This window comes from Anolis sagrei, chromosome 1 (genome assembly GCF_037176765.1).
Source record: "Anolis sagrei isolate rAnoSag1 chromosome 1, rAnoSag1.mat, whole genome shotgun sequence".
Lineage (NCBI taxonomy): Eukaryota > Metazoa > Chordata > Lepidosauria > Squamata > Dactyloidae > Anolis > Anolis sagrei.
The window spans coordinates 2,994,598-3,136,612 of NC_090021.1; the positions used below are offsets into that span (position 1 = coordinate 2,994,598).

Sequence of the window (142,015 nt, forward strand, 5' to 3'; positions counted from 1 at the left end):
CCCCTGCTTTCTGACCAGCCGTAGGGAGTTCCGCAGTTCCTGGATGCCCAGTTGGGCCAAAACTGATGAAATGTGCCCTAGTAGCAGCCTCAACCAAGGCTTCTTTGCAGACTCGTGCTCTCTCCTTTCACTTTTTTCCCCAGCCCAAACAATGTAACAAATCCTTAAATAAAGTCTAATTGAATTGTAACCTTTACCTCTTCTGAATGATACTTTGTGTCTTTTTCCTGACTCACACAGTTTCAAAGCATGGCATCTCCCAGGCATCCCAGGGAGGCCAAATCTGCGTTCCTTCAAATCACGGATACGGAAACCCCTCGGGCCCCCGTATCCGCGAGTTGATGGATCGACTCCATTTTGGTGCCATATTTTCCCTAGCTAAATTCTAACATTCCTTGCATGGACGATAACAAAGAAACATCTCCCTGGCTTCAGAGGATTTGGCCACCAGGGAGATGATCGCTTGGCAGAATTTTAATCATATTACAATAGGATAAGGGGAAACCTTCGGAAAGTTTCCCCTTCCTGACCTGTCTCCATTAAGCCCTTCTATTGAAGACATCCACCTAAAGTTTCCCCTATTGTTCCCCTGTCTTATTGTAAGAGGAAAACCCGGATTAAGTGGTATCGCCCACATCAATGTTTATCTCAATCAATCCCCAAACAATAGACTAGCTTTTCTTGAAGGCCATTCCAGGCTCATTAAGCCCCTGGACATTTCCTGTATCTCCATAATCCATTCAAGAATGCATTGTATTCCCTTGTCCCGCCTCCTTCCCTCCTGATTCTCTGGAGCGCCGAGGCGGCAGGAGTCTTCTGATTGGCTCTGGCGCACTGAAGAAGCCCTGTGATTTGCCCAGGTGTGCGGGAGGTGGCCAAGCCTCAGCCAATCACCTCCAAGCCAGGTGAGGGGCGGAGAGCGGGAGATTTGAACCACACAACTCTGTATTTCTATAAAAATGGCTTTATTTTGTACTCATGTTATGCTCAGCTTGGTGAATGCTTGCTGCTTTGCATCCTTTTCAGCTGAATCGCTAATAAATCATCTCGGTGACGCTTTCTTCAACTTTGGTGAGATTCTTTTTGGGAACCTAGAGAAAATAAATTACTTAAAATTAGGCTTCTCTTTGCTCACCAACGTAGTGATCCCTCTTTGGTGGGGCCGCAAGGTCTCTCCTCTTGGAATAGACCCTTTTAAAATTCCTATTGACTTCAGTGATCCCACCAGTTCTTTGTGGCAGGCAGATGGTATTTTGTCAGAGTATTGAAACTTTGCCAGCGGAAGGATTGCTAGATCAGCAGACACTGTGTTTCAGAAATCAGGACTCTGCAAGCTTTTAGTTACAACAGAAAACTAAGTTTACTAAGTACATCTATACACGTCTATTCACAGCAAGCTTCAGACAGGAAGTACAAAGCACAACACAACAGTTACTGAACATCTGCTTATCTGACTTCTGGCTGAGACCAAATCCTCCCTCTTCTTCCCAACCAGGGAACACTTTATCTCATTTCTGTCAAGGTTACATTTTCTCTGCCTCAGCAATATGTTTTCTTAATACACAAAAGAGCAGAATAGAATCCATCTTGAATTACATAGAAACACATTGAAAAACACACATGCATAACCAAAGAATCCTGACATATTTGTGGTACAAGTTCCAATGAATCATCTGAGCAATGGTGTTATGCCTCTGCTTGTAGACTGTCTGCGCGATCTTCTTGCAGCAGCTGAGGATGTGATCATCATTTCCCCTGCTTCCTTGCAGAGTCCTCCTCTTCTTCAGGAATTCTCCAAGATGATGGCCATTGGTTCTGAACTGACTTCTGCCAATTTTGGCCCTAGATACTTTAATCCATTTAGATTAGCCAGGTATTCCTGCACTGCCTCTTGTTGCTACTAGAAGCTTACAATAGGCTTTTTCTAAGTAACAGGGAGGAGCAGAATCTTTTCTGTTACAGCTGCCACGAGTTAATTGGGTGTGTTATCTGCTTCAGCATATAACAAGGCACTAGATTTGCAAGCTTTGAGCTTTGCATTTGGCTTAGCTTGATGGCGCATTACAGCTGTAAAAACCTTTGACTGTTGCTGGGAGTGGTTACGCAGCATCCTGAAGCTGAAGTCTGAAGCTGTTTGGAGTGCCAAGGAAACTGCTTGTTTATGGCAAGATAAGGACATTCTACTAATAACGAAGTAGAGAGACAGTATTATTTTGCTATGTCATGTAAAGTAGAAGACACACCGGATATATTGATTGTTGTATATGTCAGGATTAATTTAGTTATGTATGTGTTTTAAATGTGCTTCTATGTATTTTCAGGATGGATTCCACTGTGTATTAGAAATGCTGTGCAGAATGTTTATTCCATGAGGCTGTGATTATGTAACCTTGAGAGAAGATAATGTTTGCTCTTGCTGGGAACAGAAGGGAGTAACTAGTCTCAGCAAGAAGAGATTAGCAGATGTGAAGAGACTTTCGTTTTGACTAGTTCCTGAATTGTAGCTCGCTGTAGTAAGACGTGTCTTTTGAATGTGCTTAGTAAAACTTAGTTTCTTTTGTAACTCAAAGCTTGCAGAGTCCTTATTTTACAACACAGTGTCTGCTGATCTAGAAAACCTTCTGCTGTGCACCGCCAAACTGCAAATCTAGTGCCTTGTTATATGCTGAAGCAGATAACACACCCAATTAACTTGTGGCAGCTGTAACAGAAAAGGTTCTGCTCCTCCCTGTTACTTAGAAAAAGCCTGTTACTTAGAAAAAGGGAATACAATGCATTCTTGAATGGATTATGGAGATACAGGAAATGTCCAGGGGCTTAATGAAATCCACAAGCATGTGGACAATTTCAACAGAAAGGAAGAGACCATGAAAATGAACAAAATCTGGCTACCAGTATTAAAAAACTCTAAAATTATAACAGCTAAACAACAGAGAGGAAGAAACCAGGCACAGATTAACAGCTCCCAGCAACAGATTTTCCCAGGCTCAGGCAGGCCTTCAAATGCTAATGAAGGTGATCAGCTAAACATTCACACCTAACTGCAGCAGGGAAGAGCTCCTTGCCCCACCCCAGCCATTCCACAGATATATAAACCCATTTTTCCTACTTCCAACAGACCTCACACCTCTGAGGATGCTTGCCATAGATGCAGGCGAAACGTCAGGAGAAATGCCTCTAGAACATGGCTCTATAGCCCGAAAAAACCCACAAGAACCTTCTGACAGTATATTTGTGAGAACAATTCTTCTGTCTTGCTTTCTGTTTTTGATCTACAGTGAATAGAATTATATTTTGTTTCTACTTAAAGCAACAGACTCATGTGTATTTTTTGAGTTTTTATCACACTGAGAGTAAAAGGGGCTGAGACTTTCTGCTTGCTTCTAACGACTATTCTGACACCTCTTTACCTCTTCTGTGCTGCTTTTCACCTCTGTTCTCCACAAAGAGAGCACTATTCACCTTTTGAGAGAAGACCAAGCAAAGAAGGTGCTGAGTAGTTCTGTCTTCTACTATGTGTTAAGAGAACCTGGGTATGCATATAAGACAAACAGTATCCAGTCCTTACACAGAATCATAACGTTGGAAGAGACCCCAGTGGTTGTTTAGTCCAACTCCCTGCCATGCAGGAGGACACAGTGTAAGCACCCCTAACAGATGGCCATCCAGCTTCTGCTGAAGCCTTCATTTCATCCTTCAATCCCTCTCTGCTTCATCTCAGCTGGACGGTCTCTACTCTTCTCGATCTCCTTTTCTTTTGGGGAACTTTGCTGAGTGTTCTTGGAATGGACTAGATTTTGGAAGGAGAGGTCCTAAAACAGGCGCATTGGAGGTGAAAACAGGATGCGGCTGTTTATGTCTTGGGCAAGGACTTAAGAAATGCCTTTCTTCCTTCCTTGTGTGACTAAAACAGCTTAAACAGCACCGTTTGCTCAGCAAAAATAAAATAATACCCAGAGCATTTAAGGAAGGTCAGCCCACATGTGACTGGAGCCGGGAAAGAAAAATAACGCGTGATTTATGTCCGGGGCCTGTTTTGCATTAGAGGCGCCCGGCTTCACATCTGCAGGAGCATCCCAGCATTGGTTACCAGGCCCAGCTGGATGTGCTTCTATTAGAGTCTGGGTGTGAAAAAAGGAAAGCAGGGAAAGCAAGGATTTGAAATTTTATCTGTGTTCTTGCTTGAGTATTGGACTAGGACTTCCAGCCATGGAAACCTACCAGGTGACTTTGGGCAAGTCACACTCTCTCAGCCTGAGAGGAAGACAGTGATAAAACTCACCTGAAGAAGCCCAGAGAGCTACCAAGACTATTGGTTTGAGCATTGTACTGGAGACAAGACTTTGAATTCTTGCTCAGCCATGGAAAGCCACCTTGGACACGTCACACTGTCTCAACCTCAGAGGAAAATAGTGATTTGGAATTTACTTGGCATTTTCTAAGTGATAGCAGAGTTAATACCTAGAATCATAGAATCCTAGAGTTGGAAGAGACCTGGTGGGCCACCCAGTCCAACCCCATTCTGCCAAGAAGCAGGAAAATTGCCTTCAAAGTGATACCAAGCACAAATTTAGGAGGCTCCACCTAGGCACAGACAACCCAAAAAGAGGATCTGGAACACCTGGCGAGACTGCAAGCACCAAGAATGATTTTCCCCTCAATTTTCCCAAATAAAGTCTCACCAAGTTGAAGCAAAGCCACCGAGGTTTTATTTCATTCCAGCTGGAACAGATGACGACTGCAGTTATCTGTCCAAGGAGCCGACATGCTTGCTGGGCAGAGAAATACAACATTTATAGAGCTGTCAAATTCAAATCTCCTGCACCCGCCTCCTGGGTTGCCTCTTTGCTGATTGGTTGGAATATCAGCTGGCCGGGGGAGGCCGCGCCTCATCCAATCAGGGTGCGAGTCCCGCTTCGGCCGCTCCGCCAATGAGCGAAGAGGGCAGTGGGCCACAAGGGAAACAATGAATGGATGAGTATAGTGATGAGATCATGAATGGCTCTTTCCATGCCTGTATTGATAAGGTATTGCATGAATACTCAATATGCCCAAATGTGAACACTGGTGGAGTTTGGGGGGAAAGAATCTGAGGATGCTTGCCATAGATGCAGGCGAAACGTCAGGAGAGAATGCCTCTTGACCATGGCCATATAGCCTGAAAAAACCTACAACAACCCAGTGATTCCGGCCATGAAAGCCTTCGACAATTCATGCTAAGATATTTCTTGTTTCATGGTTTTGATTCCTGGGCTTCATGATTGCTTACCCAAGCCTTGACTAAACGTATTCCCGATTTTCTGGATTGTATTAGAGTTCTGTGGACTTTGCTTTTGTGGACTTTGCTGAACTCCACCTTGGACTAATTTGTTCCTGCTTATCTTCTTACCCAATTGGATTTACCCATTACTTTAAAGTGCTTTTTACTTTGTTTTTTTTTTTTACTTATCTTCAATAAAATGATTGCTTTTTCCTATTCAACATGTGATGTTTAAAGTCAGAGGATTATTCCTGTCCTGGAGTGCAACACTAAGCATTATTGTCCCTCCAATGTTACCAATGTGGCCATGAGACTTCAGCATTGGACTACAGCTCTAGAGACCTGGGTTCAAATCCCCGCTCAGCCTTGGAAACCCATTGGATAACTTGGGCAAGTCACACTCTCTCAGCCTCAGGGAAGGACAAGGGCAAAGTACCTTTGAACAAACACAAGGAGCCTTAAGGTCACCAGACATTGGGAACGAAGGCACACGGCAACAATAACAAATGGGATCGCGGCCCAGATTTGGTAACGCAAAAAGGATTTCTACGAATCCCAGCGGGATTCATTCCCTCCCTGATAGATGTGGAAAGAGCAGAGCAGAGGAAAGCCAAGCGGCCCCTCCTTGACATTGACCTGGAAGGTTGTGAAATCAGCTGTGTTGTTTCAATGTGTGCTTTTCATAGAATCATAGAATCAAAGAGTTGGAAGAGACCTCATGGGCCATCCAGTCCAACCCCCTGCCAAGAAGCAGGAATATTGCATTCAAATCACCCCTGACAGATGGCCATCCAGCCTCTGTTTAAAAGCTTCCAAGGAAGGAGCCTCCACCACACTCCGGGGCAGAGAGTTCCACTGCTGAACTGCTCTCACAGTCAGGAAGTTCTTCCTAATGTTCAGATGGAATCTCCTTTCTTGTAGTTTGAAGCCATTGTTCCGTGTCCTAGTCTCCAAGGAAGCAGAAAACAAGCTTGCTCCCTCCTCCCTGTGGCTTCCTCTCACATATTTATACATGGCTATCATATCTCCTCTCAGCCTTCTCTTCTTCAGGCTAAACATGCCCAGTTCCCTAAGCCGCTCCTCATAGGGCTTGTTCTCCAGACCCTTGATCATTTTAGTCGCCCTCCTCTGGACACTTTCCAGCTTGTCAATATCTCTCTTGAATTGTGGTGCCCAGAATTGGACACAATATTCCAGATGTGGTCTAACCAAAGCAGAATAGAGGGGTAGCATTACTTCATTAGATCTAGACACTATGCTCCTATTGATGCAGGCCAAAATCCCATTGGCTTTTTTTGCCGCCACATCACATTGTTGGCTCATGTTTAACTTGTTGTCCACGAGGACTCCAAGATCTTTTTCACACGTACTGCTCTCGAGCCAGGCGTCCCCCATTCTGTATCTTTGCATCTCATTTTTTCTGCCAAAGTGGAGTATCTTGCATTTGTCACTGTTGAACTTCATTTTGTTAGTTTTGGCCCATCTCTCTAATCTGTCAAGATCGTTTTGAATTCTGCTCCTGTCCTCTGGACTATTGGCTATCCCTCCCAATTTGGTGTCGTCTGCAAACTTGATGATCATGCCTTCTAGCCCTTCATCTAAGTCATTAATAAAGATGTTGAACAGGACCGGGCCCAGGACGGAACCCTGCGGCACTCCGCTCGTCACTTCTTTCCAAGATGAAGAGGAAGCATTAGTGAGCACTCTCTGTGTTCGTCCACTTAACCAATTACAGATCCACCTCACCGTAGTTTTGCCTAGTCCACATTGGACTAGTTTCCTTGCCAGAAGGTCATGGGGGACCTTGTCCAAGAAGGCCTTACTGAAATCCAGGTACGCTACATCCACGGCATTCCCCGCATCTACCCAGCTTGTAGCTCTATCGAAGAAAGAGATCAGATTAGTCTGGCATGACTTGTTTTTGATAAATCCATGTTGACTATTAGCGATGACTGCATTTGTTTCTAAGTGTTTGCAGACCACTTCCTTAACAATCTTTTCCAGAATCTTGCCCGGTATCGACGTGAGGCTGACCGGACGGTAGTTGTTTGGGTCGTCCTTTTTTCCCTTCTTGAAGATTGGGACCACATTGGCCCTCCTCCAATCTGCTGGAACTTCTCCCGTTCTCCAAGAACTCTCAAAGATGGTTGCCAATGGTTCCGAAATGACTTCCGCTAGTTCCTTCAATACTCTTGGGTGTAGTTGATCTGGCCCTGGGGACTTGAACTCATTAAGAGCGGCCAGGTATTCCTGGACGACTTCTTTCCCAATTTGGGGTTGGATGTCCTCCAATCCCTCATCCACTCCATCTTGCTGAGGTTGAAGACTCTCTTTTTGTGAGAAGACCGAGGCAAAGAAGGCATTAAGTAGTTCTGCCTTTTCCCTATCCCCTGTCAGCATTGCCCCATCTTCTCCTCGAAGAGGTCCTATCGCCTCCTTGTTTTTCCTTTTTCTACTGACATAAGAATAGAAGCCCTTTTTATTGTTTTTAATGTCCCTGGCAAGTCTGAGCTCGTTTTTTGCTTTAGCTTTGCGGACCTTTTCCCTACAGGTGTTGGCTATTTGTTTGAATTCTTCTTTGGTGATTTCTCCCTTTTTCCACTTCTTGTGCATGTCTCTTTTGTGTCTTAGCACAGTTAGAAGTTCTTTGGACATCCATTCTGGCCTCTTTGCACTTGTCCTATTTTTTCTCTTTGTTGGCACGGTTTGCAATTGCGCCTTGAGTATTTCACTCTTGAGAAGTTCCCATCCATCCGTAGCTCCCTTGTCTTTTAGTATCTGTGTCCACGGAATGCTGCTCAGCGTTTCCTTCATTTTTTGGAAATCAGCTCTCCTAAAGTCCAAAATGCGGGTTTGACTTGTCTTAGTTTCGGCCTTCCTTTGTACCTCAAATTGCAGGAGCACATGGTCACTTGCCCCTAAGGATCCTACCACTTCGACCGCATCGATCAGGTCCTCCACATTTGTTAGGATGAGATCAAGAGTAGCCAATCCCCTTGTTGCCTCTTCTACCTTCTGGACCATGAAATTGTCTGCAAGGCAAGCGAGGAATTTGTTGGACCTTGTACTCTTGGCCGAGTTTGTTTTCCAGCAAATATCGGGATAAACTTTTGCTAAACTTTCACAACACTTTGAGCCCCGTATTGAGAATTCAGGGAATTCACTTCCTCCAAGGGTCAGTTCCAGGGACTGGATAACAATTTTGATAACGGAGTCTATACTAAATCATTCCCAGATAAATAAACACATGGGATGGATTCCCTTGGGTTGTTTTGCCCACACGCACATTCTCTTCCAGAGGTGGGTGGATGCTTTTGTTTCCTGATGTGGAACATCTGGATTCAAGGTTGGAGAACCTTTGGGTGCATCAACACCAGGCATGGGCAAACTAGGGCCCTCCCTCCAGGTGTTTTGGACTCCAACTCCCACAATTCCTGGCCTCAGGCCCTTTCCTTTCCTCGCTTAAGTCTGTCTACGAGGGTTGATTGAAAAGTAATGCCTCCACCTTCGTTACTTGGGTTTGGATGGGAATATTTTAATAAATCAAATGCAGAAATAATCCTTAGAATGTGCCCTTTAACTACCACTATTCACATTTCCACATACTCACCAGACAATTTGATACATTTCTGCCAACGATGAACAAGTTTTTTGAAGCTGTCACGGAAGAAGTTAACACTTTGTTTCCGCAACCAGCGTCGGCATCCTGGGTACTCATAGAATCATAGAATCCTAGAGTTGGAAGAGACCTCTTGGGCCATCCAGTCCAACCCCCTGCCAAGAAAAAGGAACATTGCACTAAAATCACCCCTGACAGATGGCCATCCAGCCTCTGTTTAAAAGCTTCCAAAGAAGGAGCCTTCACCACACTCCGGGGCAGAGAGTTCCACTGCTGAATGGCTTTCACAGTCAGGAAGTTCTTCCTCATGTTCAGATGGAATCTCCTCTCTTGTAGTTTGAAGCCATTGTTCCATTGCGTCCTAGTCTCCAAGGAAGCAGAAAACAAGCTTGCTCCCTCCTCCTCCCTGTGGCTTCCTCCTCTCACATATTTATACATGGCTATCATATCTCCTCTCAGCCTTCTCTTCTTCAGGCTAAACATGCCCAGCTCCTTAAGCCACTCCTCATAGGGCTTGTTCTCCAGACCCTTGATCATTTGAGTCGCCCTCCTCTGGACACATTCCAGCTTAGAGTCAATATCTCTCTTGAATTGTGGTGCCCAGAACTGGACACCATATTCCAGGTGTGGTCTAACCAAAGCAGAATAGAGGGGTAGCATGACTTCCCTGGATCTAGACACTAGGCTCCTCTGGATGCAGGCCAAAATCCCATTGGCTTTCTTTGCCGCCACATCACATTGTTAGCTCATGTTTAACTTGTTGTCCACGAGGACTCTTTTTCACACGTACTGTCCACGAGGAGATCATGCACAGATCTTCTGATAGCCAAGCAATTGTGAGATAAAACACGTTCCATACTTTGTACTTTAACAACACAACTGTTCAATGCTAAGGCTTCCTGCTAAAATTTAACTGTAAAGGAGAGTCTACTGAACAAGCCAGTACCTGCCGCATACCAGTACTGTCATCTGTTGAGGAGTTAACAAGGTGGAGGCATTACTTTTCATTCAACCCTCGTATATATGTTGTATGTCTAAATGCCATTGAATGTTTGCCATGTAGATGTGCATTGTAATCCACCCTGAGTCCCCTGTAAATAAATAAGTAAATAAATTTATTCCACAGTGTAGATGTGCCGTAAGTGGCTTATGTGACCTCTGTGTATGTGTGTGTGTTTTGGTGAACTTTGCTATAGTTTGATGATTGAAAAATATATTCGGTAACACACTGCCAAACTTGGGCCTGCTTTGTCACACATGCCACATACACATGCTTGTGTTGTGAATCCAGAGGCTTCTCCCTGGCCTTGGGGAGCTGTTCTCCAGATGTTCACAGCTGGGAGTTGAGTGGAGAAGGCGCCGGGAAGAGTCTTCGGCTTTAGGTTTATTGTGCAAAACAGGCAGCTTGTGTCTCTGGAGCTGTGTGGTTTTGCACTTAGGATTCATTAACAGCAGAGCACATGCGGGTCTGGATGCGCATGGGAAGGCTGGAGGCATATTAATGCTTGCGTCTATTGTCAGCACCAAAACTACTGGAGACACACTCAGGAAGCGATCTAGAGTTGGAAGGGACCCCAAAGATCATCTAGTCCAACCCTTGTCTGCCTGGCTGAAAGGCACAACCAAAACCCTCCTGACAAAGGGTTATCCAGCCTCTGCTTATAGACATCTAGGAAAGGAGACTCTACCAGACTCCAAAATTGTATATTCATCTAGAGTTGGAAGAGATCCCAAAAGGCCATCTAGTCCATCCTCTTCTGCCATAAAGGGAGACACAACCAAAGCCCTCTGGACAGATGGCCATCCAGCTTTTGTTTCAGGGAAGTAGACTCAATCCCTTTCCCAGACATTACATTTCTCTAGATTTGGAGGGGACCCCAGAGGCCATCCAGTCCAACCCTTTTCTGCCATAAAGGGAGACAACACCAAAACCCTCTGGACAGATGGCCATCTAGGTTCTGTTTCAGGGAAGTAGATTTCATCACATTTCCAGGCGTTACATTTCTCTAGAGTTGGAGGGGACCCTAAAGGCCATCTAGTCCATCCCCTTCTGCCATAAAGGGAGACACAATCAAAGCCCTCTGGACAGATGGTCATCCAGCTTCTGTTTCTGGGGAGTGGATTCCATCACATTCCCAGGAATTACATTTCTCTAGAGTTGGAGGGGACGCTAAAGGCCAACCAGTCCAACCCCTTTCCACCATAAAGGCAGGCACAACCAAAGCCCTCTGGACAGATGGCCATCCAGCTTCTGTTTCAAGGAAGTAGGCTCTATCACATTCCCAGACATTACATTTCTCTAGAGTTGGAGGGGACCCCAAAGGCTATCCAGTCATAAAGGGAGACACCACCCAAGCCCTCCTGACAGATGGCCACCCAGCTTCTGTTTCAGTAGACTCTATCACATTTCCGGGCATTATGTTTCTTTAGAATTGGAAGGGACCCCAAAGGCCAACCAGTCCATCCCCTTCTGCCATAAAGGGAGACACAACTAAAGCCCTATGGACAGATGGCCATCCAGCTTTTGTTTCAAGGAAGTAGACTCTATCACATTTCCAGGCATTACGTTTCTCTAGAGTTGGAGGGGACCCAAAGGCCAGCTAGTCCAACCCCTTTCTGCCATAAGGGAAACACAACCAAAACCCTCTGGACAGATGGCCATCCAGCTTCTGTTTCAAGGAAGTAGGCTCTATCACATTCCCAGACAGTACATTTCTCTAGAGTTGGAGGGGACCCCAAAGGCTATCCAGTCATAAAGGGAGACACCACCCAAGCCCTCCTGAGAGATGGCCATCCAGCTTCTGTTTCAGGGAAGTAGACTCTATCACATTTCCAGCCATTACGTTTCTCTAGAGTTGGAAGGGACCCCAAAGATCATCCAGTCCAACCCCTGCCTGCCAGGTAGAAAGGCACAACCAAAGCCCTCCTGACAAACGGTCATCCAGCTTCTCCTTATAGACTTCTAGGAAAGGAGACCCTACCGGACTCCAAAAAAAAAAAAGGGTCTGTATTCATCTATAGTTGGAAGGAGCCTCCAAAGGCCATCCAGTCCAATCCCTTTCTGCCATACAGGGAGGGACAACCAAAGCCCTCTGGACTGATGGCCATCCAGCTTCTGTTTCAGGGAAGTAGACTCAATCCCTTTCCCAGACATTACATTTCTCTAGAGTTGGAGGGGACCCCAAAGACCATCCTGTCCATCCCCTTCTGCCATAAAGGGAGACACCACCCAAGCCCTCCTGACAGATGGCCGTCCAAGGAAGTAGTTTTGTATCCGATTTACTTGACATTTCTTTCTTTTTTATCTTCTTTTCTGTTTATCTTCCTTGTAAACAATCAATTTAAATATAAGGGTTGAATGAAAGTAATGCCTCCTCCTTTGTAACGCCTCAATAGATGGCAGTACTGGTATGTGGAAGGTACTGGCTTGTTCAGTAGACTCTCCTCTACAGTTCCATTTTAGCAGGAAGCTTTAGCATTGAATGGTTGTGTTGTCAATGTGTGAAGTATGGAACTCTGCGCAGACAGACAGTCAATGCGACTTAAGCAACGTGCAGTCATTGAATTCTATGCGGCAGGTACTGGCGTGTTCAGTAGACTCTCCTCTACAGTTTCATTTCGGCAGGAAGCCTTAGCATTGAACGGTTGTGTTGTTAAAGTGTGAAGTATGGAACCCTGCGCAGATGGTCGGCCAATGCGACTTATGCAACGTGCAGTCATTGAATTCTATGTGGCAGGTACTGGCTTGTTCAGTAGACTCTCCTCTACAGTCCCATTTTGGCAGGAAGGCTTAGCATTGAACGGTTGTGTTGTTAAAGTGTGAAGTATGCAATCGTGAGCAGACAGTCAGTTTATGCGACTTAAGCAAATGAAAGTGCACAGACTTGAATCTCCAGAAACTGGATCTCACCACTGCGCGACATCCTCCATACAGTCCAGATTTAGCACCGTCTGACTTCCATCTGTTCCCGATAATGAAATAAGATCTGCGGGGACATCATGATCATAGAATCATAGAATCCTAGAATCAAAGAGTTGGAAGAGACCTCCTGGGCCATCCAATCCAACCCCATTCTGCCAAGAAGCAGGAATATTGCATTCAAATCACCCCTGACAGATGGCCATCCAGCCTCTGTTTAAAAGCTTCCAAAGAAGGAGCCTCCACCACACTCCGGGGCAGAGAGTTCCACTGCTGAATGGCTCTCACAGTCAGGAAGTTCTTCCTCATGTTCCTCATGATGCTTCTGATGAAGACATTGAGAGAACTGCAGGACGCTGGTTGCGGAAACAGAGTGTCGACTTCTTCAGTGACGGATTCAGAAAACTTGGCAGAAACGTATCCAATTGTCTGGTGATTATGTGGAATAGTGAATAGTGTTAGTTAAAGAGCACATTCGAAGGATTATTTCTGTGTTTGATTTATTAAAATATTCCCATCCAAACCCAAGTAACGAAGGTGGGGGCATTACTTTTCATTCAACCCTTGTATGTATACATTTTTTTAAAGGATGAAACAACCAAGTGTGAATGGTCTGGACTCATTTTCCTTCTTTATTTTTCTCTGTTCTTGAAAGAGCTACATGAACAATAAGGTTTTGTACACATCTTTGTTTTATCTAGGAAAATACAGCTTTGTTTTGTTTGTGTTCTAATGATAATGCAAATGATAGCTTGTGGGATTGCCAATCCCAGGATTCTCTCTTCAGTACTTAGGACAGGCATGGGCAAACTTCGGTCCTCCAGGTGTTTTGGACTAAAGGCAGTAGCAGAGGCTTTATTCCTCTGGCCGGGTGGATGTCAGGACAGCGTCACCACCAACAGAATGGACGTTGCATACAATACAGTGCAGAGCAGGCCTGGGCCAACTTCGGCCCTCCCTCCAGGTGTTTTGAATTTCAACTCCCACAGGAATTGTGGGAGTTGAAGTCCAAAACACCCAGACAGCTGAAGTTTGACCAGGTCTATCATAGAAACTTAAAATCTTAAAGAATCATCCAATGCCCTTTAGCCATGAAAAAAATGCACAACTCAAGCACTCCTGAAAGATATCCATCCAGCTTAGAATCCTAGAGTTGGAAGAGATCTCATGGGCCATGCAGTCCAACCCCATTCTGCCAAGAAGCAGGAATATTGCATTCAAAGCACCCCTGACAGATGGCCATCCAGCCTCTGTTTAAAAGCTTCCAAAGAAGGAGCCTCCACCACACTCCGGGGCAGAGAGTTCCACTGCTGAACGGCTCTCACAGTCAGGAAGTTCTTCCTCATGTTCAGGTGGAATCTTCTTTCTTGCAGTTTGAAGCCATTGTTCCGCGTCCTAGTCTCCAGGGAAGCAAGGACTAGGAGTTGCATTGGCTCAAGCTTGAAGATCTCCAAAGAAGGGGAGTCCTGCACTTGCAAGGCAGTCCATATTCCACTAGAGTTGGAAGGGAGCCCCAAAGGACATGTAGTCCAACCCTGGCAAATGAAGCACTCCTGCAAAACGGTCATCCAGCCTCCAAAGATGAAGAGCTTGCTCCCATTTGTAGGAGACGATTCCAGCTCTTACAGTGTAGCAGCTCACAGGGCGGCTCATCCATTACGCGAAGTAAGCGGTCGCAGAATACTTTTTTTTGCCAGGGGCACAGAGGCGCCTCTGTAAATGCCCCTCGACCGCCACTTGAGGAGCGCCCCCTCAGCTCACCACAGCCCTAGCAGTCCGGGGGGAGCCTCGGCTTTCTTGCCTCGCTGCCGGGCGATCCTCTTCCCAAAGGGGCCGGGCCCTTGAGCCTCGCCTAGCCCCTCTCGTTCCTGCTCCACGCGGCCACCGGGTGTGTGAACAGAGCCGCCGCTCAATCATTCTCCGTGTTCAATCCCTTCCCCATAACCGGCTCCCTTTCCTGATCCCCTGGCACTCCACCCGCCTCCTCTCCTCTCCCCAATCCGCAAGTGGGCCAAGGGGTGGAGCCGCCACGTCTGGCCCGCTTCAGGTCCAGAGGCGTGTCTGAAGACCCCAGCGTGCGCACCAAAAGTTGCCTCTTCTCCTGACTTTCTCTTCAGCCATTAGAACCAAGAGAGAGAGAGAGAAAGTCCCTCCGGCTGGAGGTATCTCCCACCTCTGCTCCCTCCTTTGTTTTTGCACCTACCTTCAGGGAAGGTGGGCATCTCCACCTCTCTCTCTCTCTCTCTCTTGGTCCCAATGGCTGAGGAGGAAGTCAGGAGAAGAGGTGACTTTTGGTGCACACGCCGGGGTCTTCAGGCACGCCTCCGGACCCAAAGCGGGCCAGGCAAGGGAGCAAGTGCGGCAAGTGTAGTTACTGGGATGTATAGTTCACCTACAATCAAAGAGCATTCTGAACTCCACCAATGATGGAATTGAACCAAATATGGCACACAGAACTCCCACAACAAACAGAAAATATATATCAATGATTGGTTGGGGGGGGGGGTGCCAAAATACTGTTTGCTTACCACTGAAAATTACCTAGGGCCGCCTCTGGCAGCTCATCTTAGTATTTTGGTGGAATCACTTTTCTTGCAATGCGTAGGATTCTAGAATGGTAGAATGAGGACGCCTGCCACAGATGCAGGCAAAACGTCAGGAGAGAATGCTTCTACAACATGGTTGTATAGCCCGAAAAACCGACAACAACCCAGTGAAGGACAAGCCTTCCTTGCACCCCATCCCTCTTTCTATATTCTTCTGTGTAATGATTCCCAATTGCAATTCTGCTGCATGCTCTGAATCAGGTGTGCATGACATTTCCCCCTTTGTGAATATCCTCTTTGCTCCTTGTGGGTCCCGTGGAGGCAAAGCAAAGGTATCTTGGGCAGGGAGCACAGGTAGAAAGCAGTACAGGTGATGCAGCAGCAGGTGCGCCAAAGAGACGTGTTGCCTTTCCATGTCAAGCTTGCAGAATTGGTGTAGTAATCCTCGAGGTGGAACTGGGGAAACCAGTCCTGAGTCTTCCTTGTCTACAATTTCCTCCCAAAATAAGCCGCCGGGAAAGGGCATCGATGGGGCAGGGTTTGAAGTCAGGCAGCAGCTGCATTTAGGGGAGCAGCAGTCAAAAAGGGGTGCCCCTCTCAAAGAAAACCCGGCGAATTTCCCCCATAATGGGATGCTAGGAATGGGCATTTCTCAGTATAGCAGGTCCCAGCATCCAGGCGGTGGCTGCATTTGGCATCATTAAATGGGGAGCAGCACTCCAAGGGGTCCAAGGAAAGAGGACCCCAAAGACGTTCATATTCTCGAAGGTCCTGGAGGTCCCGGGGGGCCTGGCAACCCCGGCCGACCCCTCAACCCGGGGTCTCCTTTCGGCCCCGTCGGCCCCATCGGCCCTGGTTCACCTGGCTTCCCTGGGATACCCGGTTTGCCCTCCAGCCCCGGCGGTCCATCCGGTCCTGGCTTTCCCTCAGGTCCCTGGGGGCCCACATCTCCTTTGGGGCCCGGCTGTCCTTTGGCCCCGGACTGCCCAAAGCTCCCTTTGGCCCCCTTGAATCCAGGGAGGCCTTTGGAACCCGGTGGCCCCCTCTCGCCTGGAGGGCCTGGGTCCCCTGCAACGCCTCGCGACCCCTTTGGCCCCGGAGGGCTCACGCTGCCTGGATCGCCCTTTGGCCCTCTGCTCCCTGGCGGGCCCTTGACCCCCAGGTCTCCGCGGTAGCCTCTGGGGCCTGGCGGGCCAGGAACACCTGCAGAGGGAGAAAGGAAGGAAAGAAGTGAAGAGACATAGGTTGGAATGACTGAAGTCTGCAATATTTGCTTAACAATATCTGCTAATAATAACTTCTGTTGTATTTGCTAAGGATAACTGCCTAACAAGTGCACTTAACAATAATTGCATAATGTATATCAATCATCGCCCTGCATTGCTGTGCGCTTATCGGGCTGTATGGCCATTTCCCAGTAAAATTCTCTCCTGATGTTTCACCTTCATCTGTGGCAAGCATCCTCAGAGGTTTGTTCAGAGGTCTGTTGGAAATGAGGCAAGTGTGGTGCATATATCTCATAGAATCATAAATCATAGAGTTGGAAGAGACCTCATGGGCCATCCAGTCCAACCCCATTTTGCTATGAAGCAGGAATATTGCATTCAAAGCACCCCTGAGAGATGGCCTTCCAGCCTCTGTTTAAAAGCTTCCAAAGAAGGAGCCTCCACCACACTCCGGGGCAGAGAGTTCCACTGCTGAACGGCTCTCACAGTCATAGAATCATAGAATCAAAGAGTTGGAAGAGACCTCCTGGGCCATCATCCAGTCCAACCCCATTCTGCCAAGAAGCAGGAATATTGCATTCAAAGCACCCCTGACAGATGGCCATCCAGCCTCTGCTTAAAAGCTTCCAAAGAAGGAGCCTCCACCACACTCTGGGGCAGAGAGTTCCACTGCTGAACGGCTCTCACAGTCAGGAAGTTCTTCCTAATGTTCAGATGGAATCTCCTCTCTTGTAGTTTGAAGCCATTGTTCCATTGCGTCCTAGTCTCCAAGGAAGCAGAAAACAAGCTTGCTCCCTCCTCCTCCCTGTGGCTTCCACTCACATATTTATACATGGCTATCATATCTCCTCTCAGCCTTCTCTTCTTCAGGCTAAACATGCCCAGTTCCCTAAGCCGCTCCTCATAGGGCTTGTTCTCCAGACCCTTGATCATTTTAGTCGCCCTCCTCTGGACACATTCCAGCTTGTCAATATCTCTCTTGAATTGTGGTGCCCAGAATTGGACACAATATTCCAGATGTGGTCTAACCAAAGCAGAATAGAGGGGTAGCATTACTTCCTTAGATCTAGACACTATGCTCCTCTTGATTCAGGCCAAAATCCCATTGGCTTTTTTTGCCGCCACATCACATGGTTGGCTCATGTTTAACTTCCTGTCCAAGAGGACTCCAATATCTTTTTCACACGTCCTGCTCTCGAGCCAGGCATTGTCCCCCATTCTGTATCTTTGCATTTCATTTTTTCTGCCAAAGTGGAGTATCTTGCATTTGTCACTGTTGAACTTCATTTTGTTAGTTTTGGCCCATCTCTCTAATCTGTCAAGATCGTTTTGAATTCTGCTCCTGTCCTCAAGAATTGGTTCCGTGAACCGTCCTTCTGTTTTGAAGCCAATGTTTTTAATTCTTGAATTCGGGAGGATCGACGCAAACTGAGTGTTTTACTTCTGTCTTCCCAAATTTGGCCCCTTCTGTTGTCATTACAGTTAACAGGTGCAGAAGGGAGGGAAAGTTCAAGGTCTCCCTCTGAAACATTCTCAGGAACACTGGTACTTTCATTTTCCAAACCTACAGCAGTTTCTTCCTCACTAATTTCAGGAGCATTGGCATCAGAAGGTACATTTCCACTAGCATCAGTAAATATACTTTCATTAGCATCCGGAGGAACAAACAGAGAATCAGGTTCAAGTTCAAACTCAGGCTGAACCCCAACACAAACACCAATGGATCTGGACCGAGTTCAGCAGGGGGTGAGGGCTTGGTGGCAAAGGCTCCCCAGACTGCCAGGCCTCCCGATTCTGCCCCACTTTTTTTAATAATAGTTTTTTATTAAGATTTTAAGAATAACATCACAGGAGGGAGAATCATAGAATCATAGAATCATAGAATCAAAGAGTTGGAAGAGACCTCATGGGCCATCCAGTCCAACCCCCTGCCAAGAAGCAGGAATATTGCATTCAAATCACCCCTGACAGATGGCCATCCAGCCTCTGCTTAAAAGCTTCCAAAGAAGGAGCCTCCACCACACTCCGGGGCAGAGAGTTCCACTGCTGAACGGCTCTCACAGTCAGGAAGTTCTTCCTTGTGTTCAGATGGAATCTCCTCTCTTGTAGTTTGAAGCCATTGTTCCCTTGTGTCCTAGTCTCCAAGGAAGCAGAAAACAAGCTTGCTCCCTCCTCCTCCCTGTGGCTTCCTCTCACATATTTATACATGGCTATCATATCTCCTCTCAGCCTTCTCTGAGATTAAAAAAGATGATAGGAAAGTAGGAAAAAAGTAAGAAGTACATCCCTCTACCGCCAAGTCCACCAGAAAATACAAAATATAAAAGACACACACAAAAAAAAACAAGAGAAAAAATATATAAGATAAACATTGACTTCCATCTCTCCATCAGGTGTTGTGTCCTCAATGATTTTTCCATTATATCCTCTTCATAATGTTCCTCTTATTTATTTATTTATTTCCTTTTCGTAGTTTTCATATAGAGTCCAATCTGTCCTCTTTATCGGGTTCCCGGTATTCTTTTTCAAGAAAAAAGTTAATTCGTCCATTTCTCTTATTTCTCTTAATTTCCCTAACCACTCTTCAGGAGATTCCATCTGAACATGAGGAAGAACTTCCTGACTGTGAGAGCCGTTCAGCAGTGGAACTCTCTGCCCCGGAGTGTGGTGGAGGCTCCTTCTTTGGAAGCTTTTAAGCAGAGGCTGGATGGCCATCTGTCAGGGGTGATTTGAATGCAATATTCCTGCTTCTTGGCAGAATGGGGTTGGACTGGATGGCCCATGAGGTCTCTTCCAACTCTTTGATTCTATGATTCTATGATTCTATGGTAGGGATATCTTCCTGTTTCCAAAACTTCGCCAATAATATTCTCGCCGCTGTTGTAGGATAGGTAAATAGTCTATCTTCGTTCTCATCTAATTGTAATTCCAAATCTGTAAATCCCAATAGATAATATTCTGGTTTCTTCTTAAAGACTCTCTTCAAATTTTTTTGCAGCTCTTCATGTACTTTCGTCCAATACTTCTCTATTTCTTTACACGTCCACCACATATGATAAAAAGTACCTGTTTGATGACGGTTCTGCCCCACTTAAGCTCAGCAGGGGGTGAGTGCCAGGCAGCCATGGCACTCCATGGATGGCCAGGCCATACGGGGAGCCATCTGCCCAGGGGAGGAGAGCCGAGCAGAAACTAGTCCAATGTGGGCTAGGCAAAACTACGGTGAGGTGGATCTGTAATTGGTTAAGTGGACGAACACAGAGAGTGCTCACCAATGCTTCCTCTTCATCTTGGAAAGAAGTGACAAGTGGAGTGCCGCAGGGTTCCGTCCTGGGCCCGGTCCTGTTCAACATCTTCATTAATGACTTAGATGAAGGGCTGGAAGGCAGGATCATCAAGTTTGCAGATGACACCAAATTGGGAGGGATAGCCAATAGTCCAGAGGACAGGAGCAGGATTCAAAACGATCTGGACAGATTAGAGAGATGATGGGCCAAAACTAACACAATGAAGTTCAACAGTGACAAATGCAAGAGACTCCACTTTGGCAGGAAAAACGAAATGCAAAGATACAGAATGGGGGACAAGGCCTGGCTCGAGAGCAGTACGTGTGAAAAAGATCTTGGAGTCCTCGTGGACAACAAGTTAAACATGAGCCAACAATGTGATTTGGCGGCAAAAAAAGCCAATGGGATTTTGGTCTGCATCAATAGGAGCCTAGTGTCTAGATCTAAGGAAGTAATGCTACCCCTCTATTCTGCTTTGGTTGGACCACATCTGGAATATTGTGTCCAATTCTGGGCACCACAATTCAAGAGAGATATTGACTCTAAGCTGGAATGTGTCCAGAGGAGAGCGACTAAAATGATCAAGGGTCTGGAGAACAAGCCCTATGAGGAGCGGCTTGGGGAGCTGGGCATGTTTAGCCTGAAGAAAAGGCTGAGAGGAGATATGATAGCCATGTATAAATATGTGAGAGGAAGCCACAGGGAGGAGGAGGGAGCAAGCTTGTTTTCTGCTTCCTTGGAGACTAGGACGCGGAACAATGGCTTCAAACTACAAGAGAGGAGATTCCATCTGAACATTAGGAAGAACTTCCTGACTGTGAGAGCCGTTCAGCAGTGGAACTCTCTGCCCCGGAGTGTGGTGGAGGCTCCTTCTTTGGAGGCTTTTAAGCAGAGGCTGGATGGCCATCTGTCAGGGGTGAATTTGAATACAATTTTCCTGCTTCTTGGCAGAATGGGGTTGGACTGGATGGCCCATGAGGTCTCTTCCAACTCTTTGATTCTATGATTCTATGATTCTATTAAAAAGTAAAAGATAAAAAGTTATTGAAAGCAAAAGTAATGTTCCAAAAGATCAATACAAAATAACACTTGGAAGCATGATCCAAAAAGACACCAGCAAAGCAAAATCCCATGAGAACATGACTGAGTCCTGAGACCATGAACATAAGAACTGCAAGACAATCCAGACATGCAAAATGCAAGCTTCTTGGTTAAACGAAAAGTTGCTCTGACAAAGGTTTGGTCCCAAACACACTGCTTGATACCCTTTGCAAAACATGAAGTTGTTTCTTTGGCCTCTGACCTCCTTCTTGTTAGCTATTCTCACACTCCTTCGAACTCTGAATTCCAAATGGTCAGCACGATCTAAGGTTCCCGTTTCGTCAAGTTCAGTCTGTTCGTTAGTGTTATCCAGTAAGGAGCTCCCGGTGGTGCAGTGGGTTAAACCCCTGTGCTGGCAGGACTGAAGACCGACAGGTCGCAGGTTCGAATCCCAGGAGAGGCGGATGAGCTCCCTCTATCGGCTCCAGCTCCTCATGCGGGGACATGAGAGAAGCCTCCCACAAGGATGATAAAACATCAGAAATCATCCGGGCGTCCCCTGGGCAACGTCCTTGCAGACGGCCAATTCTCTCACAACAGGAGCGGTTGCTCCTGACACGACAAAAAAAAAAAGTGTTATCCAGTTTGCCTTCTTGCTCATTATCAGGCTGAGAACTGTCCTCCTTCTCTGAGTCAATTTGCACCTGCACTTGGCTAGTTTTCAGTATCAACAAACTCATTCCTTGCTGTGGGAAACTGAACTTCCACACCCTGTTCCTCATTGACTATAGCAGGGACATTTTGAACCAGATTGTCAACCTGAATCCCATCATCCTCATCAGAGACACTGTGTTCCCAGCTGAGTCACAAAACTGACAACCATCGAGTGACGCTGCACAAAAAAAGCCCTTGAAATCCACAAGAAGCAGGTGGACCATTCCAACACAGGAGGCAACGATGAAAATAAACAAAATCTGGCGCAAAGCCTGATGTGTATTGAAACATTGCTGGGGTTAAGGGTACAGGAACCCCATAAAAGTGGAAATAATACTCTTTTCAACACCGCTTTGGGGATCTATATGTCTTTTCATGCACTTTTATGTTGGCAATCACAGGTGCTAGAGGATCAAGAGAGTCCTAGAGTGGTATTCTTTCTAGCAATCACTATTTCTCCATATGACTTGGAGTTGTAGTTCCAACTTTTGCTGTTTGCAAAAGTTGATTATCCACACTGGGCTTGGCCTGGCACTGCATTTATTTCCCTTTGCCATGGAAAAAAGGATGCAATGCCCAGCACTTTGGCAAAGGCTGTGGGTCCCTGTCCGTGGGTCCTGCCTCTGCTTGAGCCAATGCAGCATTGCGTCCAAGCCAATGGTCACCAGGATGGAGAGGGTTGGGTGCACAGAAGGCCCTTTATTGTCCTGTTTGGGAGCCTGGAGCACACTCCGTCCCCAGTCGCTCCCACAGGACAGGTAACCAGTGAGAAAAGTGCTGGTGTTTCTTGTTTTCCCCCTCTTTAAAGTAGATTTATTTGCACAGCCAGGCTTTCCAATTGGGAGCCTCTTTTTCTCCGAGCAGCACAAGAGGAACCCCAGGCAAAATTGCTTAGGCTGGGTCTACACCCGAAAGACAGTTTGGAAGTCTCTAGAAAGGGTGGAAAATCATAGAATCCCAGGGTTGGAAGGGCAACCCACTCCTGTCTTACAGGAAGGCACAATCCAAGCCCTCCTGAGAGACGCCCATCAATCTCTGCTTCAGCAACAGAACATGCAGATGTTGGGACAGAGTACTTAAGAGCACGAGTAAAATGGTTTTCCTTCACCATGCATAATCTCAACCAACTCTTTATGGAATTAATTAGAAGGGCAGTAGCAGTGTTCAGAGCCCCATCACACATATCCAAACGTATCTCCCTCTATTTTTATTGATTGATTGATTTTACTAGCCATCCCCTGCCACGCGTTGCTGTGGCCCAGTCTGTGTAAATGTGTTTTATGTGTGTATACATGTGTATTTGTATATTTGTGTATATGTGTATTAATGTGGTTTTGCGCATGCATTGTAATGTATTTTTATTTAGTTATTTATTTATTTACTAGCCATCCCCTGCCACGCATTGCTGTGGCCCAGTCTGTGTATATGTGTTTTGTGTGTGCATACATGTGTATATGTGTGTATTTATATATTTGTGTATATGTGTATTTATGTGGTTATGCGCATGCGTTGTAATATATATTTTTTTGGCTTTTTAAGTCTCTTCCGCTGTGTATTTCAGTGTTTTCATGAGTGGCTAAACCTTCGCTCCTTCTTTCTTTTCTTTCTTTCTCTCCTTCCTTCCCTCCCTCTTTCCTTCCTTCCCTCTTTTTCTTTTCCTTCTTCTTTCCCTTTTTCTTCCTTCCTTCTCGACCTGTTTCTTTCTTCCCTTCCTTTGGTCTTTGGTTCCATCCTTCCTTCTCTCTTTCCTTCTTTTCTTCTTTCCTTCCTTCCTTCCTTCCTTCCTTCCTTCCTTCCCTCCCTCCATCCCTCTTTCTCTCTTTTGTTCCTTCTCTTCTTCCTTCCCTTTCTCTTTCCTTCCTTCTTTCACTTGTTTTTGATGTGTTACCATCCTTGTGGGAGGCTTCTCTCATGTCCCCACATGGGGAGCTGGAGCTGATAGAGGGAGCTCATCCATGCTCTCCCTGGGATTCGAACCTGTGACCTGTCGGTCTTCAGTCCTGACAGAACAAGGGTTTAACGCACTGCGCCAACGGAGGCTCCAAATAATAATAATAATAATAATAATAATAATAATAATAATAGACAATTTAGACAGAAAAACAACTCATGACCTGTTGTGAGTCAGCATTCTGACACCATACCTACTACTAGTAGTAGGAGAAGAAGAAGGAGTGATGCAGAAACAGAGGAGAATTCATCCTCGCAGTGATGTTGACCGGCTCTATCTGCCAAGAAGGTCTGATGGCAGAGGACTTTTACAAGTCAAACAAGGAGTCAAAGAAGAAAAACATGATACCCTGGCAGAAGATGTCAAGGAAAGCCAAGAACCTGCTTTAACTGGAGTCAGTAATCGGAAACTTCTCAAAGCACAGCAGACAAAGAGTTAGTACTAGAAAACTGTGCTACAAATCAGAGCTGATAGCTGGCACAACAAAGCCTTGCATGGGCAGTTCCTTGACAAAATTGAAGGAAAAGTTGACAAGGAGAAGACCTGGTGATGGCTCACGAATGGAACCCGGAAGAAGGAGACGGAAGAAGGACTGATTCTTGCAGCCCAGGAGCAAGCCATCAGAACCAAGGCCATTAAGGCCAGGATTGAAAAATCAGCTGACGACCCAAAATGCAGACTGTGCAAGGAAGCGGATGAAACCATGGACCATCTCCTCAACTGTTGCAAGAAAATTGCACAGACAGACTACAAACAGAGGCACAACTCTGTGGCCCAGATGATTCACTGGAACGTATGTCACAAGTACCACCTGCCAGCAATAAAGAATTGGTGGGATCATAAACCCACAAAGGTCGTGGAAAATGAACATGGAGAAATCCTGTGGGACTTTTGAATCCAGACTGACAAAGTTTTGGAACACAATACACCAGACATCACGATTGTGGAAAAGAAAAAGGTCTGGATGATTGATGTCGCCATTCCAGGTGAGAGTTGCATTGAGGAAAAGCAACAGGAAAACCTCAGCCGCTATCAAGACCTCAAAATTTTTTTTTTTTTTTTTTCCAAGATGGCGCAGGAGCAGCACCCTCCTGTGTCCGCTCCCAAAGGGGACTAAAAATTCTCCCCCGACCTCCCGACCAGACTTTTCTTCTCCAGATCAAGTCCCATTGTGGGACTTGTGGAACTCCCAGGGAGGCACTGATAAGTCGCAAATCTGCAGCGGGGACCTTGATTTCGCCAATCTTAGCCTCGGCACGACTGTGAACTCCGGCCTCCAGCCGACATCTTGGAGGCGAGGCGAGCGGGGCCTGCATCGGCGTCCCGGCAGAGAGCGATCCAGGAGCCGAATACCAACCGGCTCCTAGCTGCGGGACTCCCTTACCCGGCCGTGATTCCAGCTGGTAGAGCCGGGTAAGCAGTGAGCCGATCGGGCCAAGCATCAGCCCGTGCCTTTCTTGCCCCCCCCCCTTCGAACTGACTGCAGCTCCTTCCTCCGGCCCTTTCGCCGCACCGGGAAAGGGCCGTTGAGACAGCGCTGGGCCGCGCCGTTTTGCCCCCCTTCCCCATCAATCGGGAGGGGCGAAGAGCGGGAGCCAGCTGATCGAGGCTCCTTTCCTCCGGCCCTTTCGCCGCACCGGGAAAGGGCCGTGAGAGTGGGCGCCAGGCCGCGCCGTTTTTGCCCCCCTCCCCCATCAATCGGGAGGGGCGAAGAGCGGGAGCCAGCTGATCGAGGCTCCTTTCCTCCGGCCCTTTCGCCGCACCGGGAAAGGGCCGTTGAGACAGCGCTGGGCCGCGCCGTTTTGCCCCCCCCCCCTCCATCAATTGGGAGGGGCGAAGAGTGAGAGTCAGCTCATCGAGGCTCCTCTTCCGGCCCCTTTCGCCGCACCGGGAAAGGGCCACGAAAGTGCGCCAAGCCGCGCCATTTTGCCCCCTTCCAACCGGGGGCGAAGAGCGGGAGCCAGTCCATCGAGGCTCCTTCCTCCAGCCCTTCGCCGTACCGGGAAGGGCCGTGAGAGAGCGCCAGGCCGCGCCATTTTGCCCTCCCCTCCTCCACCAATCGGGAGGGCGAAGAGCTGGAGCCAACAGAACGGGAGGGCTGAGAGAGAGCGCCAGGTCACTTTTGCTGCAGCGACAACGGAGGAGCTCGGAGTGTTGACAACATTTCCATCGACGTTGCTGTGAAACCTCGCCATCTGACTCTTTTAATTTTTTTTTTTTTCTACCTTCCTACTTTTCTTTTTGGCTAGTTCCTTATAGTTATTTAGCTGTATGTTGTATGTTGTTATGTTGTATGTGTGCTGCTGACTTTATTAGGGGACGAAGATTAATAGGATTATATAGACAGGAATTGGCATTAGAGGATTGGGATCGTATGAAAGGGTCTGATAGAAGTGGCCCAGGAGAGCACTTGAGACTGACTGTGGTAAGCAAGTTGAGACATAGGAAGTGTGAATGGTAGCTGGATTTATATGCTTGTAGAAATTGTGAGAGTGAGTCTGAGCTGGTGAGAGAAATGTGGTGTGTTAGGGAATGATTGATTGTGACGGATGTTAGTTGTGTAAGGGAGTGTGTTAGGGTGTGTTAGAGAATGATTGATTGTGACGGATGTTAGTTGTGTAAGGGAGCTGGTAAGAGTGGACGGTTTTAGTGGTTTGAGTGGTTCTAATATAGACATAGGAATGGCTGAAACAGAGTCTCATGTGAAGGACGCCCTTTTGCACTTTTATGACCTCCTGAAGGAATCTTTTAATCATCTGCTGCTTCAACTTAAGATCCTAAATGAGAGAATGGACCATCTTTCTAGAGACTTTGTCTCTTTACAAGGAACTTTAGTGCAATCCGATCCTCCAAGGACAGATAATCCTTTGTGTGCGGATCTGGTTAAGGATTTGGGCTCTAGTGGGGAGAATGGCACCTTGGACCCTGGTGTGGAAGAAAGAATGGATGATGAGTTGACTGAGGGTGGGGGAGGGTTGGTGGGCAGTTATAGGAATGAGAACACCAGGGAGTGGCAGCAGCCTCCGATGGGCTCCCTGAGGACAACCAACAAGGTAACATCAGATCATATGGTTCAGCCAACCGCAGCTGGTGTTCAGGACCAACATCTCCTAACAGACAATTTTGCGGTGGACATTGCTGACCTGATGATAAACAGAGGCAGATGGACTTCTAGGAGGGCGGTTTGTGTTTCATTAGCCCAAATTCTAGGAAAGAGACCACGGGAAATAAGACTGGAGGCCATTACATGGCTGTGGAGGGACTATCAATCATCTGACCGTTCCTCGCGTCTTCTAATCACACCAGAAGACAACCAGTGGCTCGGCAAGCTAATGGAAATGCAACCTTGCCTAAAGAAATGGGGCATCACCATCAGAAGGGTAGTTGTAGACCCCTTCATCCGCCCCCTTCTTGACAGCGGGGTGACTTCTCGCTCGGTTCCATCAAGCCCCCGCGAGAATTCCATAAACACCTCCCCGGTTAGGGCTCCCCCTCCTGGTTTGTACCAATTTGAGACCCCATCTGCCCCTGTTGTCCCTTTACAATTCAAGACCCCATCTACCCCAGCTGTTTTTGCACAATCAGCCACTCTCTCTCGCCCAAGGACACTCCCCCTATTCAGTCCACTTAGCTCATTTACTGACTCTCCACCCACTCCATCATCGGAAGCATCCCTATCTAACATCCAAGGGAGACTATACTCCAGCATCACTTCTTCCGAGAGTTGACTAGCCACAGGTTCTAACCAGGTGGGAGGAGGGGGGGCTGAGGAGGTGGGTTCCATCCAAGTCGTGTGGGGGAGGAGACTCGTGGGTTACCATCATCCCAGGGAGAAGCGCAATAGAGTTCTTGCGACCCTGGAGAAGGTAGGAAGTGGTAGGCGCCATGGCAGTCCCCCCAGTCTGAAGGTCCTGCTGATCAACGCCAGATCCGTTAATGGTAAGACCTCTGCCATTCAGGATTTGATCCTGGATGAGAGAGCGGATCTGGCATGCATCACAGAAACCTGGTTGGATGAGCTGGGGGGAGTAAATCTCTCCCAGCTATGCCCACCGGGTTTCGGGGTGCATCAGCAGGCCAGACAAGGGGGGCGGGGAGGAGGGGTCGCAGTGGTCTTTCGGCAATCCATCGCTGTGGCCAGATGCGCTGTACCGCAAGCACCTGGGTTTGAATGTGTCCACCTGAGGGTGGGGAACCGTGACAGTGTGGGGTTTCTGCTGGTGTACCGTCCACCCCGCGACCCAGTAGTTTCCCTGTCTGAGCTAGCGGAGGTAGTTTCTAATTCGGCCCTGATCTCCCAGCACTTGGTGGTGTTGGGAGATTTTAACATTCATGCTGAGACTTCCTTGTCAGGCGCAGCTCAGGACTTTATGGCCGCCATGACGACCATGGGACTGTCACAAATTATATCAGGACCCACCCATCAGGCTGGACACACTCTTGACCTAGTCTTTGTAGCGGACAGTGGAATGATCAGAGTGGAAGAACAAAACATCCTTCCAGTGTCATGGTCAGATCATTATCTGGTTAGCTTTAGGCTTGCTGCGACCCCTAACCTTCGCAGGGGTGGAGGACAAATTAAGATGGTCCGCCCCAGGAGACTGATGGATCCGGATGGTTTCCTGAGGAATCTTGGGGTTCTTCCTGCCATGGAACCTGGCGATCCTGTTGACGCCTTGGTCGATCTTTACAACAAGGAGATGTCCAGGGTGATAAATACGATCGCTCCCGAACGCCCCATCTCGCTGCGTCATGACAGGCCGTCTCCTTGGTTTACCGGGGAGTTGGTTGTGATGAAGCACACGAGAAGGGGGCTAGAGCGCAAGTGGAGGAAATCTCGGGACGTGTCTGATCAAGCACGGGCTAAGGCCTCTCTTAAGGCATACTCCGTGGCTATACGGGCGGCCAGGGAATCTTTCACGACCGCCCGGATAGCGTCTGCAACAAATAGGTCATCAGAACTGTTTCGGGTTGTTGGGGAGCTCCTTCACCCACCTGTGGTGGAGGAGACCCCTGACGACCCAGCAGCTCGGTGTTGCGATTTCGCACACCACTTTGCAGGCAAGGTTGCCCAGATACGTCTTGAGCTTGACTCCAATTCTATCGCAGTGCCAGGGGAGGTGACCGAGGCATCTGCTTGTCCAATTTTGTGGGATTCTTTTCGGCTTGTTCTTCCTGGGACTGTGGGGGAGGTTCTTGGGGCGGTGAGGGCGACCACCTCGGCTCTTGACCCTTGCCCATCCTGGCTTATTAAATCTGCCAAGGAGGGGTTGGTTGATTGGTTTGTGTTGATCATCAATGCATCGTTGGAGCAAGGGATCTTTCCATCCAGCTTGAAACAGGCTGTGGTTCGTCCACTCCTGAAGAAGTCATCCCTTGACTCTACGGTGCTGAACAACTACAGACCGATTTCCAACCTCCCTTTCTTGGGTAAGGTGCTGGAGCGGGTGGTTGCCCTCCAGCTCCAGAGCTTCCTGGATGACATCAATTACCTGGATCGGGCACAGTCTGGTTTCAGGCCTGGTCATGGCACCGAGACAGCCTTGGTCGCCTTGGTGGATGACCTCCGTAGAGGACTGGACCGGGGGAGTGTAACCCTGCTGGTCCTCTTGGACATCTCAGCGGCTTTCGATACCATCGATCATGGTATCCTTCTGGGTCGGCTCTCGGGGATGGGCCTTGGGGGCACGGTTCTATCGTGGCTCCGGTCCTTCCTGGAGGGACGAACCCAGATGGTGAAGCTGGGAGATGCCTGCTCGGACCCCTGGCCTTTGACCTGTGGGGTCCCGCAAGGCTCTATTCTATCTCCCATGCTTTTCAACATCTACATGAAACCGTTGGGAGAGGTCATCCGGAGTTTTGGAGTTGGGTGCCATCTCTACGCAGATGACGCACAACTCTACTACTCTTTTCCACCTAATTCCAAGGAGGCCTCTCGGGTGCTAGACGAGTGCCTGGCCGCTGTGTCTATCTGGATGAGGACGAACAAGCTGAAGATCAATCCCGACAAGACAGAGGTCCTCCTGGTTGATCGCAAACCAGACCGGGGTATAGGGTGGCAACCTGTGTTGGACGGGGTTACACTCCCCCTGAAGCCACAGGTCCGCAGTTTGGGAGTCCTCCTGGATTCATCGCTTACGCTTGAGGCTCAGGCGTCGGCGGTGGCCGGGGGGGCTTTTGCACAACTGAGACTTGTGCGCCAGCTGCGACCGTACCTCGCGAAGGCTGATCTGGCCGGGGTGGTCCATGCCTTAGTCACCTCTAGACTGGACTACTGCAATGCGCTCTACGTAGGGCTGCCCTTGAAAACGGCTCGGAAATTCCAACTGGTCCAACGGGCAGCAGCCAGGATGTTAACTGGGGCCCCTTACAGAGAGAGGTCAACCCTCCTGTTCAAGGAGCTCCACTGGCTGCCGTTTATTTACCGAGCCCAATTTAAGGTGCAGGTGCTTACCTACAAAGCCCTGAACGGTTTGGGACCTTCCTACCTTCGAGACCGCATCACAGTCTACGAACCCACACGCTCGCTCCGATCATCAGGAGAGGCCCTGCTCGTGATCCCACCCGCCTCGCAGGCGCGTTTGGTGGGGACGCGGGACAGGGCCTTCTCTGTGGTGGCCCCCCGCCTCTGGAATGCCCTCCCGAAAGATCTCAGACAGGCTCCCACCTTGGCGGTTTTTAGAAAAAACCTGAAAACCTGGCTATTCCAACGTGCTTTCTCAGATTAGGAACCCCACTATCAAAGCCCAGAAGCACTTTAGTAGAGTCAAGACCATTCGCAACGCACACCGCACTTTTACTTTAATCTTATATCCCCCGACACTTTTTTCAGCACTTTTAACCCTGTACCCCACTCCAGCCGGCTCAGTTTCTTTTAATATGTCCTGTTGTATTGTGTATTGCCACTGTTTTCTGCTTTAACTGTTTTATTTGCTATGTTTTTGTATTGTTGTATTGTGGTATTGTGTTGTGCTGGGTTCCGGCCTGTTGTAAGCCGCATCGAATCCCTTTGGGAGATGCTAGCGGGGTACAAATAAAGTTTAATAATAATAATAATAAAAAAAAATCAAACTGGAAAGGCTCTGAATGCATCATCCAGTCCAGGTGGTCCCAGTGGTGATGGGCACACTGGGTGCCCTGCCAAAAGATCTCAGCTGGCATTTGGAAACAATAAACATCGACAAAATCACAATCTGTCAACGGCAAAAGGCCACCTGACTTGGATCTGCGCACATCATTCGAAAATACATCACAGAATCCTACACGCTTGGGAAGGGTTCAACTTGTGATTTTGTGATACGAAATCCAGCAGAGAGACCTCGTTTGCTGTGACAAACTGTGCTTTTGTGTCAGTAAAAGCCCTCCTGACAGATGCCCACCAGCCTCTGTTTCTTCAATGTGGATGCACCCTCCCACTTGGAAACCTGAAGCATCCCCCGGGAAGCAACCACCCAACTTTGGATAATTACAACTCCAAAACCAAATAACTTGTGCCTTCGGGGATTTGGGCCCAATGTCTCATTGGAATCTCTTTTCTTGGGAATCCATAGACTCCTTTGCAGCACAGAATCAAACTACAAGAGAGGAGATTCCATCTGAACATTAGGAAGAACTTCCTGACTGTGAGAGCCGTTCAGCAGTGGAACTCTCTGCCCCGGAGTGTGGTGGAGGCTCCTTCTTTGGAAGCTTTTAAACAGAGGCTGGATGGCCATCTGTCAGGGGTGATTTGAATGCAATATTCCTGCTTCTTGGCAGAATGGGGTTGGACTGGATGGCCCATGAGGTCTCTTCCAACTCTTTGATTCTATGATTCTATGATTCTATGAATCACACAGCTGAAAGGGGCACCCAAAGGCCATCTCCTCTGCAGAACAGAATCACAGAGTTGAAAGGGACACCTAAGGGCCATCCAGACCAACCACCTTCTGCCAGTCATAATCAAAGCCCTCCCAACAGATGACCACGCAGCCTATCTTTATTCCATAGCACAGACATACCCCTTCAACATGGACATCTCATTGCACTATTACGGGGAAAACCAGCTGATCCCTAATCTATCTAAGACACAGACATGTGCCTTTCACTTTAAGAACAGACAAGCATCCTGAGTTCTGAGGATCACCTGGGAAGGAATCCCACTGGAGCATTGCAGCACACCCAAATACCTTGGAGTCATTCTGGACCGTGCTCTGACCTACAAGAAGCACTGCCTGAACATCAGACAAAAAGTAGGTGCTAGAAACAATATCATACGAAAGCTGATTGGCACAACCTGGGGATCACAACCAGACACAGTGAAGACATCTGCCCTTGCCCTATGCTACTCTGCTACTGAGTACGCATGTCCGGTGTGGAACACATCTCACCATGCTAAAATGGTGGATGTGGCTCTTAATGAGACATGACGCATCTGCGCCCTACACCACTGGAGAAATTACACTGTTTAGCCGGTATCGCACCACCTGACATCCGCCGGGAAGTAGCAGCCAATAGCGCAAGGACCGAGGTAGTGACATCTCCAGCTTATCCCTTGTTTGGGTATCAGCCAGCACGTCAACGACTTAAATCAAGAAATAGTTTTCTAAGATCTACAGAGACACTCGCTGGAACACCTCAGCAAGCAAGAGTCCAAAAGTGGCAGGCTCAAACCCAGAACCTCAACCAATGGGTGATACCAAATGAGAGACTCCCCCCTGGGCACACAGAGAACTGGGTGACTTGGAAGGTGCTGAACAGACTGCACTCTGGCACCACGAGATGCAGAGCCAACCTTCAGAAATGGGGCCACAAAGTGGAATCCTCGACATGCAACATGTGTAGAGAAGAGCAAACTGCAGACCACCTGCAGCAATGCAACCTGCCACATGCACAATGGGGGACCTTCTTGCGGCAACACCAGAGGCACTCCAAGTGGCCAGATACTGGTCAAAGGACATTTAATCCACTACTTAGCTTGCAAACTTTGTGTTTTGTTTGTTTGTTTGTTAAAAAATGCAATACAACTGTTTGGTTTACTCCTGACATGATAAATAAATAAATCCCATTGCATTATCCTCTCCACTTGGGCACTCACCTCGCAAGATGGTGACGTTCCGGAGGATCTCCCCATGCCGGACGTCGACCACCTTCATCTCCTCCATGACCATGGAGAGGTTGCGGATGTCGAAATCCAGGCGGGCGCTGAGCAGGCTGAACCGCTCCCGCAGGAGGTCTGTGGTGCCGAGCATGAGCTCTACCGACTTGTTCAGGTAGTAGAGCTCCTCGGCTTGTGTGTGGAAGCCCAGCGTGCAGGAGAGCCGCACGTCATCCAGGTACTTGAGCATGCTGTGGACGTGGCTGTCAGTGGCATTGATGTTGGCGAAGATGGTGCCGATCTCGATCTCGTGGGAAACCATGCGCCCCTCCAGGGTCTCAAAGTGCTCCGCTGTCCGGTTCTGGGTGTATCTAACAAGATGGGGTTCAAACAGGGAGAAAGGTGAGATACTCTACTTTATTTATTTATTTATTTGTTATTTGAACTTCTATGCGGCCACTCCCCTGGGGCTCGGAGCGGCTTACAAGACTGGCTAAAATCTAACAAAATTTAAAAAGCAATTTAAAACAATTTAAAAACAGCAATATCAAAGGCCAAAGGCCTGTCGAAACAGGTATGTCTTCCATGCCCTGCGGAAAGCTGGTAAGTCCCGCAAGGCACGGACTTCAGGTGGCAGAGTATTCCAGAGGGATGGTGCCACTGCTGTGAAGGCTCTGCATCTGGTTGCTATTAGACGCAAGGTCTTGACACTGGGGATTTCCAATAGATCTTGGTCCTCAGAACGGAGGGATCTCTGGGGTTGGGAGGGGGTGAGGCGGTCCCTCAGATACATCGGCCCCAGACCATGCAAGGCCTTCAAGGTGAGTACCGTCCATCACTTTGAAAGTGATCCGGTGCTCAATCGGTAACCAATGCAGCTGGAGTCAGATTGGTGTGATGTGGCATCTCATTGGAATTCCCGCAAGAAGCCGAGCAGCTGCATTTTGTACCAACTTGAGCTTCCGGATCACCAACAGAGGAAGGCCAATGTAGAGGGCGTTACAGTAGTCCAGTCTTGAGATGACCATTGCCTGGACCACCATAGCTAGGTCGTCCCTGGACAGGGAGGGGGCCAGCCGTCTAGCCTGCCGCAGGTGAAAAAAGGCAGTTCTGCTAACGCCGGAGACCTGGGCCTCCATTGTCAGCAGAGGGTCCAAAAGGACTCCCAGACTCTTGACCAACAAGGACGGGCGTAGCGCCTCGCCATCCAGGTTAGGCAGCTGGACATCCCCACTGCCCGGTTGACCCAGCCATAGGATCTCCGTCTTTGCTGGATTCACCCTCAACCTGCTGGCACGCAGCCATCCAGTCACGGCCTCGAGGCACTGATGGAAACAATCGGGTGCAGAGTCCGGTCGGCCTTCCATCTTCAGCAGCAGCTGAGTGTCATCGGCGTACTGGTAACACTCAAACAGCCCAAAACCTCGATCCAGCTGAGCAAGTGGTCGCATAGAGATGTTAAACAACAGACGGGAGAGAATGGCCCCCTGAGGAACCCCACAAGACAGAGGGGACCTCTCAGAGACCAGGCCTCCCTTCTCCACTCGCTGTCCACAGTGGTGAAGAAAGGAGGACAGCCAGTTTAAAGCTCTCCCCCTGACTCCAGCAACAGCAAGATGGTGCGTCAAAAGATTGTGGTCGACTGTGTCAAATGCTGCTGTGAGATCCAACAACACAAGCAGCGCTGACCCGCCCTGGTCAAGCTGGCATCGAAGGTGATCCATGATGGAGACCAGCACAATCTCTGTCCCATGCCCCGCACGGAAGCCGGATTGGAAGGCCAGGCATGGGCAAACTTGAGCCCTCCAGGTGTTTGGGACTTCAGCTCCCACAATTCCTAGCAGCTTACCAATGGAGGGGACATAAGAGGGAGACTCAGAGGATCAAAGGTTTGGGGACCATGAATCGCTCTGAGGAGCGTCTTAAAGAGCTGGGTCTGTTCAGCCTCCAGAAGAGAAGGTTGAGAGGAGACATGAGAGCTATGTATAAATATGTGAAAGGGTGTCATAAGGAAGAGGGGACAGGCTTGTTTTCTGCTGCCCTGGAAACTAGGACTCAGTGTAGCCATGGGTTCAAATGACAACAGAGGAGATTCCACTCCCAGAACATTAGGAAGAACTTCCTGACCGTAAGAAGATATGTTCAACAGTGGAACTCTCTGCCTCAGAGTCCATTGGAGTCTCCTTCCTTGGAGGCTTTTAAACAGAGGCTAGATAGCCATCTGTCAGAGATACTTTGTGCTCTTCCTGCATGGAAGAAGGAGTTGGACTAGATGTCCCATGTGGTCTCTTCCCACTCTATGATTCTATGATAAAAAATCTCCTGTCTCTGGTAACTAATTTGGGACCAAAGGTGCTGAAGATTTATTATCAGCTTTCCGGTGAAAAAGGGAAACAGGATCTGGGTGATTTCATTCCCTCCCTGTACGCCTACCTGGCATGGTACTGGAGGTCGTGCATGTTCTCCTCCTGGTCGTCCAGGAAGGAGGAGATGTTGTCCAGCTGCAGCTGCAGACTCATCACTTGTAGGGCCAAGTCGTGCATCCCTTCTGAGTTCTGACCGATCCGCTGGGAGGCAATGCCCAGGCCGCTCTGGAGGCTCTTGACCAAGTCCCCAGTTTTGGCCGAGGTGGCCCTCAGGCTGCTGAAGAGGCGGGTGTAGTCCTGCCACTCTGCCACCATCCTCTGCAGGGTCAGGGTCTCCTCCTCGGTCTTGCGCTGGACGGCCTGCAGCCACTCAGAGGCCTGCTCTGAGGAGAAGTTCATATGTTGGACAGCCGCCTGTGTGGTGGATAAATATGATGATATGGTTTGAATGGAACTGTATTAAAGGAGTATGAATGAGGCACAATTGGGCTGAAGTGTTGTGGCTGAGATGTTCTCTGATGATGAGGATGATGGGATTCAGATTCCTGGCTCTTTTTCTGTGCCTCAGATCTCTGGGCCTGCTTCTAGGTCTTTTTCTGAGGCCACAGACAGTGCAGAGTCAGACAGTGCAGTCAACACAGAGGTTTTCAGTAGAAAAGAATTTTAACAAAGGAGATAGCGAACAGGTGGAGAGGCATTTGCCTCCTTCCCACGCTGATACTAAAAGTACTGAAAGCCTTGACAGTGACCTGACGTGGCAAGCTCATCTTGATTTGCGGGTCAGGCGGAGTTTTCGCCTGGCCAGCAGACGAGAAGCCAGCTCGGGGAAAGGTCATCGCAATGCTTTCATGTTGGTGAGAGCGTAATGTTTTCATGTTAGAAAGGTATTTAGGCTTCTTGCAAACTAAGAGAGAGCGTCAGTTCAACGTAACTTATTAGCCTGAAAGCTTCATGGAATAACCTGTGGGTCCCTAGATGTTTTGGCCTACAACTCCCATAAATCCCAGCCATTTTACTAGCTGTTAGGTTTTCTGGGAAGGTCAAAACATCTGAGGACCCACAGGTTGAGAATCACTGCAGTAGGTTGTTTGTGTATCCAATGTAGCTATAGATCAGGCATGGGCAAACTTTGGCCCTCTAGGTGTTTTGGACTTCAACTCCCACAATTCCTAAGAGCCTCAGGCCCTTTTCTTTTTCCCCTCAGTTGCTTAAGCGGAAAAGAAAATGGAAAAAAAAGGAAAGGGCCTGAGGCTGGTAGAAATGGGGGGGGGGGGAGTCCAAAACACCTGGAGAGAGGGCCAAAGTTGGCCCATGCCACGTATATAGTATGTGTGTTTACCTTCTTTCTCTGTGTTGCTCTGTGGTAATGAAAGAGTCTTTGGGTGAAATTTGCAAATTGTAAGCAAGAGGCTTTGAATGAAATTAACAGCAAAAGAGAAACATACCCTTTCTCTGTAGAAAAGGAGCAACAGGGAAGAAAATGTTTTTAAGAAACAAGATGTGACATGTAGAGGTCAGAAGTTGTGTTGTGGTTAAGTTCAAAGGTTGTGGTTAAGCGCAGCATCTGCAGGTACAAGAAGGTACTTTCCATTAAAAGGTCAAGGGAGAGGGGCTGGAAAGAGAGTACTTTCCATGACCTATTACTTGAGTATAAAAGTCAGCAGAAAAAGAGGAGGGGTGCGGCAGTCACTTGAAGGGTAGCATCTGCGTATGCTGCCAGGCTGTCCATCTTCTTCATAAAGAAACTAAAATAAACCTTGTTTTTTGATCTTTTTTGGGACTGTCTCCTTCCTTACGTGTTCCCGTGATGTGGACCTAAGAAGACCCAATTTAGAATCTCTAACCGTAATACTCTGTTTCACTGTGAACAAAATAAAATAATCTTTAAAATGCTTTTTAGAGTTTAACAAGTATTCATGGTACCTGGATGTCGAAGCACTCCTCCAAAAGTTCCTTCAAGGAGCCACCCAGCTCTGCGGAGACGGCCTGCCAGCCCCGCACCTGCGCCAGGTAGAGGCCCAGGCTCTGGTTGACCTGCTGCAGGGCCAAGAAGCAAGCGTCCACCTCCTCGGTCAGCTTGTTGCTGGCCGAGGTCAGCTGCCGGTGGGTCTGCCCGGCCCGGTCCAGCAACGCCTCTTGGGCCAAGAGTTTCTTCTGGATCTCCTCCATCCCTGCTTGCAGTTTGCTGATTTCAAGCCCGATTGGAGCCGTTTCGTGACACAAGGAGCAGTTGCCGGCAGATTTCTGGTCTGGACGGAGAAAAAGTGGGGTCAGAATGGGATACATTCACATTGTAGGAAAATGGAGAAATCCGAGAAAGGGGTGACAGGAAAAAAATATGAATGGATGATTCAGGATAACAAATACATGGAAAGAAGAATACAACATATATGGCAGAAAGAAGGCTCTATCAGAATATCAGAAAGGGATAACCAGTAACGCGTGGCAGGGGACGGCTAGTCTATATAAATAAAAATGTAATGTTCGTTTGTAGGATTAGCATAACTATAAAACCACTGGACGAATTGACACCAAATTTGGACACAAGGCACCTCTCAGGCCAATGAGTGACCATCACTCATAAAAACACTGGAACACACAGCAGAAGGGACTTAAAAAGCAAAAAACAAAAACAAAAAATGCATTAGAACACATGGGCAAAACTACATATATACACATATGCACAAATATATAAATCCAAAAATGTGACCTTGCATTATTATCATAGAATCACAGAATCAAAGAGTTGGAAGAGACCTCCTGGGCCATCCAGTCCAACCCCATTCTGCCAAAAAGCAGGAACATTGCATTCAAATCACCCCTGACAGATGGCCATCCAACCTCTGTTTAAAAGCTTCCAAAGAAGGAGCCTCCACCACACTCCCTCCGGGGCAGAGAGTTCCACTGCTGAACGGCTCTCACAGTCAGGAAGTTCTTCCTCGTGTTCAGATGGAATCTCCTCTCTTGTAGTTTGAAGCCATGTTCCCCTTGCGTCCTAGTCTCCAGGGAAGCAGAAAGGAAGCTTGCTCCCTCCTCCCTGTGGCTTCCTCTCACATATTTATACATGGCTATCATATCTCCTTTCAGCCTTTTCTTCTTCAGGCTAAACATGCCTAACTCCTTAAGCCGCTCCTCATAGGGCTTGTTCTCCAGACCCTTGATCATTTTAGTCTCCCTCCTCTGGACACATTCCAGCTTGTCAATATCTCTCTTGAATTGTGGTGCCCAGAATTGGACACAATATTCCAGGTGTGGTCTAACCAAAGCGGAATAGAGCATGGGGAGCATGACTTCCCTAGATCTAGACACTAGGCTCCTCTTGATTCAGGCCAAAATCCCATTGGCTTTTTTTGCCGCCGCATCACATTGTTGGCTCATGTTTAACTTGTTTTCCACGAGGACTCCAAGATCTTTTTCACCCGTACTGCTCTCGAGCCATTGCTTTGAAAGGTGGCTTTTTTTAATCCTTTGCCCTTGAGTCCATTTACTTAGGATGGCCCTGTTAAGCAATTTGTTTTGACAAATGTCTATTTTCTTTTTGTCCTGACCATGAGTCAGAAAAAAATGTCCTGATTTTATTTTATTTTTTATTTTTTTGCAGAGGCCTGTAAAATCCACACTGGCCCCAAAATGCCTACGGTTTTGCTGACGGACAACAAAACTTTCTCAATGACTCATTTGCTTGTTTGGCAGGAAAGATTTGTTATTTTATTTCTCTTTTTTTTTGCTCAGCAATTAAGCCCAGGTCTGGTGCTTTCCTGGATTACATTTCCCCCCGTTTCGCCATTTTATCAATTTCCTCTTATTTACCGATTCTGCAAAAAAGTTTCCACCTACTTTCTGCAGTCTGGTGCCTTCCAGATGTGGCTCTGGGATGATGGGGTTTGTAATTCAACACATCTGGAAGGTTTCAGATTGGGGAAGCTGGTGGAAATTTCACTTCTGGGTAAAGCTACAGAATTGTTGTTATTATTTGATACACAACAAGATGAGTACACAGCGAACAAGATCACTCTGCTGGCTGATGTATTGGATCCCACTGATATCAGAGATGACTCTGTAAAAGATAGTTCAAAACCAAGGAATTCATAGTTTTGACAAGGACACCAGGCTGGAATGATCCCATAATTCCGTATCTTGGGAACCTAAGGCTCTTTCCATGGCCCCTCATGGTAATGCCCCTGTAACCCACACTTTATGGACTTTCTATGAACTTTTAGAAACCTTTAATAAACTTTTCATGGACTTTGGAACTCTTATGGACGCTATACCAAACTCTTATAAACATTTATGATGTTTCACCGATCTATATGAACTAGGCTTGGGCAATCCATGGTTCTAAATGGTTCTAAAGTACTTACAAAACTAAAGTTCTGGTGATGAAAATTTCAAAACTCACAAAACTCTCAAAATTTCATTATAAATGGCAGTTCCTAATTGGTTCTGTCATAAAAATCACCAATAATGAAATAATAATTACATTTTGAAAGTTTTGTTAGAGTTCTGAAATTTTCACCACCAGAACTTTAGTTTTGTAAGTACTTTAGAACCATTTAGAACCATGGATTGCCCAAGCCTAATATGAACCTTTGATGGACTGTAGAGGGAGGGAGGGCTGGCATGATTCCCTTTGCAGTTTGCATGATTTTACCCCTTATGAACCCCTTGTATGGTCCCCCTTTCCCATATCCCTATATGAAATATGAAGAAATGCCACTTTTCATAAACCCAGCACCTCATGGCTTCAGGAAGCCTTTTTCTCATATCCTGGGCCAGCTAATCCCTAGACTCACCAGAAACTCTGCATGAATGGTAAAACAATGGCTCTTATTTCCTCAGACCTCGGAGAGCCAAAGGCTAGCCCATCTGGGATTTAGGACCTATGGACAATTTAATCGCCTTACATAAAGGTGACATCCTGCCTGTGAGGGATTAGGTTTCACCACAGCTTCTTTCCCATTGAATCTAGAGAAGTCATGCTCCCCATGCTCTATTCTGCTTTGGTTAGACCACACCTGGAATATTGTGTCCAATTCTGGGCACCACAATTCAAGAGAGATATTGACTCTAAGCTGGAATGTGTCCAGAGGAGGGCGACTAAAATGATCAAGGGTCTGGAGAACAAGCCCTATGAGGAGCGGCTTAAGGAGCTGGGCATGTTTAGCCTGAAGAAGAGAAGGCTGAGAGGAGATATGATGAGAGCCATGTATAAATATGTGAGGGGAATTCCTAGGGAGGAGGAGGGAGCAAGCTTGTTTTCTGCTTCCCTGGAGACTAGGACGCAATGGAGCCATGGCTTCAAACTACAAGAGAGGAGATTCCATCTGAACATGAGGAAGAACTTCCTGACTGTGAGAGCCGTTCAGCAGTGGAACTCTCTGCCCCAGAGTGTGGTGGAGGCTCCTTCTTTGGAAGCTTTTAAACAGAGGCTGGATGGCCATCTGTCAGGGGTGATTTGAATGCAATATTCCTGCTTCTTGGCAGAATGGGGTTGGACTGGATGGTGGCACAGGAGGTCTCTTCCAACTCTTTCATTCTATGATTCTATGAATCCATTCCTCCAGCCGATACCAGTCTCAAATATCATCTACAAATCCCATATCCACGACCTAAGGACAACAAAAGCGTCTGGCTTTCGAGTCAGTCTAAGATGTATTCTCCAGGAACTTACACTAGGGAAAAGCTATCGCTGGCAATTATACAAACATTAGTCACTTAATCCTGTCATCTTTTCCTCCCAGTTCATTGTTTCCCACCCAGACCACATCCTCTCTTCCCATTGGCTGAGAGGCCGAAGCGGCACTGGCTCGCTGATTGGCTAAGGTGCAGCCAAGCCAGCCGCGCCTCCCAGCCAGCTGATGACTCCATCCAATCAGTGCGAAGCTGGTGAGGGGGGCGGGAGCAGGAAATTTGAATTTGACAGCTCTGTTTCCTCTATATAAACTGTATTGTTTTGCCTTGTGGGTTATGTCAGCTCCTGGGCAAATGAATGAAATAAACATCTCAGTGGCATTTTCTTCAACTTGGTGAGATTTATTGGAAAAATAGGGAAATGTCTTTCAGGTGCTTTCTATCTCACCAGGGTTAATGGATAATCTTTGTTGGGTCTGGCCAGTCTCTGCCTTCAAAGCAAGGCTTCCCAAATACATGTTCGACTTCGCCATGTCGGACACTTCCTAAGTGCCTAGGACTGTGTGATGTATTAGCAAATAATGCATGCAGATTCCAGTAAGGTGGCCTTTTGCAGCTGACAGATGGTAATTTTGTCAGCACTGATTGTTTTAAGTGCAGGCCAAGGTCTTTAGGAACTGGACCCAGTGTGCCGATCACCACTGGGACCCCCTTGACTGGCTTTTGCCAGAGTCTTTGCAGTTCAATCTTTAAATCCTAGTATAGTGACAGCTTTTCCAGTAGCTTATTATTGTATTACCCCACTTTTCTTTCTAGATCAGATATCATCATCATCATCATCATATTTGTACCCCACTTTTCTCTGGATCAAGTCTTATTATTATTCCACTTTTCTATCTAGATCAGATATTATTACTATTATTATTATTATTATTATGTTTTTGGAGGCTTTCATGGCTGGAATCACTGAGTTGCTGTGAGTTTTTCATGCTGCATGGCCATGTTCCAGCAGCATTCTTTCCTGATGTTTCGCCTGTATCTGTGGCTAATGGCATCTTCATAGGATCTGATGAGAGTCACGAAGGTGGAATGTATATATCCCTATGGAATAATGTCCACGGTGGGAGGAAGAACCCTTGTCTGTTGAAAGCAAGTGTGAATGTTGCAATTAGCAAGCTTGAATTAGCACTGAGTAGCCATGAAGCTGTAAAGTCAATCAGTGAGGGGGTCTGCATAGAGATAGCCTGGCCTTTGTTGTTTGGAGGCATCCTCTGTTTGGGAGGTGTTAACTGGCACTTGGATTTTGTTCATTTTCATGGTTTCCTCCTTTCTGTTGAAATTGCTTACATGCTTGTGGATTTCAATGGCTCCCAAACAAAGGGTGCCTCCAGGCAACAGAGGCCAGGCTACTTCTATGCCGATACCCTCTCTGATTGACTTGGCAAACTTCATGGCTATTCTGCTCATTCAAGCTTGCTCTTTGCAACATTCACACCTGCTTCAAACAGACAAGGGTTCTTTCTCCCACCCTGGACATTCCACACATACACATATATCGATAATAATATTATAATGTAATACAATATACTAATAATAATACAATATAAGAATTATATATTGTATATTACATGTAATATTACTAATAATATTACAGGATAGTGGTATAATACAATATAGTAATATATAATACTAATATTGTGCTGTGCTAATAATATATTGTATACACATATAATATTGATAATAATGTTATAATGCAATACAATATAATACTAATAATGATACAATATAATTACAACAGCAAAACAACAGAGAGTAAACAATCAGGCACATCAAATCACCTCTCAACAAAAGATTCCCCCAGGCACTGCCAGGCCATTATATGCTAATCAAGGTGGTCAGTTGAAACATTCCCACCTAGCTCCAGCAGACAAGAGTCCTTTGTCCCACCCTGGTCATTCCATAGATACATAAACCCATTTTCCTACTTCCAACAGACCTCACTACTTCTGAGGATGCTTGCCATAGATGCAGGCGAAACATCAGGAGAAAATGCCTCTAGAACATAGTCATATAGCCCGGAAAACCTACAACAACCCAATGATTCCGGCCATGAAAGCCTCCGACAATACAATACAATATAATAATTATATATTCCACATTACATGTAATATTACTAATAATACTACAATATAGCGGCATAGTACAATATGGGAATGTATGGTACTAATATTGTGCTATACTAATAATATATTGTATTTACATATAACTTGTAAGCCGCTCTAAGTCCCCTTCGGGGTGAGAAGGGCGGCATATAAATGTTGTAAATAAATACACAAACAAATATATATACACTCCACTTGCCTCACCTCCAACAGGCCTCTGAGGATACCATTAGCTACGAATGCGGTCAAAATGTCAGGAGATAATGCTGCTGAAACATGGCCATACAAACTCACAGCAACCCAGAAGCCGTTAATGTTTGCCCATGATGCTGGCCAGGACTCCAAAGCCCATCCGCCTGGTGGTGGAAGTCTATTTTGCTGCAAGCTTTATGGAAAGCAGCCTCTGTGTGCATGGAGCATACCCGAGGCAGTGGCTTCGTTGTTCCTACCTAGTTCCTGGAGGTTCCCTTGGACCGAACTCAGCATCTTCTCATAGTAGGCCTGAGTGGAGTCAACGTCGCCAGCGATGGAGTCCACCTTCTTGAAAACTGCAAGGAAGAGACCCCAAATGAGCATCTTTACAAATAAATCAACTAAAATATAGTGTTGTTGTTGTTGAGCACGATAACCTCCTCTTCAAAAGATTTACAGTTCACCAAGGGCTCAGAAATAATCAAGCATGAGCAAACTTTGGCCCTCCAAGTGTTTTGGATTTCAACTTCCACCGGCTGTTAGGAATTGTGGGAGTTGAAGTCCAAAACACCTGGAGAGACAAAATTTGCCCATTTCTGAGCTATATGTTTCACTTAAAGCTGAGAGGTTGCTACTTACAAGAACAGGGGCTTATAATGTGTTTGTGTTAAGCCTGTAGGTTGACAGCCAAGCTAATAATAATAATAATAATAATAACAACAACAACAATATGATATTATAATTATATATTTTATATTGTGTGTAATATTACAAAATAAGGGTATAGTACAATATAGCAATATATAATACTGATATTGTACTATGCTAATAATATAATATATTGTATGTATATATATATATATATATATATATATATATCTTGTAAGCTGCTATATATCTTGTAGTCATTTGGGTTTGCAGTGCTCCTGAGTCCCCTTCGGGGTGAGAAAGGCGGCATATCAATGTCGCAAATAAATAAATAAATAATTTTTGAGTACCCAAATCATAGAATCATAGAGCTGGAAGAGACCTCGTAGGCCATCCAGTCCAACCCCATTCTGCCAAGAAGCAGGAAAATCGCATTCAAAGCACCCCCAACAGACGGCCATCCAGTCTCTGTTCAAAAGCCTCCAAAGAAAGAGCCTCCACCACACTCCGGGCAGAGAGTTCCACTGCTGAACAGCTCTCACGATCAGGAAGTTCTTCCTAATGTTCAGGTGGAATCTCCTTTCCTGAAGTTTGAAGCCATGGCTCCATTGACCACATATCTATACGAAAAACATACATATACACATATACACACACACACAAACACATATTCACAGACTTGGCCACAGCAACACATGGCAGGGGACGGCTAGTCATTAATAAAGATGATCAATCTCTCTCGTTAAGTGGCCGAACACAGAGAGTGCTCACTAATGCTTCCTCTTCATCTTGGAAAGAAGTGACAAGTGGAGTGCCGCAGGGTTCCGTCCTGGGCCCGGTCCTGTTCAACTTCTTTATTAATGACTTAGATGAAGGGCTAGAAGGCATGATCATCAAGTTTGCAGACGACACCAAATTGGGAGGGAGAGCCATTCCAATAGTCTAGAGGACAGGAGCAGGATTCAAAACGATCTTCACAGATTAGAGAGATGATGGGCCAAAACTAACAAAATGAAGTTCAACAGTGACAAATGTAAGATACTCCACTTTGGCAGAAAAAATGAAATGCAAAGATACAGAATGGGGGACAATGCCTGGCTCGAGAGCAGTACGTGTGAAAAAGATCTTGGAGTCCTCGTAGACAACAAGTTAAACATGAGCCAACAATGTGATGTGGCGGCAAAAAAAGCCAATGGGATTTTGGCCTGCATCAAGAGGAGCATAGTGTCTAGATCTAAGGAAGTAATGCTCCCCATGCTCTATTCTGCTTTGGTTATACCACACCTGGAATATTGTGTCCAATTCTGGGCGCCACAATTGAAGAGAGATATTGACAAGGTGGAATGTGTCCAGAGGAGGGCGACTAAAATGATCAAGGGTCTGGAGAACAAGCCCTATGAGGAGCGGCTTAGGGAACTGGGCATGTTTAGCCTGAAGAAGAGAAGGCTGAGAGGAGATATGATAGCCATGTATAAATATGTGAGAGGAAGCCACAGGGAGGAGGGAGCAAGCTTGTTTTCTGCTTCCTTGGAGACTAGGACGCAAGGGAACAATGGCTTCAAACTACAAGAGAGGAGATTCCATCTGAACATTAGGAAGAACTTCCTGACTGTGAGAGCTGTTCAGCAGTGGAACTCTCTGCCCCGGAGTGTGGTGGAGGCTCCTTCTTTGGAAGCTTTTAAGCAGAGGCTGGATGGCCATCTGTCTGGGGTGATTTGAATGCAATATTCCTGCTTCTTGGCAGAATGGGGTTGGACTGGGTGGCCCAGGAGGTCTCTTCCAACTCTTTGATTCTATGATTCTATGATTCTGTATTCCACCTTTGCTTTCTGAAGCTACTATCTTTGTTTGGCACAGAACCCGCCATTTGAGCTCATCAGAAGCCCATCAACACATCTTTACCATTTGTTTCCCCCAGACTGTGCCCTCTTCAGCTGAGTGGTCCTCTTCTCTGACCAATCCCTGGCCACCATTCTCTCTCCCAGATAATCATAGAATCATAGAATCAAAGAGTTGGAAGAGACCTCCTGGGCCATCCAGTCCAACCCCATTCTGCCAAGAAGCAGGAATATTGCATTCAAATCACCCCTAACTGATGCCCTTACTGTGGGAGAACATGCGAATCAAGAATAGGGCTCCACAGTCACCTACGGACCCACCACCAGGACACCGATCTTGGAAGACAATCTTACTCAGACAATGAGGGATCACCTACGTAAGTAAAGTGTCACATATTCATGACTCAGCTTCTTTATCATGTCCCTTAAGTTACATGTCATCCCTTAAGTTCCATGCCACTTAACCCTTCCGCTGATGATTGATCACATATCCATTAGAACTGTATTTTCCACTGATTTTTCACAATAGGGTTACAGTCAATGCATTCCTTTCTAACTGTGCATTACTATTTAACAGAGAATTGCATTTCCAGTCCATGTACCAGCAGGCGTATATAGGAAGAATACAGCCTCCAAGATGAACCAAGTAGTTTGGACTAGACAGATGGCCACTCAGCCTCTGTTTCAAAGCTTCCAAAGAAGGAGCCTCCGCCACACTCCGGGGCAGAGAGTTCCACTGCTGAACGGCTCTCACATTCAGGAAGTTCTTCCTCATGTTCAGATGGAATCTCCTGGCTTGGATCCTATCCGGTCTCTTTTCTAGCCAATCAGCTATCAAAACTGTAAAAGATAGCTTGTATTTCTCTGTATCTTTCTGCTTGCACATTTTGAAGCAAAATTGCTGTACTTGCATCCCTTTTGGGCAAATTGAAACTAACCTCTGTGAGTTGTTTTCAGTTTGGTAAGATGGTTTCTCTGTCCTGGTCTATCTTGTTTTTAGCATACGGCTCGCCAGGCACGGATCCTCTTTAACTGCGGTCCTAGCTCTAAATTCTACTGCATAATGACAGTCAATGGGATGAGACACTTAAAATGCAGCACATTTTAAGCCCTTTAAACTGAGATGATCCTGGCAGTTGTAGTTTGGCAACAGAACCCATGAGCAGAGAGTGCAAAAGACCTGGGATTCCATAACATGGTGTCATGGCAATTAAATTGGTGTCAAACTCAATTCATTTTGCAGTGTAGATGCACCTGGTGTATGCTAAACGTAGGTGTTTTGGACTTCATTTCCCAGAATCTCCCATCATCAGTCCAAGGAAGCTGAGGCTTCTGTGAGCTGTAGCATGAAATACCTGGAGGACTGATCAAAAGCTTTGGGATGGAAAAAGGACTCCAAATGATTACTCTTTGTAGCAAAAGGCCAATCCTCTATTTCAGCGGTTCTCAACCTGGGGGTCGCAACCCCCAGGGGGGTCGCTGGGCCATTTTCCAGGGGTTGCGAAGTCGCCTTGGTTGGCCTCACCCCCTCTGCCTCTCCAAAATGGCTGCTGGCCCCTGTGTGAGCCAAACAGCCAGGTGCTCCTGGTCGGCTCCTTCTCCTCATCCCACAGGGCTGCAGGGAGTCAGGACAAGGAGCTTGGAGGCAAAGGCGTGCATGGGAGAAAGCACGCCACTCGGCCCTCACCCCCTGCAGAGCTCAGAAGGAGCGAGGGTTGAGCAGAAGGATCCCCACCCGGCCAGGCCATTTGGGGAGCCTTTGCCGCTTGGCCCTCTCCCCTGCCAAGCTCAGAAGGGGTGAGAGGCGAGTGCAAGGCTCTCTGCATGGCCAGGCCATCCAGGGAGCCTTCACCACTTGCCTCTTGCCCCCACCAAGCTCAAAAATTGGGCATATTGAGTACTTGTGCCAAGTTCTGTCTAGATCCACAGTCATTTGGGTTTACAGTGCTCTCCGGTTTTAGGTGAACTACATCTACTGTAAACCACTGTCAATTCTTCCCAATCCCCTCCAGTATTTTCTGTTGGTCATTGGGGTTCTGTTGTGGCTGAAATGTTCTGTGATGATGAGGAAGATAGGATTCAGATTCCTGGCTTTTTTTCTGTGCCTCAGATCTCTAGGCCTGCGGTTCCCACAGACAGCACAGACAGTGTAGAGTCAGACAGTGCACAGTCAACATCAACACAGCGGTTCCCAAGAGAAAGGAATTTTAACGAAGGAGATAGCGAACAGGTGGGGAGGCATTTGCCTCCTTCCCATGCTGATCCTGAAAGTACTGAAAGCCTTGATAGTGACCTGACCCGGCAAGCTCGCCGTGATCTCCGGGTCAGGAGGAGTTCTCGCCTGGCCGGCAGACAAGAGGCCAGTTTGGTGAAAGGTCATTGCAATGATTTCATGTAATGTTTTCATGTTAGAAAGGTATTTAGGCTTCTTGCAAACCAAGGGAAAGTGTCAGTTCAACGTAGCTTATTAGCCTGAAAGCTTCATGGAATAATCTTAGCCTGGGAAGCAGTACTCTTGGGATTTCCTGCATTATGATTCATGTACCTGGGACTGTGGTTTGAACATTGCCAATAGGATTGTGTCTCCTGCTTTTACCTGAAGATCTTTGGAACTATATTCTGCATTTAACCTTAATCTTTGGAACTTTACAATGCTTATTCTTTATTTTGATTTGGATTTTTTCCTTAATAAACTGTAAAACTACAGCTCTTGTGTGGTGGTGTTTGGAAGCAAAGTGAAGCTTACTCTGAGTTGCAACAGGTTCTGTGTGCCAAGTTTGGTCCAGCTCTGTATTTCATGGGGGTCTCAGTGGTCTGTGGAATTCAGAGCTGCATCACTTGAAGGTACTGCAGATCCCATCATTCGTTGTCCATACTCCCCCCAAAAAAATATTGTTTTTGTGATTAATCACTGTGCTTTAATTATGTTCAATTTGTAACAATGAAAATACATCCTGCACATCAAGATATTTTCATTACAATTCATAACAGTAGCAAAATTACCGTTATGAAGTAGCAACGAAAATATGGTTGGGGGTCACCACAACATGAGGAACTTAATTTAGGGGTCATGGCATTAGAAAGATGGAGAACCACTGCTTTATTTATTTTGATGAACTTGTCAGGTTTTACAATGTATTGTAATGTAATATAGCTGAGTCATGCACTGCTAATGGGCTTCTATTGGAAATGCTGAGTCATGCATTGAATGTATATAGGGAATCATTTGGGGAATGTGTTCTGGCCTAGTCCAGGTGATTGTGAATCATGTAATCCTGGGTCTGAGTTAAGTTAATGAGTTGGCGTCTGAATCATGTAATCCTGGGTCTGCGTTAAGTTAATGAGTTGGGTCTGAGTTAAGTTAATGAGTTGGCGTAACATTGGAAAATGTTGACCATTCCCGCTCCCTTGGCAGCTACCTCTCCAGAAAAGTCAACATTGAGACTGAAATACAACACTGCCTGAGCTCTGCAAGTGCAGCATTTTTCCGAATGAAGCAGAGAGTATTTGAGGACCAGGACATCCGTAGGGAGACCAAGGGGCTTGCTTATAAACCTATTGTCCTCCCAACCCTGCTCTACGTCTGCGGAACGTGGACTGTCTACAGGCGTCACATGCAACTCCTGGAACAATTCCATCAGCACTGTCTCCAGAAAATCCTGCAAATTTTCCTGCAAATCTCTTGGGAAGAGATTGCTATGTGTAATTGTATAGAATTGTATATAAGGAAGTCATGTACAGTGTATTCTCTCTCCTTGTGCTGTGATGCTGTTTGCTGAAGGCTCTGTGTAATTTATTAAAGGAACCTGTCTGCTAAGACAAGATATAACTGTGTGCTGTGGTAAGTTTGTAGTGTCATCTAGATTGGGGGGAAAACAATAGTAAAACTGACAATGGCTGGGCATGTGCTCAAGTGCCTGTGGAGAGTTCCAGAGTGACTGCAGTTTGTGGGAGCGGTTGACTGAAAATACTGTGCAGGAAGAAGCTACTGGAAAGCGCTGAAGTTGTGCAACTGATCTGCTGCTGAATTGTGAGATAAAGCGCCACAAACTAAACTGGTCAAAGCCCCAGAATAGGATAATTGAGAGGAAAGGACTAGCTCAAGGCTAGGTCTGAAACCGAGGAAGGAAAGTACAAGATCAGAGTTCGGATTCTGCAACTGTCCCAGGGTATTGGTGCTGCTTTGAGCCCCGTTATTGGGAGAAATGTTTTCGTTCTAACCTCAGAATGCATTCATTCTCCAGTATCGGTGCCCTCTGCGTCTGCTGTTCTTCTCCTTGTTCCAGACTAAGTGCTTTGGGCAGAGACTGTTCTTTGCCGGGAAAGGTTGCTCAGATTTTTCCGGCAAAGAAGGGCGTTTTTGGGGTGTCTCTTTGCCAATTTCCTCCCCAGGAGCTGCTTAGTGTTTTCCCGCCCTGAAGCCTTCCATTGAATGGAGGTCCAGCAGTGCAACAGAGGGCTGGAATTACAGGCCGGTAAAAGCCAAGGAGAAAAAGGATCCTGTGCAAACTTTGGGTGCCATTTCCTTCTGGCCCCGAATCAAGAGCCACTCCTGCCTCCAAATGGGTTTCACAGCTTGGACTGAACAGCTTTCCAAAGGCTAAGGAAGAGACTGGCCTTCCTCCTCATTTATTTTTGGAAAGTTCCTTCGTGGCTGATAACAGAAACCATCAACCTTTTCACATGCTGCATATGTTTTGTGTTCCTGAACAAGAACCAGCAGCGTGATGCTGCAGCAAAGAAGGCTCGTGCTATTATTAACATCGTTTCCCAGACAAGGGACCTTTGAATACCTGCAATGCAGGTCTACATTGTAGAATTAATGCTGTTTGGCCACACTTTGACTGCTACGGCTCAATGCAATTGAATTTGGGAACTGGAGTTTGGTGAGGCCGTGCCACTTTTGGGCAGAGGAGGCTAAAGAGCTTGCAAAACTACAACTCTCCGGGTTTCATTGCAAGCAGCTACTGTATATAAGTTAAAGTGATGTCAAGATGCATTTATTCTACAGTGTAGATCATAGAATCATAGAATCAAAGAGTTGGAAGAGACCTCCTGGGCCATCCAGTCCAACCCCATTCTGCCAAGAAGCAGGAATATTGCATTCAAATCACCCCTGACAGATGGCCATCCAGCCTCTGCTTCAAAGCTTCCAAAGAAGGAGCCTCCACCACACTCCGGGGCAGAGAGTTCCACTGCTGAACGGCTCTCACAGTCAGGAAGTTCTTCCTAATGTTCAGATGGAATCTCCTCTCTTGTAGTTTGAAGCCATTGTTCCGCGTCCTAGTCTCCAAGGAAGCAGAAAACAAGCTTGCTCCCTCCTCCTCCCTGTGGCTTCCTCTCACATATTTATACATGGCTATCATATCTCCTCTCAGCCTTCTCTTCTTCAGGCTAAACATGCCCAGTTCCCTAAGCCGCTCCTCATAGGGCTTGTTCTCCAGACCCTTGATCATTTTAGTCGCTCTCCTCTGGACACATTCCAGCTTGTCAATATCTCTCTTGAATTGTGGTGCCCAGAATTGGACACAATATTCCAGATGTGGTCTAACCAAAGCAGAATAGAGGAGTAGCATTACTTCCTTAGACCTAGACACTAGGCTCCTATTGATGCAGGCCAAAATCCCATTGGCTTTTTTTGCCGCCACATCACATTCCTGGCTCATGTTTAACTTGTTGTCCACGAGGACTCCAAGATCTTTTTCACACGTACTGCTCTCGAGCCAGGCCTTGTCCCCCATTCTGTCTCTTTGCATTTCATTTTTTCTGCCAAAGTGGAGTATCTTGCATTTGTCACTGTTGAACTTCATTTTGTTAGTTTTGGCCATTCATCTCTCTAATCTGTCAAGATCATTTTGAATTCTGCTCCTGTCCTCTGGAGTATTGGCTATCCCTCCCAATTTGGTGTCGTCTGCAAACTTGATGATCATGCCTTCTAGCCCTATTAAGATGCACCCTTAATAAGTATCTTGGAACCCCAGGAAAACAGGTGCAAAGGCAGCTTGACTAGAATAAACCTGTTGAGTCCATAATAGTTACCTGTGTGTCATATTATCTGTCATAGGATGTAATAGGGAACATCCAATAGGAGTCATTATTATGGGTTGTTGTAGGTTTTTCGGGCTATAAGGCCATGTTCTAGAAGCATTCTCTCCTGACGTTTCACCTGCATCTATGGCAAGCATCCTCAGAGGTTGTGAGGTCATGATTATGACTATAGTTTTCTCTTATTGGTGTAACAAGTAGTGGTTCACAATGGGTTTCGGTGTTTACAATTTGTGGTCATGGTTCGAGGTTTTTTAAGATGTTGTAATGTGAACTTTTCAAAAATTTCTGCCTATCTCAGCATGCATCTCCACGTTAATGGAGTTTGATGCCACTTTAACTGCCCTGGCTCAGTGCTATGAAATTATAGGAGTTGTAGTTTCACAAGACTTCACCACACAGGATAAGTAAAGCATTTGGGATAGTTGGTTTTCCCTTAAGCTTTGCAAAGCCCTGTTTGGAAGTTAAACAGATGATTTCCTTACCTACATCACGTCCTTCTCCTTTTCTCCACTTTCTGTAAGATTTATTGGTTTGATCACACAGTAAGACTTGTTTCCCACACCATCCCCTCTCCATTTTTTAAAAGATCCTTCTCTCTTTGTTCAACTTATAGTTAAAAAAACCTCATAACAACATACGTAGAGAGGTTATTCTTACGCTGCAGACTTAAAAACAGGAGGGAGGGGTGAAATGAAGCTTTAGCTCCGGTATATGTCTCTCTCTGCTAGCCTTTTGATAGGCAAAACAAAAGCCTGACAGCACAGCAGGAGTTTCAGAGAGGCAATTCAGAAAATAGTAAGAGTTCAAAAGGACTCACCCAAGGTAGCCAGCACTACCACTGTGACCACTAGCAAGACGATGAAGAAGTAGAGGATTTTCACCGACGTTTGGAGCGTTAGTGTCTTCTCGCACTGGGTGCAATTGGTCCGCATCCGGCCTGGAGGAAGTAACAAAACATGAGCGATTTAGGGATAACTGGCAAGGCATTTACACCAAGCATGAGCCGACTTGGACCCTCCAGGAGTTTTGGACTTCAACTCCCACCATTCCTAACAGCCTCAGGCCCTTTCTTTCCCCCCCTCAGCCGCTTAAGTGGCTGAGGGGGAAAAAGAAGGGACCTGAGGCTGTTAGGAATGGTGGGAGTTGAAGACCAAAACTCCTGGAGGGCCCAAGTTGGCCCATGCCTGATCCACACTATAGAATAAAAGCAGTTCTTTAGCTCTTACCATTCGGCCTGTATCTAAACGGGGGCATCTCTTCTTCTTCTCCAGCTAAGTCGTCGTCTAAAAGATAAATAAGGTAAATAACAACAATGCAGATGTCCACAAACTGAAGGAATCCTAGAATCCCAGGCTTGGAAGGGACCCCTTGAGGTGGCTCCGCTCCCCGCTCCCCGCTCCCCGGATTCTGTGCCGATCCTTCCGCGCCAAGCTTGAACTCCTCTGCACTCGGAGGTGTGATTCCTCCGCGACTCCAACTGAGACAGGCCTCGTACTCCAACTTTCTCCGAGGCCTGGAGGCGTCCCGGCTGCTTCTCCCATGCCCCGATACCGCTGGGGCAAGCTCGACAGGGTGAGCCGGCGGTGACTCGGCGCCTCCCTGGGAGAGCCTGACCAACGCCGCGCGGTGACTCAGCGTTTTTTAAGCTCTCTTGCGGCGATCGTGATCTCTAGCCTGCAACGCTCTTAACCAGCAACACTAACCTCACGACTGCTAGGCTGTCTCCTGGGTGGTTGGAACTATATATATTGCTACATAGCTGCTGTTACATGCTTTGTGATCAACCGCCATTACTGTAACGCCACCCACCGCGTTACTGCCTCCATTTCCGGAATTATCCAGCTCATCAGCAGTTCCGGTGGCCATCTTAGCGATCCGTCACTCTGCTGCAAGGCCCCAGTCACCCGACCCTGACACTGATGGTGGGAGGGGGAGGAGGGAGACCAACTGGACTTTACATCTACCAATAGGACTGAGGACTATTCGATCAACTTGCACATTCATTGCGCTAGTAAATTGTTGTCTGAGCCAACGCTGATACCTGCCAACTGCCAGCACTTTATATGAGCCAACGCTATTAAGTCTTCCAATTACCAGCACTTTATTTGATCTATTGCTGCCAAATTTTACAACTGTTAGCACTTAGAGGGGCCAATTGCTGCTAAGGTATACAACGGTCAGCACTTCATCCAACAACTTGCACTTTAACCCTGTATAAGTAAGGTTATTAAGTGACCACCATAGCAGTCAGTCTCTGATAACGCGTTATTGTATGCACTTAACAGCTTTCTATGCACTTTAACAGCTTAGACTAAATCTTTAGCACTTTAAGACCTAGCAATTTAAAATCTACTACTACTTGAACCTAATATCCTACCTCAACCCTGTATCAACTCTGTTCCCCAATGTCAGCATTCCTCCCTTGGGGTCTGCTTATTGTGTTACTGGTGGACTGGGAGGACAATAGAGGGTGGAACGGGTGGGGGGATCCTGGAATTAACACACCAGGAATAGGAAAGAATTGGACTGAGACTGAGTGGCAAAAGTATATAATCTGGTACAAGTCATGGGTTGAAACTACGAATTCTAAGTGCAATATGGTAGAAGAAGGGTATTCCACTGGCCGGGGGGCCCCCATAGAGCCCGTGACGGGGAGGGGGAGATACGGGAAAGGGAGACCACCAATTCGGCTAATTCGGCCTAGAAATAGTAAAAATTTTACAGCCCAAATTCGGCCTAGGGAAAGAAGGAAAAAAAACTTAATTACTTGTAATCGGTCTCCTGACTTGGTAAGTGGGTGTACCCAGGTTGGCAGTCCCTCTGGGTTGAAGATGGTGCTGCTGAACGCCAGATCTGTCAATGGCAAAACATCTTTCATCCAAGATCTAATCTTGGAGGAACGGGCAGATCTGGCGTGCATTACAGAGACCTGGCTGGATGAAGCTGGAGGAGTTAATTTGACCCAGCTTTGTCCGCCAGGATTCTCTGTACAGCACCAGTCGAGACCTGGAGGGCGGGGAGGCGGAGTTGCGGTGGTCTATAAAAATTCTATCCCTCTGACCAGAGGCCCCATTCCACAGTCAACCAATTTCGAGTGTGTCCACCTGAGGGTGGGCGACCGGGACAGAATAGGGATTCTGTTAGCGTACCGCCCACCTCGCTGCACTACGGTCTCCCTACCTGAGCTAGCGGGGGTGGTCTCGAGCCTGGCATTGGAGTCTCAACGGCTTCTTGTGCTGGGGGACTTCAATGTACATGCCGAGACTTCCCTAGGAGGAGCGGCTCAGGACTTCATGTCATCCATGGCAACCATGGGGCTGTCCCAACAAGTATCTGGCCCCACCCACTGTGCGGGACACACATTAGATTTGGTTTTCTGTCAGGGATGGGAGCAAGGTGGCGGTGTTGAGGAGTTATCCACCTCTCCGTTGCCATGGACCGACCACTATCTGGTCAGATTTAGACTCACCACACCTTCCAACCTCTGCAGAGGTGGGGGACCCATTAAGATGGTCCGCCCCAGGAGGCTTATGGATCCGAACGGATTCCTGACGGCTCTTGGGGATTTTCCTGCCACCTCGGTTGGTGATTCTGTTGAAGCCCTGGTGTCTCTCTGGAATGGGGAGATGACTAGGGCCATAAACACGATTGCTCCGGAACGTCCCCTCTCAAGTAGCCGAGCTAAACCAGCACCTTGGTTCAACGAGGAGCTGGCAGCGATGAAGCGAAGGAAGAGGAGACTAGAGCGCGTGTGGCGTTCGGACCCGAGCGAGTTAAATCGAACACGGTTTGTTGCCCTACTAAGGGCATATGCCGTGGCAATAAAGGCGGCAAAGAAAGCTTTCTTTGCGGCCAATATTGCGTCCGCAAAGAACCGTCCGGCGGAGTTGTTTCGAGTTGTCAGAGGGCTATTGAACCCCACCACTCCGGATGGGAACCCTGACAACTCGACGGCCCGCTGTGAAGCATTTGCTCGGTTCTTTGCGGACAAAGTCGCTTTGATCCGCTCTGGCCTGGATACCACGTTAACGGCAGTCTCTGAGGATGTAACACGAGCATCTGCTTGTCCGATTTTGATGGATTCATTTCAATTGGTGAAACCCGAGGATGTGGACAAGATACTTGGAGGAATGAGAGCTACCACATGCATCCTAGACCCCTGCCCATCCTGGCTTCTAAAGGAGGCCAGAGGGGGATTGGCCGAGTGGGTGGAGGTGGTGGTTAATGCCTCCCTTCGGGAAGGCAATATTCCAGCCAGCTTAAAACAAGCTGTAATAAAACCGCTGTTGAAAAAACCATCACTAGACCCCACTCAATTCGTCAACTATCGGCCTGTTTCCAATCTTCCCTTTTTGAGCAAAGTCCTGGAACGTGTGGTGGCCTCACAACTCCAGGTATTCTTGGTAGACACTGATTATCTGGATCCGGCACAGTCTGGCTTTAGGCCGGGACATGGTACCGAGACAGCCCTGGTCGCCTTAGTGGATGATCTCCGCAGAGAGCTCGACAGGGGGAGTGTGTCCCTGTTGGTCCTGCTGGATCTCTCAGCGGCCTTCGATACCGTCGACCACGGTATCCTTCTGGGACGCCTCGCGGGAATGGGCCTTGGTGGCACTGTTTTACAGTGGCTCGGGTCCTTCCTAGAGGGTCGTACCCAGAAGGTGTTGATGGGGGACAGCTGCTCGTCCTCACAACCTTTGTCTTGTGGGGTCCCGCAGGGTTCAATACTGTCCCCCATGTTGTTTAACATCTACATGAAGCCGTTGGGAGAGATCATCCGGAGTTTCGGGGTGCGGTGTTATCTGTACGCAGATGATGTCCAACTCTGTCACTCCTTTCCACCTACTTCTAAGGAGGCTGTTCAGGTCCTGAACCGGTGCTTGGCTGCTGTGTCGGACTGGATGAGGGTGAACAAATTGAAGTTGAATCCAGACAAGACAGAGGCACTCCTGGTCAGTCGAAAGGCCGAACGGGGCATAGGGTTACAGCCTGTGTTGGACGGGGTTACACTCCCCCTGAAGACGCAGGTTCGCAGCTTGGGTGTGACCCTGGATTCATCGCTGAGCCTGGAGCCTCAGGTCTCAGCGGTGGCCAGGGGAGCATTTGCACAGCTTCGGCTCGTGCGCCAGCTGCGCCCGTACCTCGGGAAGTCGGACTTGGCCACGGTAGTCCACGCTCTGGTCACATCCCGCATAGATTACTGCAACGCGCTCTACGTGGGGCTGCCCTTGAAGACTGCCCGGAAGCTCCAGATGGTCCAGCGCTCGGCAGCCAGGTTGCTAACAGGAGCAGCTCTCAGGGAGCATACCACTCCTCTGTTGAGCCAGCTCCACTGGCTGCCAATTCCCTACCGGGCACAATTCAAGGTGCTGGCATTAGCCTACAAAGCCCTAAACGGTTCCGGCCCCACCTACCTCTCCGAACGCATCTCCTCCTATGAACCGACACGGACATTAAGATCGTCCGGGGAGGCCCTGCTCTCGGTTCCGCCTGCGTCACAGGCACGGTTGGCGGGAACGAGAGACAGGGCCTTCTCGGTGGTGGCCCCTCGGTTATGGAATGCCCTACCAAGCGACATCAGACAGGCCCCTTCGTTGCTGGCATTTAGGAAGAAGCTCAAAACCTGGCTTTTTGAGCAAGCGTTTGGCTAATCAGCGCAATTGTACACAGAATGACGGTAAACTGAACATAGGAACGGTATAAGGATATGAGACTGGATCTTGGTTGCGATCGAGGCACTGTATGAATGGTTGTGTGTTTGTTATTGGGTATGCTGTGTTCTAATTGTTATTGTTGTGGTAATTAATATTGTGTAAACCGCGTTGAGTCACCTATTATAGGTTGAGAAACGCGGTATAGAAATAAAGCAAATAAATAAATAAATAAATAAATCTAGTCCACCCTCTCTTCCCTCTGCATCATCCGAAAACTGTGCCCAATGTAGCATCAAAGGAAACGGATGTGTAAATGAGCACCCAACTACATGCTAACTTGGAGCACTGTCCACCATCGTGCAAATAAAATAAAGTCTGTCGGTACTATAGTTTTACTGGTGTGAAATATAGTTTATAGTTTTTAATCTCCGGGTGTCAGGTGTAAGATGTCATGTTATGTAATGCTATGCAAGAGCTAAAGGCATAGAGGGATTTACTGCCTAGAGAGTGAACTGTGAGCTTTTCCTGTCACACATTCCAATGACGTGGATTTGAGATAACGGACTGCTGGGCATTCTCTTCTAGCCATAGAATCATAGAATCAGTTGGAAGAGACCTCCTGGGCCATCCAGTCCAAACTCATTATGCCGAGAAGCAGGAATATTGCATTCAAAGCACCCCTGACAGATGGCCATCCAGCCTCTGCTTAAAAGCTTCCAAAGAAGGAGCCTCCACCACACTCCGGGGCAGAGAGTTCCACTGCTGAACGGCTCTCACAGTCATGAAGTTCTTCCTCATGTTCAGATGGAATCTCCTCTCTTGTAGTTTGAAGCCATTGTTCCATTGCGTCCTAGTCTCCAGGGAAGCAGAAAACAAGCTTGCTCCCTCCTCCCTGTGGCTTATTCTCACATATTATACATGGCCCTCATCATGTCTCCTCTCAGCCTTCTCTTCTTCAGGCTAAACATGCCCAGCTCTTTAAGCCGCTCCTCATAGGGCTTGTTCTCCAGACCCTTGATCATTTGAGTCGCCCTCCTCTGGACACATTCCAGCTTGTCAATATCTCTCTTGAATTGTGGAGCCCAGAATTGGACACAATATTCCAAGTGTGGTCTAACCAAAGCACTATTCACTTTTCCACATAATCGCCAGACAATTGGATACATTTCTGCCAACAAAGAAAAAGTTTTCTGAAGCCGTTGCAGAAGAAGTTGACACTCTTTTTCCACTACCAGCGTCTCACAGTTCTCTCATCCTGAGTACCCATCATGCACAGATCTTCCAATAGCCAAGCAAAGCAATAATGTGACCCACACATAATCACCAGACAATTGGATACATTTCTGCCAACAATGAACAAGTTTTCAGATTATTTCTGCATTTGATTTATTAAAATATTCCCATTTAAACCCACGTAACGAAGATGGAGGCATTACTTTTCATTCAACCCTCGTATGTGCTCTTGATGCAGCTTCTTCCCTAGTCTTACCTACCCTATAGGTGCCAGGTACCCCTTCATGCTGACGTATCCTTTGCTTGAGATTCAGAGGATAAATATTTGCTCTGCTCTCCGCTCCCAAAAGGCTCCCTTGCCAGTTCCAGAGTTTAGAAAACATCCCTCTGGACCAGACTTCTTTTCTCCCCTTCGCCCCACCTGCCTTCTCCAAATATTTGTTGGTTGCAGGGAACTCAACTTTCAAATTGCCGAAAAGCACACACAGGGCTCTTTGATGCAACCTGTTTGCCCCACATGAAAGGCTGGAACAAGCCTGGGTCTCTGCTTTGTCGGATCACAAGAAAACAGGAAAAATGAGGCTGGCTCCTTCACAGCAACCCGGTGAAAAGCAGCCAAAGTCCACACAGAGCAGGAGGCTCCTGGCTTGAAAGTCTATATGAACGGGCCTTTTAATCAGAGACTGGCTGGCCATCTGTTAGGAGGGCTTGGATGGTGTCTTTTTGCCCAACAGAATGGGGTTGGACTAGGTGGCCCTTGGAAATCCCTTCCTATTATAGTGGAACATGGTTCCTCAGAGTCCAGTGGAACCTCCTTCTGTTTCTAAAAGAGGCTGGATTGCCATCCGTTGGGAGAGTTCGGATGTTGTCCTCCTTCCTGGCAGAATGGGGTTGGACTAGATGGCCCTTGGAGATCCCTTCCTATTATTGTAGAACATAGTGCCTCAGGGTCCAGTGGAGCTTCCTTCTCTGTTTCTAAACAGAGGCTGGATGGCCATCTGTTGGGAGGGTTTGGATGTTGTCTTCCTTCCTGGCAGAATGGGGTTGGACTAGATGGCCCTTGGGGATCCCTTCATATTATAGCAGAACATGGTGCCTCAGAGTCCAGTGGAGCCTCCTTCTCTGTTTCTAAACAGAGGCTGAATGGCCATCTGTTGGGAGGGTTCGGATATTGTCTCCCTTCCTGGCAGAATGGGGTTGGACTAGATGGCCCTTGGAGATCCCTTCGTATTATAGTAGAACATGGTGGAGCCTCCTTCTCTGTTTCTAAAAGAGGCTGGATGGCCATCCGTTGGGAGGGTTCGGATGTTGTCTCCCTTCCTGGCAGAATGGGGTTGGACTGGATGGCCTTTGGGAGACCCTTCCAACTCTAGAATTCTATGACTGAAAAGCCTCCAGAGACCATCAGGACACTCTTCCTACTATTCCATGCAATGATAGCTGTGGTTCAGTGTTATGGAACCCTGGGAGTTGAAGTTTTGCAAGATGGCTAAAAACCTTGCAAAACTACGATTCCCACAATCCCAGAGATGGCTAAAGACCTTGCAGAACTACAACTCCTGTAATCCCACAATATTGAGCCACAGAAGCTCAAGTGGGGCCAAATTGCATTAATTCAACAGTGTGGAAGCGCCTAGAGATGCTTCAGTGGTGGATATTCTCTATTGGCAAAGAGAGGTTGGACTAGATGACCTCTTGGGGTCCTACCAACTCTTCTGTTTCTCTCAACTGACTTATTATTTTGTAATTTTGGGACTCTAATGCCAGACTCAAATGTTCTCTTGTTGGAACTACAGCTTAAGTGGTGCCAAACTGCATTGATTCCACAGTGTGGAAGCACCCAAGGATGCTTCGGTGGTGGAAATTCGGTATTGACAAAGGAAGGTTGGACTAGATGACCTCTTGGGTTCCCACCAACTCTTTTGTTTCTCTCAACTGACTTATTATTTCGTAATTTTGGGACTCTAATGCCAGACGCAAATGTTCCCTTGTTGGAACTACAGCTTAAGTGGTGCCAAACTGCATGAATTCCACAGTGTAGAAGCACCCAGGGATGCTTCGGTGGTGGAAATTCGGTATTGGCAAAGGAAGGTTGGACTAGATGACCTCTTGGGTTCCCACCAACTCTTTTGTTTCTCTCAACTGACTTATTATTTTGTAATGCCAGACTCAAACGTTCCCTTGTTGGAACCAACAAAGCTTATTTGGATTTTCCGGAACCCGTTATTACTGAATCCCAAACCTGAGGTTAAAACCCAATCAGAGTAAACAAAGGCTGTGACGCCAGGAGCCAAACCTAGCAATTGTCTTATTTCCAAATGAGAGGCTCCTCTTTTATCCCCTTCCCAGGAATGCAGAAACTAGAGATCCCACAATTATGGGGTGGGTGTAGGATAGAGGGATGGCTCATACTAACATTTCATCCTTGAAGGAACATGGGATGAAGAGGGACTCTCTTCAGTCCATGTTCCTCCAAGGATAGAATCATAGAATCCTCCCAACAAATGGCCATGTGCATCTAGAACCTTAGAATCCTTGAGTTGGATGAGACCTCCTGGACCATCATCCAGTCCAACCCCATTCTGCGAAGAAGCAGGAAAATTGCATTCAAAGCACCCCCAACAGATGGCCATCCAGCCTCTGTTTCAAAGCCTCCATAGAAGGAGCCACCACCACACACCGGGGCAGAGAGTTCCACGGCTGAACAGCTCTCACATAGAAGCCTAGAGTTGGAAGAGACCTCATGGGTCATCCAGTCCAACCCCATTCTGCCAAGAAGCAGGAATATTGCATTCAAATCACCCCTGACAGATGGCCATCCAGCCCCTGTTTCAAAGCTTCCAAAGAAGGAGCCTCCACCACACTCCAGGACAGAGAGTTCCACTGCTGAACGGCTTTCACGGTCAGGAAGTTCTTTCTCATGTTCAGATGGAATCTCCTTTCCTGTATAGAATCATAGAGTCAAAGAGTTGGAAGAGACCTCATGGGCCATCCAGTCCAACCCCATTCTGCCAAGAAGCAGGAATGTTGCATTCAAATCACCCCTGACAGATGGCCATCCAGCCTCTGCTTAAAAGCTTCCAAAGAAGGAGCCTCCACCACACTCCGGGGCAGAGAGTTCCACTGCTGAACGGCTCTCACAGTCAGGAAGTTCTTCCTTATGTTCAGATGGAATCTCCTCTCTTGTAGTTTGAAGCCATTGTTCCATTGCGTCCAAGTCTCCAAGGAAGCAGAAAACAAGCTTGCTCCCTCCTCCTCCCTGTGGCTTCCTCTCACATATTTATACATGGCTATCATATCTCCTCTCAGCCTTCTCTTCTTCAGGCTAAGCATGCCCAGCTCTTTAAGCCGCTCCTCATAGGGCTTGTTCTCCAGATCCTTGATCCTTTGAGTTGCCCTCCTCTGGACACATTCCAGCTTAGAGTCAACATCTCCCTTCAATTGTGGTGCCCAGAACTGAACACTTTGTGATTCCAGGTGTGGTCTAACCAAGGCAGAATAGAGCATGGGGAGCATGACTTCCCTACTCCTCCTGATGCAGGCCAAAATCCCATTGGAATTTTTAGCCACAGTATCACATTATTGGCTCATGTTTAACTTGTTGTCCACAAGGACTCCAAGAACTTTTTCACACGGTGTCAACCTGTTCATCGGGTGCTCTGCTATGGCTGACTTCTCTGGTTGGAGTAGGGATCTTCTCACCTCTGCAGGAGTCTCCCGTGTACCATGCAGCTGTGGACAAGTCTACAGAGGGACCACCAAACACAGCAGCATGCCCCAAACACGCATCAAGGAACATGAAAGGCACTGCAGACTACTCCAACCAGAGAAGTCAGCCATAACAGAGCACCTGATGAACCAACCTGGACACAGCATATTGTTTGAGAACACAGAAATGCTGGATCACTCCAACAACCTCCATGTCAGGCTACACAGAGAAGCCACTGAAGTCCACAAGAAGCATGTGGACAATTTCAACAGAAAGGAAGAGACCATGAAAATGAACAAAATCTGGCTACCAGTATTTTAAAAAACTCTAAAATTACAACAGCAAAACAACAGAGGGGAAACAATCAAGGACAGCTAAAAATTAGGATTTTTGTCATTTGGGAGTTGTAGTTGCTGGGATTGATAGTTCACCTACAATCAAAGAGCATTCTGAACTCCATAAATGATGGAATTGAACCAAACTTGGCACACAGAACTCCCATAACCAACAGAAAATAATGGAAGGGTTTGGTGGACATTGACCTTGAGTTTGGGAGCTGCAGTTCACCTACATCCAGAGAACACTGTGGACTCAAACAATGATGGATCTGGACCAAACTTGGCATGAATACTCAATATGCCCAGATGGGAACACTGGAAGAGTTTGGGGGGAAATAGAGCTTCACATTTGGGAGTTGTAGTTGCTGGGATTGATAGTTCACCTACAATCAAAGAGCATTCTGAATTCCCTAAATGATGGAATTGAACCAAACTTATTTATTTATTTATTTATTTATTAACTTTATTTGTACCCCGCTAGCATCTCCCGAAGGACTCGATGCGGCTTACACGGCCGAAGCCTCAAAACACAATACAATAAAAACATAACACAACAATAGACAAGCAAATCAAACAATTAAGCAAATAACCACAATAACAATACATCAAGACACTATTAAAACTGGTTCGGCCAGCGCAATGGGGTACAGAGTTAAAAGTGCTGAGATGGCAGGAGGTAACGTAGGGTTAAGTGCGGTGTGCAGCGACATTAGTAGTGCTAAAGTGCATCTAGGACTTGGCACACAGAACTCCCATGACCAACAAAAAAACACTAGAAGATTTGGTGGGCATTGACCTTGAGTTTGGGAGTTGTAGTTCACCTATATCCAGAGAACACTGTGGACTCAAACAATGATGGATCTGGACCAAACTTGGCATGAATACTCAATATACCCAGATGGGAACACTGGTAGAGTTTGGGGAAAATAGAACTTCACATTTGGGAGTTGTAGTTGCTGGGATTGATAGTTCACCTACAATCAAAGAACATTCTGAACCACACCAATTATAGAATTGGGCCAAACTTCCCACACAGAACCCCCATGATGAACAGAAAATACTGTATTTCCTGGTGGTCTTTGGTGACCCCTCTGACACCCCCTCGCCAAACCCCAGGGTTTCTGACCCCCAGGTTGAGAAACATTGGACAAGAGTCAAGCCTAAGCAGTATTATTAACTCTAACTGATAGTAACAGGTCTCCAAGTTTTGCAGAAAGAGTCTTCTCCTTGGCTAAAGACTTTGTTGTGGGTCTCCCCTCCAAAAATTCACCGGACCTGACCTGGCCTAGCTTCCAAAAACAGGCAAGTGGGGGGTTGGTTTGTTGTAGGTTTTTCGGGTTGTATGGCTAGGGAAAATGGAAGGAAAAAGGAAGAGGTGCCGACCAAGGGCAAGATGGATGGATGGCATCCTTGAAGTGACTGGACTGACCTTGAAGGAGCTGGGGGTGGTGACGGCCGACAGGGAGCTCTGGCGTGGGCTGGTCCAGGAGGTCACGAAGACTCAGAAATGACTGAACGAATGAACAACAACAAATGGCCATGTTCTAGAAGCATTCTTTCCTGACGTTTCGCCTGCATCTGTGGCAAGCATCCTCAGAGGTTGTTAAAACCTGTTGAAGGAGCTGGGGGTGGTGACGGCTGACAGGGAGCTCTAGCATGGGCTGGTCCATAAGGTCACGAAGAGTCAGAAATTACTGAACAAATGAACAACAACAAATGACCATGTTCTAGAAGCATTCTCTGCTGACGTTTCGCCTGTATCTGTGGCAAGCATCCTCAGAGGTTGTGAAAACCTCTTGAAGGAGCTGGGGGTGGTGACGGCCAACAGGGAGCTCTGGTGTGGGCTGGTCCATAAGGTCACAAAGAGTCAGAAATGACTGAACAAATAAACAACAACAAATGGCCATGTTCTAGAAGCATTCTCTCCTGACGTTTTGCCTGCATTTGTGGCAAGCATCCTCAGAGGTTGTGAAAACCTCTTGAAGGAGCTGGGGGTGGTGATGGCCGACAGGGAGCTCTGGCGTGGGCTGGTCCATAAGGTCACGAAGAGTCAGAAATGACTGAACGAATGAACAACAACAAATGGCCATGTTCTAGAAGCATTCTCTCCTGACGTTTCGCCTGCATATGTGGCAAGCATCCTCAGAGGTTGTGAAAACCTCTTGAAGGAGCTGGGGGTGGTAACGGCCGACAGGGAGCTCTGGTGTGGGCTGGTCCATAAGGTCACGAAGAGTCAGAAATGACTGAACGAATGAACAACAACAAATGGCCATGTTATAGAAGCATTCTCTCCTGATGTTTCGCCTGCATCTGTGGCAAGCATCCTCAGAGGTTGTGAAAACCTCACAGCCTCTGAGGATGCTTGCCACAGATGCAGGTGAAGCGTCAGGAGAGAATGCTTCTAGAACATGTTAGTTGTGTCTTCCTGGGGATTGGACTGGATGGCCTCTGGAGTTCCCTTTCCGGTTCTCTGAGCTCCCAAAAGAAAGAAACGTACCTTTCATCATCTCCTTGCCACGAGTCCAATGGCTCCTTGATGCTCCAGTTCCAAGCTGGTCAGGGATGCTGCAAAGGCTGCCAGGTGCTTCTTATCTGGCCATGGCAGGCCTCCCTTGATTGCGCCACATCCCAGCACATGAGTGCCTCAGAAGAGGGACTCTGAAGAAAAACAACAGCAGCATCCTGGTGGTGCTTCCTCCTGATTCCTCCTCTACTTCTCCTCAAAGCAAAGTCCTATCTGTGGCCCATCCTCATGTGCAAAAAGATGCTCAGCACACCACTTCTCCAAGGAAGGCATTAGCTGTGGTCCATCCTCAATCACTCAAGTCCTGGCTTCCAAAGTGTCAATGCACTGATGCTCAGCAAAGGGAGCTCTGATCCGAAGGACATACAGTGCGCGTTCTGATGTGCCGATATGTGTAGAAAGGAGCTATCCTCCTCAGCCAATGCTCCGGACTTCTATGCACCCTCAGGTTGACGGTGCACTGCTTCATGCGCCGATACTCAGCAAAGGGAGCTCTTGTCCGAAGCACACACTATGTATGTTCTCATGTGCCGATGTGCAGAAAAAGGATCTATCCTCTTCAGCTGAAGCTCCAGCCTTCAATGTACGTTAGCACTGATGGAACACTTTCTCATGTGCCAATGCTCAGCAAAGGGAGCTCTTGTCCAAAGCACACACCATGTATGTTCTCATGTGCTGATGTGCAGAAAAAGGATCTCTCCTCTTCAGCTGAAGCTCCAGCCTTCAATGCACGCTACCACTGATGGAGCACTGCTTCATGCGCCGAAGCTCAGCAAAGGGAGCTCTTGTCCGAAGCATACACTATGTATGTTCTCATGTGCCAACTTGCAGGAAAAGGATCTATCCTCTTCAGATGATGCTTCAGCCTTCAATGCACACTACCACTGATGGAGCACTGCTTCATGCACCGAAGCTCAGCAAAGGGAGCTCTTGTCCAAAGCACACACGATGTATGTTCTCATGTGCCGACTTGCAGAAAAAAGATCTCTCCTCTTCAGCTGAAGCTCCAGACTTCAATGTACGTTAGCACTGATGGAGCACTGTCTTATGCGCCGAAGCTCAGCAAAGGGAGCTCTTGTCCGGAGTACACACCATGTATGTTCTCATGTGCTGATGTGCAGAAAAAAGGTCTATCCTCTTCAGATGATGCTCCAGCCTTGAATGCACGCTAGCACTGATGGAGCACTGTCTCATGTGCCGATGCTCAGCAAAGGAAGCTCTTGTCCGGAGTACACACCATGTATGTTCTCATGTGCTGATGTGCAGAAAAAAGATCTATCCTCTTCAGATGATGCTCCAGCCTTGAATGCACGCTAGCACTGATGGAGCACTGCCTCATGCGCCGATGCTCAGCAACGCTGAGCCTCCAATGCACCCTGGGGCTGACATCCCAGCCCTGTTTGGTCTCCTTCCTTGCCCCATGCACGGCCTCCCTCTTCTCCCCTGGCGCACTCCTCCAACTCTTGGGCTTCGGCCCAAGCAAACTTCTCCAAAGAGTTCTCCAATGCGGCATCCGGTGGTGCCAGGATTTGGCTCACGCCATGGCAGGCCACAGCAGGCCACAGACCTAGTTTGGGGGTGGCAACACGGTCCACCTCCGTTCCTCCCTCTCGAGTGTGCGATGGTGTGCAAGCAGCAGTGGAGAGGCCGTTTTTTGGCGGTGTTTGTTGGGCCTGTGCCGGAGAAATGTGCGTGCGCCTCCGTCCCTCTCCCGCCTCCCCTCCCCACACTAATTGCTAACAAATGTCCTTCCTTTGCAGCCCAGTGGGAAGGGGAAGGCAAGGAATGCGCATGGATGAGCCTACAGATGGATGGGATGCAGCACATCCACCCTTGAGAAGGAATGTGCCGTGACACCGCTGGAGTTGCCATGGCTCCGAGATAAGGAATCCCGTGAGTTGTAGTTTGCTAAGGCTGAGAAAGCTAAAGGCCTTGGGAAACTACAACTCCCAGCACTCCTTATCACTGAGCCATGCATTCATTCAACAGCGCAGATGCACATGCAGACACATGAACACACTGCTGGGATTCTGGTTTCAGAAGCAGAGCAGATCCTGAGGTTTCTTGACCAAAGCTTGAAATCAGAGACAAACCTATGATGTTGTCAAGCATTATGCGTGGAGGGCCAGCCATCTTTGCTAACAGATTGTCATTCAGAGGAATCATAGATTCTTACTTACTTAGGCGATCCCTCATAGTCCGAGGATGATGGTCCTCCAAGTGTAGTATCCTGGAGGTGGGTCCATAGGTGGCTGTGGAGCCCTATTTTGACCCGCATGTTCTCCTGCAATGAGAACATTGGTTTCCAGATGGAAGGCGGTCCTGGTCGGGGTTGGCTTGATGCACCTTCCTCTTGGCACATTTCTCTCTTTCGCCCTCCATTCGTGCCTCTTCAAATTCTGCAGCACTGCTGGTCACAGCTGACCTCCAGCTGGAGCGCTCAAGGGCCAGGGCTTCCCAGTTCTCAGTGTCTATGCCACAGTTTTTAAGGTTGGCTTTGAGCCCATCTTTAAATCTTTTTTCCTGCCCACCAACATTGCGATTTTCCATTTTCAGTTCGGAGTAGAGTAACTGCTTTGGGAGACGGTGATCTTTAGGCTTTCGGACAATGTGGCCGGTCCAGTGGAGTTGATGGCGGAGGACCATTGCTCCAATGCTGGTGGTCTTTGTTTCTTCCAGCACACTGACGTTTGTCCGCCTGTCTTCCCAAGAGATTTGCAGGGTTTTTTGGAGGCAATGCTGATGGAATCATTCCAGGAGTGGCATGTGACATCTGTAGATAGTCCACGTCTCGCAGGTGTATAGCATTTGTTTTGATGCAACAGTGCACCTGAACCATACTTGCAAACACATAATAATAATAATCATCATCATCATCATCATCATCATCATCATCTATATAAATAAAAATGTAATGTTTGTTTGTGGGATTAACAGAACTCAAAAACCACTGGATGAATTGACATCAAATTTGGACACAAGACACATAACAATCCAATGTATGTCCTTCACTCAAATGTTTTTGATTTTGTCATTTAGGAGTTGTAGTTGCTGGGATTTATAGTTCACCTACAATCAAAGAGCATTCTGAATTCCGCCAATGATGGAATTGAACCAAACATGGCATACAGGACTCCCATTATCAACAGAAAACACTAGAAGGGTTTGGTGGGCATTGACCTTGAGTTTGGGAGTTGTAGTTCACCTACACCCAGAGAACACTGTGGACTCAAACAATAATGGATCTGGACCAAACTTGGCACAAATACTCAATATTCCCAAATGTGAACACTGGTAGAGTTTGGGGAAAATAGAGCTTCACATTTGGGAGTTGTAGTTGCTGGGATTTATAGTTCACCTACAAACAAAGAGCATCCTGAACTCCATCAATGATGGAATTGAACCAAACTTAGCACACAGGACTCCCATAATCAATAGAAAACTCTAGAAGGGTTTGGTGGGCATTGACCTTGAGTTTGGGAGTTGTAGTTCACCTACATCCAGAGAGCATTGTGGACTGAAACTATGGGTCTGGACCAAACTTGGCATGAATATTCCATATGCCCAAATATGAACACAGATGGAGTTTGGGGGAAATAGACCTTGGCATTTGGGAGTTGTAGTTACTGGGATTTATAGTTCACCTACAATCAAAGAGCATTCTGAACCCCACGAATGATAGAATTGGGGCAAATTTTCCACACAGAACCCCTATGACCAATAGAAAATACTTGAGGCCATTCAGTCCAACTCCCTTCGCCAAGGCAAGAAAACGTAATCAAATACTGTTTACCCACAAGCAGAAAGAAATTACATATATTAGAAACCAACACTTTCTCATTACTTTATTTTCCAGATCACCAGACTGTGCCACAGCAAAGCGTGGCAGGGGGCGGCTAATAATAATAATAATAATAATAATAATAATAATAATAATAATCTTTATTTATAACCCACCTCCAGCTCCCCGAAGGGGACTCGGGGCAGCTAACATGAGGCCAAGCTCAAAACAATACAGCATAATTAAACACAAAACAACAGAAAAATTACATCACAACTAAATACGTAAAATAACAAAATTAAATGAACAGTGCAAAATAATATAATAAAAATCAAGCACAAAGGGCGGGTCAGATGTACGAGATAAATTATTAAAATTTTAATTATAACTAGCCGTCCCCTGCCACGCATTGCTGTGGCCCACATGGGGGTTCTGTGTGGGAGGTTTGGCCCAATTCTATCATTGGTGGGGTTCAGAATGCTCTGTGATTGCAGGTGAACTACAAATCCCAGCAACTACATCTCCCAAATGTCAAGATTCTATTTTCCCGAAACTCCACCAGTGTTCACATTTGGGTATATTGAGTATTCGTGTAGACTTTGGTCTACTTTGGACTCAAACACCATTAGTGTTTGAGTCCACAGTGATTGCTGGATGTAGGTGAACTACAACTCCAAAAGCAAAGGACACTGCCCACCAAATCCTTCCAGTATTTTCTGTTGGTCAGGGGAGAACTGTATGCCAAGTTTGGTTCAGTTCCATCGTTGGTGGGGTTCAGAATGCTCTTTGATTGTAGATGAACTATAAATCCCAGGAACCACAACTCCCAAATGACAAAACCATTTTTTTTGAGTGAAGGACATACATTGGGTTGTTAGGTGTCTTGTGTCCAAATTTGGTGTCAATTCATCCAGTGGTTTTTGAGTTCCGTTAATCCCACAAACGAACATTGCATTTTTATTTATATAGATTGATGTTGCTGTCGTCATCATCGTCGTCATTGTTTTCATTTTTCTCCCTCCCTTCTTCCAATATAGGATTTCAAGGTGGCTAATAATAAATAAGACCCCAGCGTTAATTTTTTGCAATCGTGTTTTGCTAATTTCCTGACAAAGGCTGTGCATTTTTTTCCTAAAGAAAATTAAAATGTCGCCAGAATGACAGATATTTTGTAATTCTCTGCAAACAAGCTTCATGCTTTTAAAAATAAAAATGGTCTCATCACGAGGGGAAAGGGAGTGTTTCTGTAATGTAGGGATCCTGACTGATTTGTCAGCATTCTTCACAGCTTCCCAAAGTGTTTTTTACAGTCTTGTTTCTAAGGTTGTGTCTACATGATAGAATTAAAGCAGTTTGACCCCAGGTTGTTGTAGATTTTTCCAGGCTATATGACCATGTTCTAGAGGCATTTTCTCCTGACGTTTTGCCTGCATCTATGGCAAGCATCCTCAGAGGTAGTGAGGTCTGTTGGAACTAGGAAAATGGGTTTATATATCTGTGGAATAATGACCAGGGTGGGACAAAGGACTCTTGTCTGTTGGAGCTAGGTGTGAATGTTTCAGCTGACCACCTTAATTAGCATTTGATGGCTTGGCAGTGCCTGGGGGAATCTTTTGTTGAGAGGTGATTAGATGTGCCTGATTGTTTACTCTCTGTTGTTTTGCTGTTGTAATTTTAGAGTTTTTTAATATTGGTAGCCAGATTTTGTTCATGCAGCTGTGGACAAGTCTATATAAGGACCCCCAAATGCAGCACCCAAACACAAATCAAGGAACATGAAAGGCACCGCAGACTCCTTCAACCAGAGAAGTGAGCCATAGCAGAGCACCTGATGAACCAACCCGGACACAGTATATCATTTGAGAACACAGAAATGCTGGACCACACCAACAACCACCATGTCAGACTACACAGAGAAGCCATTGAAATCCACAAGAAGCAGGTGGACAATTTCAACAGAAAGGAGGAGACCATGAAAATGAACAAAATCTGGCTATATTTCTATATTCCTCGCTGTGTATCTGACTTTTTCCTGACCCTTTTTGCCCCATTCCCCTTGGAAAAAATGTATAAAAAATATAAGGAAGCCACCCTGACCCTGAAAAGGAAGAAATTAACAGTTGAAAGAACCCTTATCAAAAGACATTATTTGCATGGACTATAACAAAGGATCGTGGCCTCTGGCATCGGAGGTTTTGGCCACCAGAGGAAACGACCGCTTGGCAATTTTGATTATATCACAATGGGACAGAGGGGAGCCTTCAGAAAACTGCACCTCACCCTGATCTGTCAACCATTCCATCTCTCTACTAAAACATCCACTCAAAGTTTTCCCCCATTGTTCCTCTGTTTTGGCATGGAAGAAAATCCGGATTATGGCAGTATCGCCAACATCAATGCTTATTAGACACTCAAAGAACAATAGAAGGCTAGCTCGTAGGCCTTTAGGACTCACCAGCCCCTTGGACATTTCCTGAATTTCCATAATCCACTCAAGAATGCATTGTATTCCTTTGTCCTGCCTCCCTCTCTCCTGATTCGCTGAAGCGTCGAGGCAGCCAAAGCCCTGTGATTGGCCCAGGCACACAGCATAAAACCTTGCGATTGGCCCAGGTGCTTGAGAGGCAGCCAAGCCTCCTTCCAGCTGTTGAAGCGCCAGCCAATCACCTTCAAGCCAGGTGGAGGGCGGAGAGCGGGAGATTGGCTTTTATTTGTACTCATGCATGCTTAGCTTGGCGAATATTGCTGCTTTGCATCCTTTTCAGCTGAATCGCAATAAAATCATCTCGGTGGCACTTCCTTCAACTTTGGTGAGATTTCTTTGGGGAACTCAGGAAAAGCCCTTTAAATTGGGCTTCTCTTTGCTCACCATTGTAGCGAGCCCTCTTTGGTGGGTTCACAGGGTCCCTCCTTCAGGGCCAGACCCTTTTAAATTACACCTCGATTTCAACGCCTCAATACTAAGGAACCTTGGGAGTTGTAGTTTGGTAAGGCACCACCACTTCTTGTCAGAGAAGTCTATAGACCTTGCAAAACTACAATTCCCAGTATCCCATAGCATTGAGCTATGGCACTTAGAGCAGTGCCGAGCTGCATTAATTACACAGTGTAGATGCACCCTTACTTTGCATGAACAAATTTGTACCTCCTGCAGAATCTTTCCTATTCTTTGGTGCTTTTTTTTGGGAAGGATGATGGGTCTTCTGTGCCATTTGGGTGGAGAAAGGATAGTTTGAAAATCTGGAAACTTATTTAGTTGAGTGAAGAATGCTTTGGTTTTGCTAAAGGCTTCAGAAGACTGTAGGTTCTAGTCTAGATGTTTACTTGCATGAGAGATGGAGAGCTTGGGTGTGCTGCCACCTTCTGGCCAATATTGGGAATTGCAGCCTGGCTTTATAAATTGACCATTTGGTATTTGGTACAAGAATAAGACTAAAAGGGGCATCTACACTGCAGAATTAATGCAGTTGGAGACCACTTTAGCTGCCATGGTCCAGTGCTATGGAATCTTGAACTACACATCTCGACTTACCCTTGGAAATTAATACTACCTTGTTGAAGGCTTTCATGGCCAGAATCACTGGGTTGTTGTAGGATTTTCAGGCTATATGGCCATGTTCTAGAAGCATTCTCTCCTGATGTTTTGCCTGCATCTATGGCAGGCATCCTGTGAGATTGTGAGACTTCACAACCTCACAACCTCTGAGGATGCTTACTTTCTTAGGTGATCCCTCGTTGCCCGAGTAGGATTGTCTTCCAAGATCGGTGTCCTGGCAGTGGGTCCGTAGGTGGCCGTGGAGCCCTATTCTTGACCTGCATGTTCTCCCGCAGTGAGGACAACAGTTTCCAGATGGAAGATGTTCCCAGTCAAGGTCAAGCCCTATTCTTGACCTGCATGTTCTCCCACAGAGAGGGCATCGGTTTTCAGGTGGGAGGTGGTCACGGTCAGGGTTGGCTTGATGCGCTTTCCTCTTGGTACATCTCTCCTTTCTCCCTCCATGCGTGCATCTTCAAATTCTACAGCACTGCTGGTCACAGCTGACCTCCAGCTGGAGCACTCAAGGGCCAGGACTTCCCAGTTCTCAATGTCAATGCCACAGTTTTTAAGGTTGACTTTGAGCCCATCTTTCAATCTCTTTTCCTGCCCTCTAACATTCAGTTTTCCGTTCTTGAGTTTGGAGTAAAGCAACTGCTTTGGGAGACGGTTACTGGGCTTTTGGACAATGTGGCCTTCAGTCCAGCAGAGTTGATGGCGGAGGACCATCACTTCAATGCTGGTGGTCTTTGCTTCTTCCAGCATGCTGACATTTCCCCACCTGTCTTCCCAAGAAATTTGCAGGATGTTACATAGGCATTGCTGATGGAATCATTCCAGGAGTTGGGTGTGACATCTGTAGACAGTCCACGTCTCGCAGGCATATAGCAGGGTTGGGAGGACAATCGCTTTATAACCAAGCACCTTGGTCACCTTATGGTCCTGATCCTCAAACATTCTCTGCTTCATTCAGAAGAATGCTGTACTTGCAGAGCTCAGGCAGAGTTGTATTTCAGTCTCAATGTTGACATCTGTAAATAGTCCACGTCTCACAGGCGTATAGCAGGGTTGAGAGGACAATAGCTTTATAAACAAGCACCTTGGTCTCCCTATGGATGTCCCGGTCCTCAAACACTCTCTGCTTCATTCGGAAGAATGCTGCACTCGCAGAGCTCAGGCAGTATTGTATTTTGGTGTCAGTGTTGACTTTTGTGGAGAGGTGGCTGCCAAGGGAGCGGAAATGGTCAACGTTTTCTAATGTTATGCCATTAAGCTGTATTTCTGGCATTGGAGAGGGGTTGGCTGGTGACTGCTGGAGGAGCATGTTGTTCAGTGACAGGCTGAGCTTCTCATCTGCTTCTTCAAAGGTGTTTAGAGTGGCTTGTAGGTCTTCTTCTGAATGCACACAGATGATGTTGTCATCAGCATATTGGAGTTCTATAACAGATGTTGTTGTGACTTTGGTTTTGGCTTTCAGTCTGCTGAAGTTAAACAGCTTGCCGTCTGTCCGAGAGATGATTTCCACTCCGGTGGGAAGCTTCCCATCAACAAGATGAAGTATCATAGTGATCATAGAATCATAGAATCATAGAATCATAGAATCTAAGAGTTGGAAGAGACCTCATGGGCCATCCAGTCCAACCCCATTCTGCCAAGAACCAGGAATATTGCATTCAAATCACCCCTGACAAATGGCCATCCAGCCTCTGCTTAAAAGCTTCCAAAGAAGGAGCCTCCACCACACTCCGGGGCAGAGAGTTCCACTGCTGAACGGCTCTCACAGTCAGGAAGTTCTTCCTGACGAAGATGGAGAATAAGGTTGGGGCAATAACACATCCCTTGTACCATTGCAAGTGGGTGGGTTGCAAGTGGGATGGCAGACTGGAGCAAGTTTTACAAATGGGGCTGCTATAGGATGCATCCAGTCCTGATGGAATAGATGCTGATCATAATTATAGGTAGGACTAAATTAGGAGGATCAGCCAATAGCCCAGAGGACAGGATCAGGATGTATCACACTACAGGAGATTCCATCCGAACATGAGGAAGAACTTCCTGACTGTGAGAGGGAATCCATGCAAGGGAATGGATTGGATGGCCTCAAGGGGTCCCTTCTATTGCGATGATTCCAGGATGCATGCAGGTGACACAGAGATCTGCAGATGGAAGCAAACTGGGGCTCCTTCTACACCAGTGGTTCTCCACCTTCCTAATGCCGTGACCCCTGAATACAGCCCCCCATGTGGTGGTGACCCCCAACCATAACATTGTTTTTGTTGCTACTTCATAACATTCATTTTACTACTGTTATAAATCATAATGTAAATATCAGATATGCAAGATGCATTTTCATTCACTGGGCCAAACTGGGCACAAACACCCAATGCACTTACATATAAATGCTAGTGGGGTTGGGGAAGGATTGGTTTTGTAATTTGGGAGTTGTAGTTGCTGGGATTTATAGTTCACCTATAATCAAAGAGCATTCTGAACTGCACCAGCGATGGATTTGAACCTAATTTGCCACCCAGAACTCCCATGACCAACGGAAAACACTGGAAAGGTTTGGTGGGTATTGACCTTGAGTTTGGGAGTTGTAGTTCACCTATATCCAGAGAACACTGTGGACTCACACAATGGTGGATCTGGACCAAACTTGGCACAAATACTCAATATGTGCAAATGTGAACACTGGTGGAGCCTGGGGAAAATAAACCTTGGCTTTTGGGAGTTGTAGTTGCTGGGATTTATAGTTCATTACAATCAAAGAACATTCTGAACTCCACCAACGATAGAATTGGCTCAAACTTCCCATATGGAATCCTCATGACCATCAGAAAATGCTGTGTTTTCTGATAGTCTTTGGCGACCCCTCTGACACCCCTTTGCGACCCCCTCAGGGGTCCCGACCCCCAGGTTGAGAAACACTGTTCTACACTGTCATGTAAAATCCAAACTAACTGCTTTCAACTGGATTATATAGCAGTGTAGACTCATATAATCCAGGTCAAAGCAGATAATGCGGATTATCTGATTTGATCATCTGGGTTTGATAGCAGTTTAGAAAGGATCAGAGTCTGGGTGGCCATCTGTCTGGAGGGCTTGGGTGGTATATCTTCCTGCCTGGCAGAAAGGGGTCAGTCTGGATGGCCTTTGGGGGACCCTTCTAGCTCTGTGTTTATCCTGGAGTGGAAAAGGCAGACTTAGACAAGATGTTGCAATAAATAAGCAGCAAGATGAAGGAAAGTCAAAAACAGAAACCGAGTCATCTGCGGTTTGTGTCGCAATGGAAAAGGATGAGTCAACAAAAGAGCTGATGCGACACCTCAAGACACTTTGCAACACTTGAGGAAGCAGTTGTGGAGAAAGGTCAGCCTGTCTATCTACACTGTGGAATGAATGCAGTTGGACATCACTTTGACCACCCTGGCTGAATACTATGGAATGCTTGGGAGTTGTAGTTGGATGTATTCCTGAGCTTTCTCTGCCTTTGGTGACTCGCCAAAACTACAACTTCCATAATTCCATAGCATTGGGTCAAAGCATTGAAAGAGGTCTTGAATTTCATTCGTTCTATGCTGTAGAGCAGGCAAGAGCAAACTTTGGCCCTCCAGGTGTTTTGGACTTCAACTCCCACAATTCCTAGCTTTGAGGTCGAGCCCCCAAGCTCCCTCAATCAAGTTGATCTGAACCGCAGCAGGGAGTTCCGCAGTTCCAGGACATCTGATTGGGCCAACAATGATGGGACTGTGGCCACAGCAGTAGTTTCAACTAAAAATCACCGTCTGCTTTCCTTTGTAACAACAGTGTAATAATCCCCAATAAAAGTATCCTTCAACTGCAACTTTTTCTCCTCGTAGTGATACATTGTGTCTCTTTACTGCCTCTAACACTCTCTAACATGAACCTTTCCCTTTCCGAGCCGCAGATCATTGTTAGCTCAGCCGGGAAGCTCTTACAGAATCCTGGGGAGGCTGAAACTGCGTTCCTCTGAACCATGGATACGGAAACCCTTTGGGGCCCCGTATCCACGGGTCAACAGATCGACTCCACTGTTGGCTCACCCAAGATGCTCTTATAGCATCCCGGGAAGGCTGAAACTGCGTTCCTCTGAACCGTTGATACGGAAACCCTTTGGGCCCCCGTATCCGTGGGTCAACAGATCAACTCCACTGTTGGCTCACCCAGGATGCTCTTATAGCATCCCGGGAAGGCTGAAACTGCGTTCCTCTGAACCGTTGATACGGAAACCCTTTGGGCCCCCGTATCCGCGGGACAACAGATCGACTCCACTGTTGGCTCACCCAGGATGCTCTTACAGCATCTTGGGGAGGCTGAAACTGTGTTCCTCTGAACCATGGATACGGAAACCCTTTGGGCCTCCGTATCCGCAGGTCAACAGATCGACTCCACTGTTGGCTCACCCAGGATGCTCGTACAGCATCCCGGGGAGGCTGAAACTGCGTTCCTCTGAACCGTGGATATGGAAACCCTTTGGGGCCCCGTATCCGCGGTCAACGGACCGACTCCAAACCGATGCCATTTTCTCCTAGACTAATTTTGTGACTAACTGTTATCTCACTTTTTCATTATGGACCCCTGCATCTCATGTGTGTCCAGAAGCCTGACAACTCTGGGGAACCTGCTGACCTCTGCTTCGGCAGAGTCTCCTAAATTCATGTTCAACATCGGCTTCAGGCCCTTTCCTGAAGCTGGGAAGGGCCTGAGGCCAGGAATTGTGGGAGTTGAAGTCCAAAACACCTGGAGGGCCAAAGTTTGCCCATGCCTGGTATAAAGGTAACCTTTGTTACATGCAGCCTTGATCAAGGTCATGTTCATTGCACATTCAAAAACCACACCTGTGAGAACATCCTTCATGAGGTTTGCAACATCTAAGCGGATTAAGAGATTGGAAGGGAAGTTCAAACGTTTTGGGTTTGTTTACTCTGAAAAGGAGGAAAAGGTGAATCAAGGGACAGAGGTGCAGAAAAGTAAACACAAGGCCCAAAAGATAGGTCGTACAATGGAATGCATGCAGTTTGACACCACTTCAGCTGATCCTGGGAGTTGTAGTTCCACAAGGTCTTCGGGATTTCTAGTGTAGTGAGGCACCACTACTATTTGGCAGAGAAGCCGAAGACCTTGTGGAATTACAACTCCCAGGATAAGCTAAGGTGGTGCCAAACTGCATGCATTCCATTGTACGATCTACCTTTTGGGCCTGTGTCTCCATACTGAGGAATGTTGGGAGTTGTAGTTTGATGAGATGCTTAGAGCTCTGTAGGCCCATTCATGCTATACAAGGGGCCTGGGATTTCTAGTTTAGCAAGGCGCTACTACTATTTGGCAGGGAAATAAGACCCCTTGTATAGCATGAAAGGGTCCACAGAGCTCTAAGTATCTCATCGAACTACAACTCCCGACACTCCTCAGTATGGAGCCACAGCCACAGCTCCATATTGAGGAGTGTCGGGAGTTGTAGTTCGATGAGATACTTAGAGCTCTGTGGACCCTTTCACACAGAACTCCCATGACCAACAGAAAATACTGGAAGGGTTTGGTGGACACTGACCTTGAGTTTTGGGAGTTGTAGTTCACCTACATCCAGAGAGCACTGTGGACTCAAACAATGATGGATCTGGACCAAACTTGGCATGGATACTTAATATGCCCAAATATGAACACTGGTGGAGTTTGGGGAAAATAGAGCTGGACATTTGGGAGTTGTATTTGCTGGGATTGATCACCTACAATCAAAGATCATTCAGAACCCCATCAATGGTAGAATTGGCCCAAACTTGGCACACAGAACTCCCATGACCAACAGAAAATACTGAAAGGGTTTGGTGGGCACTGACCTTGAGTTTTGGAGTTGTAGTTCACCTACATCCAGAGAGCACTGTGGACTCAAACAATGATGGATCTGGACCAAACTTGGCACGGATACTTAATATGCCCAAATGTGAACACTGGTAGAGTTTGGGGAAAATAGAGCTTCACATTTGGGAGTTGTATTTGCTGGGATTGATAGTTCACCTACAATCAAAGAGCATCCTGAACCCCACCAACGGTAGAATTGGGCTAAACTTCCCACACAGAACCCCCAGGACCAATACGAAATTCTGTGTTTTCTGGTGGTCTTTGCCGACCCCTCTGACACCCCCTCGTACCCCCCCCCCTTCCAGGGGTCCCCACTCCCAGGTTGAGAAACGCTGACCTAGAGTCATAAGAACCAGACATCCTGAGGAGTGAGGTTGAATGGGCCTTAAGAAGCATTGCTAACAACAAGGCAGCAGGAGACGACGGGATCCCAGCTGAACTGTTTAAAATCTTAAAAGATGATGCTGTCAAGGTGATGCATGCCATTTGCCAGCAAATATGGAAAACACAAGAATGGCCATCAGACTGGAAAAAATCAACTTATATCCCCATACCAAAAAAGGGAAATGCGAAAGACTGCTCAAACTTCCGTACAGTGGCCCTTATTTCTCATGCCAGTAAGGTAATGCTCAAGATCCTGCAAGGAAGACTCCAGCAATACATGGAGCGAGAGTTGCCAGATGTTCAAGCTGGGATTAGAAAAGGCAGAGGAATGAGAGACCAGATTGCCAATATCCGGATGCTGGAGAATGGAGAAAGGCAGGGAGTTTCAGAAAAACATCTACTTCTGCTTCATTGACTATTCCAAAGCCTTTGACTGTGTGGATCATAATAAATTGTGGCAAGTTCTTGGTGGGATGGGCATACCAAGCCCCCTTGTCTCTCTCCTGAGGAATCTGTACAAGGACCAAGGAGCAACAGTCAGAACTGACCACGGAACAGGAGACGGGTTCAAGATTGGGAAAGGCGTCCGGCAAGGCTGCATACTCTCACCCAACCTCTGTAACTGGTATGCAGAACACATCATGCGAGGATGTGCGGGGCTTGATGAATGCAAGGCTGGGGTGAAAATTGCTGGAAGAAACATTAACAACCTCAGATATGCAGATGACACCACTCTGATGGCCGAAAGCGAGGAGGAGCTGAGGAGCCTTCTAATCAAGGTGGAAGAAGAAAGCGCAAAAGCCGGGTTGCAGCTAAACATCAAAAAAACCAAGATGATGGCAACAAGAATGATTGACAACTGGAAAATAGAGGGAGAAACCGTGGAGGCTGTGACAGACTTTGTATTTCTAGGTGCAAAGATGACTGCAGATGCAGACTGTGGCCAGGAAATCAGAAGACGCTTCCTTCTTGGGAGGAGAGCAATGTCCAGTCTCGATAAAATAGTAAAGAGTAGAGACATCAGACTGGCAACCAAGATCCATTGCCTAGTCCAAGCCATGGTATTCGCTGTAGTCACATCTACGCATGTGAGAGCTGGACCTTCGGGAAGGCTGAGCGAAGGAAGAGAGATGCTTTTGAGCTGTGGTGTTGGAGGAAAGTGCTGAGAGTGCCTTGGACTGCGAGAAGATCCAACCAGTCCATCCTCCAGGAAATAAAGCCCGACTGCTCACTGGAAGGAAGGATACTAGAGACAAAGTTGAAGTACTTTGGCCACATCATGAGGAGACAGCAAAGCCTAGAGAAGACAATTATGCTGGGGAAAGTGGAAGGCAAAAGGAAGAGGGGCCAACCAAGGGCAAGATGGATGGATGGCATCCTTGAAGTGACTGGACTGACCTTGAGGGAGCTGGGGGTGGTAACGGCCGACAGGGAGCTCTGGCGTAGGCTGGTCCATGAGGTCACGAAGAGTCGGAGACGACTGAACGAATGAACAACAACAAAGAGTCATAAGGCTATGCTGTTTTCCCATTGGCGAGCGCTCCCTCTAGCGACCACTCTGGGTAGTGCGCCTTTTTGCGGATGGATTGAGAACTGGGGACCTGGATGGGGAAGGTGACGTCACAGCGGTGGGGGGGGGGGGGAGAAAAAGGAGGGAGGGGCTGTAGGATAAAAGGGCCGGAGTGCTGCTGCGCCATTCGGACAGTCCGAGGAGGGAAGAAGAGCCAAGGACAGGTAAGAAGGAGAGAGTGGGAGGGATTGCCTGAGGAAGGGGAGATGCAATGCACTGCAATGCAAGAGGGAAGGGATTACTTTTGCAAGGCTTGCAAAGTCCCCATCAAAAATATAAGCAAACACCATGTTAGTTTATCCCCCGGTCCATAAGAATGGGGTATGAGTCTGCAAAACACGCAAGTCAGCCCCCTTTTGGCCCATTCACACATGCATGCGTGCAAAAAGCGTGCAAGATGCGTGTTTGCGTTCTTTCCTGCTCCTGTGGTTGAGGAGGGAAGGAAAAAGAAAATAAACCCGCAAATTGACGCGCAGAGGGCGTCTCGTGTGAACGTGACATGGGGAACACGTGTCATCATGCGTGTTTGCAGATATTACATATTATGATTATTAGTTTGAACCCCGTTTTACTTTTTGGCTAGAGTTCTGTACTTATTTCCTCTTACAGAGCATCCTTTTTAAAGGGACCACAACTCCCAGCATGCTGGTTGGAGGATGATGGGACTTATGGGAGTTCCCAAGATCTGATTTATTTTGCAAATATTACATATTATGATTATTAGTTTGAACCCAGTTTCCCCTTTTGGCTCAAGTTCTGTGCCTATTCCCTACTATAGAGCATCTTTTTTAAAGGGACCACAACTCCCAGGATGCTGCTGGCAGGATGATGGGAGTTATAGTTTCTTCCAATTCCCAAAGCTGTGGTTTATTTTGCAAATACTACATATTATGATTATTAGTTTGAACCCCATTTTTTGGCTCAAGTTCTGTGCCTATTCCCTACTATAGAGCATCCTTTTTAAAGGGACCACAACTCCCAGTATGCTGCTTGCAGGCTGATGGGAGTTATAGTTTCTTCCAATTCCCAAACTCTGATTTATTTTGTGCCTATCCTATTTTGGACATTACATGCACCTTACATGGTCCCCTAACTATTGCAATATTTCGATTTTTATATTTTGATATATTATCATTATATGAATTTATATTGTATTGTTATTGCATTTATTATATTATAATATTATATTTGTTTACATACCACTTTCTTCTCTTCAGGCTGTGAACTATGCTAAAAACAATGCAGTATCCAATTTACATAGATCCTATTTTGTAATGTAATATTCTGATTTATTATACTGTATTTTAATACTATATTTATTACTAGCCGCCCCCTGCCACACGTTGTTGTGGATCTCATGGGGGTTCTGTGTGGAAGGTTTGGCCCAATTCTATAGTTGGTGGGATTCAGAATGCTCTTTGATTGTAGGTGAACTATAAATCCCAGCAACTACAACTCCTGAATGACAAGATTCTATTTTCCCCAAACTCTACCAGTGTTCACATTTGGGCATATTGAGTATTTGTGTAGAGTTTGGTCCAGATTCATCATTGTTTGAGTCCTCAGTGATCGCTGGATGTAGGTGAACTACAGCTCCAAAACCAAAGGACGTTGCCCACCAAACCCTTCCAGTATTTTCTGTTGGTCATGGGAGAACTGTGTGCCAAGTTTGGTTCAATTCCATCGTTGGTGGGGTTCAGAGTGCTCTTTGATTGTAGGTGAACTATAAATCCCAGTAACTACAATTCCCAAATGACGAAATCAATTTTTTTGAGTGAAGGACATACATTGGGTTGTTAGGTGCCTTGTGTCCAAATTTGGTGTCAATTCATCCAGTGGTTTTTGAGTTTTGTTAATCTCACAAATGAACATTACATTTTTATTTATATAGACTAGCCGTCCCCTGCTACGCTTTGCTGTGGCCCACTCTGTGTATATGTGTTTTGTGTGTTTGTGTATATGTGTTTTTGCATATATATATGGTTTTGCCCATGTGTTGTAATTTAATTTTTAGTTTTTTGGCTTTTTAAGTCTCTTCTGCTGTGTTTTTCAGTGTTTTTATGAGTGACAGTCATTCGTTGGTTTGATAGGCATATCGTGTCCAAATTTGGTGTCAATTTGTCCAGTGGTTTTTGAGTTATGTTAATCCCACAAACTAACAATACCTTTTTATTTATATAGACACTTATTTATATACTGCTTTCCTCTCTTAAAGCAGTAAACAGTGCTCAAAACAATGCAATATTTAATTTGCATGGATCCTATTTTGCATATTGCATCTCTCCTACATTGCATCCTCCCTTAAGTTTTTATTTAATGATTCCAATTAGTTAAAAGTAAAGGTTTCCCCTTGACATTAAGTCCAGTTGTGTCCAACTCGGGGACTCTGGTGCTCATCTCCATCTCTAAGTCAAAGACACCTCCAAGGTCATGTGGCCAGCATGACTGCATGGAGCACTGTTACCTTCCCGCCGGAGTGGTACCTATTGATCTCACATTTGCATGTTTTCAAACTGCTAGGTTGGCAGGAGCTGGAGCTAACAGCAGGAGCTCATCCTGCTCCCTGGATTTGAACTGCCGACCTTTTGGTCAGCAAGTTCAGCAGCTCAGCGGTTTAACCCACTGTGCCACCGAAGGCGCCTAACACCTCCCAAAAAAGAACCCCCCAGAAGCAACCAGCCAGTCTTTGAAGCTGCAAGGCCATTTAATGCTAAATTTTGCAGTTACCGTATCCTATTTTACACATTGCATATCTCCTGCCTTTTATTTACCCTGTCTTCTTTTTAAAATCTAATATTTGGATTTATTTGTGCATTAATCCTGTATTTTGAATTTATTTGTGCATTGATCCTCTATTTTGAATTTATTTGTGCCTTGATCCTCTATTTTGAATTTATTTGTGCCTTGATCATATATTTTGAATTTATTTGTGCCTTGATCCTCTATTTTGAATGTATTTGTGCATTGATCCTCTGTTTTGAATTTATTTTTGCATTGATCCTGTATTTTGAATTTATTTGTGCGTTGATCCTGTATTTTGAATTTATTTGTGCATTGATCCTCTATTTTGAATGTATTTGTGTATTGATCCTATGTTTTGAATTTAGTTTTGCATTGATCCCCTATTTTGAATTTAGTTTTGCAATGATCCTCTATTGTGAATTTAGTTTTGCATTGATCCTCTATTTGGAATTTATTTTTGCATTGATCCTATATTGTACCTTGACTTATTTTTTTTTCTTTAACTTTCTGATTTATTTTGCATAGGATATATATATATATATATATATATATATATATATATATATATATCCAAATATAGAACTTCAGGCAGCGGTGGTGCTTGGCTTCTTCCAAAGCATATTTCCCACATTGTATCTTCCCTTTGCTTTTAATGTAACATTTGTATCTATTTTTCATATACTGTATCCTATTTTGCATCCTCTAAATGGGCTGATCTCTTTTGCATGGATCCAATGTTTTTCCCTTCCAAATCAGGCTCTCCATGTGGCTGAAACCCTTTGCTTTGCATGAAGGACGTGTCCTGCATTGTATCTAAATGTGGTTTTGACTTTGTCATGGTCAGATAAGGCGATCCAGGTGCAAAATGTACTTTTTTTGGCCCATTGCTGCATTGTCTTTGTGGGTCAGTAGTAGGTCAATGGTGACACCTTGCCATTCCGTTTGTGTGGCCAGATTTGAAGGTTGGAGCTCCATCTTTGTGTCTTTTGCATGGTAAATGCTCCCAAAGAATGCTATAAATGATTAGAAAGACCTTGGGAAACCACAACTCCCAGGATTCCAAAAGTACTGATCCAAGGCAGTTTAAAGTGGTGTCAAACTGTATCAATTGTGCATTGATTCTTTGGGAGAATATACAGTGCAGGTTCTCCCAAATAATGCTATAAATACCTTGGGGAAACTATGACTCCCAGGATTCCATAGCATGGATTTAAGGCAGTTTAAAGTGGTGTAAAACTGCATTAATTCTACAGTGTAGATGCTCCTAAAGAATGCTATAAAGACCTTGGGAAACTACAACTCTTAGGATTAGATAGCACTGATCCAAGGCAGTTAAACTGGTGTCAAACTCTACAATGTAGATGCTCCGAAAGAATGTTATAAAAAACTTGGGAAACTACAACTCCCAGAATTACATCACACTGATCCAAGGCAGTTTAAAGTAGTGCAAAACTGCATTATTTCTACAGTGTATATGCTCCCAAAGAATGCTATAAGGAACTTGGGGAACTACAACTCCTAGGATTCCAGAGCACTGATCCAAGGCATATCAAAATAGTGCAAAACTGCATTATTTCTACAGTGTATATGCTCCCAAAGAATGCTGTAAAGACCTTGGGGAACTACAACTCCCAGGATTTCAAATGCACTGATCCAAGACATATCAAAGTAGTGCAAAACTACATTAATTCTACAGTGTAGATGCTCCTAAAGAATGTTATAACGACCTTGGGAAACTACAACTCTTAGGATTAGATAGCACTGATCCAAGGCAGTTAAACTGGTGCCAAATTCTACAATGTAGATGCTCCCAAAGAATGCTATAAAGACCTTGGAAAACTAAAACTCCCAGAATAGCATAGCACTGATCCAAGGCATATTAAAGTGGTGCAAAACTGCATTCATTCTACAGTGTAGATGCTCCTGAAGAATGCTCTAAGGACCTTGGGAAACTACAACTCCCACGATTCCATTGCACTGATCCAAGGCAGTTTAAAGTGTGCCAAACTGCATTAATTCTACAGTGTAGATACTCCCAAAGAATGTTACAAAGACCTTGGGAAACTACAGCTCCCAGGATTGCATAGCGCTGATCCAAGGCAGTTAGAGTGGTGTCAAACTGCATTACTTCTACAGGTAGATGCCCTCAAAGAATGCTATAAAGACCTTGGGAAACTAAAACTCCCAGAATAACATAGCACTGGTCCAATTATTATTATTTTTTATTATTATTATCCAAGGCAGTTTAAAGTGTGCCAAACTGGATTAATTCTACAGTGTAGATGCTCCTGAAGAATGCTCTAAAGACCTTGGGAAACTAAAACTCTCAGAATTTCATAACACTAATCTAAGGCAGGTAAATTGGTGTCAAACTGCATTAATCCTACAGTGTAGTTGCTTCCAAAGAATGCTGTAAAGACCTTGGGAAACTAAAACTCCCAGGATTGCATAGCGCTGATCCAAGGCAGTTTAAAGTGGTGTCAAACTGCATTAAATTTTAAAAACACCATCAATTATATGAAAAGCAGTTTAAAACATGCATTTTAATGTTGTCGTCTTTTGCAGTCGGCCTCCTTTGATGTGCAGCTATTTGAGCAAAACTCATGTTCCCAACACAAACTGGGATCATCTGGCTGCAGGAGGGGACGATTGAGCCCTTCCCGTTATCTCTTTTAATCCCGTAATCCGAACACATTCAATTTCTTCTCTACCGGGAATGGGAATTCATAGGGCCCAGCAGATGTTGGGTTGCAACACATTATTGCTGGTTTAAAGGGGAATGGTTTATAAAATCGGGGGAATTCAATCCTAATAATAATAATAATAATAATAATAATAATAATAATAATAATGGGATTTGTAGTTTGGTGGGGCACTAGCACTCTTGGGCAGAGAAGGTGAAAGACCTTGGGAAACTGCAACTCCCAGAATACAGTTTATGGTGCACCCTTAAGTCTTAGGGTCATTTTAGACAACGTATTTCTGCACAAGCATGTGCATGAAGAAAAAGAAAAATATGTCTGCTATAGATGTGGCCAAAACGTCAGGAGTGAATGCTTCTGGGACATGGATATAGTTCGATAATGCTTGTAACTCCCATGGCTCAGTGCTATGGAATCCTGGGAATTATAGTTTGGCAAGGCATCAGCACTCTTGGGCAGAGAAGGCTAAAGACCTTGGGAAACGACAACTCCCAGAACACAGTGTCGGAGTCATGCTTAAGTGTGGGGGTCATTTTATACACCATATGTTTTGTTCAACTATGTGCATGAAGCAAAAGAGCTTGTAAAACTGCAGCTCCCGGGATTCCATAGCATTAAGCAGTGTTGATGCACCCATTTTTATGGCCCTATTATTCCACTTTGGGTTACATCTTCTACACTGTTGGAACGAATACAATTTGATAATGCTTGTAACTGCCATGGCTCAAAGCTATGGAATCCTGGGAGTTGTAGTTTGGTGAGGCACCAGCACTCTTGTACAGAGAAGGATGAAGACACTGGGAAACTGCAACTCCCAGAATACAGTGCACCCTTAAGTCTTAGCGTCATTTTAGACACTGTATTATTTGCAGAAGCATGTGCATGAAGCAAAAGAGAAGGCAAAAGAGCTTGTAAAACTGCAACTCCCAGGATTCCATAGCATTGAGCAGTATTGATGCACCCCATTGTTATGACCATATTATTGTTCCACTTTGGGTTGCATTTACACTGTTAGAACAAATACACTTTGATAATGCTTGTAACAGCAATGACTCAATGCTATGAAATCCTGGGAGTTATAGTTTGGTGAGGTACCAGCACTCTTGGGCCGAGAAGGCCAAAGAACTTGGGAAACTACAATCGCAACTCCCAGGATTCCACAGCACTGAGCAGCATTGATGCACCCTATTGTTATGACCATATTATTGCTCCACTTTGGGTAACATCTACACTGTTGGAACAAATAGTTTGATAATGCTTCTAACAGCTATGGCTCAATGCTGTGGAATCTTGAGAGTTATAGTTTGGTGAGGTACCAGTACTCTTGGGCAGAGAAGGCTAAAGAACTTGGGAAACTACAACTCCCAGAATACAGTGTATGGTGCACCCTTAAGTGTTTGGGTCATTTTAGACGCCGTATTTTTTGCAGAAGCGTGTGCATGACGCAAAAGAGAAGGCAAAAGAGCTTGTAAAACTGCGACTCCCAGGATTCCATAGCATTGAGCAGTATTGATGCACCCCATTGTTATGACTATTATTATTCCACTTTGGGTTGCATTTGCACTGTTAGAATGAATACAGTTTGATAATGCTTGTAACTGCCATGGCTCAAAGCTATGGAATCCTGGGATTTATAGTTTGGTGAGGTACAGGAGGGCAGGAAAAGTACTCTTGGGTAGAGTAGGCTAAAGACCTTGGAAAACTACAACTCCCAGAATACAGTGTATGAGTCATCCTTAAGTGTGAGGGTCATTTTATACACCATATGTTTTGCGCAACCATGTGCATGGAGCGAATACAGTTTGATAATACATGTAACTACCATGGCTCAATGCTGTGGAATCCTGGGATTTATAGTTTGGTGAGGTACCAGCACTCTTGGGCAGAGAAGGCTAAAGAACTTGGGAAACTACACCCTCAACTCCCAGGATTCCACAGCATTGAGCAGCATTGATGCACCCCATTGTTATGACCATATTATTGTTCCACTTTGGGTTACATCTACACTGTTGGAACGAATACAGTTTGATAATGCTTCTAACAGCTATGGCACAATGCTGTGGAATCTTGAGAGTTATAGTTTGGCAAGGCACCAGCACTCTTTAGCAGAAAAGGCCAAGGACCTTGGGAAACTACAACTTCCAGAATAGTGTACGGTGCACCCTTAAGTCTTAGGGTCATTTTGGATGCAGTATTTTTTTGCAGAAGCAGGTGCATAAAGCAAAAGAGAAGGCAAAAGAGCTTGTAAAACTACAACTCCCAGGATTCCACAGCATTGAGCAGCATTGATGTACCCCATTGTTATGACCATATTATTGTTCCACTTTGGCTTACATCTACACTGTTGGAACAAATACAGTTTGATAATGCTTCTAACAGCTATGGCTCAATGCTGTGGAATCTTGAGAGTTATAGTTTGGCAAGGCACCAGCACTCTTTAGCAGAGAAGGCTAAAGACCTTGAGAAACTACAACTCCCAGAATACAGTGTCTGAATCATCCTTAAGTGTGAGGGGCACCAGCACTCTTTAGCAGAGAAGGCCAAGGACCTTGGGAAACTACAACTTCCAGAATAGTGTACGGTGCACCCTAAAGCCTGAGGGTCATTTTATGCGGCATATGTTGTGCATGAAGCGTAATGGTTGTGTCTTGAACCATCAGAAAAGCTAAAGGGTGACACTCTCTCAGCCAGATGGCTTTTTGCAGGTCCCTCCTCCTTCATCTTTCCCTCTTTCCTCTTTGTTGCTAATTCGCTTTTGCAGCTGTTGGGAGCATCCTGTTCTTTAACTCTCGGGAACATTGCGATCTCTCTCTCTCTTTGTTCTTTTTCCAAAACAAGATGCCCCCAGATAGTTGCACTGGAATAGTTAAAGGACAGGACACCTGTGCGATTGATCGTATCTCGAATCCACAGCCTGCAGAATGTGCCCTATTGTGTTTCCATGCAATCGGCTAACACGATGTAACATGATTTTTGTCCCTGGGTTATCAATGTCATTCCCTGACCTAATTGGTTCTGTTTATTAAACTGCAAAAACTTTGTTTCTGTGGGAGGGAGGGACATCTTGAAACAGCACATTTTGCTCTAGTTTTCCAACGAATAGCTCATCGGTTCTCAACACCTTCAACATTGCAGCAGCCACAAAAACAAAGTTTCTGGAGTAGAACAACTACTTTCAAAGTAGGGACCGCAGAGTTAAACAAGAAATAAGACTTCTTGGCAGAATGGGGTTGGACTGGATGGTCCATGAGCTCTCTTCCAACTCTTTGATTCTATGATTCTATGACTTTGGAAGCAGGAACAGAATTTTTTGCCCAAATGTTGTTACATAGTGTGATCGACTCCAGCAAAGCATCACCGCCGTGTTGTGGCGCTGGAGCTTGAGCACCTCAATGATGTCATGAGCGAAACCTTGAAGGGCCACCCAAGACGGGACGGTTGTGGCAGAGAGGTCAGACCAAGCGTGATCCCTGGGGAAGACAATGGCAAACCACTCCAGTATCCTTGCCAAGAAAACTAAATGGACCAGTACATCCAGAGATATGTCGGTATGCCATTGGAAGATGGGACTCCCAGGTCGGAAGATGGCCAAAATGCTACTGGGGAGGAGCAGAGGATAAGTTCAACTAGCCCCAGACTGACCTTGAAGGAGCTGGGGGTGGTGACAGCCGACAGGGAGCTCTGGCGTGGGCTGGTCCATGAGGTCACGAAGAGTCGGAGATGACTAAACGAATGAACAACAACAAGTGTGATCGAAAGGTGCGCTTCCTGCATGCTGTCGGTGGGATTTTCAGAAACTGGGTGTGCATCGACACTGTAGAATGAGTGCACGTTGACACTACTTGATGCAATGGGTTTCCTTGAAGTTTTAGTTTGCTGAGGCACACCACTCTTTGCAGAGAAGGCTAAAATACCTTGGGGAAACTACAACTCCCAGGATCCCATTGCATCATCATCATCATCATCTATCAGCGTTTCTCAGGCAAAGACCGTAATGATCCAAAATGCTACAAACCAATTTCCTTGTTGTGCCACCTCTACAAAGTTCTGGAGAGACTTATTTTGCATAGAATTATGGAACAAATAGACCCCTGTCTGATTCCACAACAAGCTGGCTTCAGGAAAGGCAAAAGCTGCACATCGCAAGTGCTGAACCTGACTCAGCACATAGAAGATGGCTTTGAAAAACAGCAGATCACAGGAGCTGTCTTCATAGACCTGTCACCAGCCTATGATACTGTGAACCACCGCCTCCTCCTGAGAAAAATGTATAATATCACAAAGGACGACCACCTCACCCGCCTCATAGGAAACCTGCTACAAAACAGGAGCTTCTTTGTTGAGTTCCAGGACCAGAGAAGCAGATGGCGGAAACAGAAGAACGGCCTGCCTCAGGGGAGCGTGCTCGCTCCATCCATGTTCAACATCTACACAAATGACCAACCACTGCCAGAAGGGACAGAGAGCGTCATCTATGCTGATGACCGTGCCATCACCGCTCAAACAGGGAGCTTTGAGATGGTTGAACAGAAGCTCCCCAAAGCTCTAGGTGCTCTTACTGCCTATTACAAGGAAAACCAGCTGATCCCTAATCCATCTAAAACACAGACATGTGCTTTTCATCTCAAGAACAGACAAGCATCCCGAGCTCTGAGGATTACCTGGGAAGGGATCCCACTGGAGCCTTGCAGCACACCCAAATACCTGGGAGTCACTCTGGACCGTGCTCTGACCTACAAGAAGCACTGCCTAAACATCAAGCAAAAAGTGGGTGCTAGAAACAATATCATACGAAATCTGACTGGCACAACCTGGGGATCACAACCAGACACAGTGAAGACATCTTCCCTTGCGCTATGCTACTCTGCTGCTGAGTACGCATGCCCAGTGTGGAACACATCTCACCACACTAAAACAGTGGATGTGGCTCTTAAGGAGACACGCCGCATTATCATGGGGTGTCTGTGCCCTACACCACTGGAGAAATTATACTGTTTAGCCGGTATTGCACCACCTGACATCCGCCGGGAAGTAGGAGCCAAGAGTGAAAGGACCAAGGCAGAGACATCTCCAGCTCATCCCCTGTTTGGGTATCAGCCAGCACATCAATGACTTAAATCAAGAAATAGTTTTCTAAGATCTACAGAGACACTCGCTGGAACACCTCAGCAAGCGAGAGTCCAAAAGTGGCAGGCTCAAACCCAGAACCTCAATCCATGGCTGATACCAAATGAGAGACTCCTTCCTGGGCACACAGAAGACTGGGCAACTTGGAAGGCGCTGAACAGACTGCGCTCTGGCACCATGAGATGCAGAGCCAACCTTCAGAAATGGGGCCACAAAGTGGAATCCACGACATGCGAGTGCGGAGAAGAGCCAACCACTGACCACCTGCTGCAATGCAACCTGAGCCTTGCCACATGCACGATGGAGGACCTTCTTGCGGCAACATCAGAGGCACTCCAAGAATGACACCACTTTAACCAGCATGGCTCCATGCCTTGGACTCCTGGGATTTAGCAAAGTACCAGCCCTTATCAAACTATCCCTTCCATGGCTCCATAGTACTGAGTAAGGGCAGTTAAAGTGGGGCCAAACTGCACTAATACTCCAATGTAGATGCACCCCTATGCTGTCCTGGCCCAAAACTATTTCTAAGATCTACAGAGATCTTGCAGGAACATCTTAGCAAGCGAGAGTCCAACCCAGAACCTCCCAAAGCTAATCGGTTTTATATTTCAGTGCACTCTGCACATGCTCAGAGGCACTCTCATCCCAACAGTGGTGCCAAAGGATTTAGGCTTCCCTCCAGAGGAGGAGTCTCCATCAAACCTCCAAACAGCCATACATTCCAATATAAATTGAAGGGAATCCCCCCCCAAAGGCCCTCCAATCTGACCCCCTTTTTGCCATGCAGGAAACCCTCCCAACAGATGCCATGGTGGTTAAAGTGACATCAAACTGCATTCATTCTACAAAGTATCATTTTGTGGGAAGCATTTTGTGACTGTAAGAACTATTTCTGATCTTTGTTGCTAAGCAGGGCCAATCCTGGATGGTCCCTGGATGGGAGACGGACAGAAAAGTTTCTCCAGGTGATCTCTCAGAGGAAGGATTCCTCAAGCAAATGGCAAAACATGAAATAGTAGTGACGCTGGGCATTTCTAGACATTTTCAGGAAGCAAATTGCAGGATCTCTTCTTGCAAGATCCGAATGCGTTCCAGCCTTGCGCTGATTCAAAGAGCTTCGCGGCTCTTTCTTCTTTCCAGAAAACAGACTCCATTGAAATGGCAGCTCCTTGGCCCAGTTTCCAGGGGTATCTTTGCATTCGAAAAGGTTGGAAAAGGTTGGAAATGCCTTTCCTCGTAACCTGGGAAGTCAAACAAAGGGAGGCTTTCATGGGCAAAGCGCCTCTTAAGCGGCTGGCAAATTGGCCTGGCTCTCTGCCCTTCTGATCCTCGAAAGTACAAAGGAGTTGGTCGTAATGAAGAAATACCCCGCTTTCTTCATCTAGAAGCTCTTGTGAACAGGAAAAAAAAATGCAGTTTTAAATCCTAAATATAGATATCAATATTCAATTATTAAAGCAAACCAGTTTTGCCAGGGGACGGCTTCCATACTCTGCATATAATAATAATAATAATAATAATAATAATAATAATAATATTCAATTATTAAAGCAGGCCAGTTTCGTTTCTTTTCAAATATGCTTGGAAACAGAGACAAAGAAAAAAAAATGGCTTGCTGTGAGTTTTCCGGGCTGCCTTGCCATGTTCCGGAAGCATTCTCTCCTGACGTTTCGCCCACATCTATGGCAGGTATCCTCAGAGGTTGAGGGGTCTGTTGGAAACAAAGCAAGTGGGGTTTATGTCTCAGTGGAATGATGTCCAGGGTGGGAGAAAGAACTCTTGTCTGCTTGAGGCAGGTGTGAATGTTGCAATTGGCCAACTTGATTAGCATTGAATGGCCTAGCAGGTTCAAAGTCTGTCTTCTTTCTGCCTGGCAGAATCCTTTGTTAGGAAGTGTTAGCTGGCCCTGATTAGCATTGAATGGCCTAGTAGCTTCAAAGCCTGGCTGGTTTCTGCCTGGTGGAATTCTTTGTTGGGAGGTGTTAGCTGGCCATGATTAGCATTGAATGGCCTAGCAGCTTCAAAGCCTGGATGGTTTCTGCCTGGTGGAATCCTTTGTTGGGAGGTGTTAGCTGGCCCTGACTTAGCATTGAATGGCCTTGCAGCTTCAAAGCCCAGCTGGTTTCTACCTGGTGGAATCCTTTGTTGGGAGGTGTTAGCTGGCCCTGATTAGCATTGAATGGCCTAGCAGCTTCAAAGCTTAGCTGGTTTCTGCCTGGTGGAATCCTTTGTTGGGGGGTGTTTGCTGACCCTGATTAGCATTGAATGACCTAGCAGCTTCAAAGCCTGGCAGTTTTCTGCCTGGTGGAATCCTTTGTTGGGAGGTGTTAGCTGGCCCTCATTAGCATTGAATGGCCTAGCAGCTTCAAAGCCTGGCTGGTTTCTGCTTGGTGGAATCCTTTGTTGGGAGGTGTTAGCTGACCCTGATTAGCATTGAATGGCTTAGCAGCTTCAAAGCTTGGCTGGTTTCTGCCTGGTGGAATCCTTTGTTGAGAAGTGTTAGCTGGCCCTGATTAGCATTGGCCAAGCAGCTTCAAAGCCTGGCTGGTTTCTGCCTGGTGGAATCCTTTGTTGGGAGGTGTTTGCTGACCCTGATTAGCATTGAATGGCCTAGCAGCTTCAAAGCCTGGATGGTTTCTGCCTGGTGGAATCCTTTGTTGGGAGGTGTTAGCTGGCCCTGACTTAGCATTGAATGGCCTTGCAGCTTCAAAGCCCAGCTGGTTTCTACCTGGTGGAATCCTTTGTTGGGAGGTGTTAGCTGGCCCTGATTAGGATTGAATGGCCTAGCAGCTTCAAAGCTTAGCTGGTTTCTGCCTGGTGGAATCCTTTGTTGGGAGGTGTTAGATGGCCCTGATTACCATTGAATGGCCTAGCAGCTTCAAAGCCTGGTTGTTTCTTGCCTGGCATTAGTCCAGACAAGACACAATTGGGGTCAGTTAACACCTCCAAACAAAGAATTCCCTATAGCAGGAAGCAGCCAAGCTTTGAAGCTGCTAGGCCATTCAATGCTAATCAAGGTGGCCAGTTGCAACACTCATGCTTGCCTCCAACAGACAAGAGTTCTTTCTTCCTCCCACCCTGGACATCATTCCAGATACCTCGCTTGCCTATTTTGCAACAGACCTCGCAACCCCTGAGGATGCCTGCTATAGATGTGGGTGAAACGTCAGGAGGGAATGCTTCTGGAACATGGCCAGACAGCCTGCAAAACTCACAACAACCCTTCCATGCTCTGCATTTTGAAACAACAACAACAACAACAACAGTGGTTTGCAGTTTTTAATACAGTTGTCTGCTTCTGAAATGTTGAATATACACTTGGTTTTGTTTACAAGTGGTATGAAGTAGAAAGGCATGCACTATTGAGTATTTGAAGGGAACCCCCAAGGCCATCTAGTCCAGCCCTCTGCTGTTAGTTCAGGAAAAACAAACCCAAACAAACCCCAAATCTCCTCCATTTTTTCCATGAGAGTCCAATTCCTTGCAATGCCTGGCAGTGACGGTGTTGGAAGCATCATCTCGAGGCACAGCTTGCCTCTTTTCCCCTTGTTTCCCTTTTGTGGATTTACTGGATGCACAATTGCAACCCATTGCCCGTCTCGTCTTTTATTAGCTACGGTTAAAGAGAAACCAAAACCCCTTATGTAACATCGAATTCAATTCCCGGAAATGTTGCTTCGTTCCAGCTTACGGTGTCCGAAATCCCGCTCCCTTGGGGGGAATTGGGTATTTAAAGCCCCATAATCCACCTCCCCCCTTGCAAAAGGGCATGTTTACTGGTTCCTAAATAGCTTAGATTTTGGATTCTTTGCTCCATGTGCAAGATTCTGGGAAGAAGGATCCAAACCAAAGTAACTTTCCCCCCAGTTTCATTCAAAGCAGGATATGTAAACAGTTGAGAAGTGATTCCTCTCTCATGTTTCCAAGGGATGATGGTTATGTAATCCTTTTTTTATTTATCGGAAAGCCAGGCTTTAGCGTAAAGGCTGCCTTCTGCCTCTGAGCTGCACACTGTGGAATCTAGGTCAGCCGAGGCTTCCAATTGGATCATGGAGGGATAAAAGGGAACCCTGAAGGCCATCCAGCCCACCCCATTCTGCACAGCTGAAGCTCTCCCAACAGATGCCTCTGTTTCAAAGCCTCCACCAAAGTTTCTAAAACAACAGAGGGGAAACAATCAGGCACATGGGTTATTGTAGGTTTTTTCGGGATATATGGCCATGTTCTAAAGGCATTTTCTCCTGACATTTCGCCTGCATCTATGGTAAGCATCCTCAGAGGTAGTGAGGTCTGTTGGAACTAGGAAAAAGGGTTTATCAGCCACATCTAATCACCTCTCAACAAAAGATTGCCCCTGGCACTGCCAGGACATCAAATGCTAATCTAGGTGGGCAGTTGAAACATTCACACCTAGCTCCAACAGACAAGAGTTCTTAGTCCCACCCTGGTCATTCCACAGATATATAAACCCATTTTCCTAGTTCCAACAGACCTCACTACCTCTGAGGATGCTTGCCATAAAGGCATTTTCTCCTGACGTTTCGCCTGCATCTATGGTAAGCATCCTCAGAGGTAGTGAGGTCTGTTGGAACTAGGAAAAAGGGTTTATCAGGCACATCTAATCACCTCTCAACAAAAGATTGCCCCAGGCACTGCCAGGACATCAAATGCTAATCTAGGTGGGCAGTTGAAACATTCACACCTAGCTCCAACAGACAAGAGTTCTTAGTCCCACCCTGGTCATTCCACAAATATATAAACCCATTTTTCTAGTTCCAGTAGACATCACTATCTCTGAGGATGCTTGCCATAGACGCAGGCGAAACGTCAGGAGAAAATGCCTCTGGAACATGGCCATATAGCCCCAAAAAGCCTACAACAACCCAGAGGTTGTACACTCCACTAGAGGTGGAAGGGACCCCTAAAGGCCATCTAGTCCAACCCCATTTTGCCACAATCTAAGCTTTCTTGATAGATGCCCTTCCAACCTTCAAGACCTCCACCACGCTGGCAGGTGTAGAGTTGGAAGCAGTCCATGCAAGTCAGGCAGTGAGAATACGGTCTGGAAGGAAGTAGCTGAGGAGCAGCTGGAAAATTGGTTAAAGAAACAAGTTAAAGATAGTTTGAAACCTGTTCTTATGTATTCACATAACAGTCCTTTGGGAAGAAAATAATAATTTGAGAGAAACTCATTTTGAAACGTTGTTCTGTAAGCAGCAAGCATTTGATCTTATGTAACCACTACGCTTATACCTCAAGAATGCTACAAATAAACTAAGTAACTGTTTCACCTTCAAACAAACTCTCGCTCTCCATGTATCACTTCCAGCTTGATGTTTTTGTGTGTGGAAATAATGTAAATAAAGCTAATTACTTTATGGCTGCAAACCGTTGAAGTTTTATTACCGCATTGACATTCCACAGCTGAGGGGCCACCACAGAGAAGGCCCTGTCTCTCGTCTCCACCAAATGCAATTGCAATGGTGAAGTGACCATGAGCAGGGCCTCCCCAGACGATCTTAATGTCCTGGGTGTTCGTAGAGGAAGATACTTTCAGACAGATAAACTGGGCCAGAACTGTTAAGGGCTGTATAGGCTAAAGCCAGCACTTTGAATTGTGCATGGAACCTTGAAGGCAGCCAGTGGAGCTGGCGCAGCAAGGGCATTGTATGCTCCCAATACCAGTGTAGACCAGGCATTGGCAAACTTTGGCCATCCAGGTGTTTTGGACTTCAACTTCCACAATTCCTAACAGCCTACTGGCTGTTAGGAATTGTGGGAGTTGAAGTCCAAAACACCTGGAGGGCTGAAATTTGCCCACACCTGGTGTAGATGTACCCTAAGTTTTCAATCCAAGAGTACAGTGTGAAACATTGTCTACGATTAACATCAAAACACTTGTCTTGGTTGCCTCTGCTTTCCAGGTGCCGCTTCCCGCCCTCCAGCATTGGATTCCTTGTTTGTTTTCATGGCTAGACAGAGTCCTTGGCACGTATTGTGTCCATTGGCTGGAGCTTGGGCTATTCATCGGAGTAAAGAAAAAAAAATTCTGGAAATGTTGAATCCATGGGGGGGAAAGCCAGTTTCAGAAATGCAGCATTTAACACCTTTTTCCAGAGAAAAATGTCCTCTTCGTTACTTTAGGAACATGGAAGGCATGATGTGGTTTGGCACAAGGATGTATTTGTTGCATTAAAAGTACAGTCTGTTTGGACAATAGTTACACATTGAATTGACTTCCTTTTGTTGTTACAAGAAACTAACAATAGTTGCAAAGTGTATTTTGTGTTATTTTCCCTCTCTGGATGCATCTGTCAAATTTAATGCAGTTTTGTGTTACTTTAGCCACAATGGCTCCGTGCAATGGAATCCTGGGATCTGTAGTTTGGCAAGGCCTTTTATACTTCCCTGTCTCAAAGTACCAAACTATAAATCCCAGGATTCTGTAGCATTGAGTTGCAATGTAGTGCGGTCCCTGCATTCTTTAGCAGACAAGGCTTTTACAAAGACCTTGTGAAACTACAACTCCCAGGATTGGCGAGCATCGAGCCAGTAAAGTGGTGTCAAACTGAATCAATTGTCCAATGTAGATGCATCCCAAGCTTTCTTTTTCTCAGAGTTAGGTCTCAACCATTGATATGTAGGATTTAAACAACTTCTCCAAACTTATTTCTCTGTTGTTGTTATTGTTGTTGTTGTCGTCATCGCCATCATCATCATCATGATTGATGGTAATAGGAATAACAATAATAAAATATTATCAACAGCAGCCATTTATACAGTGTTATCGGAGGCTTTCATGGCCAGAACCACTGGATTGCTGTGAGTTTTCCGGGCTGTGTGGCAGCCATGTTCCAGAAGCATTCTCTCCTGACGTTTTGCCCACAGTCATGATGATGATAATAGAAATAACAATAATAAAATATTATTAACAGCAACTATTTCTACAGTGTTGTCGAAGGCTTTCATGGCCGGAATCACTAGGTTACTGTGAGTTTTCTGGGACGTGTGGCGGCCATGTTCCAGAAGCATTTTCTCCTGACGTTTCTCCCACAGTCGTGATGATGATAATAGAAATAACAATAATAAAATATTATCAACAACTATTTATACAATGTTGTCGAAGGCTCTCATGGCCAGAATCACTGGGTTGCTGTGAGTTTTCCGGGCTGTGTGGTGGCCATGTTCCAGAAGCATTCTCTCCTGACGTTTCACCCACAGTCATGATGATGATAACAGGAATAACCATAATAAAATATTATCAACAGCAACTATTTATACAGTGTTGTCGAAGGCTTTTATGGCCGGAATCACTAGGTTACTGTGAGTTTTCTAGGGTGTGTGGCAGCCATGTTCCAGAAGCATTCTCTCCTGACATTTCACCCACATCTATAGCAGGCATCCTCAGAGGTCTGAGGATATTTATAGTTGTGAGGTCTGAGGATATTTATAGTGCCCCCCTCCTCACAAGAATCAAGGCTCAAGGAACATTGATTTTGCTATAAATCTGGACTCTCCTCTTTGCCTTTCTGCAGGATCCTGGAATTTCTTCTACGGAGAAGATGACGCCCAGCCGACTTCTTCCACTGCTGGGATTTCTAGTTTTCCTGGAGGGAGCCCTCTGCATCCTTCCACCCCAAAAGCTGCAAGGTAAGTAGAACAAGGCATTCCCAATTTTGCAGTCACGTTTAATCCTCTACCTTCCCATTTTCTTAGCTGCTCTTCAAATGCCCCGGTTTCTCTCTCCTCCCTCTTTCCTCCTTTTATCCCGCTTGATTCATAGAATCATAGAATCAAAGAGTTGGAAGAGACCTCATGGGCCATCCAGTCCAACCCCATTCTGCCAAGAAGCAGGAATATTGCATTCAAATCACCCCTGACAGATGGCCATCCAGCCTCTGCTTAAAAGCTTCCAAAGAAGGAGCCTCCACCACACTCCGGGGCAGAGTTCCACTGCTGAACGGCTCTCACAGTCAGGAAGTTCTTCCTAATGTTCAGATGGAATCTCCTCTCTTGTAGTTTGAAGCCATTGTTCCATTGCGTCCTAGTCTCCAAGGAAGCAGAAAACAAGCTTGCTCCCTCCTCCTCCCTGTGGCTTCCTCTCACATATTTATACATGGCTATCATATCTCCTCTCAGCCTTCTCTTCTTCAGGCTAAACATGCCCAGTTCCCTAAGCCGCTCCTCATAGGGCTTGTTCTCCAGACCCTTGATCATTTTAGTCTCCCTCCTCTGGACACATTCCAGCTTGTCAATATCTCTCTTGAATTGTGGTGCCCAGAATCAGACACAATATTCCAGGTGTGGTCTAACCAAAGCAGAATAGAGGGGTAGCATTACTTCCTTAGATCTAGACACTAGGCTCCTATTGATGCAGGCCAAAATCCCATTGGCTTTTTTTGCCGCCACATCACATTGTTGGCTCATGTTTAACTTGTTGTCCACGAGGACTCCAAGATCTTTTTCACACGTACTGCTCTTGAGCCAGGCATCGTCCCCCATTCTGTATCTTTGCATTTCGTTTTTCCTGCCAAAGTGGAGTATCTTGCATTTGTCACTGTTGAACTTCATTTTGTTAGTTTTGGCCCATCTCTCTAATCTGTCAAGATCGTTTTGAATTCTGCTCCTGTCCTCTGGACTATTGGCTATCCCTCCCAATTTGGTGTCGTCTGCAAACTTAATGATGATTCCATTGCTGCAAAGTGGAAACATAGTTTAAATTCATGGGGGAGAGGAATGGAAGGGGTCAGACCTTGTCTTTCCAATGGGCTCATGCAAAAGCTGTAGTGTTTAAATTATTTTAAGCAGAAACACCAGAAACTTCATTTTTGTGGCACAAACTATGTTGAGTTTCCTGAGCCTTGATGAGATATTCATTGCAAAACTGTTGCAAAATGTGCTGCAGGATGTCCCTCTCGCAGAAACAAAGTTTTGGCAGTTTAATAAACTTTCCGCATGTTTTTCATGATAGAACCAATTAGGAAATGACATTTACAACCCAGGAACGAAAATTGTGATGCATTGCGTTGTTATTATTATAATATTTATATATGTGGGGTAATGTCTGTGATGTGGATACAGCCACATAAATAAACCCCAAGCTTGCCAGTGGGATAATTACTTTTTAAAATCCCCCAAATGCCACCTTCTTTTGTAGAGTTACTCATTTCCAAACTGGCCTGTTGCCCAGTGAAGTCATTCCTCCCGAAAAGTGACTCATGTCTAATGACTGGTGGCTACTAATTATGGTTTTCCGCTTGGCTAGTGCCGCTGCAGGAGGGTGAGGCAGCTGCTTCGAAAAGTGAAGAGAGGCTGGAGATGGGGCTTTGGTCCCTTTTTGCAAAATACTGCAGGCTGGGATTGTTGAGATTAATTTCACAATTCAGCAGCAGATCAGTTGTGTTGTATCTCAGGCTAAGATTCACCTTGCTATCCCTGACAAACCAGCCAAAATTGTGAGGTAGAAAGTTTATTGTGAGGTTTTCAAACAAAGCAATTTATCAGCAGCGAGAAGATCAGTAATATAGGGTAAAAATCCAATATAATCCCTTTGAGTCAAAGCAGGAAACTTGACGCATAGAAACAGAGGAAAGGCCAGAAAATAGCAAGAGGTAACGTGAAGCAGGCTTTCCCCAAGCCCCAGAGCCGAAGACCGCAGGCCATTTCGCAACGTTGGAACTGACACAGAACCAGCTCCAAGGCAGTTTACTTATAGGTAAAACATCAAAACATTGAACATCAAACAGGCAGCTAACAAGCAGTTTTCCCACCAACGGATGAGCTCAAGACTTCGCCGCAATTCGTAAACTCCGTCTCAACACCTGTGGGGCAATCTGACCTTGAACCCCACCAACTGCCTTATCAGCTACATTCCGTTCCTGTGAGAAAAGCGGCTTGTCTCTAGCTACAGATTGCTGAAAGCCCACACCTGCATCTGTACTCTCATTTCCATCATGCTCATCTGCACTCTCAATCCCATCATGCTGTTGCTGTTGAACCACAACAAGTTGCACAACTTCAGCGCTTTCCAGTAGCTTCTTCCTGCACAATATTTTCAGTCAACTGCTCCCACAAACTGTAGTCAATCTGGAACACTCTTACAGACACTTGAGCATATTCCCCGCCATTGTCAGTTTCACCATTTTTTCCCCTCCAATCTAGATGACACTACAAACTTACCACAGCACACAGTTATATCTTTTCTTAGCAGACAGGCTCTTTTAATCAATTACATAGAGCCTTTGACAAACAGCATCACAGCACAAGGAGAGAGATATACACTGTATATGACTTCCTTATATACAATTCTATACAAATACACATAGCAGTCTCTGATTGGTTCCCAACTCATTAACTTAACACAGACCCAGGATTACATTATTCACAGTCACCTGGACTAGGCCAGAACACATTCCCCAAATGATTCCCTATATACCAGTGTTTCTCAACCTGGGGGTCGGGACCCCTGTGGGGGTCGCGAGGGGGTGTCAGAGGGGTCGCCAAAGACCATCAGAAAACATAGTATTTTCTGTTGGTCATGTGGGTTCTGTGTGGGAAGCTTGGCCCAATTCTATCATTGATGGGGTTCAGAATGCTATTTCATTGTGGGTGAACTATAAATCCCAACAACTACAATTATTTATTATTATTTATTTATTTATTACTTGCACTTATTAACCGCCACTCTCAGCCCTAGGGCGACTCGTGGCGGTGTACAACAACATAGAAAAGGACAGTTTACAATAAATCAAGACAGTAACCAACATTCTATTACTACAAACATCTACTTATACTAAAAATCCGCTTCGTCATATCATGGGGTCATAATCAGTCTCATAGTCGTAGTCCATTCCGGTCGTCATTTCCAATAACATAGCACTCAGTTGAAGGCCATCTCGAAAAGCCATGTTTTCAGGCTCTTACGAAAGGCCATAAGGGAGGGCGCCTGTCTAACTTCAGCAGGGAGGGAGTTCCACAGCCGGGGGGCCACCACCGAGAAGGCCCGCTCTCTTGTCCCCGCCAGACGTGCCTGTGAGGCAGGCGGGACCGAGAGAAAGGCCTCCCCAGATGATCTCAAGGTCCTCGTGGGCTCGTAGGCCGAGATGCGGTCTGCAAGGTCTATTTTCTCCAAACTCTACCAGTGTTCACATTTGGGCATATTGAGTATTTGTGCCAAATTTGATCCAGATCCATCATTGCTTGAGTCCACAGTCTGGATATAGGTGAACTACAACTCCAAAAACTCAAGGTCAATGTCCACCAGACCTTCCCAATATTTTCTCTTAGTCATGGGAATTCTGTGTGCCATGTTTGATTCAGTTCCATCATTGATGGAGTTCAGAAGGCTCTTTGATTTAGGGTGAACTATATATCCCAGGAACTCCAGCATTACCAAATGACAAAATCACTCACCCCCAACCCCACCAGTATTCAAATTTTGGGCGTATCAGGTATTTGTGCCAAATTTGGTCCAGTGACTGAAAATACATCCTGCGTATCAGATATTTACATTACAATTCATAACAGCAGCAAAATTACAGTTGTGAAGTAGCAACGAAAATAACTTTATGGTTGGGGGTCACCACAACATGAGGACCTGTACTAAGGGGTCGCAGCATTAGGAAGGTTGAGAACCACTGCTATATACAGTTAATGCATGACTCAGCATTTCCAGTAGAAGCCTATTAGCAATGCATGACTCAGCTATATTACATTACAATACAGGGACCTTGAGAGTACAGGAAAAGTTCCTTCTTTTTTGGACTGTATAACGACCAAGGCACCTCCTGAAAATATATGTGAACACGTGTTCACCCAAAAATATGAAGCCATCAAAAGGAAGAGGGAGTGTGGTTGGAATACAGTTGTATAGATTTGATTTTCCCTTTAAATTAGTTGTTGAAATATATCCACTGAAATATAACAATATCAGGGGAATTTAGATCAGAGAAGGGGAGAGACACTCAATATTTTAAATGGTAGGAACTGGGAAATACCAAACTTGAGAGATTTAAAATAATTATTCAAATGAATTCCGCTGCCACCATTCCAATAATAATCAGGCTGAGGTAATATTGAGAGTTTGTTCTGTACCACACTCTGTGCCACTGTAGTTTCTGCGTGGCGTCGGTGAAGCTGACTTTAGAAATACTTTGACCACAAAGGTACACACACTGAGGCTGGTGTAAGTTAATAAAAGAACAAGAATGTTTATTGAACAGGCTTGAATTAATTCAGGTACAAATGCTTAATGGTTTCAGAAAGTTGCTGGCATGAAAAAGCTTGTGGTTGCATTAGAGTAAAATCTTAAATACTTCTGGGTTACAAGTCTTTAAAGTTCCACAGAAAATTACTTCAGGAAATTAAACTGTGACAGTAACTCCCAAAACTGGTCCTTGGGAATCTAGCCAAAAATACCCTGAACTAGACTTACCTTGGAAATGAACAGTCCACTAACTGGGCACTGCTCCACAACAGTATTTTAGCTATCTACTAATAGCTAGCCTCCTTATTTTCCCTCTAAGACTTGAACACATCCAGTTTGTAATAAAGCAAATATTTTATGGACGCGTTCCCTTAGCTGCAGTGAATATGGAGGGCTGACTAAATGGGATTCACTGAGTTGTCAAAGGCTTTCATGGCCAGAATCACTGGGTTGCCGTGAGTTTTCCAGGCTGTCTGTCCATCCTCCAGCAGCATTCTCTCCTGACGTTTCACCTGCATTTATGGCTAAAGACGTCTTCAGAGGTTCTTGTTGGGCAAGTGACCTTATTAACAAAAGACCTTCCTCATAAATGCACAGCAGAGTAACTTATCAGTAGCAGCGTGACCCAGCACCAGGGGCCCAAAGTGATAAAAAGGACAAAAAAATATTTTATTTATTTTATTTACAGTATTTCTATCCCACCTTTCTCAGCCCCAAGGCGACTCAAGGCTGCTTACAAGTTTGCCAGGCATGGGCAATCTTCAGCCCTCTCTCCAGCAGGAGTGGGTCAGGCTGGATGTCCTTTGGGGGCCCCTTCCCATCCTGTGCTTCTACAATTCTTTCTCCTTCTTTCCCCACAGAGCTCTCTGACACTGGGAGCCAGTACATTGACTCAGAGCTGGAAAATGCCATCAACGGGGTCCGGCAGATGAAGCAGCTGATGGACCAGACCAGCGATGACCACCGGCGGATCCTGAGCAACCTGGAAGAGACCCAGAAGCAGAAGGAGGTCTGTCGCAGCCCCAAGTGTCTTCCTTTCCCCTGAATTGCCCTCTTGTACTCCCTCTCCAAACTGCAAATCACAGGGTTCTTTTGAATTAACTCAAAATTGCATAAAATTGTAATACTGTCAAGTGCAAGACAGAATAGGAGCACTATGCTTCCTCTTTAATTGCCATGGTTCCTTGAGCAGTAAGGATAGGTGAGGGAATAATAATAATAATAATAATAATAATAATAATAATAATAATACACAATCTGGAGCAGAAGAGAAAACTGGTGAAAGAAGTATCTCCATGGACAGTTCCTGGAAAAAATTGAGAGCTAAATTGACAAAGAAAAAACATGGCTGCGGCTCACAAGTGGAACTCTGAAAAACGAGACGAAGGATGGCCTGATTCTGTCAGCCCAAGAACAAGCCATTCGAACCAAGGCCATCAGAGCCAGAATTGAAAAGTTGACGGCAGATCCCAAGTGTAGACTCTGCAAGGAAGCAGACCGAAACAGTAGATCGCATCCTCAGCTGCTGCAAGACGATCGCGCAGACAGACTACAAGCAGAGGCACAACACCATTGCTCAGATGGTTCATTGGAACTTGTGCCACAAACACCACCTGCCTGCGACAAAGAACTGGTGGGATCACAAGCCTGAAAAAGATTACAGAAAATGAACAGGTCAAGATAATCTGGGACTTCCAGATTCAGACAGACAGAATTTTGGAGCACAAGACTCCTGACCTCACGATTGTGTTAAAAAACCAAGTATGGATTGTTGATGTTGCAATTCCCGGAGGCAGCAGGATTGAAGAGAAACAACTGGAAAAGCTGACACGATATAAGGATTTAAAGATCAAACTGCAAAGACTCTGGCACAAGCCAGTCAAGGGGATCCCAGTGATGATGGGCACACTGGGTGCAGTGCCTAAAGACCTTGGCCTGCACTTAAGCACAATCGGCGCTGACAAGATTACCATCTGCCAGCTTTACTGGGATCTACACACATTATTTGCTGATACATCACACAGTCCTAGACACTTGAGAAGTGTCTGACATCTAGTCCAATACAAGAGCCAGTAGAGAATCTGCTGTGAACTCATCTTGTTGTGTTTCAAATAATAGTAATAGTAATAATAATAATAACAACAACAATTGCAATAATAATAATGTTAATAAAGTTGTTATATTGTTATTATCATTGTCCTAGTTACAAATATCACAATTATACACACAAACACACACACAAATTGTTACAAAGTATATGTGTGTGTGTGTGTATCCATTTATAATATATCTATCTATAGCTCTCTATTTACATCCACAAAGGAGCATAAATGTAGATAGATAGCTACAGATATCTATTATTTACTATATTATGCAGAAAAAGAGATTGTATGCAAGCACATATATCATACATTCCTTTACATACACAGTTTGCATGTTTACATATTTGTTTCTATGCTACACACACATATATGTAAATATGGTACCCAATATACAAATATCTTTAAATGTGTGTGTGTAAATATTATATATTATAAATATTATTTTAACCTTGTACCCCACCTTTAACTGCAAGAAAAGGTGAGTAATTCATAAATAATAGTTGTATTGCATTGACATAGAAGCCAACCACCCCCTCCCAGCTTTTGGGGAAAATGGCTAATGGGATGTATGGCTTTCTCTGCCCTTGTAGGAGGCGTTGCTCCTGGCGAAGGATGCGGAGAAGCAGCTGAACGAGAAGGAGGTGTGCAACGAGACTATGCTGGCCCTTTGGGAGGAATGCAAGCCCTGCCTCAAGCAGACCTGCATGCGCTTCTACACGCGCACCTGCCACAGTGGCGCTGGGTTGGTCGGACGGCAGGTGAGTGAATGCATTGGAGGACCCATCATCCCCTTCTTCTCCTGGATGGGTCTGCGAAACCTTGGGTTGCTTTACAAATTATGTGTCGCACGAACCTAACAAGAAACCTCTGAGTCTTATGTGCAATAAGATAGCTGTCTGACGAGTGAGGTTGGCTGGGGAATCGCTTTTGTGTGCCACAACAGTGATCTCATTATATTGTGTGCCAGCGTGGGAGCAGGGCCTTCTCTGCATTGGCACCAACACTGCTTTTGTTTTTGGCACTAAGTGGCAACCAACCAAAGCCTTTGGCCCTCATTGATATCCCTCAAATTCTAATATACCTAGTTTACACCTGTTCTAAATCAAGGCATTCTCCGTAAGCCAGAAGGTGGAAGCAGAGCAGAGTGGAGGGTGAAACCTGTAGTAGTAGTAGTAGTAGTAGTAGTAGTAGTAGTAGTAATAATTCTAGTTCCTCCTGCTTGTCTTCTCCTTCATCTCCTTCTCATCCTTTTTCCTTTTCCTTCATCCTCTCTTCCTCCTCCTTTTCTTCTCCTCTTCTTCCTCTTTCTCCACCTCCTCATCCCTTCTTCTCCTTTGTCTCTTCCTCCTCTCTTTTTCCTCCTTTGTCCCATTCTCTTCTTTTTCTTCCTCCTCTTATCCTTTGTGCAATTATCTTCCACTTCTCCTCCTCCATTATCTCATTCTCTTCCTCCTCCTCTCCTTTACTCCTTTGTTCCATTATTTTCTTCCTCCTCTTCTTCCCCTTTGTCCCATACTCCTCTTCCTCTCCTCCTTTGTCTCATCCTCTTCCTCTTCCTCCTCTTCTCCTTTGTCCCATTCTCCTCTTTGTCCTGCTCTTCCTCTCCTCCTTTGTCTCATTCTCTTCCTCTTCTCTTCTTCTCCTTTGTCCCATTCTCCTCCTCCTCTACTCCTTTGTCCAATTCTCTTCTTTCTCTTCCTCCTTCTCCTCTTCTTCTTTGTCCAATTCTCTTCCTCTCCTTCTCCTTTCTCTAATTCTCTTCCTTCTCCTCTCCTTTACTCCTTTGTCTCTTCTTTCTCCTTTTCTTATTCTCCTCCTCCTCCTTCGTCCCATTCTGTTCCTCCTCTTCTTCTCCTTTGTCCCATACTCCTCTTTGTCCTCCTCTTCCTCTTCTCGTTTGTCTCATTCTCTTCCTTTCTCCTCTTCTTCTCCTATGTCCTATTCTCTTCCTCCTCCTTTGTCCAATACTCTTCTTTCTCTTCCTCCTTCTCCTCTTCTTCTTTGTCCAATTCTCTTCCTCTCCTTCTCCTTTATCTCATTCTCTTCCTTCTCCTCTCCTTTGTCTCTTTCTCTTCTTTCTCCTTTTTTTCTCCTCCTTCATCCCATTCTCTTCCTTCTCTTCTTCTTCTTTGTCCCATTCTCCTCTTTGTCCTCCTCTTCTCCTTTGTCTCATTCTCTTCTCTTTCTTTTCTTCTTCTCCTTTGTCCCATTCTCTTCCTTCTCTTCCTCTTCTATTTTGTCCAATTCTCTTTATCTTCTTCTCTTCTCCTTTATCTCATTCTCTTCCTCCTTTGTCCCATTCCCCTCTTTGTCCACTTCTGCTCCTATGTCTTATTCTCATTCTCTTTCTCCTTTTCTTTTCCTCCTTTGTCCCATTCTTTTCCTCCTCATTCTCTGTGTCCTTCTCCTCCTCATTTCTCTTCCTTCAGCCAGATGACTTTTTGAACCCCTCCTTCTAGCTTAGACCTCTTTCCAAATCCGTATGGTCCACTTAAGCCAGAGAGCGGAAGCAGAGTGGAGGGTGAGTCCTGTCCCTCTTCTCTTTAATCCTTATTATTTGTATTCTTCCCCTCCTTGTTTCTCTTTTGGCTCCAGCTGGAGGACTTCCTGAACCACTCCTCGCCCTTCTCGGTCTGGGTGAACGGGGAGCGCGTGGACTCCTTGCTGGAGGTCGGGGAGGAGCAGGGCCGGCGCCTGGAGGACCTGGAGGAGCGCTTCAGCCAGGTGGAGGGCGGCGTGGATGACCTCTTCCAGGAGAGCTCCCAGGCCTACCACAAGCTGGCCCCCTTCTTTGCCGCCCCGTTTGGAGGCTTCTGGGAGTCCTGGGCCCCCCTGCGCGGCATGCGCATTCCCTCTCGCCTGGCTCGCAGCACGCATCCTGCTCTCGCCGCCTCCCCGCTCTTCCCAGCCCCTCTGCTGCGGCCCCACCACGACTTCCGGCAGTTCTTCCAGCCCTTCTACGATATGACCCAGCGCCTCTTCGAGGGGGCCCAGAAGGCTATGGAGCGGGACGGGCAGTGGGTGGGGCCCAGCATGGCTCCCTACCTGGGTGGCTTCCCTGCAGGTGAGTGAGTCGATGTTGCACTCTAGGGAAGTCATGCTCCCCATGCTCTATTCTGCTTTGGTTAGACCACACCTGGAATATTGTGTCCAATTCTGGGCACCACAACTCAAGAGAGATATTGACAAGCTGGAATGTGTCCAGAGGAGGGCGACTAAAATGATCAAGGGTCTGGAGAACAAGCCCTATGAGGAGCGGCTTAAGGAGCTGGGCATGTTTAGCCTGAAGAAGAGAAGGCTGAGAGCAGATATGATGAGGGCCATATATAATAAATATGTGAGAGGAAGCCACAGGAAGGAGGAGGGAGCAAGCTTGTTTTCTGCTTCCCTGGAGACTAGGACGCAAGGGAACAATGGCTTCAAACTACAAGAGAGGAGATTCCATCTGAACATGAGGAAGAACTTCCTGACTGTGAGAACTGTTCAGCAGTGGAACTCTCTGCCCCGGAGTGTGGTGGAGGCTCCTTCTTTGGAAGCTTTTAAACAGGGGCTGGATGGCCATCTGTCAGGGGTGCTTTGAATGCAATATTCCTGCTTCTTGGCAGAATGGGGTTGGACTGGATGGCCCATGAGGTCTCTTCCAACTCTTTGATTCTAGGATTCTGTGATTCTAGCCTTGAGTCACCTTTTCACCCAGCACCACACCAGAGCCCATTCGTTCTCACTGCAGCAGCTTATTAAGAAAAGCATGTGCAAAAGGGAGAAAAGAACATTTCATAGAATCCTAGAGTTGGAAGAGACCTCCTGGGCCATCCAGTCCAACCCCATTCTGCCAAGAAGGAGGAATATTGCATTCAAATCACCCCTGACAGATGGCCATCCAGCCTCTGCTTAAAAGCTTCCAAAGAAGGAGCCTCCACCACACTCCGGGGCAGAGAGTTCCACTGCTGAACGGCTCTCACAGTCAGGAAGTTCTTCCTCATGTTCAGATGGAATCTCTTAAAGTTTGAAGCCATTGTTCCCTTGCGTCCTAGTCTCCAGGGAAGCAGAAAACAAGCTTGCTCCCTCCTCCTCCCTGTGACTTCCTCTCACATATTTATACATGGCTATCCTGTCTCATCTCAGCCTTCTATTCTTCAGGCTAAACATGCCCAGCTCCCCAAGCCACTCCTCATAGGGCTTGTTCTGCAGACCCTTGATCATTTTAGTCGCCCTCCTCTGGACACATTCCATCTTGTCAATATCTCTCTTGAATTGTGGTGCCCAGAATTGGACACAATATTCCAGGTGTTCTCACTGTAGTGGCTTATTAAGAAAAGCATGTGCAAAAGGGAGAAAAGAGCATTTCATAGAATCATAGATGGAAGAGACCTCCTGGGCCATCCAGTCCAACCCCATTCTGCCAAGAAGCAAGAATATTGCATTCAAATCACCCCTGACAGATGGCCATGCAGCCTCTGTTTAAAAGATTCCAAAGAAGGAGCCTCCACCACACTCCAGGGCAGAGAGTTCCACTGCTGAACGGCTCTCACAGTCAGGAAGTTCAATGTATTGTCGAAGGCTTTCATGGCCAGAATCACTAGGTTGTTGTAGGTTTTTTCAGGCTATATGGCCATGGTCTAGAGGCATTCTCTCCTGACGTTTTGCCTACATCTAGAGGCATTCTCTCCTGACGTTTCGCCTGCATCACCTCACTTCCTCTGAGGATACTTGCCATAGATGCAGGCGAAACGTCAGGAGAGGATGCCTCTAGACCCATGATGGCGAACCTATGACACGTGTTTCAGCACTGACACGCATAGCCATTTTCGATGACACACAGCCGCATGCGGACGCATACAGATAAGATGGGGCCAAATCCCAAGAAGGACATTTCATCCTTGGCTCCTGCACCAGCATTTTTCTATAATGCCGAGATATATGGCATTATAGAAAAAGCAGGTAACTTAAATAATTAGTTTTTGGTTTATTAAATACAGTTATATATTACAATAATATATTTTTGTTATTAAACTATAAATATCATGAAATTATGGGTTTTTCTTGAAGTGACACCCCACTCGAGTTATGCTCGGTTTTTTGGCGAGTATTGACACCAAACTCAAAAGGTTGCCCATCATTGCTCTAGACCATGGCCATATAGCCTGAAAAGTCCTACAACAACCCAGTCAGGAAGTTCTTCCTCATGTTCAGATGGAATCTCCTCTCTTGCAGTTTGAAGCCATTGTTCCGCATCCTAGTCTCCAGGGAAGCAGAAAGGAAGCTTGCTCCCTCCTCCCTGTGGCTTCCTCTCACATATTTATACATGGCTATCACGTCTCCTCTCAGCCTTCTCTTCTTCAAGCTAAACATGCCCAGCTCCTTAAGCCGCTCCTCATAGGGCTTGTTCTCCAGACCTTTGATCATTTGAGTCGCCCTCCTCTGGACACATTCCAGCTTCTCAAAGAGCAGTAGAAAAGGTGCTATAAAATAGCCAACAGCCCATATACAAAAGAACAATGGTTCAAAATAGCAAGGTACTTGAAGTCAAGGAAGTCAAGATCATAGGTATACATGCATAAACATGAAAACAGGAACTTTTCTATGGCAAAACTCTTTCAGGAACATAGGAAAACATGACTCGTTAGGTTTAGAGCTGAAAAAGGGACCTGACTCTATGACAACATTGTCTGCTCTGGAGACACCAAGTAAACATCACTTAATTTAAGCCCTGGCTCGACCAAATACTTCATCACACTAGAGAATGAATCCACATTAAATCCGGTTTCTGCTTCCTGTAGATAGATAGATAGATAGATAGATAGATAGATAGATAGATAGAGAGAGAGAGAGATATGGTGATAGTTAACTAGCTCTATAGAAGAGGGGGACGATAAATAGATAGATAGCACCAGGACTATGGCACAGCTGGCTGGGAGTCAGCTGCATTAAGATCACTACTGACCAAAAGGTCATGAGTTCCAAGCCAGCCTGGGTCGGAGTGAGCTTCCAACCATTGTGTGTAGCTTGCTATCGACCTTTGCAGCCCAAAAGACAGTTGCATCTATCAAGTAGGAAATTTTGATACCGCTTATGTGGGGAGGCTAATTTAACTAATTTACGATGCCATAAAATCTCCAGCAAGCAAGCAAAGAATGAGGAAGTACTCCATCAGTGTCTCAAATGGACGGTGAAGCGACAGCTCCCCTAGTGGCCAGAATACCAGCATGAAAACTGGAAAGTTAAATAGCCTTTGTGTGTCTGTCTATATATGTTGTGTGCCTATGGCATTGAATGTTGGCCATGTATATGTACATTGTAATCTGCCCTGAGTCCCCTGCAGGGTGAGAAGGGCGGAATAGAAATACTGTAAATAGATAGATGGATGAATGGATGGATAGATAGATAGATAGATAGATGTGTGTAAGAGAAGGGTGACAGAGCTGTCTTCAAATACGATTTCTATTATCCATCTGGTTAGGACTTGTAGGGTTGCAGTCCTTTCCCAGAATACAGCGCAAGTGCTGTGATGCTGCTTAAGAGCCACAGTGGCATCCTATGGGATTCTGGGATTTGCAGTTGAGAGTAGAAAGTGCAAACTTGGGTCCCTTTTGGGGTGAGGGCAGCATGAAAGGGCCACCGTTATGGGAGCTGGACGTGAGAGTGACCAAAGCCTTGGCTTCTCCCTCTGGGCAGGTACTGCCAGTCCCGGCAATGACCGCATGGTGTGCCGCGAGATCCGACGCAACTCTGCCGGCTGCCTGAAAATGAAGGAGCGCTGCGAGAAGTGCAAGGCCATCTTGGAAGTGGGTGAGTCATGGCATTGTGCAAAATGTGCATAATAGGCCTGGGCCAACTTTGGCCCTCCCGGTGTTTTGGACTTCAGCTCCCACAATTCCTAACAGCCGGTAGGCTGTTAGGAATTGTGGGAGCTGAAGTCCAAAACACCTGGAGGGCCAAAGTTGGCCCAGGCCTGGTTTGGGAGATAGGCTGTGTGCCTCCAGAGTTGTCATCAAGTTCCAATGCCACCCCTTGTCTAGCCCTAGTTTGTTACCCACAGACAATAGGGGTGGTTGCTGAATTGCTTGACTGGTTTTCAATGTGTTCTTGGGGGCCCCCTCTCCCCAGATTGCTCCCAGACGGACCCCGAGCAGAGCCAGCTGCGGGAGCGCTTTGAGGACGCCGTACGCCTGGCGGAGCGCTTCACCCAGCGCTACGAGGGGCTCCTGAAGACCTTCCAGGAGGAGATGCTCAACACCACGGCCCTCCTGGACCGACTCAACCAGCAGTTCGGATGGGTCTCCCGCCTGGCCAACGCCACCCGCCACCAGGACAAGCCCCTCAAGGTCATCACGGTGCGTGCTCCATGCAATTAATTATGGGGTCGGGAGAAGGGACCCCCAAGGGCCATCTAGTCTGACCCCTTTCCTGATACCTTTCCTGAGACAGTGCCATCCAAGGCAGAAGAGCCCACCAACCTCCCAAGTAGTTCATTCTTAACAGTCTAAACCGGTTCTTCCTAATGGCCACTTTCCTTGTCCTTTTAACTCATTGGCTTGTGTCTTATTTGGGATTAGAAAGGGGTCCCAGGGGCCATCTAGTCCAATCCACTTCTGCCATGCAGGAACATAGAATCAAAGAGTTGGAAGAGACCTCCAGGGCCATCCAGTCCAACCCCATTCTGCCAAGAAGCAGGAAAATTGCATTCAAATCACCCCTGACAGATGGCCATCCAGCCTCTGTTTGAAAGCTTCCAAAGAAGGAGCCTCCACCACACTCTGGGGCAGAGAGTTCCACTGCTGAACGGCTCACACAGTCAGGAAGTTCTTCCTCATGTTCAGATGGAATCTCCTTTCTTGTCGTTTGAAGCCATTGTTCCATTGCGTCCTAGTCTCCAGGGAAGCAGAAAACAAGCTTGCTCCCTCCTCCTCCCTGTGGCTTCTTCTCACATATTTATACATGGCTATCATATCTCCTCTCAGCCTTCTCTTCTTCAGGCTAAACATGCCCAGCTCCTTAAGCCGCTCTTCATAGGGCTTGTTCTCCAGACCCTTGATCATTTGAGTCGCCCTCCTCTGGACACATTCCAGCTTGTTAACATCTCTCTTGAATTGTGGTGCCCAGAATTGGACACAATATTCCAGGTAAAGTGGTCTAACCAGAGCAGAATAGAGCATGGGGAGCATTACTTCCCTAGATCTAGACACTATGCTCCTCTTGATGCAGGCCAAAATCCCATTGGCTTTTTTTGCCACCACATCACATTGTTGTCCACGAGGACTCCAAGATCATTTTCACAGGTACTGTTCTTGAGCCAGGCATTGTCCCCCATTCTGTCTCTTTGCATTTCCTTTTTTCCTGCCTAAGTGGAGTATCTTGCATTTGTCACTGTTGAACTTCATTTTGTTAGTTTTGGCCATTCATCTCTCTAATCTGTCAAGATCATTTTGAATCCTGCTCCTGTCCTCTGGAGTATTGTTCCTAAAACATTGCCTTGCAACTATTGTTTTGAGAACTCCCAAGGCCGAAGAGTCCTCTCCCCATGTTACGAATACAATAAGTTCTGTAGTCTTGTTCTTAAGTTGAATTTGTATGTAAGCTGGAACAGGCATATTTATTTATTATTTACAGTATTTCTGTGCCGACTTTCTCAGCCCAAAGGCAACTCAAGGCAGCTTACAAATTGGTAGCAATTTGATGCCACAACAGTCATAAAACACAACTAAAAACATTTAGCACACATTATAAAACCATTGAAAAAATATTTATTTATTTATTTCGGACATTTCTACCCCGCCGTTCTCACCCCCTAGGGGGGACTCAAGGCGGCTTACATCCGGCACAATTCGATGCCCACAATTACAATAAAATGCAATAACAAAAACACAATAGTTAAAAACATACAATTAATACAAAATCAACTAAAACTGCTCTATAGCCCGCGTTCATCAAGTTCTAAAATCCGTCAATCCATTTAGCATTTCCATAGTCCTTTCCAACTCTAGTCATCATTACCTTTTTGATCTGTCAGGTTACCCAAATGCCTGGTCCCATATCCATGTCTTTAGCTTCCTTCTAAAGGAGAGGAGGGATGTTGACGACCTGATTTCCCCGGGGAGTGAATTCCACAGGCGAGGGGCCACCACTGAGAAGGCCCTGTCCCTCGTCCCCACCAGTCTCACTTGTGATAGAGGTGGGGCCGAGAGCAGGGCCTCCCCAGAAGATCTTAAACTCCGAGGTGGGACATAGAAGGAGATACGTTCGGACAGGTATGCTGGGCCAGAGCCGTAAAGAGTTTTATAGGTCAAAACCAGCACTTTGAATTGTGCTCAAAAACCATATAAAATATAAAACATTTAGCACACATTATAAAAACCATATAAAAATAATTAAAAACATATATATCCTGTAAGTGTAAGTGTAACTCCAGCCAGATAGCTGTATAAATAAAAATGTAATGTTTGTTTGTGGGATTAACAGAACTCAAAAGCCACTGGACAAGTTGGCACCAAATTTGGACACAATACTACGGTCAGGCCGACGAGTGACCATCACTCATAAAAACACAGAAAGACACAGCAGAAGAGATGTAAAAAGCCAAAAAACAAAAAAATACATTATTTCCTTTTTTTCTGCCTAAGTGGAGTCTCTTGCATTTGTCCCTCTTGAACTTCATCTTGTTAGTTTTGGCCCATCTGGTTTTGCTTTTTCACATGTTCGCCACATGTAGGAGAGGCAGTGCCTGGATGTGTTTTGCATTTCCTTCTTTCTCTTTTCCCAGGTGATCTCCAAACCTGCCACACCAGAGGGCCCTTCTGAACTGGCCGACACTCAGGTGACCCTCCAGGTGTTTGACTCGGAGCCTCAGACCGTGAGCGTCCCTGGAGATGTGCCTCTGGAAGACCCTCGCTTCATGGAGCTGGTGGCCGGGGAGGTCCTGCGCGGATTCAAGGACAATGAAGTGTAAGCGGGATCAAAAGACTCCGGGCCAATGGGGCTATCCAGTAGGCATGTGCAATCCATGGTTCTAAAGTACTTACAAAACTAAAGTCCTGGTGGTTTATTTTATTTGTTGTGTCAGAACAACCAGTCAAATTATATTACATTTCTAACAGAACAAAGCAAACAAGCAGATTACAAAATTTGTGAGTTTGGTAGCTGATTAACTGTCCTTTGACCAGTATCTGGCCACTTGGAGTGCTTCTGGTGTTGCTGCAAGAAGGTCCTCCATGGTGCATGTGGCAGGGCTCAGGTTGCATTGCAACAGGTGGTCAGTGGTTTGCTCCTCTCCACACTCGCATGTCGAGGATTCCACTTTGTAGCCCCATTTCTGAAGGTTGGCTCTGCATCTTGTGGTACCAGAGCGCAGTCTGCTCAGCGCCTTCCAAGTCGCCCAGTCTTCTGTGTGCCCAGGGGGAAGTCTCTCATTTGGTATCAGCCATTGGTTAAGGTTCTGGGTTTGAGCCTGCCACTTTTGGACTCTCGCTTGCTGAGGTGTTCCAGAGTGTCTCTGTAGATCTTAGAAAACTATTTCTAGATTTAAGTCATTGGCGTGCTGGCTGATACCCAAACAGGGGATGAGCTGGGGATGTCTCTGGGGGACATGAGAGAAGCCTCCTCGCAGGATTGCAAGATATCCGGCGTCCTCTGGGCAACGTCTTCATAGACGGCTGATTCTCTCGATCCAGAAGCAACCAGAGTCCTGGTGGTGAAAACTAGGGGGCGCTGGTGCTTTGCTTTTACAGTGTTGCTAAAGTTCTGGTGGTGAAAATTTCAGAACTCTAAAACAACTTCCAAAATTTCGTTATAAATGGCAGTTCCTAATAGGTTATGTCGTAAAAATCTCCAATAATGAAATAATAATGAAATTTTGAAAGTTGTGTTAGAGTTCTGAAATTTTCACCACCAGAACTTTAGCAACACTGTAAAGCAAAGCACCAGCGCCCCCTAGTTTTCACCACCAGAACTTTAGTTTTGTGAGTACTTTAGAACCATGGATTGCACATAGGGTTCATCAAGTGAAGTCATAGTCCGGCTCTGTTTTGTGTTGGCCAGACCTCTTTGTGTCCAGTCCTGGGTTTTTAAGCAGAGGCTGGATGGCCAGCCATTGAAAGTACTTGTAGTCGGTCTTCCTGCCTGGCAGAAGGGGGCCACTCTGGATGGACTTTGGAGGTCCCTTCCTGTTACAGTAAGTTGTAGCAGGGTCAAGTGTGTGTGTGTTGAAGAAAACCTTATGATGGTAATTATTTATTTATTTTAATTTACTATGTTTGTACACCGCCTTTCTCAGCTTATCGGCGACTCAATTATGATGTGCAGCTGGTAATGTAGGTCAACCAGCAATCTTGGACCACACCTGACAGGGAATAACTATATGGGTTTTTAGAATACAGTTCTGGACAGCTTTTTCTCTGAGGAGATCTATTCTCTGAGAAGCAGGTTGGAGAGAAGCTGTTATGCTGCTCTAAAGAAGGCTATGGAATGTGTCCAGAGGAGGGCGACTAAAATGATCCAAGGATCTGGAGAACAAGCCCTATGAGGAGCGGCTTAAGGAGCTGGGCATGTTTAGCTTGAAGAGGAGGAGGCTGAGAGGAGATATGATAGCTATGTATAAATATGTGAGAGGAAGTAATAGGGAGGAGGGAGCAAGCTTGTTTTTTGCTTCCCTGGAGACTAGGACGCAAGGGAGCCATGGCTTCAAACTTTACAAGAAAGAAAATTCCATCTGAACATGAGAAAGAACTTCCTGACTGTGAAAGCCGTTCAGCAGTGGAACTCTCTGCCCCGGAGGGAGTGTGGTGGAGGCTCCTTCTTTGGAAGCTTTTAAACAGAGGCTGGATGGCCATCTGTCAGGGGTGATTTGAATGCAATATTCCTACTTCTTGGCGGAATGGGGTTGGACTGGATGGCTCATCAGGTCTCTTCCAACTCTTTGACTCTATGACTCTATGCACTATTCTGCTTTGGTTAGACCACACCTGGAATATTGTGTCCAATTCTGGGCACCACAATTCAAGAGAGATATTGACTCTAAGCTGGAATGTGTCCAGAGGAGGGCGACTCAAATGATCAAGGGTCTGGAGAACAAGCCCTATGAGGAGCAGCTTAAAGAGCTGGGCATGTTTAGCCTGAAGAAGAGAAGGATGAGAGGGGACGTAATAATAATAATAATAATAATAATAATAATAATAATACTTTATTTATACCCCGCCACCATCTCCCCAATTGGGACTCGGGGTGGCTTACATGAGGCCAAGCCCAACAACACATCAATAAAACAACAAAACAGTAAGCAAATAAATCAATACAGTGAATATAACTCACATATAGGCAATAACACACAAACGTTTTAAAACCTATGGCCGGGCCAGAGGCTGGATGGCCATCTGTTGGAGGTGATTTGAATGCAATATTCTTGCTTCTTGGCAGAATGGGGTTGGACTGGATGATAGCCCAGGAGGTCTCTTCCAACTCTAGGATTCTATGGTGGAATAGCCATTTGCTCAAGGTTTATGTTTTGCCCCTAGAATCATAGAATCATAGAATCAAAGAGTTGGAAGGGACCTCATGGGCCATCCAGTCCAACCCCATTCTGCCAAGAAGCAGGAATATTGCATTCAAATCACCCCTCATTTGACTGAAGATGAAGAGGCCTTATTTTGTGTTACTTACAAAGACTATGTAAGTTTCTTGCACTGTTTGTTTTTGTATGCAACTTTGCATTTCATCTCTGCAATTAAGAGTAAAGATTTGTTCAACAGTGACAAATGCAAGATACTCCACTTTGGCAGAAAAAATGAAATGCAAAGAGACAGAATGGGGGACAATGCCTGGCTCGAGAGCAGTACGTGTGAAAAAGATCTTGGAGTCCTCGTGGACAACAAGTTAAACATGAGCCAGGAATGTCATGTGGCGGCAAAAAAAGCCAATGGGATTTTGGCCTGCATCAAGAGGAGCAGAGTGTCTAGATCTAAGGAAGTAATGCTACCCCTCTATTCTGCTTTGGTTAGACCACACCTGGAATATTGTGTCCAGTTCTGGGCACCACAATTCAAGAGAGATATTGACAAGCTGGAATGTGTCCAGAGGAGGGCAACTAAAATGATCAAGGGTCTGGAGAACAAGCCCTATGAGGAGCGGCTTAGGGAACTGGGCATGTTTAGCCTGAAGAAGAGAAGGCTGAGAGGAGATATGATAGCCATGTATAAATATGTGAGAGGAAGCCACAGGGAGGAGGAGGGAGCAAGCTTGTTTTCTGCTTCCCTGGAGACTAGGACGCAAGGGAACAATGGCTTCAAACTACAAGAGAGGAGATTCCATCTGAACATGAGGAAGAACTTCCTGACTGTGAGAGCCGTTCAGCAGTGGAACTCTCTGCCCTGGAGTGTGGTGGAGGCTCCTTCTTTGGAAGCTTTTAAGCAGAGGCTGGATGGCCATTTGTCAGGGGTGATTTGAATGCAATATTCCTGCTTCTTGGCAGAATGGGGTTGGACTGGATGGCCCAGGAGGTCTCTTCCAACTCTTTGATTCTATGATTCTATGATTTTTCTGTTCATCCCTATTCTTGTCTGTGTGTCTTGTGCATGGGACGTGGCTAAGATCTGCTTGCTGCACAACACTTCCAACTCTGCTGTCTTCCTTTGTCTTTCTGGGAACAGTTCTAACTCCATCCCTTTCTTTCCAACAGGGAGTAGCTGCTATTCCTGGACCACAACGAGGAGAGACCGAGAAGCCATAACAACACCTCTGGCCGTTCCGACCTTCTTGCCTCGAAGCTCTCGTCGTAGCCCCGTGCTGGAGCCTCGCCCCCAAAAGCCCCGTTTTCCTGCATTTTGTAGTTTACACACTGAACCTACACCGCCTGCCCTATTTTTGCTGCTGGGTCTTTACGGATCCAAAATTTGAAATAAAATATTCTAGGCCCAATGTGCTTGAAATGTGTTCTGTGTTGGTGTTTTGCGAGAGAGTGCGGAGGAGAGGGAAGGACAGACCTGGAAGCTGCCATTAAAAACATGGAGGCAATTAGACAAAATCTGGCTACCAGTATTAAAAAACTCTAAAATTAGAACAGCACAACAACAGAGAGGAAACAAACAAGGACATCTAATTACCTCTCAACAAAAGATTGCTCCAGGCACTGCCAGGCCATCAAATGCTAATCAAGGTGATCAGTTGAAACATTCACACTTAGCTCCAGCAGACAAGAGTCCTTTGTCCAACCCCGGTCATTCCACAGATATATAAACCCTTTTCCTAGTTCCAACAGACCTCACTACCTCTGAGGATGCTTGCCATAGATGTAGGCGAAACGTCAGGAGAAAATGCCTCTAGAACATGGCCATAAAAAACCTACAACAACCCAGTGATTCTGGCCATGAAAGCCTTCGACAATACATCCTTCATTTCTCCCTTTCCTTCTGTCGTAGGCCCCTTCCACACAGCTGTATAAAATCCACATTGAACTGGATTATATGGCAGTGTGGACTCAGATAACCCAGTTCAAAGCAGATACTGTGAATTGTCTGCCTGGATATTCTGGGTTATATGCCTGCGTGGAAGGGCACTTAATCCTCTTCCACAGAGTCATATAACCCAGAATATCAAGGCAGAATATCTGCTTCGAACTGGGTTGTCTTGAGTCTACACTGTCATATATTCCAGCTCAAAGCAGATAATGTGGGATCTTATTCAGCTGTGTGAAAGGGGCCCCAGTCTGAGACCCTATCGACACTTCTATATAAAATCTAGATGATGTGCTTCAATTTTTTTTGTCGTGTCAGGAGAGACTTGAGAAACTGCAAGTCGCTTCTGGTGTGAGAGAATTGGCCGTCTGCAAGGACGTTGCCCAGTGGGCACCCGGATGATTTGATATTTTATCATCCTTGTGGGAGGCTTCTCTCATGTCCCTGCATGAGGAGCTGGAGCTGGTAGAGGAAGCTCATCCACCTCTTCCCGGATTCGAACCTGCGATCTGTCGGTCTTCAGTCCTGCCAGCACAAGGGTTCAACCCACTGCGCCACTGAGGGCTTTGGTTTGCTTTAAAATGGATTGTATAGAATCCTAGAGTTGGAAGAGACCTCATGGGCCATCCAGTCCAACCCCATTCTGCCAAGAAGCAGGACAATCACATTCAAAGCACCCCTGACAGATGGCCATCCAGCCTCTGTTTAAAAGCCTCCATAGAAGGAGCCTCCTCCACACTCCAGGGCAGAGAGTTCCACTGTTGAACAGCACTCACAGTCAGGAAGTTCTTCCTCATGTTCAGATGGAATCTCCTTTCCTGTAGTTTGAAGCCATTGTTCCATTGCATCCTGGTCTCCAGGGCAGCAGAAAGGAAGCCTGCTCCCTCCTCCCTATGACTTCCCCTCACATATTAATACATGGCTATCATGTCTCCTCTCAGCCTTCTTTTCTGTAGACTAAACATGCCCAGTTCCCTAAGCCGCTCCTCATAGGGCTTGTTCTCCAGACTTGATCATTTTAGTCGCCCTCCTCTGGACACATTCCAGCTTAGAGTCAACATCTCTCTTCAGTTGTGGTGCCCGAATTGGACACAGTGTGATTCCAGGTCTGGTCTAATCAAGATCACTCTGACCAAAAGGTCATGAGTTCGAAGCCAGCCCGGGTTGGAGTGGGTTTCCAACCAATAATTGTGTAGCCTGTTGTCGACCTCTGCAACCCGAAAGACAGTTGCATCTGTCAAGTAGGAAAATTAGGTACCACAATCATCATCATCATCATATTTAATTACTTATTAATTGCCCTCCATCCGAGAATGCTCCAGGCGATTTACAGCTAAATTGTAAAAGATAAAATACATACATACAGAAATTAAAAATTAACAGAGATCGAATGCTCTAGTAAAAAGCCAGGTCTTAAGTGCGAGAGTAAAAGGTCCTAAGTCACGCATGGCTCTCATGTAGGGCGGCAAGGAATTCCACAAAGCAGGGGCAGAAAGAGAGAAAGCCCACCTGCGCCTGGTCCTTTCCAAGTGCACTTCTCTAGGACCTGGTATATGGAGTAAGTTGCGTTGGGCTGGTCGTTACGACCTCCGATGATGGGAGGAGAGGCGGTCCCTAAGGTACGATCCCTAAGGTACGGTCCCTAAGGTACAATCCCTCAAATATGCAATGGGTCTATGGATGGGCAGAGATCCCAGGCAAGTAAGAACACACCTGGCCAGGTGGGTCTCCTTCATTCCCTCCTGATGCATCACTTGGGTCTCTGTATCTGCTGCAGTTTAGTTGTGAGAGCTTCCATAAATAACCAAATCCGTGGATGCTCCAATCCCATTCTGTGCAACGGCAGAGTAAAACAGTGGCCCTGATCTACAGTGGAGTGAGAGCTCAGTGCAGACTATCCCGAGTTTCGGGGTGCGGTGTCACCTGTACGCGGATGATGTCCAACTCTTCCCTGCTGCAGTTAGGTGTGAATGTTTAGCTGAACAACAGAGAGGAAAAAACCAGGCATAGATTAACACCTCCCAGCAACAGATTTTCCCAGGCTCAGGCAGGCCTTCAAATGCTAATGAAGGTGATCAGCTAAACATTCACACCTAACTGCAGCAGGGAAGAGCTCCTTGCCCCACCCCAGCCATTCCACAGATATATAAACCCATTTTTCCTACTTCCAACAGACCTCACTACCTCTGAGGATGCTTGCCATAGATGCAGGCGAAACGTCAGGAGGAATGCCTCTAGAACATGGTCCTATAGCCCGAAAAAACCCACAAGAACCTAGTGATTCCAGCCATGAAAGCCTTCGACAATAGAAAGTACTGTGTTTTCTGATGGTCTTTGGTGACCCCTCTGACCCCCCTTGTGACCCCCCCAGGGGTCCCGACCCCCAGGTTGAGAAACACTGCCTTAGATACACCACAGGCCCTATTACCTGCTGTAGTTTGGTTCCAGGGCTCCAGAGGATGCCCAAATACGCAGAGACTTGAGTCCCATTATAGACAATGCAATATAAAGTGGCAACGTACACAGACGTGGCAAAATCAAGGCTTGCTTTTTATTTGAAATATTTGAAGCCACGGATGGCAGAATTTGTGGATAGCAAGAGCAAACTGTAGTAAGAATTTTAGTATTTAATATTCGCTTCCTCCGCTGCTGCCGTTGCCGCCTCCTCCTCCTCCTACTCCTTCTCCTCCTCCATATCCTATGTACCTTGCTACTCTCGTGACAATGCCACTCGTGACAGCTATCGCTATGCGATTGTACTCCAGAACACATAGCGCAGGAAGCATGCCAGGGGATCGCCGAATCCTCCTCACCCCTTTGCAATCGTTTCTGAAGATTTGGGCCACATCCTCCACAGCCTCCTTGTTCACCTGGCAGGGGGTAGAGGCCGTCTTCGAGCGTGTAGCGAGTGTGGACGGTGCGCACCACGGCTGGGTGAGATGCCTGCTGCTTGGTGTCCACAAAGCGGTTGCTCTCCTTGGGCATGTGGTGCAGCATCACCAAGATGGCCCTGGACTCACCTGGAAGGAGATGCACAAGGCAGGCCATGAAGGGGTTGGGGAGGAAACCTTTCCTAGGACTTCCAAACAGCCACCAATCTTAGTGAAGCTTTGTTTAAGGTACAGTGAATGGAGGGAGGGAGGGAGGAAGGAAGGAATGGAGGGAGGAAGGAAAGAAAGAGGGGAGGGAGGGAGGGAGGAAGGAAAGAAGGAAAGAAGGAAAGAAGGGGAGGAGGAGAGGGAGGAAAGAAGGAGGGAAGGAGGAAAGAAAGAAAGAAAGAAAGAAAGAAAGAAAGAAAGAAAGAAGGAAGGAGGGAAGGAGGGGAGGGAAGGAAGGGAGGGAGGATGGGAGGGAGGGAAGGAAGGAAGGGAGGGAGGGAGGGAGGAGGGAGGGAGGGAGGGAGGGAAGGAAGGAAGGAAGGAAGGGAGGAAGGAAAGAAGGAAAGAAGGAGGGAAGGGAGGAAGGAAGGAAGAAGGAAGGAAAGAAGGAGGGGAGGGAGGGAGGAAGGAAGGAAAGTAGGAGGGAGGGAGGGGGAAGGGAGGGGAGGGAGGGAGGAAGGAGGGAGGGAGGGAGGGAGGGAGGGAGGGAGAGGAGGAAGGGAGGGAGGAAGGAAAGAAGGAAGAAGGAAAGAAGGAGGGAAGGAGGAAAGAAAGAAAGAAAGAAAGAAAGAAAGAAAGAAAGAAAGAAGGAAGGAAGGAAGGAGGGGAGGGAAGGAAGGGAGGGAGGGAGGGAGGGAGGGAGGGAAGGAAGGAAGGAAGGAAGGAAGGAAGGAAGGAAGGAAGGAAGGAAAGAAGGAAAGGAGGGGAGGGAGGAAGGGAGGAAGGGAGGAAGGGAGGAAGGAAGGAAGGAAGGAAGGAAGGAAAGAAGGAGGGGAGGGAGGGAGGAAGGGAAGGAAGGAAGGAAGGTAGGAAGGAAGGGAGGGAGGGAGGAGGGGAGGGAGGAAGGCAGGGAGGGAGGGAGGGAGGAAGGGAGGGAGGAGAAAGGAAGAAAGGAAGGAAGGAGGGAAGGAAGAAAGAAAGGAAGAAAGAAAGGAGGGAAGGAAGGGAGGGAGGAAGGAAGGAAAGAAGGAGGGGAGGGAGGGAGGAAGAAAGAAAGAAGGAAGGAAGGAAGGAAGGGAGGGAGGGAGGGAGGCGGGAGGAGGGAGGGGGGGAGGGAGGAAGGAAGGAAGGAAGGAAGGAAGGAAGGAAGGAAGGAAAGAAGGAGGGGAGGGAGGAAAGAAAGAAGGAAGGAAGGAAGGGAGGAAGGAAGGGAGGAAGAAAGGGAGGGAAGGAAGGAAGGGAGGAAGGAAAGAAGGAGGGGAGGGAGGGAGGGAAGAAAGAAGGAAGGAAGGAAGGAAGAGAGGGAGGGGGGAGGGAGGAGGAGGGAGGGAAGGGAAGGGAAGGAAGGGGAAGGGAAGGGAAGGGAAGGGAAGGGAAGGAAGGGAAGGGAAGGGAAGGGAAGGGAAAGGGAAGGGAAGGGAAGGGAAGGGAAGGGAAGGGAGAAAGAAAGAAAGAAAGAAAGAAAGAAAGAAAGAAAGAAAGAAAGAAAGAAAGAAAGAAAGAAAGAAGCAGGCAGGGCAGGAAGGAAGGAAAGGAGGGTGGGAGGGAGGGAGGGAGGGAGGGAGGAACAAAGGAAGGAAGGAAGGAAAAAAATGAGGGAGGGAGGAAAGAAGGAAGGGAGAGAGGGAGGCCTATCTCACTTTTAGTGCCCAAATGTCACACCTTGACTGCTTCCTATTGGCCACAGCAGGATTGGCCGGGCAGAATCCCACTGTATCCCGGGTCAAACCTTATCACATTCTTTGCGGCACATTTGCTCCAAACATCCCAAGTCTGTTTCTCTGCCTCGTCTTTGCGCCCTCCCAATGCCAATGTGCCCAGTTACTGATCCCAAGAGGAAATGTGGGAGGAAAATGGAGAGAGGTTTTGCTTAGCCGCACTGGACTTACCATGGAGACCCTCCAGTGCGTTCTGCATGTCGGTGCCCACCCGAGAAACCACCGGGCAGAAGACCATCGGAAGGGAGCAGAGGAGTCACCCTTCTTGAGACGGATCAAGTCCTGGGAAACGCAATCGGAGACCTTCTTTAAGAACTGGTGCTCGCAGTCACCGGTCTGCCCTGTGACACGGACCCGGATGGGGAGCTCTGGAGAAGAGAAGAGAAGAGAAGAGAAGAGGAGGGTCGACACTCTTTTGGGGTGCATTCACATTACAGAATTAATGAAGTCTGACACAACTTTGATGGCCACAGCTCAATGTTGCGGAATCCTGGGAGCTGTAGTTCTGCAAGGTCTTGAGCCTTCTCTGATAAAGATGACAACTCCCAGGATCCCACACTATTGAGCCAGGGTGGTTCAAGTGGGGTCAAAACTGCATTAATATTACAGTGTAGATGCACCACTGGAGACTACAGAAGCCAGGATGACCTAACTAAGAAGACTCCCTTGAGAAGGCACAATGCTTTAGAAGTGGGAAGGCAGCAGGAAAAGGAGACTGCATTTCCAATGGCAAAGAAAACTAAAGACCTTGCAAAACTACAACTCCCAGAATCCCATTGCATGGAGTCAGGGCAGTTCAAGTGGGGTCACACTTCATTTGTTATCAGTATTGATCAGACCTGTATAACCTGTGGTCCTACAGGTATTTGGGACTCCGACTCCCAGAATCCCCTATTGCCAGCATGGACAATGTCCAAGAACCCTGGGAGCTAAAGTCCAAAACACCTGGAGGGTCACAAGGCCTGGCGCAGATGCATCCACAGCATCTCCCAAAACTACAACTCCCAGGATTCCATGGAGAGATAACTATTGCTTTGATAATCATGTCTATATGGCAGTGTAGGCTCATATAATCCAGTCAAACCAGATAATATGGATTTTTCCCCATGTCAGGAGCAACTGAGAAACTACAAGTCACTTCTGGTGTGAGAGAATTGGCCGTCTGCAAGGATGTTGCCCAGGGGACACCTGGATATTTTGATGCTTTACCATCCTTATTGGAGGCTTCTCTGATTTCCCTGCATGGGGAGCTGGAGCTGACAGAGGGAGCTCATCCGCACTCTCCCCGGATTCGAATCTGCAATCTGTTGGTCTTCAGTCCTGCTGGCACAAGGGTTTAACCCACTGTGCCACGATTATCTGATTTGATAATCTGAATTATCTGTCAGTGTAGAAGGGGATTGAGTCTACACAGCCATTTAATCCAGTTTAAAGCAGATAATCTGGATTCTGTATGGTAGTATAGATGGAGGCCCAAGATCAAATAAAACGGAAAGACTTAAATACTTCAATGTATTGTCGAAGGCTTTCATGGCCGGAATCACTGGGTTGTTGTAGGTTTTTTTGGGCTATATGGCCATGGTCTAGAGGCATTCTCTCCTGACATTTCGCCTGCATCTATGGCAAGCATCCTCAGAGGTAGTGACCTCACTACCTCTGAGGATGCTTGCTATAAATGCAGGCAAAATGTAAGGAGAGAATGCCTCTAGACCATGGCCATATAGCCCGAAAAAACCTACAACAACCCACTTAAATACTTCATTCTGCATTCAACTCTCAGACAAAGACAACGCACCCTTCTATACTTGCCATATAATCCAGAATATCAAGGCAGATATTCCAAATTATTTGCTTTGAACTGGATTATCTGAGTCTACACTACCATATAATCCACTACAAAGCCGATAACCTGGATTTGATATGGCAGTGTAGAAGGGGCCTCAACCTGTGTCATCATCAATGAGATGGGAGCAGGACATAGAGAGTGAGAAAGACAACAGGGTGACGGGGAAGGGCAGGGGCGGCTCGTCCATTACGCGAAGTAAGCGGTCGCAGAACACTTTTTTTTTGCCAGGGGTGCAGAGGTGCCTCTGTAAATGCCCCTCGACCGCCACTTGAGGAGCGCCCCCTCAGCTCACAACAGCCCTAGCAGTCTGGGGGGAGCCTTGGCTTTCTTGCCTCGCTGCCGGGCGATCCTCTTCCCAAAGGGGCCGGGCCCTTGAGCCTCGCCTAGCCCCTCTCGTTTCTGCTCCACCCAGCCACCGGGTGCGCGAGCAGGCGTGTCTGAAGACCCCAGCGTGCGCACCAAAATTCGCTTCTTCTCCTGACTTTCTCTTCAGCCATTGGGACCAAGAGAGAGAGAGAGAGAGAGAGAGAGAGAGAGAGAGAGAGAGAGCCCCTCTGGCTGGAGGTATCTCCCACCTCCGCTCCCTCCTTTGTTTTTGCACCTACCTTCAGTAAAGGTGGGCATCTCCACCTCTCTCTCTCTCTCTCTCTCTCTCTCTCTCTCGGTCCCAATGGCTGAGGAGAAAGTCAGGAGAAGAGGTGACTTTTGGTGCACACGCCGGGATCTTCAGGCACGCCTCCGGACCCAAAGCGGGCCAGGCAAGGGAGCAAGTGCGGCAAGTGTAGTTACTGGGATGTATAGTTCACCTACAATCAAAGAGAATTCTGAACTCCACCAATGATGGAATTGAACCAAATATGGCACACAGAACTCCCATGACAAACAGAAAATATATATCAATGATTGGTTGGGGGGGGGGGGCAAAATACTGTTTGCTTACCTTTGAAAATTACCTAGGGCCACCTCTGGGGAAGGGCTTCCCTCATCTAATCCGGTTTGCCACCTATCTATTTCCTTGATGAGGACTAGAGATTTGGGCAGGATGTGGCTGAATCCCAACCACCCACCCACCCCACATCTCATTCCCTTCCAGCCATTCTGGTGTTGTTCTGCTCACCTGCTTCAATCCATGACCACAACCACGACGACAACCAGCATCTTTGCTTCTCCCAATTTTGAGATCCTCCCAGGAGCAGGTTTTCAGGCTTCCTTCGACAAAACAGCAAACGCCACAGCCGCACACATAGATGCGCAACACCCACCACCTGCAAAGGAGGACAAGTGCATCGGTTTTCAGGCTGGACGAGTACAGGCAGTCCCAGAGTTACAAACAAAATAATAATAACAATAATCTATATAAATAAAAATGTAATGTTCGTTTGTGGGATTAACAGAACTCAGAAACCACTGGACAAAATTGTCAGCAAATTTGGCCACAAGACACTTACTGACCCAAGGAGTGACCATCACTCCAAAAAATTGATTTTTTTTCATTGGAAGTTGTAGTTGATGGAATTTATTGTTCACCTACAATCAAAGAGCATTCTGAACTCCACCAACGATAGAATCGAACCTAATGTGGCACACAGGACTCCCATGACCAAGAGAAAACACTAGAAGGGTTTGGTGAGCATTGACCTTGAGTTTGGGAGTTGTAGTTCATTTACATCCAGAGATCACTGTGGACTCAAACAGTGATGGATCTGGACCAAACTCTACACGAACACTCAATACGCCCAAATGTGGACACTGCTGGAGTTTGGGGAAAATAGAATCTTGACATTTGGGAGTTGTAGTTCACCTACAATCACAGAGCATTCTGAACCGCACCAACGATAGAATTGGGCCAAACCTCCCACACAGAACCTCCATGTGGGCCACAGCAACGCGTGGCAGGGGACAGCTAGTATAATATAAACCTCTGATTAATAATCCGCGTAGAAGGGACCCTGGGGGGGGGAGGTCTGCTCCCTCACCCCCGGCGAACTACACGTCCCAAGGTGCCCTACATCCAGAGATCACTGTGGACTCAAACAATAATGGATCTGGACCAAACTCTACAAAATACACAATATGTCCAAATGTGAACACTGGTAGAGTTTGGGGAAAATAGAATCTTGACACTCGGGAGTTGTAGCTGCTGGGATTTATAGTTCACCTACAATCACCGAGCATTCTGAATCCCACCAACGATAGAATTGGGCCAAACCTCCCACACCGAACCCCCATGTGGGCCACAGCAACGCGTGGCAGGGGACTGCTAGTCTATATAAATAAAAAATATGTTTGTTTGTGGGATTAACAGAACTCAAAAACCACTGGACGAATTGTCACCAAATTTGGACACAACACACCTATCAGGCCAATGAGTGACCATCACTCATAAAAGCACTGAAAAACACAGCAGAAGAGACTTAAAAAGCAAAACAAAAACAAAAAAACCAGTACAATGCATGCACAAAACTACAAATCCCAAATGTCAAGGTCTATTTCCCCCAAGCTCAATCTGTGTTCATATTTGGGCATATGGAATATTTGTGCCAAGTTTGGTCCAGATCCATCATTGTTTGAGTCCACAGTGCTCTCTGGATGTAGCTGAACTACAGCTCCCAAACTCAAGGTCAATGCCCACCAAACCCTTCCAGTATTTTCTGTTGGTCATGTGAGTTCCTATAAATCCCAGCAACTACAACTCCCAATTGACAAAGTCAACCCCCTGCTCAGCCCCACTAGTATTCAAATTTGGGTGTATCGGTTATTTGTGCCAAACTTTGGTCCAGTGAATGGAAATACATCCTGCATATCAGCTATTTACATGGCAGGGTTGTTGTAGGGTTTTTTGGGCTATATGGCCATGGTCTAGAGCCATGATGGTGAACCTATGGCACGCGTGTCAGCACTGACACGCATGGCTATTTTTGATGACACGTGGCCACATGCATACCGAGAAGTACACCTTATAAGAGCCAATCTAATTCCATCCTTAAATTTGTAAAAGGCTCTACAAATTTAACATTTGCACGTTTGAGCATTGTTCACTCCATAACTCAGCATGGAATAGACATTCTTCTTACTTAAACTATAAATATTGCAAAATTATGTTGTTTTTTTCTCAAAATTGACACCCCACTCAAGTTATGCTCAGGTTTTTGGCAAATTTTGACACACCAAGCTCAAAAGGTTGCCCATCACTGGTCTAGAGGCATTCTCTCCTGACGTTTTGCCTGCATCTATGGCAGTGATTCTCAAACTTCCTAATGCCGCAACCCCCTTAATACAGTTCCTCATGTTGTGGTGACCCCCAACAATAAAATTATTTTTGTTGCTAATACATAACTGTAATTTTACTATTGTTATGAATCATAATGTAAATATCTGATATATTTTCATTCACTGGACAAAATTTGGCCCAAATACACAATACACCCAAATTTGAATACTGGTGGAGTTAGGGGGGGGGGATTGTTTTTGACATTTGGGAGTTGTAGTTCTGGGATTTATAGTTCACCTACAATCAAAGAGCATTCTCAACTCCACCAATGATGGAATTGAACTAAACTTGACACACAGAATTCCCATGACCCACAGAAAATACTGGAAGGGTTTGGTAGGCACTGATCTTGGGTTTTGGAGTTGTAGTTCACCTACATCCAGAGAGCACTGTGGACTCAAACAATGATGGATATGGGCCAAACCTGGCACAAATACTTAACGTGCCCAAATGCGGACACTGGTGGAGTTTGGGGAAAAATAAACTTTGACATTTGGGAGTTGTAGTTGCTGGGATTTATAGTTCACCTACAATCAAGGAGCATTCTGAACCTCACCAACAATAGAATTGGGCTGAACTTCTCACACAAAATCCCCATCACCAACAGAATATACTGTGTTTTCTGATGGGCTTTGGTGACCCCTCTGACAGTCTCTTGCGACTCCTCCAGGGGTCCCGACCCCCAGGTTGAGAAATGCTGATCTATGGGAAGCATAGATGCAGGCAGGATTGTGGTGCAGCTGGCTGAGTGTCAGCTGCATTAAGATCACTCTGACCAAAAGTTCATGAGTTCAAAGCTAGCCCAGGTTGGAGTGGGTTTCCAATCAATTGTGTGTAGCCTGTTGTCGACCTTTGCAACCCGAAAGACAGTTGCATCCGTCAAGTAGGAAAATTAGTTACTACCATAAAGTGTGGGGAGGCTAAATTAACTAATTTATGAGGCCATAAAGAAGACTCCAGCAAAGCATTCCAGCAGGAGAAGCATGCGGGGAATGCGGAAGTGTTTCATCGGCATTGCAGATGGACGATAAAAGCGACAGCTCCCCTGGCAGCCAGAAAAAAGTAAAATAGCCTCTGTTGTATGTCCAAAATTGGCATTGAATGTTTGCCATATATGTGGACACTGTAATCCACCCTGAGTCCCCTGCAGGGTGAGGAGAAGGGCGGAATAGAAAAGCTGCAAATAAATAAATAAACAAATAAGCATCCTCAGAGGTTGTGAGGTCTGTTGCATTTTCCTAGTTCCAACAGACTTCACTATCTCTGAGGATGCTTGCCATAGATGCAGGCGAAACGTCAGGAGAGAATGCCTCTAGACCAGTGGTTCTCAACCTTGCTAATGCTGTGACCCCTTAATGCAGTTCCATATGTTGTGGTGACCCCCAACCATAATATCGTTTTGTTGCTACTTGATACCTGTCATTTTACTACTGTTATAAATCATAATGTAAATATCAGATATGCAGGATGTATTTTCATTCACTGGACCAAATTGAGGACAAATATCCAATATGCCCAAATGTGAATGCTAGTGGGGTTGGGGGGGGGGGGGGAGAGGATTGATTTTGTAATTTGGGAGTTGTAGTTGCTGGGATTTATAGTTCACCTATAATCAAAGAGCATTCTGAACTCCACCAGCGATTGATTTAAACTGAACTTGGCACACAGAACTCCCATGAGCAACAGAAAACACTGGGCATTGACCTTGAGTTTGGGAGTTGTAGTTCACCTATATCCAGAGGAGTGCTGTGGATTCATGCAATGATGGATCAGGACCAAACTTGGCATGAATACTCAAAATGCCCAAATGTGAACACTGGTGGAGTCTGGGGGAAAATAGACCTTGACATTTGGGAGTTGTAGTTGTTGGGATTTATAGTTCATCTACAATCAAAGAGCATTCTGAACTCGACCAGCAATAGAATTGGGTCAAACTTCCCACATGGAATCCCCATGACCATCAGAAAATACTGTGTTTTCTGATGGTCTTTGGCGACCCCTTTGACACCCTCTCACGACCCCCTCAGGGGTCCTGACCCCCAGGTTGAGAAACACTGCTCTAGACTATAGCCATATAGCCCGAAAAAACCTACAACAGCTCAGTGATTCCGGCCATGAAAGCCTTTGACAATACATTGACATGGCAATTCATAACAGTAGCAAAATGACAGTTGTGAAGCAACAACGAGAATAATGTGATGGTTGGGGGTCACCACAACACGAGGAACTGTGTGAAGGGGTCACAGCATTAGGAAGGCTGAGAAACACTGAAATAGAAAGACAATTCTTTGGGCTCAGGAGGGCCTTCTCATGCCAGGAACCAGAAAGTGAAAGCCAGCAAGCAGCCTCTGGGCCCTTTCCTTCAAGGCTGGCTGGTTGCTGGAGGACTTTGCATTTCAGGGCAAGGGATCCCTGGGATGCCTAGTTTCCAAGGGCTATTTTAAAAGGGAGGACCTCTCTTTCACTTTCCTCTCTCCCTTCAAACTACAAGAGAAGAGATTCCATCTGAACTCGAGGAAGAACTTCCTGACTGTGAGAGCCGTTCAGCAGTGGAACTCTCTGCCCTGGAGGGAGTGTGGTGGAGGCTCCTTCCTTGGAGGCTTTGAAACAGAGGCTGGATGGCCATCTGTCAGGGGTGATTTGAATGCAATATTCCTGCTTCTTGGCAGAATGGGGTTGGACTGGATGGCCCAGGAGGTCTCTTCCAACTCTAGGATTCTATGAGAGCTGTTCAGCAGTGGAACTCTCTCCCTCAAAGTGTGGTAGAGGCTCCTTCCTTGGAGGCTTTGAAACAGAGGCTGGATGGCCATCTGTCAGGGGTGATTTGAATGCAATATTCCTGCTTCTTGGCAGAATGGGGTTGGACTGGATGGCCCAGGAGGTCTCTTCCAACTCTAGGATTCTATGAGAGCTGTTCAGCAGTGGAACTCTCTCCCTCAAAGTGTGGTAGAGGCTCCTTCCTTGGAGGCTTTGAAACAGAGGCTGGATGGCCATCTGTCAGGGGTGATTTGAATGCAATATTCCTGCTTCTTGGCAGAATGGGGTTGGACTGGATGGCCCAGGAGGTCTCTTCCAACTCTAGGATTCTATGAGAGCTGTTCAGCAGTGGAACTCTCTCCCTCAAAGTGTGGTAGAGGCTCCTTCCTTGGAGGCTTTGAAACAGAGGCTGGATGGCCATCTGTCAGGGGTGATTTGAATGCAATATTCCTGCTTCTTGGCAGAATGGGGTTGGACTGGATGGCCCATGAGGTCTCTTCCAACTCTAGGATTCTATGAGAGCTGTTCAGCAGTGGAACTCTCTCCCTCAAAGTGTGGTAGAGGCTCCTTCCTTGGAGGCTTTGAAACAGAGGCTGGATGGCCATCTGTCAGGGGTGATTTGAATGCAATATTCCTGCTTCTTGGCAGAATGGGGTTGGACTGGATGGCCCAGGAGGTCTCTTCCAACTCTAGGATTCTAGGATTCTATGATTCCAGGTAACCAATGCTTTTGTTTGTCCCTCCTCTGGCAAGCAAGCCCTGCTCTGCTCTCTGCACATGCTCAGGGGCTCCCTTGCCACTCTCTCCCAGGAGAGATCTCCCTTCCAGGGTGCACAGGCCTTCCTGAGCATGCGCAGAGCGCCCACAGGACTCCTCCTCCTCCTCGTCTTCCAATACTGACCGTTCTGCGGCAGAGATTCCAGCAGTAGATGACCGGGGAGCAGAGCCATTGGCAGGGGGAGGCGGGAGGGGGCGCAGGGACCCTGCGGGGAGGGGGGCCACCCCCCAGGAGGGCAGCCCGCGGGTCCTCGCAGTCCGAGTCTTCCGCCGCCATCTCCCTCTCCGCCTCCGCCCCGAAAGAGAAACCGAAAGGGAAAGGGAGAGGCCGCCCAGGCGGTCGAGATGAGATTGGGAACGAGTCCACCCCCCCCCCCGAGGTCATCTAGCCCCACCCTCTTATATCAGGCAGGAAGACAGGCACGCAGTCCAAGCCTGGCCAACAGGTCGCCGTCCAGTGTCCGTGTTAAAGACCTCTAGAGAAGGAGACCCCCACCAGACTCCTAGATTAGACTTGAAAGGGACCCCAAAGGTCATCTAGTCTGACCCCTACTGCTAGGCAGGAAGGCACACATAGAATCATAGAATCAAAGAGTTGGAAGAGACCTCCTGGGCCATCATCCAGTCCAACCCCATTCTGCCAAGAAGCAGGAATATTGCACTCCAGTCACCCCTGACAGATGGCCACCCAGCCTCTGTTCCAAAGCTTCCAAAGAAGGAGCCTTCACCACACTCCGGGGCAGAGAGTTCCACTGCTGAACAGCTCCCACAGTCAGGAAGTTCTTCCTCATGTTCAGGTGGAATCTCCTCTCTTGTAGTTTGTACACATCCATCCATCCACAACCATTTTTATGCAGCTAGAGAGTGTATAAAGTTATTTTCAGGTGGGCTACAAATTACAGATTGGGTTGACTCATAGAATCCTAGAGTTGGAAGAGACCTCCTGGACCATCATCCAGTCCAACCCCCTTCTGCCAAGAAGCAGGAATTTTGCATTCAAAGCACCCCTGACAGATGGCCATCCAGCCTCTGCTTAAAAGCTTCCAAAGAAGGAGCCTCCACCACACTCCGGGGCAGAGAGTTCCACTGCTGAACGGCTCTCACAGTCAGGAAGTTCTTCCTCATGTTCAGATGGAATCTCCTCTCTTGTAGTTTGAAGCCATTGTTCCATTGCGTCCTAGTCTCCAGGGAAGCAGAAAACAAGCTTGCTCCCTCCTCCTCCCTGTGGCTTCCTCTCACATATTTATACATGGCTATCATATCTCCTCTCAGCCTTCTCTTCTTCAGGCTAAACATGCCCAGCTCCTTAAGCCGCTCCTCATAGGGCTTGTTCTCCAGACCCTTGATCATTTTAGTTGCCCTCCTCTGGACACATTCCAGCTTGTCAATATCTCTCTTGAATTGTGGTGACCAGAATTGGACACAATATTCCAGGTGTGGTCTAACCAAAGCGGAATAGAGCATGAGTAGCATTACTTCCCTAGACCTAGACACTAGGCTCCTCTTGATGCAGGCCAACATCCCATTGGCTTTTTTTGCCGCCACATCACATTCCTGGCTCATGTTCCCCGTCCTCCCCACGAGGACTCCAAGATCTTTTTCACACGTACTGCTCTCGAGCCAGGCCTCATCGTCCCCCATTCTGTCTCTTTGCATTTCGTTTTTCCTGCCAAAGTGCAGTCTCTTGCATTTGTCACTGTTGAACTTCATTTTGTTAGTTTTGGCCCATCATCTCTCTCATATGTCAAGATGGTTTTGAATCCTGCTCCCGTCCCCTGGAGTATTGGCTCTCCCTCCCCATTTGGTGAGGCAGGAAGGCACGCAACCCAAGCCTACCCACTAGGTGACCATTCTTCTTTCTCACAGGCCTTTAGAAAAGGAGACCCCACCAGATTCCCAGGCAGCCCAGATTAGTGTATTGTCGATGGCTTTCGTGGCCATAATCACTCGGTTGTTGTAGGTTTTTTTGGGCTATGTGGCCATGTTCTAGAGGCATTCTCTCCTGACGTTTCGCCTGCATCTATGGCAAGCATCCTCAGAGGTAGTGAGGTCTGTTGGAATTAGGACAATGGGTTTATATATCTGTGGGATGACCAGGGTGGGACAAAGGACTCTTGTCTGTTGGAGCTAGGTGGGAATGTTTCAATTGACCACCTTGATTAGCATTAGCTAGGAGTCAGGCACACAATCCGAACCTGGCCAACAGATAGCCATTGGTCTCTCTCATGGACATTTATGAGTTTCAATGAGACCTCAAAGGTCATCTAGTCTGACCTCCTTCTTCTAGACAGAAAGACACACAATTCAAGCCTGGCCAACAGATGGCCATTCGTCTCTCACACAGGCCTTTAGAGAAGGAGACCCCCCCCCCCCCAGATTCCCAGGCAGCCCAGATTAGATTTGGAAGGTACCCCAAAGGTCATCTAGTCTGACCCCTACTGCTTGGCAGGAAGACACACAACCCAAGCCTGCCCACTTGATTACCATTCTTCTTTCTCACAGGCCTTTAGAGAAGGATACCCCCCCCCCCAGATTCCCAGGCAGCCCAGATTAGATTTGGAAGGGACCCCAAAGATCATCTAGTCTGTCCCCTTCTTCTAGGCAGGAGGACACACAACCCAAGCCTGCCCAACGGATGGCCATTCATTATCTTTCTCACAGGCCTTTAGAGAAGGAGACATCACCAGACTCCCAGCAGTCTATATTAGATTTGGAAGGGATCCCAAAGGTCATCTAGTCTGACCCCTTCTACTAGGGGCCAGGCACACAATCCAGTCCTGGTCAACAAAGGGCCACTATCATTATCTGGGCGGAGGCCACTAGGGAGTGCTAGAGAGAGAAGGATTGGGTTGTTGTAGGTTTTTTGGATTATATGGCCATGGTCTAGAGGCACTCTCTCCTGACGTTTTGCCTGCATCTATGGCAAGCATCCTCAGAGGTAGTGAGGTCTGTTGGAACTAGGAAAAAAGGTTTATATATCTGTGGAATGACCAGGGTGAGACAAAGGACTCTTGTCTGCTGGAGCTAGGTGTGAATGTTTCAACTGACCACCTTGATTAGCATACAATGGGCTGACTGTGCCTGGAGCAAACTTTTGTTGAGAGGTGATTAGATGTCCCTGCCTGCTTCCTCTCTGTTGTTGTGCTGTTGCAATTTTAGAATTTTTTCATACTGGTAGCCAGATTTTGTTCATTTTCATTGTTTCCTCTTTTCTGTTGAAATTGTCCACATGTTTCTTGTGTATTTCAATGGCTTCTCTGTGTTGTCTGACATGGTGGTTGTTGGTGTGGTCCAGCATTTTTGTGTTCTCAAGTAGCATGCTGGACCAGTCTAACAACCACCATGTCAGACTACACAGAGAAGCCATTGAAATCCACAAGCATGTGGACAATTTCAACAGAAAGGAAGCAGACATGTAGCCGGGGGGGGGGGGGGCTTGGGGGGCTTGGGGGGCTTCACCCCCCCCCCCCCCGAAATTCTCATGGTGGTTCGCGAAAAGGCCTTACTGGTGCATTATTTAAATTGTTATGTTTATTCATATCATTATCTGATCACCATACTCAATATATCCCATATACATGGGGGTATTGGGGTAATGATACAAAAGGTTTGCTAGGCTAGACCCTCTTTCACTCAGACTCAGCACCCCCCCCCCCCGAAACTCAGCCCCTCCGAAACCCCCCTGAAAAAAATTTAGCCCCCCCCCCCCCTGAAATGAAATCCTGGCTACGGGCCTGGAAAGGAGGAAACCATGAAAATGAACAAAATCTGGCTACCAGTATTAAAAAACTCTAAAATTGCAACAGCAAAACAACAGAGAGGAAACAAACAAGGACATCTAATGACCTCTCAACAAAAGTTTGCTCCAGGCACAGTCAGCCCATTGTATGTTAATCAAGGTGGTCAGTTGAAACATTGACACCTAGCTCCAACAGACAAGAGTCCTTTGTCCCACCCTGGTCATTCCACAGATATATAAACCCTTTTTCCTGGTTCCAACAGACCTCACTACCTCTGAGGATGCTTGCCATAGATGCAGGCAAAACGTCAGGAGAGAGTGCCTCTAGACCATGGCCATATAATCCAAAAAACCTACAACAACCCAGTGATTCCGGCCATGAAAGCCTTCGACAACACCCCATTTTCCTGTTATTGTTGCACCTCAGCCAGAATTTTTACCTTACTCACAGCACTCACCAGGAAACCACATGTGATAATAAACAGTTTATTGATAAAGGTACATATAAAAAGGAACACCTTAAGCAAATGGAAAGGTAAAAGAGTCAATAAAGGAAGCAAGTCACAAAAGCTCAAAGCTGCTTCAGAGAACAGCAATCCCCAGAATCCAACATGAGGGTAAATCCAGGAAGCAAGGATTAAAACATGAATTCCAAAAACAAGGAACAAAACATGAGCATGAATCCAAAGGTATCTCCATAGAACAAGGAGCAAAACGTGAGCATGAACTATGGCCTGAGCTAAGAACGAGACAGGAGTTCTACACTTGAATAGTGATGTTGCTTATCTGAAATCCCAACAGAGCTCTCCCTAATTTAAGGACTGCAAAACATGAACGCATTTCTTAGACCTTGGGGGGGGGGGGGGGGGCTGCTCCTGCCTCTTTCTCCCATATTAGAATCATAGAATCAAAGAGTTGGAAGAGACCTCATGGGCCATCCAGTCCAACCCCATTCTGCCAAGAAGCAGGAATATTGCATTCAAATCACCCCTGACAGATGGCCATCCAGCCTCTGTTTCAAAGCTTCCAAAGAAGGAGCCTCCGCTTCATTCTGGGGCAGAGGGTTCCACTGCTGAACGGCTCTCATAGTCAGGAAGTTCTTCCTCATGTTCAGATGGAATCTCCTCTCTTGTAGTTTGAAGCCATTGATCCATTGCGTCCTAGTCTCCAAGGAAGCAGTAAACAAGCTTGCTCCCTCCTCCTCCCTGTGGCTTCCTCTCATATATTTATACATGGCTACAATGTTTCCTCTCAGCCTTCTCTTCTTCAGACTAAACATGCCCAGCTCCTTAAGCCGCTCCTCATAGGGCTTGTTCTCCAGACCCTTGATCATTTGAGTCGCCCTCTTCCTCTGGACACATTCCAGCTTGTCAATATCTCTCTTGAACTGTGGTGCCCAGAATTGGACACAATATTCCAGATGTGGTCTAACCAAAGCGGAATAGAGCATGGGGAGCATGACTTTCCTAGATCTAGACACTAGGCTCCTATTGATGCAGGACAAAATCCCATTGGCTTTTTTTCCTGACTTCCTGCATCTGAATCTTTGCCTACTCAGAAACAGCCTGGTATCTCTGTGTAAGCCAGCTGCTCCCTTGCATGAGCTAATGTTACCCTCCTCTCCCTGACTGCTGGATTCCAAAACAATTTCACTTTCACACTCAGAAACAGCATCTTGCTCTGAAAGCCCCACCATTTAGTCATCTACAGAACCATCAGGTCCTGAAACCCTAATTCCCTCATCTTTATCTGGTTGAACCACAACAGTTATCCCCCCGCCCCCATGTTCCAGTTCTGGAAACAACAGCAAAACAGCAGAGAGGAAACAACCAGGCACATCTTAACACCTCTCAACAGGGGATTTTCCCAGGCTCGGCCAGGCCTTCAAATGCTAATGAAGGTGATCAGTTGAAACATTCACACCTAGCTCCAGCAGAGAAGAGCTCCTTGCCCCACCCCGGCCATTCCACAGATATATAAACCCATTGTCCTAATTCCAACAGACCTCACTACCTTTGAGGATGCTTGCCATAGATGCAGGCGAAACGTCAGGAGAAATGCCTCTAGAGCAGGGGTCCTCAAACTAAGGCCCAGGGTCTGGATACGGCCCTCCAAGGTCATTTATCTGGCCCTCACTCAGGGTCAACTTAAGTCTGAAACTACTTGAAAGCACACAACAACAACAACAACAACAATCCTGCCTCTTCAGCCAAAAGCAGGCCCACACTTCCCACTGAAATACGAATAAGTTTATACTTAGAATCATAGAATCATAGAATCAAAGAGTTGGAAGAGACCTCATGGGCCATCCAGTCTAACCCCATTCTGCCAAGAAGCAGGAATATTGCATTCAAATCACCCCTGACAGATGGCCATCCAGCCTCTGCTTAAAAGCTTCCAAAGAAGGAGCCTCCACCACACTCCAGGGCAGAGAGTTCCACTGCTGAACTGCTCTCACAGTCAGGAAGTTCTTCCTAATGTTCAGATGGAATCTCCTCTCTTGTTAAAATTGTTCTTCGTTTTAATTATTGTATTGCTTTAAAGTGTTTTTGCACTACAAATAAGATATGTGCAGTGTGCATAGGAATTCATTCATCTGTTTTTTTAAAAAAATTATAATCCGGCCCTCCAACAGTTTGAAGGACTGTCACCTGGCCCTCTGTTTAAAAAGTTTGAGGATCCCTGCTCTAGAACATGGCCCTATAGCCCGAAAAAACCCACAAGAACCTAGAAACAACCCTTATTTATAATATGGGAACTGGGGAGGGGCAATAACCAGTGAAAACAAGGCAAAATAGGAGCATAGTGTCTAGATCTAAGGAAGTAATGCTCCCCATGCTCTATTCTGCTTTGGTTAGACCACACCTGGAATATTGTGTCCAATTCTGGGCACCACAATTCAAGAGAGATGTTGGCAAGCTGGAATGTGTCCAGAGGAGGGCGACTAAAATGATCAAGGGTCTGGAGAACAAGCCCTATGAGGAGCGGCTTAGGGAGCTGGGCATGTTTAGCCTGAAGAAGAGATGGCTGAGAGGAGATATGATAGCCATGTATAAATATGTGAGAGGAAGCCACAGGGAGGAGGAAGCAAGCTTGTTTTCTGCTTCCTTGGAGACTAGGACGCAATGGAGCCATGGCTTCAAACTACAAGAGAGGAGATTCCATCTGAACATGAGGAAGAACTTCCTGACTGTGAGAGCCGTTCAGCAGTGGAACTCTCTGCCCCGGAGTGTGGTGGAGGCTCCTTCTTTGGAAGCTTTTAAGGAGAGGCTGGATGGCCATCTGTCAGGGGTGATTTGAATGCAATATTCCTGCTTCTTGGCAGAATGGGGTTGGACTGGATGGCCCATGAGGTCTCTTCCAACTCTTTGATTCTATGAAAAACAGTGTTTTGAATGGGATTTTCCTGCTTCTTGGCAGAATGGGGTTGGATTGGATGGCTCATGAGGTCTCATCCAACTCTAGGATTCTGTGAAATGGTTTTCCTCCTTCAACCCCCCCCCCCCTGTAAAATAGACTATCCTTCTCTTTCTAGGGCCCCCTTGTAGCCTCCATTCTGGATAATGGAACAATACCATATAGTTTGTACTTGTCCATTTAGTTTTCGTGGCTGACAGGGAGCTCTGGCATGGGCTGGTCCATGAGGTCACGAAGAGTCGGAAATGACTAAACGAATGAACAACAACAACTATATAGTTTAAATTGTATGCTGATGCTTTTATGTTATGCTGCTTGGAGTCTCCTTTGGGAGAGATAAAGTAGGGTAATAATAATAATAGTCATCATCATCATCATCATCATCATCATCTTGTTTGTTTAATTTTGAAACAAAGCCAGTGGACCTGATGGGATCCCTGCTGTAATCTTCAAGGAGGGGTAACATCATTGTCTCTCTAATGGATGAAGTTGACAATTACTATTTTGTTGTATTTATTGAAGAACTATATTTTTGTATCCTATACAGTTTTAACTGTCATCATCACCATTCGTTTGGATTTGAACTCCCATCATCTTTAACTGTGCCCCCTTTACCTCAACAACAAATAAAGTGAAACTGTGAAGGGTATGTTGTTTACTAGGCTTTGTTCAGGGCTATCATTGTTAGGATTGACACAACTCTATGGATGTGCATGGACTACAATTCACATCATGCTGTTAATGCCCTGAAACCATACCAATATTTTAAATTTCTAGCAATGGGTATGTGTGCTCATTGCCAGTGACATGATGAGGCTCTCTGGGAGTGAGTAGACAACAAGTTCCATCATCCTCTACCAATAACCCCTCTCCCCAAACCTGCCATTATTTTAAGTTGGTCATAAAGTGTATGTGTACCAGGTTAGACCAGATCCACCATCAGTAGGATTAACTCGAGTCTCTGGATGTGAGTGGACTACAACACCCATCACCCTCAGCCAATTCCCCCCAACCCAACCTGTATTTTAAGTTGGTCATGATGGGTCTGTGTGCCAAGTTTGGTCCAGATCCATTATTGGTGGGACTCACTTGACTCTCTGGATGTGGGTGGACTACAACTCCCATCACCCTCAGTCAATTCTCCCCAACCCAGCCTGTATTTTGAGTTGATCATGATGAGTCTGTATGCCAAGTTTGGTCCAGGTCCATCATCATTAGGACTCACTTGACTCTCTGGATGTGGGTGGACTACAACTCCCATCACTCTCAGGCAATTCCCCCCCAACCCAAACTGTATTTTAAGTTGGTCATGATGGGCCTATGGGCCAAGTTTGGCCCAGGTCCATCATCATTAGGACTCACTTGACTCTCTGGATGTGGGTGGACTACAACTCCCATCACCCTCAGCCAATTCCCCTCAACCCAGCCTGTATTTTGAGTTGATCATGATGAGTCTGTATGCCAAGTTTGGTCCACATCCACCGTCAGTAGGATTCACTCAACTCTCTGGATGTGGGTGGACTACAACTCCCATCACCCTCAGCCAATTCTCCCCAACCCAACCTGTATTTTAAGTTGGTCATGATGGGTCTGTGCGCCAAGGTTGGCCCAGGTCCATCATCATTAGGACTCACTTGACTCTCTGGATGTGGGTGGACTACAACTCCCATCACTCTCAGGCAATTCCCCCCAACCCAAACTGTATTTTAAGTTAGTCAGGATGGGTCTGTTGTGCCAAGGTTGGTCCAGGTCCACCATCAGTAGGACTCACTTGACTCTCTGGATGTGGGTGGACTACATCTCCCATCACCCTCAGTCAATTCTCCCCAACCCAACCTGAATTTAAGTTGATCATGATGGGTTTGTGCATCAAGGTTGGTCCAGGTCCATCATCATTGGGACTCACTTGACTCTCTGGATGTGGGTGGACTACAACTCCCATAACTCTCAGCCAATTCCCTCCAACCCAAAATGTATTTTAAGTTGGTCAGGATGGGTCTA

General features: G+C 46.5%; 2 protein-coding genes across 2 annotated transcripts; one reads left to right on the forward strand and one right to left on the reverse strand.

Annotated features, from left to right (window-relative positions):
* Positions 1-15,122: 15,122 nt before the first annotated feature.
* Positions 15,123-66,714, reverse strand: SCARA3 (scavenger receptor class A member 3). The gene is made up of 8 exons (XM_060754776.2): positions 64,953-66,714; positions 52,748-52,804; positions 52,339-52,458; positions 43,245-43,343; positions 36,926-37,251; positions 35,070-35,416; positions 32,637-33,007; positions 15,123-16,547 (listed from the first exon to the last, which is right to left on the reverse strand). The coding sequence occupies exons 1-8, from the start codon at positions 64,960-64,962 to the stop codon at positions 16,099-16,101; spliced, it is 1,779 nt and encodes a 592-aa protein (XP_060610759.2). The 5' UTR covers positions 64,963-66,714; the 3' UTR covers positions 15,123-16,098.
* Positions 66,715-80,212: 13,498 nt separating this feature from the next.
* On the forward strand, positions 80,213-118,915 carry CLU (clusterin). Its single transcript, XM_067471513.1, has 9 exons — positions 80,213-80,293; positions 98,239-98,353; positions 103,769-103,917; positions 105,601-105,768; positions 107,606-108,074; positions 111,686-111,799; positions 112,118-112,344; positions 114,771-114,952; positions 118,677-118,915. The coding sequence occupies exons 2-9, from the start codon at positions 98,266-98,268 to the stop codon at positions 118,681-118,683; spliced, it is 1,404 nt and encodes a 467-aa protein (XP_067327614.1). The 5' UTR covers positions 80,213-80,293; positions 98,239-98,265; the 3' UTR covers positions 118,684-118,915.
* Positions 118,916-142,015: the final 23,100 nt, after the last annotated feature.

Coding starts and splice junctions, on each gene's coding strand:
- SCARA3 (XM_060754776.2), bottom strand. Junction 43,344..52,338: donor GGTAGTGCTGGCTACCTTGG/GTGAGTCCTTTT, acceptor TCTTCCTTGCAG/TTTTCAAGAAGGTGGACTCC. Junction 16,548..32,636: donor GAACGTCACCATCTTGCGAG/GTGAGTGCCCAA, acceptor CTCCCTCTGCAG/GTGTTCCTGGCCCGCCAGGC.
- CLU (XM_067471513.1), top strand. CDS start 98,266: ATGACGCCCAGCCGACTTCTTCCACTGCTGGGATTTCTAGTTTTCCTG. Junction 105,769..107,605: donor CTGGGTTGGTCGGACGGCAG/GTGAGTGAATGC, acceptor TTTTGGCTCCAG/CTGGAGGACTTCCTGAACCA. Junction 112,345..114,770: donor AGCCCCTCAAGGTCATCACG/GTGCGTGCTCCA, acceptor CTCTTTTCCCAG/GTGATCTCCAAACCTGCCAC.